The 121,896-nt window shown below is 47.8% G+C and overlaps 2 protein-coding genes across 3 annotated transcripts; both read right to left on the reverse strand.

The window, feature by feature from the left end:
• Positions 1–24,461: 24,461 nt before the first annotated feature.
• gatd3 (glutamine amidotransferase class 1 domain containing 3) lies at positions 24,462–48,285 on the reverse strand. The gene is made up of 7 exons (XM_073044754.1): positions 48,142–48,285; positions 46,108–46,160; positions 43,582–43,692; positions 36,421–36,540; positions 31,577–31,669; positions 30,015–30,171; positions 24,462–24,899 (listed from the first exon to the last, which is right to left on the reverse strand). Exons 1-7 carry the CDS (start codon positions 48,226–48,228, stop codon positions 24,771–24,773), a joined length of 750 nt encoding a protein of 249 aa, XP_072900855.1. The 5' UTR covers positions 48,229–48,285; the 3' UTR covers positions 24,462–24,770.
• Positions 48,286–56,940: 8,655 nt separating this feature from the next.
• Positions 56,941–116,558, reverse strand: pwp2h (PWP2 small subunit processome component). 2 transcript variants are annotated; one of them, XM_073044755.1, is made up of 21 exons: positions 116,478–116,558; positions 111,487–111,599; positions 109,280–109,374; positions 106,068–106,167; positions 103,954–104,097; positions 103,139–103,274; positions 97,264–97,475; positions 96,379–96,522; positions 91,992–92,062; positions 88,806–88,942; positions 87,172–87,320; positions 81,933–82,080; positions 76,152–76,302; positions 74,376–74,556; positions 73,328–73,475; positions 72,461–72,566; positions 68,365–68,430; positions 65,110–65,328; positions 60,780–60,930; positions 60,187–60,261; positions 56,941–58,518 (listed from the first exon to the last, which is right to left on the reverse strand). In XM_073044755.1, the coding sequence occupies exons 1-21, from the start codon at positions 116,493–116,495 to the stop codon at positions 58,362–58,364; spliced, it is 2,721 nt and encodes a 906-aa protein (XP_072900856.1). In that variant the 5' UTR covers positions 116,496–116,558; the 3' UTR covers positions 56,941–58,361. The 2 variants fall into 2 exon arrangements, 1 of the variants encoding a protein (XP_072900856.1); XR_012098861.1 differs by lacking the exons at positions 56,941–58,518; positions 60,187–60,261 and adding an exon at positions 61,302–61,460 and having other exon boundaries at positions 60,804–60,930.
• Positions 116,559–121,896: the final 5,338 nt, after the last annotated feature.

The following is a 121,896-nucleotide window of genomic DNA, read 5'->3' on the forward strand; positions in this document are numbered from 1 at the left end:
TGAGGGAGGGGAATCTCACTGTGGGTCAGAGGGAGGGAGGGAGAGGAATCTCCCTGTGGGTCAGAGGGAGGGAGGGAGGGAGGGGAATCTCACTGTGGGGCAGAGGGAGTGAGGGAGTGAGGGGAATCTCACTGTGGGTCAGAGGGAGTGAGGGAGGGGAATCTCCCTGTGGGTCAGAGGGAGGGAGGGAGTGAGGGGAATCTCACTGTGGGTCAGAGGGAGGGAGGGAGAGGAATCTCCCTGTGGGTCAGAGGGAGTGAGGGGAATCTCCCTGTGGGTCAGAGGGAGGGAGTGACAGGAATCTCACTGTGGGTCAGAGGGAGGGAGGGAGGGAATCTCACTGTGGGTCAGAGGGAGGGAGGGAGGGAATCTCACTGGGACAGAGGGAGGGAGTGAGGGGAATCTCACTGTGGGTCAGAGGGAGGGAGGGAATCTCACTGTGGGTCAGAGGGAGTGAGGGGACTCTCAATGTGGGTCAGAGGGAGGGAGTGAGGGGACTCTCACTGTGGGTCAGAGGGAGGGAGGGAATCTCACTGTGGGACAGAGGGAGGGAGTGAGGGGACTCTCACTGTGGGTCAGAGGGAGGGAGGGAATCTCACTTTGGGACAGAGGGAGGGAGTGAGGGGACTCTCACTGTGGGTCAGAGGGAGGGACTCTCACTGTGGGTTAGAGGGAGGGACGGACCCCTGCAGCTGCCAGTGGTAATAAGTTCCACAAATTCACCATTTTCTGGCTGAAGAAATGTCTCCGTATCTCTGTTTTAAATGGACACCCCTCTATCCTGAGACTGTGCCCTCTTTCCCTGGACTCCCTAAACATGGGAAATTTTCTTTCCACATCTACTCTGTCCAGGCCTTTCAACATTTATAAGAACATAAGAAATCGGAGCAGGAGTCGAGCCCATCTGGCCCATCGAGCCTGCCCCGCCATTCAATAAGATCATGGCTGATCTGTCTGTAAACTCAACTCCATCTACTGCCTTTTCCCCATAACCCTTAATTCCCTTTCTATGTAAAAACCAATTTAACTGTATCTTAAATATATTTAGTGAAGAAGCCTCAACTGTTTCACTGGGCAGAGAATTCCACAGATTCACCACTGTCTGGGAAAAACAGTTTCTCCTCATCTCCGTCCAAAATCTTCTCCCCTGAATCTTGAGGCAATCTCCCCTAGTCTCACCTACCAATGGAAACAACATTCCTACTTCTATCTTATCTACTCCTTTCAAAATTTTGTATGTTTCTATAAGATCCCCTCTCATTCTTCTGAATTCCAGAGAGTATAGTCCCAGGCAACTCAATCTCTCCTCATAGGTTAACCCCTTCACCCCTGAAATCACAAAAGCCTTCAGTGAGATTTTCCCCTATCCCCATCATCCTTCTAAATTCCAGTGAGTACAGACCCAGAGCTATCAAATGTTCCTCGTATGTTAACCCTTTCATTCCTGGAATCGTTTTTGTGAACCTCCTCTGGACCCTCTCCAATGCCAGCACATCTTTTCTAAGATGAGGGGCCCAAAACTGTTCACAATACTCAAGGTGAGGCCTCAGCAACACATCCCTGCTCTTGTATTCTAGACCTCTTGAAATGAATGCTAACATTGCATTTGCCTTCCTCACTACCAACTCTACCTGCAAGTTAACCTTTAGGGCTTCTGCAGAAGGACCTACAAGTCCCTTTGCATCTCAGATTTTGGATTTTCTCCCCATTTAGAAAATAGCATATTTATTTCTTCTACCAAAGTAAAAAAAAATGAGGTAGTGTTCATGGGTTCAGTGCTCATTTAGGAATCGGATGGCAGAGGGGAAGAAGCTGTTCCTGAATCACTGAGTGTGTGCCTTCAGGCTTCTGTACCTCCTACCTGATAGTAACAGTGAGAAAAGGGAATGCCCTGGGTGCTGGAGGTCTTTAATAACGGACGCTGCCTTTCTGAGACACCACTCCCTGAAGATGTCCTGGGTTCTTTATAGGCTAGTGCCCAAGATGGAGCTGACTAGATTCACAACCTTCTTCAGCTTCTTTCAGCCCTGTGCAGTAGAACACTCTCCCCCATACCAGACAGTGATGCAGCCTGACAGAATGCTCTCCTTGGTACATCTATAGAGGTTTTTGACTGTATTTGTTGTCATGCCAAATATCGTCAAACTCCTAGTGAAGTATAGTCTCTGTCTCACTTTCTTTATAACTACATCAATATGTTGGGACCAGATTAGATCCTCAGAGATCTTGACAGCCAGGAACTTGAAACTGCTCACTCTCTCCGCTTCTGATCCCTCTGTGAGGATTGGTATGTGTTCCTTTGTCTTACCCTTCCTGAAATCCACAATCAGCTCTTTCATCTTACTGACGTTGAGTGCCAGGTTGTTGCTGTGGCACCACTCCACTAGTTGGCATATCTCACTCCTGTACACCCTCTCATCACTACCTGAGATTCTACCAACAATGGTTGTATCATCAGCAAATTTATAGATGTTATTTGAGCTATGCCTAGCCACACAGTCATGTGTATACAGAGAGTAGAGCAGTGGGCTAAGCACACCAGTGTTGATCGTCAGCAAGGAGGAGATATTATCACCAATCTGCAGATTGTGGTCTTCCGGTTAGGAAGTCGAGGATCCAATTGCAGAGTGAGGTATGGAGGCCCAGGTTCTGCAATTTTTCAATCAGGATTGTGAGAATGATGGTGTTAAATGCTGAGCTATAGTCATAGAAACATAGAAAACCTACAGCACAATACAGGCCCTTCGGATAATTCAGATTAAAGTGACACATTGGCTATTTATTGCTGTCGCTTCTGAAGGGGTAGAGTGAGAAAGTGAGGCCTCAGCAAAGAAATATTACAGGATAAATGCACTATTAATGGCCGTAATTGTTGCCAAGAGCTTTGAGTTGCTCTTAATAGGCTGTGGTTTAGATGGCAGAGTGGGAGAGGATATTGATATTAATGAGTCTCAGCTTTCTCTTGCAGCAGGGAGTCTGTCACTGCAGCGGGATCCTTTCAGGAAAGGATGGCTTCTGTTCTTGTGTCTCTGCAGAGGAAAAGCTGCCAATCCTCACCTCACCCCATTGCCCTGCACAGAGCCAGCTCAATAAGGAGGTGGTTGTTCAGATACATTAGGGACATTTAAGGGGCTTTTAGAAACTTTTTGTGTTGAGTGTCAGCATCTCTGAGGATCTATCCTGGGCCCAACATATTAATACACTGTCTGGTATGAAGGGGCCACTGCAGAGGATTAGAAAAAGCTGCAGAGGGTTTTAAACTCAGTCAGTTCCATCACTGGAACTAGCTTCCCCAACATTCAGGACATCTTCAAAAGGCGATGCCTCATAAAGGTAACATCCATTGTCAAGGACCCCCATTACCCAGGATGTGCCCTCTTCTCATTGCTACCTTCAAGGAGGAGGTACAGGAGCCTGAAGACACACGCTTAATGTTTCAGCCCATCTAGTCTGTGTGCTGAACCATTAATCTACCTAGTCCCATCAACCTGCATCTGGACCATAGCTCTCCATACCCCTTCCATCCAACTACCTATCCAAATTTCTCGTTAACGTTGACACCAAGCCTTCTCCATCACTTGCACTGGCAGCTTGTTTCCACACTTTAACCAAGCTCTGAGTGAAGGAATTCCCACTCATGTTCATCTTAAACATTTCACCTTTGAACCTTAACCCATGACATCTAGTTCTATTCACACCCAACCTCTGTGGAACAAGCCTGCTTGCATTTACCCTTTCTATATCCCTCATAGTTTTGTATACCTCCATCAAATCTCTTCTCAGTCTTCTACGTTTCTAGGGAATACAGTCCTAACCTATTCAATCTTTCCTTATAACTCAGGTCCTCCAGACCCAGCAACATTCTTGTAAACCTTCTCTGTACTCTTTCCACATTGTTTACATCTTTCCTGTCGGTAGGTAATGAAAACTGCACATAATACTCTAAATTAGGCCTCATTAATGTCTTATACAATGTCAACATGACATCCCATCTTCTGTAATCAATACTTTGATTTATTAAAAACCAATGTGCCAAAAGCTCTCTTTACAACCCTTTCTACCTGTGATGCCACTTTCAATGAATTATGGACCTGTATTTCCAGATCCTTTTGTTCTACCGCATTCTTCAGTGCCCTGCTGTATAAGACCTACCCTTCTGGCCCTACCAAAGTGTCACATCTCGCACTTGTCTGTGTAAAATTTCAGATGGGAGCAATGAAAGGGACAAAGAGGGAGTGGTTGTGGAGATTCAGAGAAACAAAGTAAGGATGGAAAGGCCTTCGTCTTTGAAAGGGAATATGGTGTCAGCCTCTTGACCCACCGCTATTCCACTCCTCACCAGGGACTCCCAACCTTTTTTACGCCGTTGACCCATACCATTAACCGAGAGGTTTGTGGACCCCAGGTTGGGAGCTTCCATCTTATAGGATACCGAGGAGGGTCACACGCATCACTTCTTCTGAAGCCTATCATCACCACTGGGGCACAAGCCAACCAGAGCGGTTCGCCGGAGCCCTCTCAATACTAAGCTCATCACTTTGGATGCTCCAGGAGGATGACATAGGAAGGAAAAGCAAAGAGGTCCTGAAAAGAGAATTTAGAGAGCTAGGTAGAAAGCTGAGAAGCAGGACCTCCTGGGTAGTAATTTCTGGATTACTGCCGGTGCCACGAGCCAGTGAGGGCAGAAACAGGATGATCTGGCAGATAAATGTGTGGCTGAGAAGCTGGTGCAGGGGGCAGGGATTCAGTTCCTTGGATCATTGGGATTTCTTCTGGAGGAGGTATGATCTGTTCAAAAATGCCGGGTTGCACCTGAACCCGAGGGGGAACAATATTCTCCCAGGCTGGTTTGTCAGGGCTGCTGGAGAGGGTTTAAACATTTGGCAGAGGGGTGGAAACTGGAGTGACGGGACTCCAAATAAGACGGATGGTAAAAAAGCAAAGATAGCGTGTAGTCAGGAAGGGCAGGTTGATGATAGGACAAGATTGCAGCCAGCAGGGTGAGTATCAGTGTATTAGGGATGCAGAAACAAAAAGGGTAACATACAGGGTGCAAAGTGTTATATCTCAATGCACAGAGTACGAGAAATAAGTGGATGATCTTGTTGCACTATTACAGATCGTCAGGTATGATGTTGTGGCCATCACTGAATCATGGGTGAAGGATGGTTGTAGTTGGGAGCTAAATGCCCAAGGTTAGACGTTGTAACAAAGGGATAGGAAGGGAGGCAGAGGGGGAGGCGTGGCTCTGCTGTTGAAGAATGGCATAAAATCAGTAGAAAGATGTACAAAGGATCGGAAGATGTTGAATCCTTGTGGGTTGAGTTAAGAAACTCCAAGGGTAAGCGGACCCTGTCAGCAGTTATATACAACCCTGCTGGAATGTGGACCACAGGTTATAATGGGAAATAAAAAAGGTGTGTCAAAAGGGCAACGTTATGGTAGTCATGGGAGATTTCAACATGCAGGTCAATTGGAAAAACCAGGTTGGTAATGGATCTCAAGAGAGTGAGTTTGTTGAATGTTACCAGAAAACTAGGTATGATTTGCGGAGGGCTATTTCAAGAGTGAAGAGGCAATTTCGAACGAGGTTGGAGGCGACATCAGATGCACAGCAACTCTGACAGGGTTTGCAATACTTTATTTCCTACAAAGTGAAACCCAATAGCATGAATGGCAGCGATGCTTCACTACCAGATGAACTCAACACCTTCTATGCCCACTTTGAAAGGGAGAATATAACTACAGCTGTGAAGATCCCTGCTGCACCCATGACTTTGTAATCTCTGTCTCAGCAGTTGATGTTAGGCTGTCTTTAAAGAGAGTGAACCCTCGCAAGGTCCTGATGGAGTATCTGGAAAGGCTCTGAAAACCTGTGCCACCCAGCAAGCGAGAGTATTCAAGGACATATTCAATCTCTCGCTACTAAGGGCGGAAGTTCCCACTTGCTTCAAAAAGGCAACAATTATACCAGTGCCTAAGAAGAATAATGTGGGCTGCCTTAATGACTATCACCCGGTAGTAATCACATCGACAATGTTGAAATGCTTTGAGAGGTTGATCATGACTAGACTGAACTCCTGCCTCAGCAAGGACCTGGACCCATTGCAATTTGCCTATCGCCACAATAGGTCAACCACAGACACAGTCTCAATGGCTCTTCACACGGCTTTAGATCACCCGGACAACACAAATACCTACGTCAGGATGCTGTTCATACAATAGGGTCTTTAAGAGACTTTTGGATAGGTACATGGAGCTTAGAAAAATAGAGGGCTATGGGTAAGCCTAGTAATTTCTAAGGTAGGGATTTCTAGTCCATGCCAAATTATTACTTTGCCTACCCCCATCGATCTACTCTAGGACCATAGCCTTGCATACCTCTCCCATCCATGTACTTATGCAAACGTCTCTTAAATATTGAAATCAAACCTACATCCACCATTTCCACTGGCAGCTTGTTCCACACTCTGAATGAAGAGATTCCCCTTAAACATTTCACCTTTCACCCTTAACCCATGACCTCTAGATCTAGTCTCTCCCAACCTCAGTGGAAAAAGCCTGTTTGCATTTACCCTGTTTATACCCCTCGTAATTTTGAATACTTCTGTCAATCTTCCCTCAGTCTTCTGCATTCCAGGGAATAAAGTCCTAACCTATTCAACCTTTCCCTATAACTTACATCGTCATGTCCCAGCAACATCCTTGTAAATTTTCTCTGTACGCTTTCAATCTTACTTACATCTTTCCTGTAGGTAGGTCATAGAACTGCACACAATACTCCAATTTTGGCCTCACCTACGTCTTATACAACTTCAACATAACACCCCAACTCTTGAACTGAATACTTTGATCTATGAAAGCTAACGTGCCAAAAGCTTTCTTTATGACCCTATCTACCTGTGATGCCACGTTCAATTAATTATGGACCAGAATTTTCAGATCCCTCTGTTGTACCACACTCCTCAGTGTCTTACTGTTCACCGTGAAAGACCTGCTTACATCACGGGTGTAAAAGGTTGCAGACAAGTCCCATCATCTTGTCTGCAGCACGCGTTGTGATTAGCTAAACACTTTACAGCATCAGCGATCCAGGCTCAGTTACCACTACTACCTTTATGTACATTCATCCCATGACCACGTGGGTTTCCTCTCACGTTGCGAAGATGTACAAGTCAGCGTTAGTGACTTGTGGGTGGGCTATGTTGCTGCCAGAAGCATGATGATACTTGTGGGCTGCCCCCGGCACAATCCTCGGACTGTGATGGTTGTTCATGCAAACGTCACATTTCACTGCATGGTTTAGATGTACAAGTAACAAATAAAGCTAATCTTTAATCTTTAACTTGTCTGTGGTTGAAACAAAAAGATTATCATTCTGGCAACTTACCGAGTTCCGATGAAGGGTCTCAACCTGAAACCTTAGATGTTGCCTGGCCTGCTGAGTCCCTCCAACAGTTTGTGTGTTGTTGGGAAAGCACAACCTGAATTAAACATCACACACCACTTATCAAACAAGTACATTAAATAAAATATTCCCGTAATGACATCGTGAGGAGAATACTCTTCCCAGAAGTCTATAAAATAGACCAGTCAACTCCATTTTCCAGGCAAAACTGTCAGACAAACAGTCAAATAATATTAAATGGTTTAAATCAAACCTGCCTGCTCATTGTCTCTCCATCTTCCTACTGAGTGAGCAGCTGACTGCAGAGGATATCTCATTGAAAATGAATGCACTCCTTGATAGGAGGAAGCCCTCCACTGGTCGGGGTTGACCATGGACGTTGCGTCCCAGCTGTCTACATGATATGTAAGCCAGGGCAGTACGATATGGAGAGAAGCCGTTGCCCATATAGCAGGCTCCCCCTCTCCAAGCAGCTGATGAATCTAAAAGAACGGCAGAGTCCAACTGAGATCAAAGTTTCTGTTCTCCTAGATGAGCAGCCAACCACAGCTGATAAGGTCCATCTCCCTGAAGCAACTGGTTTTAAGGCACCAGTAACCTGCCTTGCCCTGTCTCCTGTCAGTAGAAATGGTTCTGCCTTGATAACAAACTTGGAAACTGCATAATTGATGAGGCTTTAAAGCTTATTGCTATTTCTCTCTGTTTATGGAGATTTCTGTCCCTTTGACAGGGATAAACTCACTGCTGAGAGCATAGATATCTCTGTTCCTTCTGCTCCCAATGATTCTATCACCCTTGGTCTGTTCCTGGGTCTCCAGACTGGAATTCTGTGTTGATAAATGGGATTGTATAGATGGCTACTTTATGCTTAGCATAGGCATGATGGGCCAAAAAGCCTGTCTCTTTAACTCCCCTGCCTTCAAATTCACTTAGTTTTTTGAGCAAGTTACCAGGAATGTTGATGAAGGAAAGGCAGTGAATGTTGTCTACATGAACCTCAGCAAGGCTTTTGACAGAATCCAGAAGGTTCAGTCGCTTGGCAGTAGTAAATTGGATTAGGCATTGGCTTTACAGGAGAAGCCAAAGAGTGGTAGTAGAGGGTTGCCTCTCTGACCTGGAGGCCTGTGACTAGCGGTGCGCCGCAGGGATCAGAGCTGTGTCTGTTGTTGTTTGTCATCTATATATATATGATCTGGATGATAATGTGGTTAACTGGATAACAAATTTGAGGATAACACTAAGATTGGGGGTGTGGTGGAAGGTGAGGAGGGCTAAAATGGCTTGCAGTGGAATCTGGACCAGCTGGGAAAAATGGGCTGAAAAAATGACAGATGGAATTGAATGCAGACAAGTGTGAGGTGCTGCACTTTGGTAGCACCAACAAGGGTAGGTCTGACACATCCATAGATCCCTCAGAATTAGGGTTCTTCAGAAGGTGTATTGTGCATTAACCTTTATTAGCCAGGGGATTGAGTTCAGGAGCCGCAAGGTAATGTTGCAACTCGAGAGAACCCTGGTTAGACCACACGTGTTCAATTCTGGTCGTCTCATTCTAGGAAAGATGCGGAAGCTTTAGAGAGGGTGCAGAGATGATTTATCAGGATGCTGCCTGGATTAGAGAGCATGGTTTAATGAGTAAATGTTGAGTGAGCTAAGGCTTTTCTCTTTGAAGAGAAGGGGAAGAGAGGTGACTTGATAGAAGGGTACAAGATGATAAGAGCCACAGATTGACAGAGACATTTCCCAGGGTAGCAATGCTATGTGGGAGGTTAGACTGATCTTAGAGTAGGTTAAATGTAGAGAATAGGTTGACACCAAATTGTGGGCTGAATGGTCTGTACTATATTCTAAGACAGCACAGTGTAACCATATAACCATATAACCATATAACAATCACAGCACGGAAACAGGCCATTCCGGCCCTCCTAGTCCGTGCCGAACTCTTAATCTCACCTAGTCCCACCTACCCGCACTCAGCCCATAACCCTCCACTCCTTTCCTATCCATATACCTATCCAATTTTACCTTAAATGACACAACTGATCTGGCCTCTACTACTTCTACAGGAAGCTCATTCCACACAGCTATCACTCTCTGAGTAAAGAAATACCCCCTCGTGTTTCCCTTAAACTTTTGCCCCCTAACTCTCAAATCATGTCCTCTCGTTTGAATCTCCCCTACTCTCAATGGAAACAGCCTATTCACGTCAACTCTATCTATCCCTCTCAACATTTTAAATACCTCGATCAAATCCCCCCTCAACCTTCTACGCTCCAATGAATAGAGACCTAACTTGTTCAACCTTTCTCTGTAACTTAAGTGCTGAAACCCTGGTAACATCCTAGTAAATCGTCTCTGCACTCTCTCTAATTTATTGATATCTTTCCTATAATTCGGTGACCAGAACTGTACACAATATTCCAAATTTGGCCTTACCAATGCCTTGTACAATTTTAACATTACATCCCAGCTTCTGTACTCAATGCTCTGATTTATAAAGGCCAGCGTTCCAAAAGCCTTCTTCACCACCCTATCTACATGAGACTCCACCTTCAGGGAACTATGCACTGTTATTCCTAGATCTCTCTGTTCCACTGCATTCCTCAATGCCCTACCATTTACCCTGTATGTTCTATTTGGATTATTCCTGCCAAAATGTAGAACCTCACACTTCTCAGCATTAAACTCCATCTGCCAACGTTCAGCCCATTCTTCTAACCGGCATAAATCTCCCTGCAAGCTTTGAAAACCCACCTCATTATCCACAACACCTCCTACCTTAGTATCATCAGCATACTTACTAATCCAATTTACCACCCCATCATCCAGATCATTTATGTATATTACAAACAACATTGGGCCCAAAACAGATCCCTGAGGCACCCCGCTAGTCACCGGCCTCCATCCCGATAAACAATTATCCACCACTACTCTCTGGCATCTCCCATCTAGCCACTGTTGAATCCATTTTATTACTCCAGCACTAATACCTAACGACTGAACCTTCTTAACTAACCTTCCATGTGGAACTTTGTCAAAGGCCTTGCTGAAGTCCATATAGACTACATCCACTGCCTTACCCTCGTCAACATTCCTCGTAACTACTTCAAAAAATTCAATAAGGTTTGTCAAACATGACCTTCCACGCACAAATCCATGCTGGCTACTCCTAATCAGATCCTGTCTATCCAGATAATTATAAATACTATCTCTAAGAATACTTTCCATTAATTTACCCACCACTGATGTCAAACTGACAGGTCTATAATTGCCAGGCTTACTTCTAGAACCCTTTTTAAACAATGGAACCACATGAGCAATACGCCAATCCTCCGGCACAATCCCCGTTTCTAATGACATCTGAAAGATCTCCGTCAGAGCTCCTGCTATCTCTACACAAACTTCCCTCAAGGTCCTGGGGAATATCCGGTCAGGACCCGGAGATTTATCCACTTTTAAATTTCTTAAAAGCGCCAGTACTTCCACCTCTTTAATTGTCATAGGTTCCATAACTTCCTTACTTGTTTCCCACACCTTACACCATTCGATATCCTTCTCCTTAGTGAATACCGAAGAGAAGAAATCGTTCAAAATCTCTCCCATCTCCCTCGGCTCCACACATAGCTGACCACCCTGATTCTCTAAGGGACCAATTTTATCCCTCACTATCCTCTTGCTTTTAATATAACTGTAGAAGCCTTTCGGATTTACTTCCACCTTATTTGCCAAACCAAACTCGTAACTTCTTTTAGCTTTTCTAATCTCTTTCTTAAGTTTCCTTTTACATTCTTTATATTCCTCGAGCAATTCCTTTACTCCATGCTGCCTATATCTATTGTAGACATCCCTCTTTTTTCGAACCAAGTTTCTAATATCCCTTGAAAACCATGGCGCTTTCAAACCTTTAATCTTTCCTTTCAACCGAACAGGAACATAAAGATTCTGTACCCTCATAATTTCACCCTTAAATGACCTCCATTTCTCTATTACATCCTTCCCATAAAACAACTTGACCCATTCCACTCTCTCTAAATCCCTGCGCATCTCCTCAAAGTTAGCCTTTCTCCAATCAAAAATCTCAACTCTAGGTCCAGTCCTGTCCTTCTCCATAATTATATTGAAGCTAATGCTATTGTGATCACTGGACCCGAAGTGCTCCCCAACACATACATCTGTCAGCTGACCTATCGCATTCCCTAACAGGAGATCCAACACTGCCCCATCTCTAGTCGGTACTTCTATGTATTGTTGCAAAAAGCTATCCTGCACACATTTCACAAACTCTAAACCATCCAGCCCTTTTACAGAATGAGCTTCCCAATCTATGTGTGGAAAATTAAAATCTCCCACAATCACCACCTTGTGTTTACTACAAATATCTGCTATCTCCTTACACATTTGCTCTTCCAACTCACGCTCCCCATTAGGTGGCCTATAATACACTCCTATCAGTGTTACTACACCTTTCCCATTCCTCAATTCCACCCAAATAGCCTCCCTAGAGGAGCTCTGTAATCTATCCTTCCAAAGCACCGCCATAAGATTTTCTCGGACAAGCAATGCAACACCTCCTCCTCTGGCCCCTCCTACTCTATCACACCTGAAGCAACTAAATCCAGGAATATTTAGTTGCCAATCACACCCTTCCTGCAACCATGTTTCACTAATAGCTACAACATCATAATTCCATGTATCAATCCACACTTTAAGCTCATCCACCTTTCTTACAATGCTCCTAGCATTAAAATAGATACATTTAAGATACTCTCCACCTCCTCCTCTCTTTTCATCCCTAGCAATGCATTCAAATTTATTATCCTTTTCTTTCTTCTCCCCTACAACTTCGGGCTGAGCGCATCCCTGCTCCATCACCTGCCTGTCCTCCCTCACACACGGTCTACTTACTTGCTCTACTGGTGAACTAACCTCCTCTCCCATAGTTTCCTCAAATTGATTTCCGCCCCCCCATCTTACTAGTTTAAAGTCTGCCCCGTAGGAAGCTTTCCAAAGGCTCCATTCATCACATGTGGGATGAGTCCAATATCTGAGCAGAATCAGCAAGGGCTCGTTTATATGCATTGGCACACTGATGAATATTTATTTCAGGCGCTGTTGGCAGCAACATTCGAGCACCCTGCTAAATTTGTCACCACCCCTGAGAGCAATGGGCCTTGTGGACTCTTCGTGTATATCATCCCCACAAAATCATTCCGTCTTCTCCAACTAGAAGCCCTTGATGAATCACAAGATCTGCAACCTGCTGAGGGCCAGATCACAGCCATTCAAGTCAGGCAACCAGTAAAGTTACACAAGAGATCCAGGTACGATCTCCAGGAAACCATGTCACAGTTGAAGTAACAATCTGCACCAAACTTGAATCTCACAGTTATGGCAGGACTCAAATGCTATTACTTCTGATAAAGTGAAATCAACTGACATAGGCAACTTTCAGATGAGCTCAGTGCCTCTTGCTCACATTGACCATCAAAACATGAAGGAACCATCACAAATGCCCACAGCCCCTGATGATCCTGTGATTTCAGTCTCTGAGCTTGCCAATGCGAATTCAGGAGGGTGATGCTCCTGGCCCAGATGGGTGCCTGACTAAAGATCTGTGTTGATCAACTGGCTGGAGTGTTCAAGACCGTTAATCTCTCACTTCAGCAGTCTGAACAACCCACCTGCTTCAAGCAGGCTTCAATTATACTGGTGTCCAAGAGAGTGTGGTGACCAGGCTCAATGACTAGCGTCTAGTAGCACTTACAACCATGGTGATGAAGTGTTTTGAGAAGTTGGTAATGAAACATTAGGCTTCATCAAGTGAATTGGATCTGCTCCAATTTGCCTACCGGGGTAACAGGCCCACAGCAAATGCCATTTCATTGGCTCTTTGCTCAACCCTGGAACATCTGCACAGCAAGAATGACAAACATTCTTGCAGGGGAGTTTGCTAGTGCTTCTTGGGGGGGTTTAAACTAAATTTTCAGGGGGCGGGGATCCAGAATGTGAGAGAGGATAGCGAGATGAAGAACAAAGGACAGGTGGGGACTACACGGTTCTGGAATATTAAGTGTGTAGTAGAGAAAGGTGAGGCAGAACAAGTGATAAGGAGGACACATGTACAGAGGGATGGTCTGATGGAACATGGAGTTAAATGTGCAGAAAGAATAAGTAAATTTAGGAGGACAACAAAATTCTAGGGGCGTATAGCCCGATGGGAGTTCGGGGAGCTGGGTTAAGCACAATAGGCAGAGATTCAAACAGAGAGAGGAGAAATGGGCTAAAAATTCTATATCTGAATGCACGAAGTGTCAGAAATAAGGCAGATGAGCTTGAAGCTCAGGTGCGAATGGGTAACTATGATGTTGTTGGGATAACGGAGACATGGCTGCAGGGAGATCAGACCTGGGAAATGAATGTACAAGGGTGTACGTGCTATCGTAGGGACAGAAATGTGGGCAGAGGGGGTGGGGTGGCCCTGTTGGTGAGGAATGAGATTCAGTCCTTTGCAAGGGCGGACATAGGATCAGGAGAAGTAGAGTCTGGGTGGATAGAACTGAGGAACAGTAAGGGCAAAAGGACCCTAATGGGTGTTGTCTACAGGCCACCAAACAGTAGCATGGATATTGGGTGCAAGTTGAATAGGGAGTTAACATTGGCATGTGGCAAAGGTAATGTCGCAGTAGTTATGGGGGATTTCAACATGCAGGTGAACTGGGAGAATCAGGTTGGTGCTGGACCCCAGGATAGGGAGTTTGTAGAGTGCCTACGGGATGCATTCTTGGAACAGCTTGTACGAGAGCCGACCAGGGACAAGGCTATTCTGGATTTAGTGTTATGTAATGAACAGGATTTGATAAGTGATCTTGAAGTAAAGGAGCCATTAGGAGGTAGTGATCATAATATGATAAGTTTTTATCTGCAATTTGAGAAGGATAAGGGCAGCTCGGAGGTGTCAGTGTTGCAGTTGAACAGGGGAAACTATGGAGCCATGAGGGAGGAGCTGGCCAAAGTTAACTGGATGGATATCCTAGCAGAAAAGACAGTGGAACAGCAATGGCAGATATTCTTGGGAATAATGCACAAGGTGCAAAATCAGTTCATCCCCCGGAGAAGGAAGGATTCAAAGGGGGGAAAGGGGCCACAGTGGTTGACAAAGGAAGTCAGAGATTGCATAGCATTAAGAAAAAGGAAGTATGACAGAGCTAAGGTGAGTGGGAGGACAGATGATTGGGAAATTTTTAAGGAACAACAGAACTTAACTAAAAAGGCAATACGGGGAGAGAAACTGAGGTACGAACACAAGCTAGCCAGGAATATAAAGGAAGATAGCAAAAGCTTTTTTAGGCATGTGAAGAGAAAGAAGATAGTTAAGAACAATGTTGGGCCCTTGAAGAATGAATTGGGTGAAACTGTTATGGGAAACAGAGAAATGGCAGAAGAATTTAATAAGTACTTTAGATCTGTCTTCACTAAGGAAGACACAAGCAATCTCCCAGATGTATGGATGGGCCAAGGACATAGGGTAACAGAGGAAATGAAACAGATTGACATTAGGAAGGAAACGGTGATGAGTAGACTGATGGGACTGAAGGCTGACAAATCCCCAGGTCCAGATGGTCTGCATCCTAGGGTACCAAAGGAGGTGGCCCTGGAAATTGCGGATGCATTGGTAATCATTTTCCAATGTTCCTTAGATTCAGGATCAGTTCCTGAGGATTGGAGAATGGCTAATGTTATCCCACTTTTTAAGAAAGGAGGGAGGGAGAAAACAGAGAACTATCGACCTGTCAGCCTGACATCGGTGGTGGAGAAGATGCTAGAGTCCATTATTAAAGATGAAATATTGGCATATCTAGATAGCAGTGATAGGATTGGGCCGAGCCAACATGGATTTACCAAGGGTAAATCATGCTTGACTAATCTGTTGGAGTTTTTCGAGGATGTAACCAGGAAGTTAGACGGGGGAGATCCAGTGGATGTAGTGTACCTCGATTTTCAGAAGGCATTTGATAAGGTCCCACAGAGGAGATTGGTGGGTAAAATCAAAGCTCATGGTATTGGGGGGAAGACATTGACATGGATAGAAAACTGGTTGGCAGAGAGAAAGCAAAGGGTAGTGGTGAATGGGTGTTTCTCGGAATGGCAGGTGGTGACTAGTGGGGTGCCACAGGGCTCGGTATTGGGACCACAGCTGTTTACAATTTACGTCAACGATTTAGATGAAGGCATTGAGAATAACATCAGCAAATTTGCTGATGATACTAAGCTGGGTGGCAGTGTGACATGTGATGAGGATGTTAGGAGAATTCAGGGTGACTTGGATAGGCTGGGTGAGTGGGCAGATACTTGGCAGATGACGTTTAATGTGAATAAGTGTGAGGTTATCCACTTTGGGAATAAGAACAGGAAGGCAGATTATTATCTGAACGGTGTAAAGTTAGGTAAGGGAGAAATACAAAGAGATCTAGGAGTCTTTGTTCATCAGTCACTGAAGGTGAATGAGCAAGTGCAGCAGGCAGTGAAGAAGGCTAATGGAATGGTGACCTTTATTACAAAGGGAATTGAGTACAAGAGCAAGGAAATCCTCTTGCATTTGTACAGAGCCCTGGTGAGACCACACCTGGAGTATTGTGTACAGTTTTGGTCTCCAGGGTCAAGGAAGGATATCCTGGCTGTAGAGGAAGTGCAGCGTAGATTCACGAGGTGAATTCCTGGGATGTCTGGACAGTCTTACGCAGAGAGGTTAGAGAGACTGGGCTTGTACATGCTGGAATTAAGGAGATTGAGAGGGGATCTGATTGAAACATATAAGATTATTAAGGGATTGGACAAGATAGAGGCAGGAAATATGTTCCAGATGCTGGGAGAGTCCAGTACCAGAGGGCATGGTTTAAGAATAAGGGGTAGGTCATTTAGGACAGAGTTAAGGAAAAACTTCTTCTCCCAGAGAGTTGTGGGGGTCTGGAATGCACTGCCTCGGAAGGCAGTGGAGGCCAATTCTCTGGATGCTTTCAAGAAGGAGCTAGATAGGTATCTTATGGATAGGGGAATCAAGGGATATGGGGACAAGGCAGGAACCGGGTATTGATAGTAGATGATCAGCCATGATCTCAAAATGGCGGTGCAGGCTCAAAGGGCCGAATGGTCTACTTCTGCACCTATTGTCTATTGTCAAAGGTGCATACATCATGATGTTCTTTATCGGCTACAGCTTGGCATTCAATACTATCATCTTCTCAAAACCTATCAATAAGCTCCAAGACCTTGGCCTCAATACCTCCTTGTGCAATTGGATCTTCAACTGCTTCACTTGAGAACCCCAGTCAGTTTGAATTGGTAATGTCTCCACAAACTTCATCAGCACTGGTGCTCAGCACCCTGCTCTATTCACTTTACCCTGAGACTGTGTGGCAAAGCACAGATCCAATGCCATATTCAAGTTTGTTGACAAAACCACTGTTGTAGGCTGAACCAAAGGAGGTGATGAATCAGCATACTGTATAGAAATGAGACTGAAAACCTGTGCCACAACAACAACCAATGTCATCAAAACCAAGGAGCTGATTATTGACTTCAGGAGCTCTGTGAGCCAGTCCTCATCATGGGATCAGAGGTGAAGAGGGTCAGCACACATTAACTTCCTCAGTGTTATCATTTCTGAGGATCTCTCCTGGGCCTAGCACTTCAGTGCATTATGTAGAAAGCATGGCAGCACCTCTACTTCCTTAGCAGTTTGTGAAGATTCTTCATGGCATCTAAAACTTTGACAAACTTCTATAGATGTGTAGTGGGGAGTATAGTGACTGGCTGCATCACAGCTTCATATGTAAACACAAATGCCCTTGAACGGAAAATCCTACAAAAAGTAGCGAATACAGCCCAGTCCATTGTTGGTCAAGCCCTCACACCATTGGGCTCACCTACATGGAGCATTGTCACAGGAAAACAGCATCCATCATCAGGGACTCCCACCACCCAGATCATGCTCCCTTCTCACTGCTGTCATCAAGAAGGTACTCACACCAGGTTCAGAACAGTTATTACCCCTCAACAATCAGGTTCTTCAACTAAAGGGGATAATTTCACTCAACTTCACTCCCCCATCACTGAAATATTCCCACAACCTAAGGACTCAGTTTCAAGGACTCCTCTCTTCATGTTTTCAATACTTACTGTTTATTTGTTATTACTTTTTATTTACTTTTGCATTGCTACACTGGCTGAATGCCCAATCGCTGCCTTATTTCATTGATTCTACGATGGCTATTATTCTATTATGGATTTATTGAGTATGCCTACAAGAAAATGGTGACATACAGGTACTTTAATTATACTTTTATTTTGAGGTCATGGGTGGGACAAGGATCTGCCTGGAAGAAAAGGCGTAGATAGGCAGCTGATGTGGACAGAGATTGTGAACTTCTCTGATTGATAATACACAGTAATGTAGGTTACATCAATAAAAGTGCAGCAATCTCACCACCCACAGAACACCAGACTGCCCTCTTCCCTGTCTCACTGGCTCCAGGGCTGCAAGCTACAAGCGGGGCAGTGTTGCAGGGGGCTAGTAGGGACAGTATGGAGCACATCTGGAAAATGTTGTGGCACCTCTGTCTAATAAGACGACGTCTGCAAGCATGGGCAGATGGGCTGACTGGAGAAGCCCTGTGACAAGGCGCTGCACATGAGGCTGCTTAACAACATAAGAGCCCATGGAATTACAGGAGAGATGCTAGTATGGACAGAAGATTGGTTGATTGGCAGGAGGCAAAGGGTGGGAATAAAGGGGGTCCTTTCCTGGTTGATTGCCGGTAACCAACAGCGTTCCGCAGGATCTGGTGTTGCGACTGCTACTTTTCACATTATATGCCAATAATTTGGATGATGGAATTGATGGCTTTGTGACCAAGTTTGTGGGTGATGTGAAAATTAGTGGAAGGCCTGGTAGTGTTGAGGCAGCAGGGAATCTACAGAAGAGCTTAGACAGTTTGGGAGAATGGGCAAAGAAATGGCAGATAGAGTATAGTCCAGAGAAGTGAATGGTTTTGCACTTTGGTAAAGGCATGGACTATTTTCTGAATGGGACAAAAATTCAGCAATCTGAGTTGAAACGAAACTCGGGAGTCCTCGTGCAGGATTGCTGAAAAGTTAACTTGCAGGTTGAGTTGGAAGGCAAATGTAATGTTAGCATGTTTTGGGCAGCTAGACTTTTCTCCTTTGCATAAGCAGTTCACTAGTGCTAGTGTCAATAGAGACGTGTGTTTCAAAGAAAGAAGGCAAACCAGTAATTGCAATAGTGGCAAAGTTGTTGTAGGCCTAACAAGGCGGCACTAAAAATCACTAAAATCACTTCATGGTATAGTTTACTGGACGAGGCACAGGTGTGTAACGGGTAAAATTTTTGTAGCTTGAATAAAAAATCACTAAATTACAACTGATTCAATAAAGTAGGGACGATGCAGAATCAGGTGATGTGCTGTAGCTACATGATGTCGGAGCAGATGAACCCCATTGTGGTTCCTGGTGACCACATCTGCAGCAAGTGTTGCCGGATCGAGGAACTCAGGCTCAAAGTTGATGACCTGGAATCTGCGCTTCAAACACTGTGGCACATCAGGGTTGGGGAGTGTTGCGTGGATTCTCTGTTTCAGGAGGTAGTCACACCAATTAGATTAGCTGCCTCAAATTTGGTTTGTTGTCAGGGACAAGAGTGTTTTCTGCAAGTCAGGAGGGTAGTGGGATCCAATAGACAGTGTTGGAGGAGCCTCAGCCCTTGAGCTTGTCCAACAGGTCTGAGATTCTTGCTCCCTGTGTGGATGAGAGTAGGGGCTGTAGGAAGGATGAGCAACCTAACTGTGACACCGTAGCTCAGAGAGCCATTCATAAAAGGGGAAAGAAGAGAAATGTAGTGGCAAATGGGGATAGTATAATCAGGGGAATAGACAGAGTTCCCTGTCATGAGGATAGAGCATCCCGAAGGCTGTGTTACCTGCCTGGTACCCCTGTTCAAGACATCTTATCTGACCTACAGAGGAATTTGCAGTGGGAGGGGGACAGGTCCAGTTGTCGTGGTCCATGTGGGTACCAACAACATATGAGGAACAAGGAAAGAGGTTCTGCTGAGGGAATTTGAGCAGCTAGGGGCTAAATTAAAAAACAGAATCAAAAAGGTGATAATCTCTGGATTACTACCTGAGCCACATGCAAATTGGCATAGGATCAAGAAGATTAGAGAGTTAAATGCGTGGCTCAAGGATTGGTGTAGGGGAAGTGGATTTTAATTCATGGGAAATTGGCATCATTATTGGGGAAGGAGGGAGCTCTACCAATGGGACAGGCTCCATCTGAACTCTGATGGGACCTGGATCCTAGCAAATTGTATAACTAGGGTGGTGGATAGGGCCTTAAACTAAATAGTAAAGGGTTGGGTTCAACAGATTGGAGAATTATGGATAAAGCAAAAAAGTGAAGTGTCAACAAAGATAAAGAAAAAGACAAAGAAGAGAAAAGGGTGGAGTATAGCAGTCAAGTGCAAAAAGAGACAAAGATTACTAGATTTTAAAGGCACAATGAGTATAAGGGCACTCTATTTGAATTCCTGTAGTATTTGAAACAGTGAACTTGTGGCACAAATCAGTACAAAGGGGCTTGATTTAGTGGCCATTACAGAAACATGGTTGCAAGGTGGAGAGGATTGGGAATTAAATATCCAAGGATATCAGGTAATACAGAAGGATAGGCAGGAAGGTAAGGAAGGTGGGGTAGCGCTGTTAATTAAAGATGAGATCAGGGCGATAGTGAGAGATGATATAAGATCAAAGGAGCAGACTGTTGAATCCATCTGGGTAGAGATTAGGAATAGTAAAGGGAAAAATCACTGGTGGGAGTTGTCTATCAGCCACTGAATAATAACATGACAGTGGCACAGGCAATAAACAGAGAAAGATCTGAGGCATGCAGGAATGGAACAGAAGTTGTTGTGGGGACTTTAACTTGCACATAGATTGGGGAATCAAGTTGGTCAGGGCAGTCTTGAGGAAGGTTTCATAGATTTCTTGAACAGCATGTTACTGAATCTACAAGGGAAGGTGTTAACTTGGATCTGGTCTTGTGTAATAAGACAGGTAAAATGAGTGGTCTTGAAAGAGAGACCACAGTACGATTGAGTTTCTCAGACAGATGGAGGGTGCAATCGTTCGTATATTGTGCCTAAACAATGAGATTAGGGAGGAGTTGGATAGGGTAGACCTGGAATACAGGCTATATGATGGGATGGTTGAGGAACAATGGAAGACTTTCAAAGAGATTTTTCACGATGCTCAACAAAAGCATATTCCAGATAAAAGCAAGGGCAGTAAGGGTGGGGAAAACCATGGATAACTAAGGAAATAAAGGAAGGCATCAAACTAAAAGCTCGTGCATACAAAGTCACCAAGAGTAGTGAGAAACTGGAAGATTGGGAAAACTTTAAAAAACAACAAAGAACCACTGAGCAAGCAATAAAGAAAGGGAAGCTAGATTATGAAAATAAACTAGCACAGAATATAAAAACTGATAGTAAAAGTTTTAAATTATATACAGTGGAAAAGGAGGTCAGAAAGAACACAGGTCCCTTGGAGGAGGAGAAGGGAGAATTGATATTGCGTAATGAGGAAATGACCAAGGCTTCGAAAGACAATTTTGTGTCGGTCTTCACGATGGAGGACACATTTAACATGTTGAAGAGAGATGTTATGGATGTAATGGGAGGTGAAGACCTCGTTACAATAGCTATCACTGAAGAGGTAGTGCTGAGCAAACCTGTGGGCCTAAAGATAGACAAGTCCTTGGTCCTGATGCAATGTATCCCAAGGTACGGAAAGAAATAGCAAAGTTATAGTTGAGGTTTTGGTGATAATTTACCAAAATTCTCTGGACTCTGAGCATGTCCCAGTGGATTGGAAGAAGGCAATTGTCACGCCACTGTTCAAAAAAGGATGTAAGCAAAAGGCAGGTAACTACAGGCCAGTTGGTTTAACATCCATAGTTGGGAAAATGCTTGAAGCTATCACTGAAGAGATAGCAAGGCATCTGGAAAGAAATGGATCCATCAGGCCGACGCAGCATGGATTCAGCAAAGGCAGGTCCTGTTTGTTGTTGAGTTGTTTGAGAAGATAACCAGCACAGTGGATAGAGGGGAACAGATAGATGTTACTTACTTGGATTTCCAGAATGCATCTGATAAGATGCCGCATAAAAGACATTCATAAGATAAGGATGCGTAGATTTGGGGGTGATGTATTTGCAAGGACAGAGCATTGGTTAACCGATAGAGAGCAGAGCTGGGATACATGGGTGTTACTCTGGTTGGCAATCAGTGGTGAGCGGTGTGCCACGGGGGTCGGTGCTGGGCCCACAACTGTTCATGATATACATTACCAACTGGAAGAGGGACCAAGTGTTGTGTATCTAAGTTTGCTGATGATACTAAATTGAGCAGAAAGGCAAATTGTGCAGAAGATAGAGATATAGATCAGTTAATTAAGTGGGCAAGGGTCTGTCAGATGGAGTACACAGTGGTTCATGTGAGTTCATTCACTTTGTAAGGAAAAATGGAAGATCAGATTATTATTTAAATGGTAAAAGACTGTAGCATGCTGCTGTGCAGAGGGACTGGGAGTGGTTGTGCATGAATCACAAAAGGTTGGTTTGCAGGAACAGTAGGCTATCAAGAAGGCAAATGGAATTTTGGCTTTCATTGCTAGAGGGATTGAATTTAAGAGCAGGGAGGTTGTGCTGCAACTGTACAGGGCACTGGTGAGGCCACACCTGGAGTACTGTGTGCAGTTCTGGTCTCCTTACTTGAGGAAGGATATACTGGCTTTGGAGGCTGTGCAGAGGAGGTTCACCAGGTTGATTCCAGAGATGGTGGGGGTGGTGGGGGGGTTAGATTGTGAGGAGAGACTGAGTGGCCTGGGACTGTACTCACTGGAACTCAGAAGGATCAGAGGTGATCTTATAGAAGCAAATAAAATTATGAAAGGAGTAGATAAGAGAGAGGCAGGAAAGTTGTTTCCAGTGGTACGCGAGCATAGAACTAGGGGACATAGCCTCAAGATTCAGGTGAGTAGGTTGAGGACAGAGATGAGGAGGAACTGCTTTTCCCAGAGAGTCGTGACTGAAGCAGTGGAGGCTACCTCAGTCAATACATTTAAGACAAGGTTGGTTTATATTTTTCACAGTAGGGGAATTAAGGGTCATGGGGAAAAGGCAGGTGGGTGGAGATGAGTCCATGGCCAGATCAGCCATGATCTTATTAAATGGCAGAGTAGGCTCGATGGCCAGGTGGCCTACTCCTACTCCTAATGTTCTTATGAATGTGAAGAGCATGTTTTATACAGTGAGTGAGTCTAGGACCAGACGGCACAGCTTCAGAATAGAGGAACATCCACTTAGAATAGAAATGAGTAATTTATTTTGCTATGAAGTGGTGAATCTGGGAAATCCAATGCCACGGGCGACTGTGGAGGCCAAGTCATTCTGAGTATCTTTAAAACACAGACTGTTAGGTTCTTCAGCATCTAGAGTACAGTCGATGTTTCCAGCTGAAACCCTCCTGCCAAGTGGTTTTGGCCCAAAACGTCGATGATTCTCTTTTCCTAGATGCTGCCTGGCCTGCTGAGTTCCTCCAACATTTTGTGTGTGTTGCTCGGATTTCCAGCATCAGCAGATATTCTCGTTTGCCGATAGGTTCTTGATTAGTCAGAGTGTCGAAGGTTATGGGGAAAAGGCAAGAGTTGGGATTGAGAAGAATAATACATCAGCCATGAATGGCCCAATTCTTTTCTATGTCTTTATGCCGAAGGAACACAGTGTCGGTGGGAGGTGGGGTGGGGAAGTAACTGCTGACATTCTGGTTCGAGACCCTGAATTAGAATCAGTTTTGTAAAACACTCAGAATGTGTGCAGTCACCTTTTTTCCATTCATTTATTCAAAGAATGTCAACTTGCCTAGCTGAGACAGCATTTAATTACCTTTGAGAATTGATGGTGAGCTGCCTTCTCGACCTGCTGCAGTCCTTACAATGTGGTTCTGTCCACCCATGTCAAGGGGGGAGTTTCACCGCTGTGAATCCAGTTCCGATGAAGGAATGGCGAAGGATTTCCATGTCAGAGCAGTGTGGTTTGTTCCTGTGGGAGTGGGGAGGTGGCATCTGCTTGTGGTTGGGACACAGCAGGGCCCCCAGTGGTTGGGGCCCTAGTTTGATACATGAGCCACAGCAGTACAATACAGAGAGCACGCCATTGCCCAAGTAGCAGGCTCCCCCCTCCAGGTAGCTTATGAACCCAAAGGTATGGCAGAGACCAATGCAATTGGCGTTGCTATTTGAACACCACTGTTGGGAGCTTATCCCTCTCTAACTCTTTCCCATTCCCTCTGGCTATGACAACCTCAAGAAACCAAGGGGAATCCAAGGTCTTGCAGATCCCACACACATCCATTAGCCCCCATTTGATCCTCTCTCCCTGCACTCACAGACTGATCTTAGCCCGACCCTGGGAGCAGAGAATGAACCACAGGCTTGTCCGCTGGGGTACTAGCAGAGGCCAGACAGTGATGGCAGCAATGGCAGAATAAAAGATGCTGGAGGAGCAGTGGGTCGAGCAGCATCCGTATGTGGGCAAGAGGAGAATGCTCTGTCGATATTTCAGGTCAAAACCATTCAGCTGAACTGAAAGATGGAGGATGAAAAGAGAGGACAGGGAGCAACTTTTTCCACACACAGGCTGGTGTTATAGGTGGAACAAGTCTGGGAGGTGATGAGTGGATCCGGGTGAGGAGGGTGATAGGCAGATGGAGGGAGGGGAGAGTGGGAATAGTGGCAGAGGCTAGGAGGTGACAGGAATGCTATAGATGGTAGGATCTGATAGAAGTGTGTGTGAGATCCCTCAGCTTGCCAGTAATGTAGGAACCTAGAACACAACCTGACTGTACAGGCAGCAGTGAGTGGCCACACATAACCCGACTGCTCGCTGTCCCCTTACTTGCCCAGTAAGTGCCAACGCGCAATTCACATCACAGCAGTTTAATGAGACATTATTGCATAGCTTTCACACAAGTACATAATCCTTTCAATTACTGAAATCAATACAGCTTAATTAAGGCAAACAGTGGCAGATCACGCGTGTACATGGGAAAACAGGGCAGGGCTTCGCTCTGTAACAGTCAGGAATCACCCCAAGCAGCAATTAGCTACAGTTAATTGCGTGGGAATAGAAACGTGTGCACACTTGGGGCCACAAACACACACACGCACAGATGAACACAAAATCTCTCATGCACACACAAGGACACAGATACACACACCCCACTTCTCCCTCACTTCGCTGTCAGCTTCAGGACTCTCTGCACCATCTCACCAATCCCATCAAAGATCTGATGAAGTTTAGTCTCACACATGAAGGCCGAAGTTGTCACAATCTTGTTCTCCAAATCCACATGAGCTTGGTGAGGACACGTTAAGGAGAATGACACAGTAACATCTCCCACTCAGGGCACTGTAACACATAGGGAGTCCACACACCAGGGGAAACCCCATTTCCAGGAACCAATAGCAGAGAAATACAACCCAGAGAATCTGATACCCAGGGATACCCCATTCCAGGAAACCCTGACACCGAGGATGTCCCAAGGCCTAAGTACCTAATGTCACCACTGAGGAACCAACACTCACAATCATCATTTATTTGAAGAGATGTGCTGGCAATGGAGAGGACCAGAGGTTCACAAACAAGAATAAGAATGTTAATGTGTGACGAGTGTTTGACAGCTCTGGAGTTTAGAAGAATGAGGGGCGGGATCTCATTGAAGCTTATCGAATATTGAAAGGTCCTGAGTATGAAGGGATAAAGGGAACAGGGAGGAGATTGAGGCTGAGTGGAAAATTGGATCAGCCACCATGAAATGGCAGAGCAAACTTGATGGGCCAAATGGCCTAATTCTGCTCCTCTATCTTATGGCCTTAACGTCTTATAGATGGAGTGGATGTGGATGTGGAGAAGATGCCTCCTACAGTGGGGGAGTCAGATAGAGTGGTTTCCATTTAGAGATAAGGAGGAATTTCTTTAGCCAGAAGGTAGTGAACCTGTGGAATTCACTGCCAGACACATGTGGAGGCCAAGTCACTGGGTGCATTTAAAGCAGTGGTGGATAGGTTTGTGATTAGCCACAGCGACAAGGTTTCTTGCAATTCGGTGATCCTTGTTTAAAAGGAAAGCTTTATGGGCACTCAAGCTCATTCTGAATGGTCCATTCAGCAGCAGGAGCAGGCCACAGCGGTGCGGTTTCTCGCAGGTCAGTGACGCATTTTAAAAAGTATAGAAGGGACAAGAGGGGCGGCCACTGTTGGGAGTAGGCCAGTGGTGAAAGCAGGTGTGTCAGGCTTTGGCTCAAAAGAGGCGTTCACCCTGGTAAGTTTCTGTTAAGGTTCCCTTTTCCCCCCCTTACTGTACCTGGTGTAGTAAATGGCTGTTGTGTGTTCTTCATGCCGGATGTTGGAGTCCTGGGAGACCCAAAGTTTCCCAGGGAGCATCTGCGTGAAGTGCATCCGGCTGCAGCTCCTTGAAGACCGTGTTAGGGATCTGGAGCAACAGCTGGATGACCTTCGGCTTGTACGGGAGAGTGAGGAGATCATCGATCAGAGTTACAGGGAAGTAGTCACCCCAAAGTTGCAGGAGGTGAGTAGCTGGGTGACTGTCAGGTGAAATGGAAATGTTAATAGGCAGTTAGAACAGAGCAGCCCTGTGGCCATTCCCCTCAAAAATAAGTATACCCTTTGGATACAGTTGTGTGTGGGGGGGGGGGGGGGAATGACCTCCCAGGGAAATGCCACAGAGACTGTGCTATTAGCACTGAACATGGGTCTGTGGTGCAAGGGAAAAGAGGGAAGTGGTATTGATAGGGGACTCTATAGTCAGGGGAACAGACAGGAGATTCTGTGGACATGAACGGGACACCCAGATGCTATGTTGCCTCCCAGGTGCCAGGGTCAGGGATATCTCAGGTAGCTTCCACAGCATTTTGCAGGGGAAGGGGGATCAGCCAGATGTCTTGATACACATTGGTACCAGTGACATAGGAAGGAAAAGCAATGAGGTCCTGAAAAGAGAATTTAGAGAGCTAGGTAGAAAGCTGAGAAGCAGGACCTCTGGGTAGTAATTTCTGGATTGCTGCCGGTGCCACGAGCCAGTGAGGGTAGAAACAGGATGATCTGGCAGATAAATGTATGGCTGAGAAGCTGGTGTCAGGGGCAGGGCTTCAGGTTCTTGGATCATTGGGATCTCTTCCGGGGTAGATATGACCTGTTCTAAAGTGACAGGTTGCACCTGAACCCGAAGGGAACCAATATTTTCACAGGCAGGTTTGTCAGAGCAGTTGGGGAGGGTTTAAACTAATTTGGCAAGGGTTGGGAATTGGAGTGAAAGGTCTCAGGATAGGGAAGATGGTAAAAAAAAGATAGTATGCAGACTTCAGGAAGGGCCGGCAGGTGACAAGACAAAATTGCTGCCAGCAGGATAAGTATCAATGCATTAGGGAAGCAGAATCAAAAAGGGTAGCAAATACTTTACTCAAAGTGTTGTATCTCAGTGCGAGGAGTATAAGAAAAAAGTTGGATGACCTTGTTGCAATATTACAGATTGTCAGGAATGATGTTGTGGCCATCACTGAATCGTGGCTGAAGGATAGTTGCAGTTGGAAGCTGAATGTCCAATGTTACATGTTGTATCAGAGGGATAGGAAGGTAGGCAGAGGGGGTGGCTTGGCTCTGCTTGTAAAGAATGTCATCAAATCAGTAGAAAGATGTGACATAGGATCGGAAGATTTTGAATCCTTGTGGATTAAGTTAAAAAACTGCTAGGATTAAAGAAGCCTAATGGCAGTTATATTCAAGCTTCCCAACAGTAGCTGGAATGTGGACCACAGATTACAATGGGAAATAAAGAAGGCCTATCAAAAGGGCAACATTATGATAGTCATGGGAGACTTCAACATGCAGGTCAATTGGAAAAATCAGGTTGGTTATAGATCTCAAGAGAGTGAGTCTGTTGAATGCCTAAGAGATGGCTTTTTAGAGCAGTTTGTCGTTGATCAATTATACTGGATTGGGTGTTAGGTAATGAACCGGAGGTGATTAGGGAGCTTAAGGTAAAAGAACCCTCAGGAGGCAGTGATCACAATATGATCCAGTTCAATTTGAAATGTGATAGGGAGAAAGTAAAGTCTGACATAACAGTATTTCAGTAGTATAAGAGAAGAGTTGGCCAAAGTAAATTGGAAGGAGCTGCTGGCAGGACAACAGCACAGCAGCAATGGTGTGAGTTTCTGGGAAAAATGAGGAAGGTGCAGGATAGATGCATTCCAAAACCGAAGAAATACTCAAATGGCAAAATAGTACAACCATGGCTGACAAGGGAAGTCAAAGCTAATGTAAAAGCAAAAAAGAGGGCATAAAAGGCAAAAATTAGTGTGAAGACAGAGAACTAGGAAACTATTAAAAACCTACAGACAGCAACTAAAAGTATCATGAGGAAAAAGATGAAATATTAAAGAAAGCTAGAACACAATATCAAAGTGAATAGTACAAGCTTTTTAAAATGTGAAAAATAAAAGAGCAATGAGAATAGATATAGGACTGCTAGAAAATTAGGCCAGAGAAATAATAATGGGGGACAAGGAAATGGCAGATGAACTAATTAAGTATTTTACATCAGTCTGTATTGTGGAAAACACTGGCTGTGTGCCAGATGCTAAAGGGTGTGAGGGAAGAGAAGTGGGTGCAGTTACTATCACAAGGGAGAAGGTGCTCAAAAAGCTGAAAAACCTAAAAGTACACAAGTCATCCGGACCAGATGAACTGCACCCAAGGGTTTTGAAAGAGGTAACGGTAGAGATTGTGGAGGCATTAGCAATGATCTTTCAAAAATCATTGGACCAGAGCATGGTGCCAGAGGACTGGAGATTTGTAAATGTCACTCCACTCTTTAAGAAAGAGGGAAGGCAGCAGAAAGGAAATTATAGACCAGTTAGCCTGACTTCGGTGGTTGGGAAGATGATGGAGTCAATTGTTAAGGGTCAGGTTATGGAGTACTTGGAGATACTGGACAAGATAGGACAAAGTCAGCATGGTTTCTTTAAGGGAGAATCTTGCCCAACGACCCAGCTGGAATTCTTTGAGGAGATTACACATAGGATAGATAAAGGGGATGCAGTGGATGGTGTATATTTAGACCTCCAGAAGGTCTTTGATAAGGTGCCACACATGAGGTTGCTTATCAAGTTAAGAGCCCGTAGTATTACAGGAAAATGACTAAGTTGGTTAGAGCATTGGTGGATTGGTAGGAGGCAGTGAGTGGGAATAAAAGGATCCTTTTCTGGTTGGCTGCCAGTGACTAGTGGTGCTCCACAGGGGTCAGTGTTGGGACTGCTTCTTTTTATGCTGTATATCAATGCTTTGGATGATGAAATAGATGACTTTGTTACCAAGTTTGCAGATAGTACAAAGATTGTGCAGGGGCAGATGCTGTTGAGGAAACAGGTAGGATGCAGAAGGACCTAGACATTAGTAGAATGGGCAAAAGAGTGGCAAATGAAATACAATGTTGGAAAATGCATGGTCATGCACTTTGATAGTACAAATATATGTGTAGCCTATTTTCTAAACGGGGAGAAAACTCAAAAATCTGAGCTGCAAAAGGACTTAGGAGTCCTTGTGCATAACAACCTAAAGGTTAACTTGCAGATGAGTGAGAGGAGTTGAAGACAAATGCAATGTTAGCATTTGTTTCAAGAGATCTAGAATACAAGAGCAGGGATGTGATACTGAGGCTTTATAAGGCACTGGTGAGGCCTCACCTTGAGTATTGTGAACAGTTCTGGGCACCTCATCTAAAAAAAAGAACTGCTGGCATTGGAGAGGTTAAGAGGAGGTTCACAAGGATGTTTCCAGAAATGAAAGGGTTATCACACTGGAATTTAGAAGGATGAGGGGGGATTTCATTGAAACCTTTCAAAATGTTGAAAGGCCTAGACAGAGTAGATGTGGAAAGGATGTTTCCCATGGTGGGGGAGTCTAGGACAAGACGGCACAGCCTCAGGATAGAGGGGCATCCATTTAAAACAGAGATCCAGTAAAATTTCTTTAGCCAGAGGGTGGTAAATCTATGGAATTTATTACCACAGATAGCTGTGAGTGCCAGGTTGTTGGGTGTATCTAAGGCAGAGATTGATTTTCTTGACTGGCCACAGAATCAAAGGTTACAGGCAGAAGACCAGGAGTAAGAGTGAGGAAGGGCAAAAACAGATCAGCCATGATTGAATGGTGGAGCAGACTCGATGGGCCAAATGGCCTAATTCTGTTCTTATGTCTTATGGTTATGGGGAGAAGGCAGGAGAATGGGGTTGAGAGGGATAATAAATCAACCATGATGGAATTGTGGAGCAGACTTGATGGGCTGAATGGTCTAATTCTGATTCTGTGCCTCATAGCCATCCAGCACCCAATTTTCATCGTGCAGCCCATCACCCACAACCATTTCTATGCAGAGTGACCGGTCTAAAGGATATATCCACTTCAGTAACTCGGTGCTTGGCGCCCATGGCCTTGATGGCAGCTGCCGTTCCTGCGTACGGCCACCTCCCACCTTCGTCCTCCTCATGGCCAACTGTAACCTCTACCCCAGGTAACACCTTGGCAGCCAGCACTGGGGCAATGCAACACAACCTGAGACAAAATCAGTCTGGTTAAACATCGGGGCGAGGCAACACAAGGGTGATATCGATGTACATCAGGAGAGTTCTGTGTGTCAATGAATCGGGGAGAGGCGACACGAGGGTGATATCGATGTACATCAGGAGAGTTCTGTGTGTCAATGATCGGGGGAGTGGTGATACGAGGGTGATATCGATGTACATCAGGAGAGTTCTCATTATCAATGAATCGGGGAGAGGTGACACGAGGGTGATATCGATGTACATCAGGAGAGTTCTGTGTGTCAATGAATCGGGGAGAGGTAATACGAGGGTGATATCGATTAACATCTGGAGAGTTCTGGGTATCAATGAATCAGAATCTGGTTTATCATCACTGATATGAAGTCAATGGCCACTTTACCTCCTGTACCTAATAAAGTGGCCACAGCGTGTATGTTGATGGCCCTTTGCTGCCGTCAGCCATCCACTCAAGGTTTGGTAAGTTGTGTATTCGGCGATGCTCTTCTGCACACCACTGCTATAACGTATTGTTTTTGAGTTACTGTCATCTTCTTTTCAGCTTGGACCAGTCTGGACCATTCTCTGTAAACTCTAGAGACTATTATGCGTGAAAGTCCCAGGAGATCAAAAGTTTCTGAGATACTCGAACTATTCTATCTGGTACCAACAATCATTCCACGGTCAAATTCATGTAGATCAAATTTCTTCCCCATTCTGATGTTTTATGCATAAAGTTGCTGCAACACGATTGGCTGATTAGATATTTGCATTAACAAGCATGTGTACAGGTGTTAGTGTGTTGTTCTGTGGCAGCAGTACAATACATAAGCGACTGTAAGTTACAGTAAGAAACAAAAAAGAGTAAATAAGCAGTGCAAAAAGTGACCAAAATAGTGAGATACAGTACTGTACAAAAGTCTTAGGCACATCTATATAGCTAGAGCACCTAAGACTTGTACAGTACTGTAGTAATTGCATTGTACTGCTACTGCAAAAAAAATTCTTAACATATGTGAGTGATGATAAACCTGATCCTGATACAGGTCTCTATTGTGGACTGAGAGTGTGAAGGGGACAGGGAGAGGGGAATCATGGTTGGGAAAAGGGGAAGGGGGAGGTGAGAGAGCAGGAAGCACCAGAGAGACATTCTGTAATGATCAATAAACTACTTCCTGCAGTGTTCATGGACCATTAGAAATCTGATGGTGGAGTGGAAGCAGCTGTTCCTAAAATGTTCACTGTGTGCCATCAGAGAGGGATCACAGTAAATAATTAAGGGTGGTCTGAGACAATGGATCTGTAGTGCAACAGCCATGATCTCAGTGAATGGGACAGTGGAAATGAGAATCACTTCCACTTCTCTAACAAAGTTCATCTCGCTCCCTCGTCATTATACAGTAACCCAGCACACTAACCCAATGGGTTTCTGTGCCTTGTGAAACTCGGTCAGAACTCTGTGGACATCTGGAATCACTTGGCAGTCCTTCCCGTCTGTGGCAAATGTCGAGCTGTGGGGACGACAGACAGACGCTGTTAAACCAAAGGTCAGAGTGACAGACCCTCATATCCTACTGCTCATTGTTTTTACAAAACTACAAAAGTTTAAAAAAGGACCCAGTGCTTTCCCCCCGTATATGACAAACTCTTCTCAGGCTTCCAGCCAGGTACAGGTATCAATTCTAACTGACATTTCAATGACAAACTCTGCCACTTTCATGTACCTGTACCTGGATGGAAGCCCAAGAAGAGTTTATTCGTGCTAAAGTTTATTTACATAGAAAATACACAGAGTACAAACATTAAGTATTTACAAAACAGTGAATAAATTCAAATTAAAATATGATTACTACTATAAAACAGGCAATTCCCTGGGGGAACCACTGCTCCTGTATATCCCCCACTTTTCCCAGTGTGACCACATGCTCCCTCTCCCAGGACAGCTGGGCACGAACATATCCTTGGAAGAGGAGCAGGCAGTTGGCCCTGACAGATCCCTCAACTTTCCACCGTCTAGACCTGTGAATGGCCATCTTGGCCAGGCCCAGGAGCAAGCCCACCAGGAGACCCTCCCCCTTCCATACTGGGTGCCGGTATATAAAGAGCGCAGGGCTGAAGAGCAACCAGAACCTGAGCAACAGCCCCTTCAGATACTCAAACAGGGGCTGCAACCTCTCACACTCCAGATACACCGACTCCTCCCGGTCACAGAATGGACAGGTGGACCGGGTGTCAGTGAAACTGCTTAAAAACCTGTTGAACACTACTGCCCGATGCCACATCTTCCACCCCAGATCCCCAATGTACAGGGGAAGGACCCCACATGAAGAGATTTCCTCTGGGGCCTACTCTGTCGCCAGACGAAGGAAAGGAAAGGAAAGGAAAGGCATGCAGAAGCAGCCTGTACAAGAAATACTTTGGAGGGTCATTGAAGGACAACGTGAGCATTCCTGCAGGACAGCTCACCACACCATATGTGACTGGGCCATGCTGACCTCCACACCCTTGCTACCCTCCCCAGGATCAGTGCAAGGAGAGTCCTCTCACTCCTCAGCCGCTGGGACACCCTCTCTCTGAATAGCTACATAGGGTGGCAATCCAGGGTTGCTCCAGTTCTCCTCGTGCACCAGGGCCAGACGCTCAACAGAGAACTTGGCCTCGAATGAGGCAACAAACTAGAAAACTAATCCCACTGGTGACCCTCCACCCACAGACGGCCCCTGTTCTACAGGGCTTTGCCACTCCCCAGAGAACACGTACACTGAGTGTACAGTCTCAACTGAAGGCGTCTGCCTCCCCACAGTGGCACTGCTCACCAGTCCGGAGGACAGATGTTCAGGAGATGCCGGAGGACGCCCTGTATAACAGGGCCATCCTCCAGCTCTGGGAGGAGAAACTCTAAACATACAGCCTTTACCAGGGATAACTTTACCTCCTCATGTGGCACCTGATCCCCAGTCTCAGGGGACACATCTCTCCACCACCTCAGGCTGCAGATATGCTGAGGCATGTTGACCTCCAATACAGAGTCGTCCCCGTCTCTGGGTCTGATTTAACAGTAACCATCCTCTCCTTCTCTGAAAGAGAAGCATTCAAACATTTCTTCTTCTTAGCCTCCCACCTGTCACCTAAACACAACCCGAACCATCATTCGCACTGCACCATTAAGATATAGGAGCAGAATTAGGCCATTCAGCACACTGAGTCTGCTCTGCCATTCCATCATGGCTGTTCCTGGATCTCATTCAGTCCCATACACCTGCCTTCCTGCCAAATCTTTTGATGCCAACTGATCAGGAAATGATTAACTTCTGCTTTAAATATACCCACTGACTTGGGCTTCACCTCAGTCTGTGTCAGAGCATTCCACAGATTACTACTCTCTGGTTAAAACAATCCCTCCTTACCTCTGTTCTAAAGGGTCGCCCCTCAATCTTGAGACTGTGCCCTCTAGTTCTAGATACCCCCACCAGAGGAAACATCCTCTCCACATCCACCCTATCTAGTCATTTGAACATTTGGTAGGTTTCAATAAGATCCTCCCCCATGCTTCTAAATTCCAGTGAGTACAGGCCCGAAGCTGACAAACGCTCCTCATAGGTTAACCCCTTTGTTCCCGGAATCATCCTTGTGAACCTCCTCTGGACCCTCTCCAATGACAACACACCCTGTCTGAGATATGGGGCCCAAAGCTGTTGACAACATTCCAAGTGCAGCCTGACTAGTGTCTTATAAAAGCTCAGCATTATCTCCTTGCTTTTATATTCTATTCCCCTTGAAATGAATGCCAACATTGCATTTGCCTTCTTTATCACAGACTCAACCTGTAAATTAACCTGCTGGGAGACTTGCACAAGGACTCACTCCTAAGTCCCTCTGCACCTCTGGTGTTTGAACCTTCTCCCCATTTAGATAATAGTCTGCACTATTGTTCCTTTTACCAAAATGCATTACCGTACATTTCCCAACACTGTATTCCATCTGCCACTTTTTTTGCCCATTCTTCCATTTTGTTTAAGTCCTGCTGCAAACACATTGCTTCCTCAGCACTACCTACCCCTCCACCCATTTTCACATCATCCACAAACTTTGCCACAAAGCCATCAACTCCTTTACCAAATCACTGACAGACAATGTGAAAAGTTGTGGTCCCAATACTGACCCCCGAGAAACACCACTAGACACTGGCTGCCAACCAGAAAAGGCCCACTCTCTGCATCCTGCCTGTCAGCCATTCCTCTATCTTTACAGTATCTTTCCTGTAATGCCATGAGATCTTATCTTGTTAAGCAGCCTCATGTGTGGCACCTTATCAAATGCTTTCTGAAAATCCAAGTAAATGACATCCACTACCTCTCCTTTGTCACCCTGCTTGTAACTTCCTCGAAAAGCTCTAACAGATTTGACAGGCTAGATTTTCCTTCACAGAAACCATGCCAACTTTGACTTATTTTATCCTTAGTCTCCAAGTACCTCAAAACCTCATCATTAATAATAGACTCCAACACCTTCCCAACCACTGAGGTTAGGCTAACTGGCCTCTAATTTCCCTTCTTTTGCCTTCCTCCCTTCTTAAAGAGTGAGAGTGACATTTGCATCTTCCAGTCCTCCGGGACCTTGCCAGAATCAAGTGATTCTTGAAAAATCATGATCAATGCATCTGTTATCTCTTCAGCAACCTCTCTCAGGACTCTGGGATGTAATCCACCTGGTCCAGGTGACTTATCCAGTTATTTTGGATACATCAGGACCAGTAAATTTTGGACCAATTAAGCAGTTGCCCTATTAGCCAAAGTTTCATGAAATAGTTAAAAAGATAGGAACATAGAAAACCTACAGCACAATACAGGCCTTTCGGACCACAAAGCTGTGCCAAACATGTCCCTACCTTAGAACTACCTAGGCTTACCCATAGCCTTCTATTTTCCTAAGCTCCATGTATTCATCCAGGAGTCTCTTAAAAGACCCTATCGTATTTGTTTCTACCACTGTCGTTGGCAGCCCATTCCACGCACTCACCGAGTAAAAAAATATACCACTGACATCTCCTCTGTACCTACTCCCCAGCCAGCACCTTAAAACTACGCCCTCTCGTGCTAACCATTTCAGCCCTGGGAAACAGCCTCTGACTGTCCACACCATCAACGCCTCTCATTATCTTGTACAGCTCTATCAGGTCACCTCTCATCCTCCACCGCTCCAAGGATATTTAGAAAAAAGATAAACTACCACTTAATTGCATAATAAATTATGTATTTCAATGAAATACAGAACAAATTAGAACACAATCAAGCATTTAGTGCAGGTAATGGACTGCCTTCATACAATGCTTTCTACATTTGTATCCTCCAAATCATTTTCATTGTACATTCAAGATGATTGTTGATACCTTCAAATTCTTCATAGTTCCTAACATGCTGAAGTAGTGAAAATATTTCATTTTCACTCCCAGCCAAGCCTGAATGCCTGAAACCACAGTGAACTGTCTACTTGTATCTCACCAACACTGCTTTTTGTACACAACTCATGCAACAGATGCTACTTAAAAACTGTTTGCTCTAATCACAGTGTAGTGTCTAAAAGACACACAAGTGCATGCGGTTGACATAGTTCGAAACTGTTCAGAACAGTCTGCAGCCCCAAATAAACAAATAAACTCCAGCAGTTTTCTCAATTCATTTTTGTTCTTTAAGAGTTAACTGATTAACCAGAATCCACTGTATCACTATCTACTACCCACTCGAGCCTCTTCGGGCCCCACTAATCCCTTAAATCCCCCAATGTGCCATACGACAATAAGATAGAGGAGCAGAATCTGGCCATTTGACCCACTGACTCTGCTCCGCCATTCCATCATCACAGATTTATCATCTCTGCCCCTTTTCTCCCCACTCTCTGACACCTGCTAGTCTATCTCCTATTCATGCTAGTATCTTTCCTGTAATACCATAGAGACCACAGGCTCCTCCAGAGACATTCTGGCATGGATGTAACCCCGGAAGAGGGGCAGGCAGTCAGAGTCCTCAACTACCTGCTGCCTGGAGCTGTGAATGACCCTCATCCCTCTGCACTGCATGACCAAAGGTCAGGAGGCTGCGGCTGAAGCACAAACAGGCCAGTGACAAAGCTGCAGACCACGGTGATCCCAGCAGGCTGGCAAGTGAATAAACTGTGTGTGATACAGACACAGGGTGGGAGCGTGTGTGTACTTCTCTCACCCCTGACAATCTCCACAACACCGAGAATCAGCTTCATCACTCACAGGTTCTTGGCTGCCCCAAATCCACCGGGGAAGATGACAGCATCGTGATCCTCGGCTTGGAGATGGACCAGATCCAGAACCTGACCACGGGCAATTCTTGCCGACTCCACCAGAACGTTCCTGACAAAAGGAATCAGGAAATGAAAAGCACAGTCTGAGCACATATACACACACCTCTCAACACATATACACACAAACACACACAAAGTGCCTTTAGAAAATAGTCACACCCTCTCAGATATTTTCATGTTTTATTGCTTTAGAACTTTGAATTACAGTCAATTTAATTTGGCTTTTTTGACACTGATCAACAAAAGGACTCCTTCATGTCAATGTGAAAACAGATCTCTACAAAGTAATCTAAATTAATTACAAATATAAAACACTAAATAACTGATTGCATTAGTATTCACCCCCTTTAATATGACACACTAAATCATCAATGGTGCAGCCAATTGGTTTTAGTAGTCAGAAAATTAGTTAAATAGATATGTTTTTGGAGACCTGTGTTCAGCCAAGGTGTTTCAAATAATCGAAGTAAAAACACACCTGTATCTGGAAGATACAACTCCTGGTGAGTCAGTATCCTAAACTGAACCATGAAGACAAAAGAACACTCCAAGCAACTCCGCAAAAAAGGTTATTGAAAAGCACAAGTCGGGAGATGGATACAAGAAAATTCCCAAGTCAATGAATTCCCCTTGGAGTACAGTTAAGTCAATCATTAAGAAATGGAAAGAATATGATGCAGCTTTAAATCTGCCTAGACCAGGCCATCCTCAAAAACTAGTGATCATGCAAGAAGGGGACTAGTGAGGGAGGCCACCAGGAGACCGATGACAGCTCTGGAGGAGTTACTAGCTTCAGTGGCTGAGGTGGGAGAGACTGCACATACAACAACTGTTGCCCTGGTGCTTCACCAATTGCAGCTTTTTGGGGAAGAGGCAAACAGAAAACCTCTGGCACAGAGTCTGGCCCTGTGGCTCAGAAGGGTAAGGAAGGGAAGAGGAAGGCAGTAGTGATAAGGGACTCTATAGTTAGGGGTTCAGACAGGTGATTCTGTGGATGCAGGAAAGAAGCACGGATGGTAGTTTGTCTCCCAGGTGCCAGGGTCCTGATGTGTTTCTGATCACATCCAAGATATCCTGAAGCGGGAGGGAGAACAGCCAGAGGTCATGGTACACATTGGTACCAACGACATAGGTAGGAAAAGGGAGCCTGAAACCAGACTACAGGCAGTTAGGAAGGAAGTTGAGATACAGGACCTCAAAGATAGTAATCTCGGGATTACTGCCCGTGTCACGTGACAGTGAGTATAGGAATAGAATGAGGTGGAGGATAAATGCGTGGCTGAGGGATTGGAGCAGGGGGCAGGGATTCAGATTTCTGGATCACTGGGACCTCTTTTGGGGCTGGTGTGACCTGTACAAAAAGGCCGGGTTGCACTTGAATCCCAGGGGAACCAATATCCTGGTGGGGAGGTTTGCTAAGGCTAATGGGGAGAGTTTAAACTAGAATTGCTGGGGGGTGGGAACCGAACTGAAGAGACAGAGGAAGGGGTGGTTAGCTCACAAATAGAGAAAGCAGTGTGAGAGGGAGAATAGGCAGGTGATAAAGAAGGGATGTGCTCGGACCGATGGTTTGAGATGTGTGTATTTTAATGCAAGAAGCATCATGAAGAAAGCAGATGAGCTGAGAGCGTGGATCAGTACTTGGAGCTATGATGTTGTGACCATTACAGAGACTTGGATGGCTCAGGGGCAGAAATGGTTACTTCAAGTGCCGGGTATAGATAATTCAGAAAGGGAAGCTAAAGAGGTGGGGATGTGGTTCTGCTGATCAGAGATAGTGTCACGGCTGCAGAAAAAGAGGAAGTCATAGAGGTATTGTCTATTGAGGCTCTGTGGGTGGAAGTTAGAAACAGGAAGAGGTCAATAATTCTACTGGGTATTGTTTATAGACCATCCAATAGCAACAGAGACATCGAGGAGCAAATAGGGAGACAGATTCTGGAAAGGTGTAATAATAACAAGGACGGAGATTTTAATTTCACAAATATTAACTGGTATGCCCCTAGAGCGAGGGGTTTAAATGGGGTGGAGCTTGTTAGGTATGATCAGGAACCTTTGATTTTTATATATAAATAAAGCCTACAAGAGGAGAGGCTGTACTTGATCTGGTATTGGGAAATGAACCTGGTCAGGTGTCAGGTCTCTCAGAGGGAGAGCATTTTGGAGACAGTGATCACAATTCTATCTCCTTTACTATAGCATTGGAGAGAGACAGAACCAGACAAGTTAGGAAAGCATTTAATTGGAGTAAAGGGATATATGAAGCTATCAGCAGGGACTTGGAAGCATAAATTGGGAACAGATAATCTCACGGAAATGTACGACAGAAATGTGGCGAATGTTTAAGGGATATTTGCGTTGCGTTCTGTATAGGTACATTCCAATAAGACAGGGAAGGGATGGCGGGCTACAGGAACTGTGGTGTACAAAGGCTGTTGAAAATCTAGTCAAGAAGAAAAACTTACAAAAAGTTCCAAAAACTGGATAATGATAGAGATCCTGAAGATTATAAGGCTAACAGGAAGAAGCTTAAGAATGAAATTAGGAGAGCCAGAAGGGGCCATGAGAAGGCCTTGGCGAGCAGGATTAAGGAAAACCCCCAAGACATTCTACATGTATGTGAAGAGCGAGAGGATAAGATGTGAGAGAATAGGACCAATCAAGTGTGACAGTGGAAAAGTGTGTATGGAACCAGAGGAGATAGCAGACATACTTAATGAATACTTTGCTTCAGTATTCACTACGGAAAAGGATCTTGGCGATTGTAGGGATGACTTACAGCAAATTGAAAAGCTTGATCATATAGACATTTGGAAGAGGATGTGCTGGAGCTTTTGGAAAGCATCAAGTTGGATAAGTCTCTGGGACTGGACGAGATAACCTCAGGCTACTGTGGAAGGCAAGGGAGGAGATTGCTGAGCCCCGGCAATGTTCTTTGTATCAGCAATGGGTACGGGAGAGGTTCCAGAGGATTGGAGGGCTGCAGATATTGTTCCCTTACTCAAGAATGGGAGTAGAGATAGCCCAGGAAATTATAGACCAGTGAGTCTTACTTCAATGGTTGGTAAATTGATGGAAAAGATCCTGAGAGGCAGGGTTTATGAACATTTGGAGAAGCATAATATGATTAGGAAGTCAGCATGGCTTTGTCAAAGGCAGGTCATGCCTTACGAGCCTGATTGAATTTTTTAAGCACGTGACTATACACATTGATGAAGGAAGAGCCGTAGATGTAGTGAATATGGATTTCAGCAAGGCATTTGATAAGGTACCCCATGCAAGGCTTATTGAGAAAGTAAGGAGGCATAGGATCCAAGGGGACATTGCTTTGTGGATCCAGAACTGGCTTGCCCACAGAAGGCAAAGAGTGGTTGTAGACGGGTCATAATCTGCATGGAGGTCAGTGAACAGTGGTGTGCCTCAGGGATCTGTTCTGGGACCCCTTCTCTTCATGATTTTTATAAATGACCTAGATGAGGAAGTGAAGGGATGAGTTAGTAAATTTGCTGATTACACAAAGGTTGGGGGTGTTGTGGATAGTGTGGAGGGCTGTCAGAGGTTACAGCAGGACACTGATAGGATGCAAAACTGTGCTGAGGAGTGGCAGATGGAGTTCAACCCAGATAAGTGTGAAGTGGTTCATTTTGGTAGGTCAAATATGATGGCAGAATATAGTATTTATGGTAAGATTCTTGGCAGTGTGGAGGATCAGAGGGATCTTGGGGTCCGAGTCCATAGTTTAGGAGCTGAGAGGTAATGCTGCAGCTATATAGGACCCTGGTCAGACCCCATTTGGAGTACTGTGCTCAGTTCCGATCACCTCACTACAGGAAGGATGTGGTAACTATAGAAAGGATGTTGCCTGGATTGGGGAGCATGCCTTATGAGAATAGGTTGAGTGAACTTGGCCTTTTCTCCTTGGAGCGACGGAGGATCAGAGGTGACCTGATAGAGGTGTATAAGATGATGTGTAGATAGTCAGAGGCTTTTTCTCAGGGCTGAAATGGCTAACACGAGAGGGCACAACTTTAAGGTGCTTAGAAGTCGGTACAGAGGAGATGTCAGGGTAAGTTTTTCATGCGGAGTGGTGAGTGCGTGGAATGGGCTGCCAATGACGGTGGTGGGGACAGATACAACAGGGGCTTTCAAGAGTCCTCTGGTTAGGTATATGGAGCTTAGAAAAATAGAGGTCCATGGGTAACCTTTGGTAATTTCTATGTAAATACATGTTCAGCACAGCATTGTGGCCGAAGCACCTGTAGTGTGCTGTAGGTTTTCTGTTTCTATGAAAAAAACTCACATGAAATCTCAGCTGGAGTTTGCCCGAAGGCATGTGGGAGACTCTGAAGTCAGCTGGAAGAATGTCTCATGGTTTAATGAAACCAAAGTTGAGCATTTTGACCATCACACTAAACACTATGTTTGGCACAAGCCAAATACCACACGTCACCAACAACACGTCAACCCTACCGTGAAGCATTGTGGTGACTGCATCACGCTGTGGGATGTTTCACTGCAACAGGCCCTGAAAGGCTTGTGAAGGCAGAGGGTAAAACGAATGCAGCAAAATACAGGGAAATGCTGATGCAGTCTGCAAGAGAACTGCAACTTGGGAGATTTGTTCTCCAGCAAGACAATGACCTCAAGCAGAAAGCCTAAGCTACACAGGAATGGCTTGTAATTTTAAAAAAATTGGATAGGTATATGGACAGGAAAGGAATGGAGGGTTATGGGCTGAGTGCAGGTCGGTGGGACTAGGTGAGTGTAAACATTTGGCACGGACTAGAAGGGCTGAGATGGCCTGTTTCCGTGCTGTAGCTGTTATATGGTTAAAAACACCAGAGTTAATGTCCTGGAGTGGCCATGTCAGAGTCCAGACCTCAATCCAATTCAGAATATGTGGCTGGACTTGAAAAGGGTTGTTCACTCATAATCCCCATGCAATCTGACACAGTTTGAGCAGTTTTGTAAAGACGAATGGGGGGAAATTGCAGTGTCCTGATGTGCAAAGCTGATAGAGACCTATCCACACAGACTCAAAGCTGTAATTGCTGCCAAAGGTGCATCTACTAAATACTAACTTGAAGGGTGTGAATACTTATGCAATCAATTATTTTGTGCTTTATATTTGTAATTAATTTAGTTCACTTTGTAGAGATCTGTTTTCACTTTGACACGAGAGTCATTTTCTGTTGATCAGTGTAAAAAAAAACAAATTACATCTACTGCAATTCAATGTTGTAAACCAATAGAACATGAAAACTTCCAAGGGGCTGAATACTTTTCATAGGCTCTGTACATACAGTGGTGCTAGAAGGTTTGTGAACCCTGTAGAAATTTCTCCATTTCTGCATAAATATTTATTGTGGAAAATGATCTAACATTACATGTATTTGTTGGAAAAAGTATGTGAACCTCTGGAGTAATGCCTTCTGGAGCCATCCAATCAATGAGATGATATTGGAGGTGTGGGTTGTAGAGATGCCCTGCCTTATAAAAAAGACACACAAAGTCAGGTTACTGACAGAACCTGCTCTTCTCAAGAAAGTTCCCTTTATGTGCAGTTGTTCAATCAAAACAACTTCAGAGTACTTTAGAAGAAGAATCATAGAGATGCATGAAGCTGGAAAAGGCTACAAAAGCATTTCTAAAGACCTGAGTATTCATCAGTCCACAGAAATTGTACACAAATGGAGGAAACTCTCCATGTGTTGCTACTCTCACTAGGAGTGGACATCCTGCAAATATCACACCAAGAGCACAACGTGCAATGCAGGAGGTGGTGAAAAAGAACAAGGGTAACACCAAAACATCTGCAGAGATCTCTAGAACACGGTAAGGTCTCTGTTCATGTGTCCACTACAAGAAAAGCACTGAACAAGAATGGTGTTCATGGAAGGACATCATGAACTGCTCTCCAAAAAAACATTGCTGCATGTCTCAAGTTTGCTAAAGGCCACCTGGATGTTCGACAACACTTCTGGGACAATATGCTGTAGACAGATGAAACAAATGTTGAAACTTTTTGGCAGAAATGTGCACTGCTATGTTTGGAGGAGAAAGAGCACTGCATGCCAACACCAAAACCCCATCCCAACTGTGAAGCATGGTGGAAGGAGAATCATAGATTGGGGCTGATTTGCTGCCTCAGGGCCTGGACAGCTGGCAATTGTTGAAGGAACAATGAATTCAAAATTGTATGAAGCCATTTCACAGGAGAGTGTCAGGGTAGCAGTCCACCTAAAGCTTAATAGAAGTTGGATAATGTAACAAGAGAATGATGCAAAAGACAAGAGTAAAGCAACAATAGAGTGGTTTAAAAAGAAAAAAAAATTGTGTTCTGGAATGGCCGAGTCAAAGTCCTGACCTTAATCCTGCAGAAATGTTGTGGAAGGACCTGAAGCAAGTAGTTCATGCAAGGAAGCCCACTGATTTCCTAGAGTTGAAACAATTCTGTAAGGAGGGGTGGCCTAATATTCTTTGAAGCCAATGTGCAGGACTGATCAACAGTTACTGGAAACATTTGATTGAAGTTATTGATGTACAAGGGGGTCACACCAGTTACTAAAAGCTAAAGTTCATATACTTTTTCCAAAAATAAAAATGCAATATTGGGTATTTTTTCTTAATAAATAAATGAACAAGTATATATTTTGTGTTATTTAATTAATTGGGTTCTCTTTATTTTTACGACGTGAGGATTTGTTCACATTTTAGATCATATTTATGCAGAAACAGTACATGCTATATACACACACACACTTACCCTCACTGGGGGGAAAAAATCACACACACAAACACAGTCCCAATCTCTCTGTATACAAGTAACACAGCACCCCATGAATCAATTAACTGAAGCTGTTCTGCTCTTCCCAGTTACATGTACCCTACTCCCCCCACACCCCCCCCCCCAGTTAGAAGGACCAGACCCACACACAGTTCCAGACAATGCAGCTGAGATACAGGAGTTTGTTTCTGTAACATAGACGATACAAGTTTGAATCTCAGATTCGCCATGATAGCTCTGAGACTGCACTTATGAAAAAGCAGCACGAGTGGGGTATCAGGTCACGGTGTAAAGGGCACTCACCGGCTCTCTGCAGCTGCTTCCCCCTTTACATGGTCAATGACGTGCATCTGCGACACGTTCGGGGCGTAAACCTGGAAGTCCGCACCTCCTCGACTCAGGTGGACGAGGATCCTATGTCAAGGTAAAACAGCTCAGGTCAGAGAGCAGCTCAGACAACAGAGAGAGCAGAGACCCACATTCCAAAGACAAGTCCCTCTACACTGTCCCATCACACACTCCCAGGGCAGGGACAGTCAGATACAGAGTGAAGCTCCCTCTACACTGTCCCATCACACACTCCCAGGGCAGGGACAGTTAGATACAGAGTGAAACTCCCTCTACACTATCGCATCACACACTCCCAGGGCAGGGACAGTCAGATACAGAGTGAAGCTCCCTCTACACCAGGGGTGTCAAACTCATTTTAGGTCACGGGCCGGATTGAGCAAAATGCAGCTTCATGCGGGCCGGATCAGTCGGACGCGTGCGAACGCAGCTTTCGTTGCCTCCGTTTTTTCAGCCTGCTCTCATGTGTCTCAGTCTCTGCTATAACTACAAAGTGTTTCACTTTACAAATTCCGTTTCTTATGAAGAAGACTGCCGAGCAAGACTGCCAAATAAATACTAAAACCCCTGAAAACCTGGTACCTGAATAAACTCAGCATTAGCCATATCATACGCAATAGGCGCTTCGATTACTGGGGCCAGCTTTAATAGTAATTAGATATTATCTCGCAGGCCAAAGATAATTCCACCGCGGGCCGGATTTGGCCCGCGGGCCTTGAGTTTGACAGATATGCTCTACACTGTCCCATCACACACTCCCAGGGCAGGGACAATTAGATACAGAATGAAGCTCCCTCTACACTGTCCCATCACACACTCCCAGGGCAGGGACAGTCAGATACAGAGTGAAGCTCCCTCTACACTGTCCCATCACAAACTCCCAGGGCAGGGACAGTTAGATACAGAGTGAAGCTCCCTCTACACTGTCCCATCACACACTCCCAGGGCAGGGACAGTTAGATACAGAGTGAAGCTCCCTCTACACTGACCCATCACACACTCCCAGGGCAGGGACAGTTAGATACTGTGTGAAGCTCCCTCTACACTGTCCCATCACACACTCCCAGGACAGGGACAGTCAGATACAGAGTGAAGCTCCCTCTACACTGTCCCATCACACACTCCCAGGGCAGGGACAGTCAGATACAGAGTGAAGCTCCCTCTACACTGTCCCATCACAAACTCCCAGGGCAGGGACAGTTAGATACAGAGTGAAGCTCCCTCTACACTGTCCCATCACACACTCCCAGGGCAGGGACAGTTAGATACAGAATGAAGCTCCCTCTACACTGTCCCATCACACACTCCCAGGGCAGGGACAGTCAGATACAGAGTGAAGCTCCCTCTACACTGTCCCATCACAAACTCCCAGGGCAGGGACAGTTAGATACAGAGTGAAGCTCCCTCTACACTGTCCCATCACACACTCCCAGGGCAGGGACAGTTAGATACAGAGTGAAGCTCCCTCTACACTGACCCATCACACACTCCCAGGGCAGGGACAGTTAGATACTGTGTGAAGCTCCCTCTACACTGTCCCATCACACACTCCCAGGACAGGGACAGTCAGATACAGAGTGAAGCTCCCTCTACACTGTCCCATCACACACTCCCAGGGCAGGGACAGTCAGATACAGAGTGAAGCTCCCTCTACACTGTCCCATCACAAACTCCCAGGGCAGGGACAGTTAGATACAGAGTGAAGCTCCCTCTACACTGTCCCATCACACACTCCCAGGGCAGGGACAGTTAGATACAGAGTGAAGCTCCCTCTACACTGACCCATCACACACTCCCAGGGCAGGGACAGTTAGATACTGTGTGAAGCTCCCTCTACACTGTCCCATCACACACTCCCAGGACAGGGACAGTCAGATACAGAGTGAAGCTCCCTCTACACTGTCCCATCACACACTCCCAGGGCAGGGACAGTCAGATACAGAGTGAAGCTCCCTCTACACTGTCCCATCACAAACTCCCAGGGCAGGGACAGTTAGATACAGAGTGAAGCTCCCTCTACACTGTCCCATCACACACTCCCAGGGCAGGGACAGTTAGATACAGAGTGAAGCTCCCTCTACACTGACCCATCACACACTCCCAGGGCAGGGACAGTTAGATACTGTGTGAAGCTCCCTCTACACTGTCCCATCACACACTCCCAGGACAGGGACAGTCAGATACAGAGTGAAGCTCCCTCTACACTGTCCCATCACACACTCCCAGGACAGGGACAGTCAGATACAGAGTGAAGCTCCCTCTCCACTGTCCCATCACAAACTCCCAGGGCAGGGACAGTTAGATACAGAGTGAAGCTCCCTCTACACTGTCCCATCACACACTCTCAGGACAGGGACAGTTAGATACAGAGTGAAGCTCCGTCTACACTGTTCCATCACACAGGATCACCACAGATTAAACAATTCAACAATTTCACAGCAACAAAATAAGTTTTGGGCACAAAATGAAAGAGATTCTTACGCTGAGGCCTCATGGATCTCGGTGCCATCAAACACTCCACAGCCTGACAGCACCTGCAGGAACACAACAGCATCAGATACACCAAATGTTTAACACCAGAGGACATGCTCTGAATGTGAGAGGTGGGGGGGGGGGGGTCAGTTCTAAGGAGACGTTTTTATAAACGGAGTGCCTAGCCTCAGGTGGTATTAGAATCAGATATAATAGAGGACTGCAAGCCGGTCTTGGTTAGGCACCTGAGGAAGGTTATGGGTATAGTGTATTCGGAAGTGATTACCGTAGTTTAGTCGGTCATTTTACTTGTAATGCATTTTGGCGCAATACTCCAGCCTAAGGGTACTGTTCTCTTAACCAACTCCACTCGAGTGATCACACTAATACTACCTGCCCAAGTCAAGAATGAGATTCTCCCAGTGGGTTATTCCCTTCGAAGATCAGACTCGACTTGAGTGATCACAGGGGCAGCCACCCAACAGTCCTTTGCAGTTCAGGGTCAGGGTCCAGTGGCATGCAATGCAAGAAGACTGGAGAATTTCTCCATCCTCACTGCCATTGTGATGTGTCATGATCTTCTGGCAGCTCCACTGCTGAGGTCTCAGTTGGATCCGCTCTTTGTCTGGAGCCTCTCTCTTGATCTTAACGCCAGTGGTGACCCTACCAGGCGCTAAACTCCAAACGGCATTGCTCTTGGGATCACAGAAACTCGCATACCTCTCCACCATGACCAGGTAACCATCCTCGGAGAAGCAGCTGTTTAATTCATTTTCATAGATGCTGCCTGACCTGCTGAATTCCTCCAGCATTTTGCAAGTAATGAGCCAACTGAATTCAGGAACTAAAGATGTATCCATCACTAGCATAAGAGGCCTAGACCCTTCATCAGGACTGCAAATAAAGGGGGAAGAAGACATGAGTTTTTCTCAAAACATCAACTACCAATTCCTCTCCATAGATGCTGCCTGACTTGCTGAGGTCCTCCAGCATTGTATGTGTTTCTCTCTGGATTTCCAGCATCTGCAGAATCTCTTTGGTGTTTATGATCTATCATCAAAGATCCTCACCACCCAGACCATGTCTTTTCTCGCTGTTGCCATCAGGTAGAAGTCAAGTCACTTTTATTGTCATTTCGACCATAACTGCTGGTACAGTACATAGTAAAAATGAGACAACGTTTTTCAGGACCATGGTGTTACATGACACAGTACAAAAACGAGACTGAACTATGTAAAAAAAAACAGAGAAAGCTACACTAGACTACAGACCTACACAGGACTGCATAAAGTGCACAAAAACAGTGCAGGCATTACAATAAATAATAAACAGGACAATAGGGCAAGGTGTCAGTCCAAGCTTCGGGTATTGAGGAGTCTGATAGCTTGGGGGAAGAAACTGTTACATAGTCTGGCTGAGAGCCCGAATGCTTCGGAGAAGGTACAGGAGCCTTAGGATTCGCACCACCATGGTTAAGAACAGTTATTACCCCTCAACCGTCAGGTTCTTGAACAAAAGGGGTAACTACATTCATTCTATTTCCGGTACTCCCACAACCGATTATCTCACTTTAAGGACTCTTTATCTGGTTACTTCATGCTCTCGTTATTTATTGCTATTTATTTATATTTACATTGGCAGTTTGTTGTTTTCTGCGCTCTCGCTCTTTCATTGATCCTGTTTACAGTTACTGTCCTATAGATTTAGAAACATAGAAAACCTGCAGCACAATACAGGTCCTTCGGCCCACAAAGCTGTGAAATCCATACATCTACTGCTCTTCCTTCATCAATATGTTTAGTCACATACTCAAAAAATTCAATCTACAGAAGAAGAATGCCTTGGTTGTCCCGTGGTGACATGTATGCACTCTGATAATAAACTTTACTTTGAACTTTCTTTCCTACCCCAGGTCGGAGTTCAGCAGTCAGCCCTTCCGCCCCCAGTCGGACGCTCCGGTCAAACCACCACCAGGGCCCTCGGCCTATCTGCCCGCGCAACACCCCGGGACTCGGACAGTCCCCTTCCTCCCCAAACACTCACCACAGCCACCCTGGCCCCGGACGACCTGTGGGCGGTCGAGTGAAACCGACACAGGCGAAGCTGGAGGGCAAGCGTCCTCAGCAACATGGCGACGCGCGGGGCAATGTGGGTGTTTGGGTGGGACGCGGGGCAGGTTGGGTGTGAGGGCGGCCTCGGCAACATGATGGGCGCGGGGCAGGCTGGGTGTGAGGGCGGCCTCGGCAACATGATGGGCGCGGGGCAGGCTGAGTGTGAGGGCGGCCTCGGCAACATGATGGGCGCGGGGCAGGCTGAGTGTGAGGGCGAGGTGGGTAGATGGTTAAAGTTGCTGTCCCGTGTTCTGGTCCAGGCTACAGCGACAAGGTCAGGGCTGAGAGCCCCAGGGTGACCGGTCTTGGTTCGCACTGATCCTGGAGTGAGTCCACTGCTCAGACGGTGACTTGTCCGCCCCCGATTTTCTCCCATAACCCTTATTAGCCTGGTGTACTGTCCCCATCTTCCCCCAGTAACCATTCACCAATGACCTCCTCTCCCAGCTTATCGGATTTTTTTCCATAAAAACCACGACTTATGGTAGTGACAGAAGATCTGATTCTGTCTTTCCCTCCGCTTTCAGTCCTAATTCTATCAATTTCTCGGGGTTGTTGCAATTCCTGTCTTTATTCCATCGTTTACCCACCACAGACAGTTACAAACAACTCACACGAAATGCTGGAGGAACTCAGCAGGCCAGGCAGCATCTCTGGAAACGAGTGCAGTCGACGTTTCGGGCCGAGACCTGACCTGATGAGTTCTTCCAACATTGTGTGTGTGTTGCTCGGATTTCCAGTATCTGCAGTTTCTCTTGTTTGTGACAGTTACAAGTACCTTCCTTTGTCCAGGTGATTGACTGCACTGTGAATTAACGTGGTCAGACCTAATTTTTCATTTTAGACTGCGCTGAATATATCTTCTCCCACACGGAGGAGCTGCTGAAGAGGAAAAGCCGTGAAAGGTGAGAAAATAGCAGGAGAGGACCATTCAGTTCCCGGCTGGAAATAAGACCATAACTGACCCAATCAGAGCCTCTTCAACATCTTCCCAAAACCTGGTCAGCCAACACTCTAACTATATCTAATGATCCGGTCTCCACAGCTGTCCGAGGTAGAAAATCCCAGAGACTGACGAGATGTTGGAAATCCAGAGCAACACACAAACTGCTGGAGGAACTCAACAGTAAATATGGAAAGAAAAGTTCAGGAAAGAAGCTTGGGGGGATGGGAAGAAGAAACTGGGAGGGGAGGGCTGAAGTAAAGACCTGGGAAGTTGATTGGTAACAGAGAAAAAGACCTGGAAGAAGGGGAAATATGACAGGAGAGGAAGGCCATGGAAGAAAAGGAAGAGGTGGGGCACAAGAGGGAGGTGATGGGCAGGTGAAACAGGAACAGATAAGGTAGTAAGGTGAGACAGGGAAACCAGATTGAGGAATAACGGTGGTGGTGGGGGAGCATTACTAGTAGTTCCAGAAATCAATGTTCATGCCATCAGGTTGGAGGCTACCCAGATGGAATAAAAGGTGTTGTTCCTTAGTGTGGCCTCATCGCGACAGTAGAGGCGGCTGTGGATTGACATGTCGGATTGTGAATGGGAAGTGGAATTAAAACGGGTGGGCACAGGGAGATGCTGCATTAGGTGCTCGGCGAAGCGGTCTCCTAATCTGCATCGTGTCTCACCAGTACACTGAGAGCACCGGACACAGTAGATGACACTAACAGACTCACCGGTGAAGTATCACCTCACCTGGAAGCACTGTTTAGGGCCCTGAATGGTAGTGAGCAAGGATGTGTAGCACTTGTTCCGCTTGCAGGGGAAGTGCAGGAGGGAGATCGGTTGGGAGAGACGAATGGATAAGGGAGTCGCTTAGGGAGCGATCCCTGCGGAAAACAGAAAGTGGGGGAGGGAATGATGTCCTTGGTAGTGGGATCCCGTTGAAGGTGGCAGAAGTTACAGAGAATTGTGCGCGGGACGCGAAGGCAGGAGGGTGGTAGAGGAGGACAAGAGGAACCTATCCCTGGTATTGCGGCAGAGGATGGGGTAAGGGCAAATCAGGATCACCGGCATGTGACGTAAAATGTGTTAACTTAGCAGTAGCAGTTCAATACAAGACATAATCTAGTAGAGAGAGAAAATGAAACATAATAATAAAGTAAATCAATTATGTATATTGAATAGATTTTTAAAATGTGCAAAAATAGAAATACTGTACTTTTAAAAAGTGAGGTAGTGTCCAAAGCTTCAATGTCCATTTTGGAATTGGATGGCAGAGGGGAAGAAGCTGTTCCTGAATTGCTGAGTGTGTGTCTTCAGGCTTCTGTATCTCCTACCTGATGGCAACAGTGAGGAAAGAGCATGTCTGGGTGCTGGAGGTCCTTAATAACGGATGCTGCCTTTCTGAGACACCGCTCCCTAAAGATGTCCTGGGTACTTTGTAGGCTAGTGCCCAAGATGGAGGTGATGAGATTTACAACCTTCTGCAGCTTCTTTCGGTCCTGTGCAGTAGCCCCTTCACACCAGATGGGAAGAAATGTCCATGTTGCTCAGTTTTAAATAACCAGCCCTTGGAACCTCTACCCCCTCATTCAAGATTCTGACCCCAACACTAAACACAAACCCTGCCCCCACACATATCCCTAATCTTACACATCCGAACCCTAATCTCACACACCCTAACCCTAAGCATCCAGACACTAAACACATCCACTGTCCTTACACACCATGACCCTAGACACACCCAGAAGACATCCCCTGACCCTAATCTCACACACCCTAACCCTAAGCATCCGGACACTAAACACATCCACTGTCCTTACACACCATGACCCTAGACACACCCAGTATCTTTACACACCCAGAAGACATCCCCTGACCCTAATATCACACACCCTAACCCTAGACATCCTGCCACTAAACACATCCAGTATCTTTACACACCCAGAAGACATCCCGACCCAAAACAGACCTAAACCCTAAACACATCCCATAACCATACACACCACACATTCCCTGATCCAAAACACATCCCACCAGCCATTCCATAACCTGAAACGCATCGCCAGATACTAAACCCTTACAGACAGACATACTTTATTGATCCCGAGGGAAATTGGGTTTCGTTAGTCGCACCAACCAATAGTGTAGAAATATAGCAATATAAAACCATAAATAATTAAATAACAATAGGTAAATTATGCCAAGTGGAAATAAGTCCAGGACCAGCCTATTGGCTCAGGGTGTCTGACACTCCGAGGGAGGAGTTGTAAAGTTTGATGGCCAAGGCAGGAATAACTTCCTATGACGCTCAGTGTTACATCTCGGTGGAATGAGTCTCTGGCTGAATGTACTCCTGTGCCTAACCAGTACATTATGGAATGGATGCGATTCATTGTCCAAGATGGCATGCAACTTGGACAGCATTCACCCTAGTACTAAACATGCCATTAACCCTAAGCACACACACTGACCCCAAGCAACACTTGATCAGCTGTCTGCCAAAATAACAGGATCTCCCAGTGGCCACCCATTTTAATTCCACTTCCCATATGTCAGTCCACAGCCTCCTGAACTGCTGTAATGAGTCCATACTCAGGTTGGAGGAATAACACCTTACTTTCCATCTGAGTAGCCTCCAACCTGATTTCATCAACATTGATTTCTCAAATTCTAGTAATGCCACCCCCTCATCACCATTCCCATCCTGTTACCCTCTCTCATCTTACCTGCCCTCTGGTGCTCCTCCCCCATTCCTTCTTCCATGGTCTCTATCCTCGGATAAAGACCACTCCCCGCTGAACATCGACGGCTCCTCGGTAGAGATCGTTAAGAGCACATTTCTCGCTGTTCACCTGGTGGAGAATCTCACCTGGTCCCTCAACACCAGCTCCATAGCAAAGAAAGCCCAGCAGTGTCTCTACTTTCTGCAAAGGCTGAGGAAAATCCATTTCCCACCCCCCATCCTCATTACATTTTACAGGGGTTGTATTGAGAGCATCTCGAGCAACTGCATCACTACCTGGTTCGGAAATTGTACCATCTCGGAACGCAAGACCCTGCAGCGGATAGTGAGGTCAGCTGAGAAGATCATCAGGGTCTCTCTTCCCGTCATCACGGACATTTACAATACACGCTGCATCCGCAAAGCAAACAGCATTATGAAGGACCCCACACACCCCTCATACAAACTCTTCTCCCCCCTGCCGTCTGGGAAAAGGCACCGAAGCATTCGGGCTCTCACGACCAGACTATGTAACAATTTCTTCCCCCAAGCTATTGGACTCCTCAATACCCAGAGCCTGGACTGATACCTTACTGCCCTATTGTCCTGTTTATTATTTATTGTAATGCCTGCACTGTTTTGTGCACTTTATGCAGTCCTGGGTAGGTCTGTAGTCTAGTGTTTTTTTTACGTAGTTCAGTCTAGTTTTGTACTGTGTCATGTAACACCATGGTCCTGAAAAACGTTGTCTCATTTTTACTATGTACTGTACCAGCAGTTACGGTCGAAATGACAAAAAAAGTGACGACTTATCAGATTCCCCCTTTTCCTCTCTCACCAATCAACTTCCCATCTCTTTAATTCAGCCTCCCCCTCCTTTCTGGTTTCACCCATTACCTAACCACCTTGTACGTCTTCCTCCCCTCCACACCTTCTTACTCTGACCTCATCTTTTTTCTCCAGTCCTGATGATGCTTTGGCCTGAAACATTGGCTGTTTACTCTTTTCCATAAAGGCTGCCTGTCCTGCTGACTTTCTCCACCGTTTTGTATGTGTTACTCAATATTTGTTAATTTATTTGTGGTAATATTACTTAAGTGTTGTGTGGGAGTTACATGTAGCGTGTTGTGCACCTTGGTGTGGATCAACATTGTTTCGTTTGGTGGTATACACACGTACGGTTGAATGACAATGAACTAAACGAGATCGATACAACAATACAGATGGTCACAGTCACTCGGTACATCGGATTGGAAATTGGCTTGCGTATAGATGACAGAGGGTAGTGGAAAAGGCCGTTATTCCGTCTGGACGTCTGTGATCAGTGGTGTTCCACAGGGATACGTGCTGGGACCTGTTACAGAACATACATACACACAACAATACAGTCCCTTCAGACCTTTTCACCTACTCTAAAATCAATCTAACCCCATGTACAATAGTTATCCACACTGCACAAAATGATATAAAATGGAAGGCTATAAATGATTTGGATGAAAGTATAGTTGGACTGATTAGTGCTTGCAGACAACACAAAAATGAGACATTTAAGAATTTTAACCCCACCATGGATGTCCCAGTCCCGGTTTTGAGAGGAAGGTCTGGCATGGGACAACAACCCCATCCCATCCACAGAAACCCAGAGCTACAGAAAGTGCAAAGACCTCATTCCCGGGAGAGGACACACCTCGGGACAACGTGAAATGCTGGCCCAGGACTCTGGTGAGCTAATGTCGGTAGGGGCAAGTAAGAAAAGTGATTGTCAAAACATACAGCAGAATATAGATCGGTCACAGATATAGGCAGATGGAGTCTAATTTGGGCAAGTGAGAAGTGCTAGCTTGAGAGGTAAAAGGGAAAAGTGTGCAGCAAATAGTATTGACACACCGAGGGCCCGAGTCCATCACTCAATAGGGTGATGAAGACGACAGAGTGTGGCTGCCTTTATTTGTTGGAACATTGAATACAAGAGTCAGGGAGTCAGTTTGCAGTTTTATAAAACTCTGTTTAGGCCACGTCTGGAGTATTGCAAACTGTTCTGGTCACCCCAGACAGGAAAGAAGTTGAGGCTTTAGAGAAGATGCAGAAGAGGTTTACCAGGATAACGGCTGGTTTAGGGGGCACATGGTTGGACAAACTTGGGTTGCTTTCTCTGGAGGCTGAGGGGTGATGCAACAGATAATGAAAGTCATAGATAGTACATGTTTGATAACCAGTGTGGGTAACTTCAATCACCCAGTTTCTGAACCATCAGGCTCCTGAACCAGTGTGGATAACTTCACTCACCCAGTCTCTGAACCATCAGGCCCCTGAACCAGTGTGGATAACTTCACTCAGCCAGTCTCTGAACTAGTGTGGGTAACTTCACTCACCCAGTCTCTGAACAATCAGGCTCCTGAACCAGTGTGGATAACTTCACTCAGCCAGTCTCTGAACCATCAGGCTCCTGAACCAGTGTGGATAACTTCACTCACCCAGTCTCTGAACCAGTGTGGATAACTTCACTCAGCCAGTCTCTGAACCATCAGGCTCCTGAACCAGTGTGGATAACTTCACTCAGCCAGTCTCTGAACAATCAGGCTCCTGAACCAGTGTGGAAAACTTCACTCAGCCAGTCTCTGAACCATCAGGCTCCTGAACCAGTGTGGATAACTTCACTCAGCCAGTCTCTGAACCATCAGGCTCCTGAACCAGTGTGGATAACTTCACTCAGCCAGTCTCTGAACCAGTGTGGATAACTTCACTCAGCCAGTCTCTGAACCATCAGGCTCCTGAACCAGTGTGGATAACTTCACTCAGCCAGTCTCTGAACCATCAGGCTCCTGAACGAGTGTGGATAACTTCACTCACCCAGTCTCTGAACCATCAGGCTCCTGAACCAGTGTGGATAACTTCACTCAGCCAGTCTCTGAACCATCAGGCTCCTGAACCAGTGTGGATAACTTCACTCAGCCAGTCTCTGAACCATCAGACTCCTGAACCAGTGTGGATAACTTCACTCACCCAGTCTCTGAACCATCAGACTCCTGAACAAGTGTGGATAACTTCACTCAGCCAGTCTCTGAACCAGTGTGGATAACTTCACTCACCCAGTCTCTGAACCAGTGTGGATAACTTCACTCACCCAGTCTCTGAACCATCAGGCTCCTGAACCAGTGTGGATAACTTCACTCAGCCAGTCTCTGAACCATCAGGCTCCTGAACCAGTGTGGATAACTTCACTCAGCCAGTCTCTGAACCATCAGGCTCCTGAACCAGTGTGGATAACTTCACTCAGCCAGTCTCTGAACCATCAGACTCCTGAACCAGTGTGGATAACTTCACTCACCCAGTCTCTGAACCATCAGACTCCTGAACAAGTGTGGATAACTTCACTCACCCAGTCTCTGAACCATCAGGCTCCTGAACCAGTGTGGATAACTTCACTCAGCCAGTTTCTGAACCATCAGGCTCCTGAACCAGTGTGGATAACTTCACTCAGCCAGTCTCTGAACCATCAGGCTCCTGAACCTGTGTGGATAACTTCACTCAGCCAGTCTCTGAACCATCAGGCTCCTGAACCAGTGTGGATAACTTCACTCAGCCAGTCTCTGAACCATCAGACACCTGAACCAGTGTGGATAACTTCACTCACCCAGTCTCTGAACCATCAGGCTCCTGAACCAGTGTGGATGATTTCACTCACCCAGTCTCTGAACCATCAGGCTCCTGAACCAGTGTGGATAACTTCACTCACCCAGTCTCTGAACCATCAGGCTCCTGAACCAGTGTGGATGATTTCACTCACCCTAACTCTGAACTGATTTCACAAACTACAATCTCATTTTCACAGACCCTGCAGCTCATACTCTCAATATATTTTTATATTTGTACAAATGGGCTTCCTTTGCACATTTGTTGTTTGTCTGCCTTTGTCCATGTATAGTTTTTCATAAATTCTATTGTATTTCTTTATTGTTCCTCTAAATGCCCACAAGAGAAGGATCACAAGGTCATACAGAGTAACATATACCTACATACTTTGATTATAAATTTACTTTTAACTTTGAGAGTCTTCCCACTATTCAGGACATTTACAAAGACAGGTGTGAAAAAAGGGCCTGAAGGGTCATTGGGGACCCGAGTCACCTCAACCACAATGTATTCCAGCTGCTACCATCTGGGAAACTGTACCACAGCATAAAAGCCAGGACCAACAGGCTCCAGGACAGCTTTTTCCACCAGGCCATCAGACTGATTATATTGACTGTCCTGTTGTACATACTATTTATTATAATTTACTGTAAATTGCACATTTGGATGGAGACGCAAGGTAAAGAGTTTTACTCATGTACGTGAAGGATGTAAGAAACAAATTCAATTAGACCATAAGATATAGGAGCAGATTAGGCCATTTGGCCCATCGATTCTGCTCCACCATTTCATTATAGCTGATCCAATTTTCCTCTCAGCCCCAGTCTCCTACCTTCTTCCCGTATCTTGCCTTAAATACACATAAAGACTTGGCCTCCACAGCTAAGAAAGATTGTCAAATACTAGAGATTGTAGCTTTACGTTGAGAGGGAGAGGGTGTGTTTCTTTTTCCAGAGAGTGCTATAGTGCCTTTAAGGGGATATGAACCATGACTTGAACAGTCGGGGAATGGGAAGATACAGACCATGTACAGGCAGATGGGATTAGTTTGAATTGTTAACAAGAGAGATTCTGCAGATGCTGGAAATGCAGTTTAACACAGAAGGAACTCAGCAGGCCAGGCAGTGTCTGTGGAAATGAATAAACGTCGACATTTCTGGCTGAGACCCTTCATCAGGAATAAATGTTGAACTGTTTCTTCCTTTCTGTAGATGCTGTCTGGCCAGTCCAGCCAGTCGGGACACTTCCTATGTCCTGTGTTGTTCACATCTCTGAGTGAACTATCCTCTATTCAACACAATATCGGGGCAGTTCAGGGCAAACTCCCAACCCCAGTCAACAGTTTCTTCTTTTGGATCAAACACCCTCCCTATCAATGTGAGAAAATGTCAGAAAACATAGCCAAACCTGCAAAATTTACATTAAGAACATCCAACTCTGTATCACAAATTTATTATACATTATTTACATTCAAATGGTCTCAATGTAGCAGGACAAGTAATCCGGGAAGGCATTCAGTGCTTGGATCAGATCACACAAAATATTCTTCGGGAGTGAATCACAAATAAAGTTCCCTGTGATTTTCAAGGCAGGAACAGTATGAGTTAGATATAGAGTGAGGCTCCCTCTACACTGTCCCATCACACACTCCCAGGGCAGGGACAGTTAGATACAGAGTGAAGCTCCCTCTACACTGTCCCATCACACACTCCCAGGGCAGGGACAGTCAGATACAGAGTGAAGCTCCCTCTACACTGTCCCATCACACACTCCCAGGGCAGGGACAGTTAGATACAGAGTGAAGCTCCCTCTACACTGTCCCATCACACACTCCCAGGGCAGGGACAGTCAGATACAGAGTGAAACTCCCTCTACACTGTCCCATCACACACTCCCAGGGCAGGGACAGTTAGATACAGAGTGAAGCTCCCTCTACACTGCCCATCACACACTCCCAGGGCAGGGACAGTTAGATACAGAGTGAAGCTCCCTCTACACTGTCCCATCACACACTCCCGGGGCAGGGACAGTCAGATACAGAGTGAAGCTCCCTCTACACTGTCCCATCACACACTCCCAGGGCAGGGACAGTCAGATACAGAGTGAAGCTCCCTCTACACTGTCCCATCACACACTCCCAGGGCAGGGACAGTTAGATACAGAGTGAAGCTCCCTCTACACTGTCCCATCACACACTCCCAGGGCAGGGACAGTCAGATACAGAGTGAAACTCCCTCTACACTGTCCCATCACACACTCCCAGGGCAGGGACAGTTAGATACAGAGTGAAGCTCCCTCTACACTGCCCATCACACACTCCCAGGGCAGGGACAGTTAGATACAGAGTGAAGCTCCCTCTACACTGTCCCATCACACACTCCCGGGGCAGGGACAGTCAGATACAGAGTGAAGCTCCCTCTACACTGTCCCATCACACACTCCCAGGGCAGGGACAGTCAGATACAGAGTGAAGCTCCCTCTACACTGTCCCATCACACACTCCCAGGGCAGGGACAGTTAGATACAGAGTGAAGCTCCCTCTACACTGCCCATCACACACTCCCAGGGCAGGGACAGTTAGATACAGAGTGAAGCTCCCTCTACACTGTCCCATCACACACTCCCGGGGCAGGGACAGTCAGATACAGAGTGAAGCTCCCTCTACACTGTCCCAGGGCAGGGATGGTTCCTTCCTCAGCATGGCTACCAGTCCACACCAATTGACCACGTAAACTCCTGTGGTGCAATGTACCAATTCTACACACTTCACCTACAGCCCAGCCGGTGGCCTCCCTGACTGTACACACCATCTGTAGCATGGCTGTTGTCGCAGTGGTGAGCCGGGAGGGAGCAGAGCTCACAGTTCGCAATCGCTTCCCTCCATGAGATCATCCCCGGGGCTCTCGCATTCTTTGGACTCGCTGTCAGTTTCCTCCACCTCTACGGGACGTTTCATTCCACGCTGCTGGGACAGAGCGAGAGCGAACTTCATATTGTAGCGATTCCAGTCACACCTACAGGCCATCAGAGTGAGAACAGCGTCAGTCAAGCAGCTCCGCACAACAGCAGGCAGGCATGGCGCCGAATCAAATCCACCCCACCGAACCCCCACAGGTCAGACCGCACTACTGTGTGCAATTTATGTACAAAAAGATGTGCTGGCATCGGACAGGGTCCTGACGAGGTTCAAGAGGATGATTCCAGGAATGAATCAGTTAATGTATGAGGATCATTTAATGACTCTGGGCCTGTACTCACTGGAATTTGGAAGAATGAGGGTGAATCTAATTGAAACCTATTGAATATTGAAAGGTCTAGAGATAGTGGATGTGGAGAGGATGTTTCCAAAAGTGGGTGAGTCTAGGACCAGAGGGCACAGCTTCAGAATAACGGGACATCCATTTAGAACAGAGGTGAGGAATTTCTTTAGCCATGATAAATCTGAGGAATTCATTACCACAGATGACTGTGGATGCCAGGTCATTGAGTATATTTAAAGTGAGGGTTGCCGCATCATGATTAGTCAGGTTATGGGGAAAAGGCAGGAGAATGGGGTTGAGGGGGATAATAAATCAGCCGTGATGGAATGGCGGAACAGATCTGATGGGCCAGGCCGAATGGTCTAATTCTGTTCCAACATCTCATAATCTGATAGGTTGGAGAGTTCCAGTTCAAGGCAGATTGAATGCTTGAAAACCTTCCAGAATCAGTGCTGGGTCATCTACATCAACAATATGGCTGATAATGTGGTTAACTGGATCAGCAAATTCGTGGATAACACCAACATTGGAGGTGTAGTGGGCAGCAAGGAAGGCTAACAGAGCTTGCAGTGAGATCTGGACCAGCTGAAAAAATTGGCTGAAAAATGACAGATGGAATTTAATGCAGATGAGTGTGAGGTGTTGCACTTTGGTACAACCAACCAGAGTAGGTCTTACACAGTGAACAGCAGGGCACTGAGGGCTGTGGTAGGACAAAGGGATCTGGGAATACAGGTCCATAATTCCTTGAAAATGGCGTCACAGATAGATATGGTCATGAAGAAAGCTTTTGGCACATTCTCTTTCATAAATCCAAGTACTGAGTACAGGAAATGGGATGTTATGTTGAAGTTGTACAAGATGTTGGTGAGGCCTAATTTGGAGTATTGTGTGCAGTTTTGGTCACCTACCTACAGGAAAGATGGAAAGAAGATTAAAAGAAAGCAGAGAAAATTTACAAGGATGTTACAGAGACTTGAGGACCTGATTTATAGAGAAAGATTAAAGTTAGGACTTTATTCCCCAGAACATAGAAGACTGAGGAGATTTGATAGAAGTTTACAAAATTATGAGGGGTATAGATAGGGTAAATGCAAGCAGGTTTTTTTCCACTGAGGTTGGCTAGGACTAGAACAAGCAATTGTGTTTGAGATATTTAGGGGGAATGGCTTCACTCAGAGGGTGGTGAGAGTGTGGAACGAGCTGCCAGAGGAAGTGGAGCATCAGGGTTCGATTTCAACACTGAAGAGAAATTTACATGGATGGGAGGGGTACGGAGGGCTATGGTCCAACTGCAGGTCAATGGGACTCAGCAGATTAATATTTTGGCATGGTCTAGATGGGCCAAATGGTCTGCTTCCCACTGTAGTGTTAAATGATTCCGAGTGTGAGGTGAGGGTCAGACACCATAGAGAGACTCACAGTTTGGAGACGGCGTCGAAGTGATGCTGGATGCTCCTCTGAAGGGACTGGATCACTGGCAGCAGGTCCAGCGAGCTGAGGGAATAAACCAACAGTTACACACGTCATCCCCACCACCGACACCGTGGAGAGTGGTAGGTGTAACACATGGAGAGCGGTAGGTGCCTGGAACGGGCTGCCAGGGGCGGTGGTGGAAGCCGATATCATTGACACCTCTGAGACACACGAACGGACAGCGAGTGGAGAGAATTGGACCACATACGGAGACAGATGGGCAGTTTAACTGTCCCACACACACAGACTCCATAGCCAAAGGGTCTGTTCCACTACTGAATTAATCTGTCTTCTTGGTACACACCAGGGGACAATCCACATGACTCTGAACGCAGAGGGAACCAGAGCGCCCTCGCGGCCACAGGGTGAGGGTACAGACCCCTCAGCGAAGGTGCCGGCAGTCGGGGTTAAACTCCAGAGCAGTGATGCAGATGCATCTCAAAGTGCACTCTACAAACCGATGTGCCTAACACCACAGAAGTTGTCCAGGAGCAAGACTACGGGGACTCCCCCCACCCCCCACGTCACACCCCGCTCACCGGGCCTTCAGCTTCTGTCCGTGCAGGCTCAGCAGCTGCTCAGCCCAGCTCAGGAAGAACTCCAGATGACGGGATGTCTCCAGGGTCGCGGCGATGAACTGCAGCATCTTCTCCACGTACAGCGGCGGGAGGGTCGTACAAACAACTGGAACTGCAGAGAGGGGAGCTGGGTATGGTGAGTCTGTTTTCAGGGAGATTCACTGCCACCACCCCTTTTTACAAATGTACAAAGCTTTATTCAAACACAACAGATATACAAAGGGCAGGGGTTAGAATACCGCTACTGAACTCAAATTAAAATCCAGTAATTACCATGCACACAATTCCCAGGATGGGGTGGGGGTGGGGGGGGGGGGGTCACAGCTCCTGGAAATCCACCCACTCTAGCCATAATAGTCACATGTTCCCTCTCTAAGGACACCCCGGCACGAGCCTGGTCCCAGAAGAGGGGCAGGCAGTCGGCTCGGACAGTTGCCTGGACCAGTCAGTGGTCAACTGGGCCAGGCCCAAGAGCAAGCCTACCTTGACATCCACCGAGCCAGCCATCCTTCTCCGTACTGGGTGCCCATAAACCAGGACTGTGGGGCTGAAGTTCAGCCAGAACTCAGGAGCAACACCTTCCGATATTCAAACGGACTGCAATGTCTCACACTTCAAATAGGCCTGGTACACTGACTCCTCCTGAACACAGAAAGGACAGATGGACGGGGCATCAGGGAACCTGCTCAGGAATCTATCACACAGTACTGCCCTGGTCCTGATGCCTCATGGAGAGACTTCCACTGGGGGTCTCCCTCACTGACACGAGGTGTCCAGATAACAGGCGAGGACAATGAGGTGAAAGCCTGTACAGGAACGGTCTCACTGCACTGCAGAATGAACTGGCTCCTGAAGGAGATCTGGGTGTTGGGGTCCAGTGGAGCAGTGGTTGGTATGTCCGGAGCCACTCCACACTCCCAAGTCACCCTGGCACCCACCGTGCTGGGGTGGGAAATTACGGCTGGGCACGCACGCACACCAGTGACTGACCACCAACTGCAACTGGAAGACTCGGGATTAGCAGCAGAACCTCCTGTCTCGCAGAAGTAGTTCACCAGCTTCCTCTGGGTGCTGGTGACAAATACAGTGGACGGGACAAGAGTGACCAGCCGGTACCAAAGCATGGAGAGTACCAGCTACGAGATTCGCGGCATAGACCCAGCCAGCATGGCATAAAGTCCCACCAGTTCCCCAGCCAAGTCTCCGTAGTGGAGCTTAGGTACAGCCCCAGAGAGAGGAGGTGCATGGTGCTCCACACAAATGGCCTAAGCTCCTCTGGCAGGGAGCCCACCTCCCACTGACCCCGGCTGAGAAGAGCCACTAGCAGTCTTGCACCTTCCAGAGGTCAGCCAGGACGGTCATCATAAGGAGTCCGTTGCTGGCACCAGCCGAGAAGACTACCTTCATCTCTGGCTCATGCAGAACCAGATCTATTCACCACTTCCGAAGGCGGCACAGGAACCGGTCCACACAGACGCAGTAGTAACCCCAACGCTTGAGAGCCCTGATGCACTTGCTGTCATAGACCTTTATTAGGCATTCCACGGCAGTGTATAACAGACGGACAAAACGCAGTCCGAGTCCGAACACATGCAGAGTCCTGAGGAGGTCATCAGGAAAACGACTGCCAGGCCTGTCTCACGGGACAGATAGAGAATGTCTCGGATGAGGAGGATATTGTCCTGAATGGTCCAGCCTGGACTGTGTAGATCATTTGGGCATTACGGAACCCAGGCAATAAGATTTTATATTCAATGCACAGGAGAGACATCGGGTGCCGATTACTCAGGCAGCAAAGATCCCCCTTTGTTGGCAGCAGGACCACGACCACCTTGCAACAAGCGTCTCACCTATCATCAGGCTTTTGCCCGACTCTGGCGTGGTCGGCACCCGTGTATCCCAGGCCCAGAGGAATTCCACAGTCAACCCCCCCAACTCTAGGGCCTTGTTTCACTGTAGCTGGGTAAGGGTGCTGGTCAGTTCCTCCTGCGACAGGGGAGGGCCTAACCGCAGGACACCCTCAGGGCTGACCTTTAGCACTCCCTACGCCTCCTCACTTGATGGATCTGTAGAGAACAGGGTCACATCAAATGACTCACTCTGTGTCTCTAGGTCACTCTTGAACACCCCTGGGTTAAAACTTAGAAACATAGAAAACCTACAGCACAATACAGGCCCTTCGGCCCACAAAGTTGTGCCGAACATGTCCCTAGCTTAGAAATTACTAGGCTTACCTATAGCCCTCTATTTTTCTAAGCTCCATGTACCTATCCAAAAGTCTCTTAAAAGACCCTATCGTATCCGCCTCCACCACCGTTGCTGGCAGCCCATTCCACGCACTCACCACTCTCTGAGTAAAGAACTTACCCCTGACATCTCCTCTGTACCTGCTCTCCAGCACCTAAAACCTGTGTCCTCTTGTGGCAACCATTTCAGCCCTGGGAAAAAGCCTCTGACTATCCACACAATCAATGCCTCTCATTATCTTATACACCTCTATCAGGTCACCTCTCATCCTCCATCGCTCCAAGGAGAAAAGGCCAAGTTCACTCAACCTATTTTCATAAGTCATGCTCCCCAATCCAGGCAACATCCTTGTAAATCTCCTCTGCACCCTTTCTATGGCTTCCACATCCTTCCTGTAGTGAGGCGACCAGAACTGAGCACAGTACTCCAAGTGGGGTCTGATCAGGGTCCTATATAGCTGCAACATTACCTCTCGGCTCCTAAATTCAATTCCATGATTGATGAAGGCCAATACACCGTACGCCTTCTTAACCAGAGTCAGCCTGCGCAGCTGCTTTAAGCGTCTAATGGATTTGGACCCCATGATCCCTCTGATCCTCCATCTGCTTTGTTCACAACACTCCTTGCATTAAAACACACAATCTCAAACCTTTGGTCTGAGTGCATCCCTTCTCTGCCTATCCTCCCTCTTGCACTGTCTACAAGCTTTCTCTATTTGTGAGCTAACTTCTTCTTCCCCAGTCTCTTCAGTTCAGTTCCCACCCCTCAACAATTCTAGTTTAAACTCACTCCAGTAGCCTTAGCAAACCTCCCCGCCAGGATATTGGTCCCCCTGGGATTCAAGTGCAACCCGGCCTTTTTGTACAGGTCACTCCTGCCCCAAAAGAGGTCCCAATGATCCAGAAATCTGAATCCCTGCCCCCTGCTCCAATCCCTCAGCCACGCATTTATCCTCCACCTCAATCTATTCCTATTCTCACTGTCGTGTGGCACAGGCAGTAATCCCGAGATTACTACCTTTGTGGTCCTGCTTCTCAACTTCCTTCCAAACTCCCTGTAGTCTGTTTTCAGGACCTCTTCCCCTTTCCTACCTATGTCATTGGTACCAATATGTACCATGACCTCTGGCTGTTCTCCCTCCCACTGCAGGATATCTTGGACGCGATCAGAAACATCCCAGACCCTGGCACCTGGGAGGCAAATTACCATCCGAGTTTCTTCCCTGCATCCACAGAATCGCCTGTCCGACCTCCTAACTATAGAGTCCCCTATCACTACTGCCTTCCTCTTCCTTTCCCTACCCTTCTGAGTCACAGGGCCAGACTCTTCCCCCAGGTAGGCTGTCCCCCCCAACAGTACTCAAACAGGAGTACTTATTGTCAAGGGGTACTCTCTAGTACCTGACTCTTCCCCTTCCCTCTCCTGACTGTTATCCACTTGTCTGTCTCCCCTGGCCCCGGTGTGACCACCCGTCTATAACTCCTCTCTATCACCCCCTCGCTCTCCCTGACCAGACGAAGGTCATCGAGATGCATCTCCAGTTCCCTAACTCGGTCCCTCAGCGGCTGCAGCTCGACACACCTGGTGCAGATATGGCCGTCCGGGAGGCTGGGAGATTCAGGACCCCCCACATCTGACACTGAGCACAGAAAACTGGCCTCACACACATACTACCTCCTTTCAGCAATTAACACAGGTAGACCTACCTCGCCTCGTCCTGTTACCACCTAAGCCCGTTGAGCCAAAGCCCTGTCACTTTGCTGCCTCTCACTCGGGTGACCACTCTGAACATTACGGACACTCACTGTGTCTCTGGGTCACTCTCGAACACCCCCGGGTGACAGACACTCACTGTGTCTCTGGGTCACTCTCGAACACCCCAGGGTGACAGACACTCACTCCGTGTCTCTGGGTCACTCTCGAACACCCCCGGGTGACAGACACTCACTCCGTGTCTCTGGGTCACTCTCGACCACCCCTGGGTTACGGACACTCACTGTGTCTCTGGGTCACTCTCGAACACCCCTGGGTTATGGACACTCACTCTCTGCGTGAGGAACGTTTTCCAACACCTCCAAGGTCAATTTCTGCTCATTCAGGCGGAAAGCCATCACAATGGCTACAGTGAACTCCTTCTGCCGCACTGCCCGCCGCACGCTGCTCGGCGTCACCTCCTCATCCAGGTCGAAGGGGTCAAACACGACACCACCATCCAGCGAGAAAATCAGCAGCCCCTCTGTACTTGTGGCTGCCCAGCTCCTACCTGAAAGGGAGAGGTAACTTTATCCTGTGTCTAACCGTCCCTGCCCTGGGAGTGTGTGATGGGACAGTGTAGAGGGAGCTTCACTCTGTATCTAACTGTCCCTGCCCCGGGAGTGTGTGATGGGACAATGTAGAGGGAGCTTCACTCTGTATCTAACTGTCCCTGTCCTGGGAGTGTGTGATGGGACAGTGTAGAGGGAGCTTCACTCTGTATCTAACTGTCCCTGTCCTGGGAGTGTGTGATGGGACAGTGTAGAGGGAGCTTCACTCTGTATCTAACTGTCCCTGTCCTGGGAGTGTGTGATGGGACAGTGTAGAGGGAGCTTCACTCTGTATCTGACTGTCCCTGTCCTGGGAGTGTGTGATGGGACAGTGTAGAGGGAGCTTCACTCTGTATCTGACTGTCCCTGTCCTGGGAGTGTGTGATGGGACAGTGTAGAGGGAGCTTCACTCTGTATCTGACTGTCCCTGTCCTGGGAGTGTGTGATGGGACAATGTAGAGGGAGCTTCACTCTGTATCTGACTGTCCCTGTCCTGGGAGTGTGTGATGGGACAGTGTAGAGGGAGCTTCACTCTGTATCTGACTGTCCCTGCCCCGGGAGTGTGTGATGGGACAGTGTAGAGGGAGCTTCACTCTGTATCTGACTGTCCCTGCCCCGGGAGTGTGTGATGGGACAGTGTAGAGGGAGCTTCACTCTGTATCTGACTGTCCCTGCCCCGGGAGTGTGTGATGGGACAGTGTAGAGGGAGCTTCACTCTGTATCTGACTGTCCCTGCCCCGGGAGTGTGTGATGGGACAGTGTAGAGGGAGCTTCACTCTGTATCTGACTGTCCCTGCCCCGGGAGTGTGTGATGGGACAGTGTAGAGGGAGCTTCACTCTGTATCTAACTGTCCCACCCTGGAAGAGTTGACGTTTCAGTTTGAAGTCTTGCATTGGGGTTCCTGATTGTGATAGGAATCCATGTTAGTCTCATGTAAACCAAACTTGATTGCAATTAGCTGCAATTGTAATTTCCTTGAAGAGGGTCCAGTGGAGGCTTATGAGAATGATTCTGGGAATGAAAGGGTTATCATATGAGGAGCGTTTTAATGGCTCTGGGCCTGCACTCGCTGGTTTAGAAGAATGAGGGGAGAATCTCATTGAAACTTAAAAGGCTTCAACAGACTGGATGTGGAGAGGATGTTTCCTATAGTGGGGAGTCTAGGACCAGAGGACACAGATAGAGTGGATGTGGAGAGGATGTTTCCTATAGTGAGGGAGTCTAGGACCAGAGGACACAGATAGAGTGGATGTGGAGAGGATGTTTCATATAATGGGGGAGTCTAGGACCAGAGGACACAGATAGAGTGGGTGTGGAGAGGATGTTTCCTATAGTGGGGGAGTCTAGGACCAGAGGACACAGATAGAGAGGATGTTCCCTATAGTGGGGGAGTCTAGGACCAGAGGACACAGATAGAGTGGATGTGGAGAGGATGTTCCCTATAGTGGGGAGTCTAGGACCAGAGGACACAGATAGAGTGGATGTGGAGAGGATGTTCCCTATAGTGGGGGAGTCTAGGACCAGAGGACACAGATAGAGTGGATGTGGAGAGGATGTTCCCTATAGTGGGGAGTCTAGGACCAGAGGACACAGATAGAGTGGATGTGGAGAGGATGTTCCCTATAGTGGGGAGTCTAGGACCAGAGGACACAGATAGAGTGGATGTGGAGAGGATGTTTCCTATAGTGGGGAGTCTAGGACCAGAGGACACAGATAGAGAGGATGTTCCCTATAGTGGGGGAGTCTAGGACCAGAGGACACAGATAGAGTGGATGTGGAGAGGATGTTCCCTATAGTGGGGAGTCTAGGACCAGAGGACACAGATAGAGTGGATGTGGAGAGGATGTTCCCTATAGTGGGGGAGTCTAGGACCAGAGGACACAGATAGAGTGGATGTGGAGAGGATGTTCCCTATAGTGGGGGAGTCTAGGACCAGAGGACACAGATAGAGTGGATGTGGAGAGGATGTTTCCTATAGTGGGGGAGTCTAGGACCAGAGGACACAGATAGAGTGGATGTGGAGAGGATGTTTCCTATAGTGGGGGAGTCTAGGACCAGAGGGTACAGATAGAGTGGATGTGGAGAGGATGTTTCCTATAGTGGGGGAGTCTAGGACCAGAGGGTACAGATAGAGTGGATGTGGAGAGGATGTTTCCTATAGTGGGGGAGTCTAGGACCAGAGGACACAGATAGAGTGGATGTGGAGAGGATGTTTCCTATAGTGGGGGAGTCTAGGACCAGAGGACACAGATAGAGTGGATGTGGAGAGGATGTTTCCTATAGTGGGGGAGTCTAGGACCAGAGGACACAGATAGAGTGGATGTGGAGAGGATGTTTCCTATAGCAGGGGAGTCTACGACCAGAGGACACAGATAGAGTGGATGTGGAGAGGATGTTTCCTATGACCAGAGCGCACAACCTCATATTACAGCGATGTTCATTTTGAGCAGAATGTGGAGGAATTTCTTTAACCAGAAGGTGGTGAATCTGTGGAATTTACTGCCAGAGAGATGTGGAGGCCAAGTATTTAAAGTGGAGATTGATAAGTTGAGTGTGAATGTGGAGAAGGCAGGTGAATGAGGTTGAGAGGGATAATAAATCAGCAGTGGTGCAGATCTTCTCTCTTTCTCATCTCTGCTCTAAACAGATGATCGTCTATTCTGAAGCTGTGCCCTCTGGTCCTCAACTGTCGCACTGTAGGAAACATCCCCTTCACATCCACTCTATCTAGGCCTTTCAATATTCAACAGGTTTCAATGAAATGCCCCTCATTCTTCTGAACTCCAGTAAGTATAGGCCCAGAGACAAACATTCCTCATATATTAACCTTTTCATTCCAGAATTATCCTTGCGAACCTTCTCTGGGCTCTCTCCAATGCCAGCACATCTTTTCTTATACAAGGGGCCCAAAACAGCATTGCCTTATAAATCCTCAGCGATTAATCAAATTATTGCATTGGTGTTTTTGCTCCACTTAATACACAACTGTCCTTACCTGTCGGAGAGAAGCGAAGGCACGTCACGCGCATATCTGGTTTAAAGTGGCGCAAGCTCATGTCACCTGGGGAGCAACCACAAAGACAAGGGGTCAGTTTAGTGTGGCCACAGACGTGCCCCTCTCCCAACAGCTTTACACAGTCCAGGACAAAACAAAATAAACTTCATTCATAATTATAAAAATATTTACAAGCATGAATTATTTACAAGACTTGGTATGTCACAAATAACACTCACAGATGTACTGTGGAGAGCATTCTAACTGGTTGCATCACTGTCTGGTGTGGGGGCTACACTGCACAGGATCAGAGAAAACTGCTGAAAGTTGGAAACTTAGCCAGTTCCATCATGAACATCCAGGACGCCTTCAAAAGATGATACCTCAGAAAGGCAGCATCCATCATTTTTTTTTTTAAAGCACAGCAGGAATTACTTTCAAACATAATACCTGGGAGCAGAATTAGGCAATTCAGCCCATTGAGTCTGCTCCCCATTCTGATTCCAGATCCCACTCAACCCCATCCACCTGCCTTCTTGCCATATCTTTTGATGCCCTGACTGATCAGGTAACGTTCAACTTCCGCCTTAAATATACACACCAACTCGGCCTCCACCGCAGTCTGTGGCAGAACATTCCACAGACTTACAACTTCCTGGCTGAAAAAATTCCTCCTTACCTCTGTTCTAAAGGGTTGCCTCTCAATTTTGTGCCCTCTAGTTCTGGATACCCACACCATAGGAAACATCCTCTCCACATCCACCCTATCTAGTCCTTTCAAAATTTGGTAGGTTTCAATGAGATTCCTCCTGCAATATTCTAAATTCCAGTGAGTACAGGCCCAAAGCTGCCAAACGCTCCTCATATGTTAAACCCTACATTCCTGGAATCATCCTCTGGACTCTCTCCAATGACAACACACACTTTCTGAGAAATGCAGCCCAAAACTGTTGACAATACTCCAAGTGTGGCCTGACCAGTGTCTTATAAAGGCTCAGCATTATCCCCTTGCTTTTATATTCTATTCCCTTTGAAATGAATGCCAACATTGCATTTGCCTTCATTACCACAGACTCAACCTGTAAATTAACCTTCTGGGAGTCTTGCACAAGGACTCCAAAGTCCCTTTGCGCCTCTGATGTCTGAACCTTCTCCCCATTTAGTCCACATTATTGTTCCTTTTACCAAAATGCATTATCATACATCTCCCAACACTTATTCCATCTGCCACTTTTTGCCCATTTTTCCAGCTTGTCTACGTCCTGCTTCCTCACCACTACCCACCTTTCCTCCTATTTTCATACCATCCCTAAACTCAATTGTATTATCTAAACAATTGACAGCAATGTGAAAAGCAGTGGTCCCAATACCGATCCCTGAGGAACACTACTAGTCACGAGCAGCCAACCAGAAAAAGCCCCTTTATTCCCACTCGCTGCCTCCTGCCTGTCAGGCATTCCTCTATCCATGCCAGTATCTTTCCTGTAATGCCATGAGATTTTATCTTGTTAAGCAGCCTCATGTGTGGCATCTTATCAAATGCCTTCTGAAGATCCAAGTAAATGACATCCACTGCCTGTCCTTTGTCCATCCTGTTTGTTACTTCCTCAAAGAACAGATTTGTCAGGTAAGATTCCCTTCACAGAAACCATGCTGACTTTGACTTATTTTATCATTAGTCTCCAAGTGCCCCAAAACCTCATCCTTAATAACAGGCCTAAAATTCCGCCTCGGATTCGGAAGCCTAGGATCACAGGGCTCTGGAGATCGAGGATCAGTGACAAAACAGAAGACCCGTGTGTCAGAATACCTGCAGTTTTGGGCCCAGACTTTTGGGCAGAGAGCTCGAAAAAAGCGACGTAACGGACTTTTAACATCATAAACCAGCGAGTTGTTTGTTATGTCTCCCCGCTCGCTGGAAAAATAGAGACACTTCCTGCTCCCTTATTAGAGAGAGAGAGAGAACCTGTGGTGTGTGGAATATAGGGTGAAGTGCGAAGTCTTTGGGGTAAGTGCAAGTCTGTGTCTTTGCTCACGCTTAAGTGCTCGGTGGCGGGTGCCGATGCTTTTTTTTGCTGGTGGGGGGGGGGGGGGGGATTTGTTGCTTACGCAGGGAGGGAGCAGCTGGGGGGGACTTTGGGGTTCTAACATTTAACTGTCGTTCATTCTTTGGGGCACTCCTGTTTTTGAGGATGGTTGCAAAGAGAAAGCATTTCAGGATGTATATTGTACACATTTCTCTGACATTAAATTGTACCTTTGAAACCTTTGAAGAACAGTTTTATCCCTTTCCGCCATCAGATTTCCTTCTCTTTTTACATAATTTGTTCAATATATATACACTTCACATATTTACTGTAATTTAGATTTTTTAAGATTATGTACAGCTGCCACAAAACAACACATTTGATGACATAATCTTGTGATATTAAACCTGATTCCAATTGTGAAGCCTTTTCACTCGTTACGTGCATGGCCAATGCAGTGTTCGGGTGCATTCCCACACATCAACAGCACTGCTATCACTCACGAGGCACTCTGGGGCGGGCATCCTCACCCAACCCAGCCCCTCCATCTCCAGTAGCAGAAGAACCCAGGACTGTAGTCCTCCCCCACCAAGGCCTTGTGGTGGCTGCACCAGGCTTCAGTGCATCCCTCAGCACATCCCCTGGAGGTGGGGATGTGCCAGTCAGCTGCATTTTCCCTCGGACATCTCCATGTGCTGGCACACCAACAGGGTTCAGTCAGACCAAAGGGTGCCTTTCACCGATTTGATGATCTCCGAGAAGCACCTGATGACCATCTCAGAGCGTGTCCCTCGGAATACCCCCCTGATCAGAGGCCTCTATCACGCAGTTGCTTGGGGTGAACCCCGACACAGTCTCCTGCAACTTTCTCCACATCCTTTTGGCATACCCACAGTCGAGGGTCAGTTTAGTGTGGCCATGGAGAGGAACCTCTCCCAGCAATCTACAGAACCACACTTCAAACAGACAGACAAGGGTCAGTTTAGTGTGGCCATGGAGAGGAACCTCTCCCAGCAATCTACAGAACCACACTTCAAACAGACAGACAAGGGTCAGTTTAGTGTGGCCATGGAGAGGAACCTCTCCCAGCAATCTACAGAACCACACTTCAAACAGACAGACAAGGGTCAGTTTAGTGTGGCCATGGAGAGGAACCTCTCCCAGCAATCTACAGAACTACACTTCAAACAGACAGTCGAAGGTCAGTTTAGTGTGGCCATGGAGAGGAACCTCTCCCAGCAATCTACAGAACTACACTTCAAACAGACAGTCGAAGGTCAGTTTAGTGTGGCCATGGAGAGGAACCTCTCCCGGCACTGCAGCCCAGTCTCTGGAAACACATTTCAAACACCAGACAGCTTGAAAAGGTTATCTGCAACTCAGGAAACCAATGACCTGACTGAGACCCCCGCTTGCTCTGCTAAACAGACTCTCGTCAGGCAGAAATAGGACGGGTCAGACCATGGCCCTTCCACCTCCCCCTGAAGTTACATCAAGTACAATCCATTTGTAAATGGGCCCCCACAATGGGTATCTTAAGAATTAAGGACCAAAGATCAACTTTATTCACCATATATATTTACATGGATTAGGAATTTGCTGCAGTGCCTTAGTCAGGGTACGACACGCAATAAAAACATTTAACAATGAATTAAACAAAAAATAAAGATGGAGGTAAAGTACTGGGAGAAATGGAGTCAGACAGGGATGCTGTGCCAATCTTCCAATCTTAGTCAGAGGCTGATAAAGCACGGAAACGAGACCCTTTGACGCAACCCATCCAACGTTCCCATCTAGCCTTGCCTCACACCCATGTTTGTCCCATAACCCTCAGACCGTTCCTATCCATTTAGCTGTCCAGGTGCCACTCACTCTGGCAGCTCATTCCAAATACTCACCACCCTCTCTGTGAATAACTCTCTGTCCCCTCACCTTAAGCCTGTGTCCCTGGTTTCCTGACCCTGAGAAAGACTCCATTACACAGAAGAGTGCCTCAGCTGACTGACCGGCCCCATACAGCTGATAGCAGCAGTCACAGTGCGACAGTGCCTGGTCCCTCTCGACCTTACCTTTCTTCACCCCGGGCAGACGGACAGCCACACCGTCAACACCAGCACCGTCATCGATCAGCGCCAGGCTTCCAAACTCCGTCATCTTCCTGCGGTCCAGGAACTCCTGTAACACGGAGAACAGCAGCGGGGCTGGGTGAGAGGGGGCGGAGGAGAGGAATGGGGAGGGGAGGGGAGGGGGAGGACTGGGGAGGGGAGAGGACTGGGGAGGGGAGAGGACTGGGGAGGGGAGAGGAATGGGGAGGGGAGAGGAGAGGAGAGGAATGGGGAGGGAAGAAGAGAGGAGAGGAATGGGGAGGGGAGAGGAGAGGAGAGGAATGGGGAGGTGAGGGGAGAGGAATGGGGAGGTGAGGGGAGAGGAATGGGGAGGGGAGAGGAGAGGAGAGGAATGGGGAGGGGAGAGGAGAGGAGAGGAATGGGGAGGTGAGGGGAGAGGAATGGGGAGGTGAGGGGAGAGGAGAGGAATGGGGAGGGGAGAGGAGAGGAGAGGAATGGGGAGGTGAGGGGAGAGGAATGGGGAGGGGAGAGGAATGGGGAGGGGAGAGGAGAGGAGAGGAATGGGGAGGGAAGAAGAGAGGAGAGGAATGGGGAGGTGAGGGGAGAGGAATGGGGAGGGGAGAGGAGAGGAGAGGAATGGGGAGGGGAGAGGAGAGGAATGGGGAGGTGAGGGGAGAGGAATGGGGAGGTGAGGGGAGAGGAATGGGGAGGTGAGGGGAGAGGGAGGGAGGTTGTATGTAGGGTGTATATGGAGGTGTGTATATGTGTGCGCGACCAGTGAGGGTCAGTGTGCAGAGTGTGTGAGTGTTTATACGTATGTTTGAATCGTCCCCAAGTGAGGTGTCTGAGAGAGAGAGGATGCCCCCTCACCTGCATGGCATCAAGGGACAGGTTGCAGGAGATTTCGAATTTCTTCACCAGGATCTGCTCGGTGACGTTGTAGATACAAACAAAACGGGATTGTCCCCCCGCCAGCACTGAGAGCCCGTCCGCCGAGTAACACAGTGTGGAGAATGACCTGAGGGCAGCACGACCCAGGGGACAGTGTAAGTGTCCTCCATCACTCTCCACCGAGATATCCTACCTCTCATCTTATCACCCACAGGACTCTCTCCAACCCTTCACCCATGGGAGACCCCTCCTTCTCCATCACTTCACCCACAGAGACCCCTCCTTCTCCATCCCTTCACCCATAGAGACCCCTCCTTCTCCATCCCTTCACCCATAGAGACCCCTCCTTCTCCAACCCTTCACCCATGGGAGACCCCTCCTTCTCAACCCTTCACCCATGGGAGACCCCTCCTTCTCCATCCCTTCACCCATGGGAGACCCCTCCTTCTCCATCCCTTCACCCATAGAGACCCCTCCTTCTCCATCCCTTCACCCACAGAGACCCCTCCTTCTCCATCCCTTCACCCATGGGAGACCCCTCCTTCTCCATCCCTTCACCCATAGAGACCCCTCCTTCTTCATCCCTTCACCCATGGGAGACCCCTCCTTCTCCATCCCTTCACCCATGGGAGACCCCTCCTTCTCCATCCCTTCACCCACTGAGACCACTCCTTCTCCATCCCTTCACCCACTGAGACCCCTCCTTCTCCAACCCTTCACCCATGGGAGACCCCTCCTTCCACCATCTCCTCAGCCACTGGAGAACCTGACTCAGCTATTGGTATCCCACCCCTCCAAATACCTTTCATCCATGGTGGACCTGCCCCTCTAGGTACCTTTACACCTCTATACGCCACCTGCACCCCCACTGCCAGGTGACCCTACCACTGTACATCACACCCACCCACAGGTGATCTCTCCACCCATTCACCCCTATCTAAGGGTGACACTCCCCACCCACCTCACCCATTCACACCTCCCCACAGGCAACACCTAACCCCTACCCACGGGTGGACCCTTGGAGTACCTGCCCTTGGCGGACTGCTTAGCGGTGATGCGGTCTTGCTCCCTGCGTCCAATCTGCAGGTCATGCCGGCCCTCAACGGAACCTGTCTGCACCGCCTCCTGCACGTCCCAGAACGTGATCTGTCCGTCCAGGGTCACCACCGCCAGTTCCTTGCCATCCGGCCGGAAGGTGACCGCCAAAGCTGGGGAAAACAAGGGCAGAGTATCAGTGACGCCCCATAGACAGAGAGACAGTTATTGGTTCGAACACCCTTCTCATTGTACAGACAGACAACATGCTACTCCCTCCCCAGTCCTTTCCTTTGTACACTGGTGTCTCTCAGTCCCTCTCTCCAGTGGAGATCTGTACACTGACCGGTGTCTCTCAGTCCCTCTCTCCAGTGGAGATCTGTATACTGGTGTCTCTCAGTCCCTCTCTCCAGTGGAGATCTGTACACTGGTGTCTCTCAGTCCCCCTCTCTCCAGTGGAGATCTGTATACTGACCGTTCTCTCAGTCCCTCTCTCCAGTGAAGATCTGTACACTGACCAGTGTCTCTCAGCCCCTCTCTCAGGGGGAGATCTGTACACTGACCGGTGTCTCCCAGCCCCTCTCGGGGGGAGATCTGTACACTGACCGGTGTCTCTCAGCCCCTCTCTCGGGGGGAGATCTGTACACTGACCGGTGTCTCTCAGTCCCTCTCTCGGGGGGAGATATGTACACTGACCAGTGTCTCTCAGCCCCTCTCTCAGGGGGAGATCTGTACACTGACCGGTGTCTCTCAGCCCTTCTCTCGTGGGGAGATCTGTACACTGACCGGTGTCTCTCAGTCCCTCTCTCTCGGGGGGAGATCTGTACACTGACCGGTGTCTCTCAGCCCCTCTCTCAGGGGGACATCTGTACACTGACCGGTGTCTCTCAGCCCCTCTCTCAGGGGGAGATCTGTACACTGACCGGTGTCTCTCAGCCCCTCTCTCGTGGGGAGATCTGTACACTGACCGGTGTCTCTCAGCCCCTCTCTCAGGGGGAGATCTGTACACTGACCGGTGTCTCTCAGTCCCTCTCTCAGGGGGACATCTGTACACTGACCGGTGTCTCTCAGCCCCTCTCTCAGGGGGAGATATGTACACTGACCGGTGTCTCTCAGCCCCTCTCTCAGGGGGAGATCTGTACACTGACCGGTGTCTCTCAGCCCCTCTCTCAGGGGGAGATCTGTACACTGACCGGTGTCTCTCAGCCCCCCTCTCTCGGGGGGAGATCAGCACACTGACCGGTGTCTCTCAGCCCCCCTCTCTCAGGGGGAGATCTGTACACTGACCGGTGTCTCTCAGTCCCTCTCTCCAGTGGAGATCTGTACACTGACCGGTGTCTCTCAGCCCCCCTCTCTCAGGGGGAGATCTGTACACTGACCGGTGTCTCTCAGCCCCCCTCTCTCAGGGGGAGATCTGTACACTGACCGGTGTCTCTCAGTCCCTCTCTCCAGTGGAGATCTGTACACTGACTGGTGTCTAAAGGAAGATTTACACACTGAACAGTATCTCTCAGCCCCTCTCTCGGGAGGAGATCTGTACACTGACCGGTGTCTCTCAGCCCCTCTCTCTGGGAGAGATCTGTACACTGACCGGTGTCTCTCAGGGGGAGATCTGTACACTGACTGTTCTCTCAGCCCCTCTCTCGGAGGGAAGATCTGTACACTGACCGGTGTCTCTCAGCCCCTCTCTCGGGGGGAGATCTGTACCCTGACCGGTGTCTCGTGGTCCATGACTATACACGGTGTGTAGCTGAGATGCCGTGCTCACCGTCAGAAGTCATGCGGAGAGTCTCCTTTGTCTTCCAGCTGTCAGCCATATCCCACAGCTTCACCGTCTTATCCCAGGAAGCGCTGGCCAGGATGGTTTGTGTGGGGCTAAAACTCAGGCTGCTCACCGGTCCCTCGTGTCCTGCCAGCACCTGTGAAACAGTGAACGGTGGGGTTAGAGATCAGGGGTCACAAAACACACACCTGTCCACCCACAGAGCACACACAGGTAACAGATATCTTCACTCCACCTAGACTCGCTGCCCACCTCCGGCTCGCCCGCTACCCTTCCTCCTCTCTACCTCTCAGTGGCTGTCAAGGGTTTGGTAAGTCATAGAGCACTACAGCACAGAAACAGTCCCTTAGGCCCAGTCCCATCAACCTGAATCTGGACCACAGCCCTCCAGGCATCTACCTATCCAAAATCTTTTAAAAATGGAAACCAAACCTGCATCCACCACTTCCACTGGCAGCCAATTCCACCCATTCTCAGCCTCAGTGGGAAAGGTCTGCTGCTTTTACTCTATCCATTTGTTCATTGATCATGGTCTTCCCATGACCACGAGTGTTCTTGGCAAACTCTTCTTCAGAAGTGGTTTGCCATTGCCGTCTTCTGGACAGTGTCTTTACAAGACGGGTGACCCCAGCCATTATCAATACTCTTCAGAGATTGTCTGCCTGGTGTCAGTGGCCACATAACCAGGACTTGAGATATGCACCATTTGACCATCCACCACCTGCTCCCACGGCTTCACATGACCCTGATCGGGGGGCTAAGCAGGGACTACACCTTGCCCAGGGGTGAACTGCAGGCCAGCGAAGGGAAGGACAGCCTTACACCTCCTTTGGTAGAGACATATCTCCACCCCGTCACTCTGACTAAGCCCTGGGAAGTAGTTCTGGGAGATCTCCAGAGCAGAAGAGGCTGGAGAGGGTGCGAGACAAGGGCCTAAGGCTCCTCAGTGGGATTCTCTTCGAGGGATATGTAAGAGGAGGGGTTATACAGTCACCACCTAGCCTCAGCAAGGTAGAGGCCAGTCCACCAGCAAGAGCACTGCCTTCGACCACAGGTTGATGGTGCAGAGAGTGGACGGCAAGGCATTCAGAAGGGGAGAACAGTGCTGAAGTTGAGACAATAGATGTCTCAGCAGCAATAAGCGATGGAAAGATCCAGAGTGAGAAGGCCAGAGCGCAGTGTCCCATAAAGGGGTCATTGGTGCAAGGAAGGGAAGCCTTGCCAAAGAAGTGGGCTCAGAGACAGAAGCCATGGAAGGTGGGCACCCACCACACAAGTTAATAGATGTTCAGCCCTACCCCACTCCACCAGACCTACTATCTGTCACCAACTCGCCAACTACACCCTCCTCCTCCCTGCTGCCTGGATGGGTTTGGATACAAGTCACCACAGTACAGCACAGAAACAGGCCCTTCAGCCCATCTAGTCTGTACCAACCTATTCTGCGCTAACCCCTCATAATTTTGGAAACTATGAGATCTCCCCTCATTCTCCTACAATCCAGAAAATAGTTCTAATCTACTTGACCGCTGTCTGGTCAGGGTAAGTGAGGTGGTGATACACAGGGGCTATAGGCAAGTAGGCACACTGGGGCATCGGGAGACAGATAAGTGGGTAACAGTCAGGAGAGCAAAAGGCAAGAGTCAGATACTAGAGAGTGCCCCAGGGGCTGCCCCCTTGTCAATAAATACTTCTGTTTGAGTACTGTTGGGAGGGAAGCAACAGTGGCCGTGCCTCTGGCACAGAATCTGGCCCTGTGGCTCAGAAGGGTAGGGAAGGGAAGAGGAAGGCAGTAGTGATAGGGGACTCGATAGTTAGGGGGCCAGACAGGCGATTCTGTGGATGCAGGAAAGAAACTCGGATGGTAGTTTGCCTCCCAGGTGCCAGGGTCCTGGATATTTTTGATCCTGTCCACGACATCCTGAAGTGGGAGGGAGAACAGCCAGAGGTCATGGTACATATTGGTACCAACAGCATAGGTAGGAAAAGGGAGGAGGTCCTGAAATCAGACTACAGGGAGTTAGGAAAGAAGCTGAGAAGCAGGACGTCAATGGTAGTAATCTCAGGATTACTGCCTGTGCCACACGACAGTGAGTATAGGAATAGAAAGAGGTGGAGGATAAATGTGTGGCTGAGGGACTGGAGCGGGGGCAGGGATTTCTGGATCATTGGGACCTCTTTTGGGGCAGGTGTGACCTGCACAAAAAGGACGGGTTGTACTTTAATCCGAGGGGGACCAATATCCTGGTGGGGAGGTTTGCTAAGGCTATTGGGGAGAGTTTAAACTAGAATCACTGGGGGGTGGGAACCAAACTGAAGAGAAGGAGGAAGGGGTAGCTGACTCACAAATAGAGAAAGCTTGTAGGCAGTGTGAGAGGGAGAACAGGCAGATGATAGAGAAGGGATGCGCTCACACTGATGGTTTAAGATGCGTCTATTTTAATGCAAGAAGCATCATGAAGAAAGCAGATGAGCTTAGAGCATGGATTGGTACTTGGAGCTATGATGTCGTGGCCATTACAGAGACTTGGATGTCTCAGGGGCAGGAATGGGTTTTAGATGTTTCAGAAAGGTCAGGGAGGGAGGCAAATAAGGTGGGGGTGTGGCACTGTTGATCAGAGATAGTGTCACGGCTGCAGAAAAGGAAGAAATCATGGAGGGATTTTCTACTGAGTCTCTGTGGGTGGAGGTTAGAAACAGGAAGGAGTCAATAACTCTACTGGGTATTTTTTTTATAGACCACCCAATAGTAACAGGGACATCGTGGAGCAGATAGAGACAGATTCTGGAAAGGAGTAATAATAACAGGCGTGGTGAGAGATCTTAATTTCCCAAATATTGCCCCTAGGACAAGGGGTTTAGATGGGGTCAAGTTTGTTAGGTGTGTTCAGGAAGGTGTAGATAAGCTTAAAAGAGGAGAGGCTGTACTTGATCTGGTATTGGGAAATGAACCTGGTCAGGTGTCAAATCTCGCAGTTGGAGAGCATTTTGGAGATAGTGGAAACAATTCTATCTCCTTTACCATAGCATTGGAGAGGGATAGGAACAGACAAGTTAGGAAAGCTTTTAATTGGAGTATGAAGAAATATGAAACTATCAGGCAGGAACTTGAAGTATAAATTGGGAAGTTCTCAGGGAAATGTACGATAGAAACGTGGCAAATACTCAGGGGATATTTGCATGACGTTCTGCTTCGGTACGCTCCAATGAGACAGGGAAAGGATGGTAGGGTACAGGAACCATGGTGTACAAAGGCTGTTGTAAATTGAGTCAAGAAGAAAAGAAATGCTTACAAAAGAGGCAAAAAACTAGGCAATGATAGAGATCTAGAAGATTATGTGGCTAGCAGGAAGGAGCTTAAGAAGGAAATTAGGAGAGCCAGAAGGGTCCATGAGAAGGTCTTAGCGGGCAGAATTAAGGAAAACCCCAAGGCATTCTACGTAGGTTAAGAACAAGAGGATAAGTTGTGAGAGAATAGGACCAATCGACTGTAACAGTGGAAAAGTGTGTATGGAACCGGAGGAGACAGCAGGGGTACGTAATGCTTCAGTATTCACTATGGAAAAGGATCTTGGCAATTGTAGGGATGACTTACAGCAGACTGAAAAGCTTGAGCATGTAGATATTAAGTAGGAGGATGTACTGGAGCTTTTGGAAAACATCAAGTTGGATAAGTCTCCAGGACCGGAGATGTACCCCAGGCTATTGTGGGAGGCGAGGGAGGAGATTGCTGAGCCTCTGGCGATGATCTTTGCATCATCAATGGGGATGGGATGGGAGTGGTTTCAGAAGATTGGAGGGTTGCAGATGTTGTTCTCTTATTCAAGAAAGGGAGTAGAGATAGCCCACTAAATTACAGACTAATGAGTCGTACTTCAGTTGTTATTAAGCTGATGGAGAAGATCCTGAGAGGCAGAACTTATGAACATTCGGAGAGGAATAATATGATTAGGAATAGTCAGCATGGTTTTGTCAAGGGCAGGTTGTGCCTTACGAGCCTGATTGAATTTTTGAGCATGTGACTAAAGACATTGATGAAGCAAGAGCAGTAGATGTAGTGTATATGGATTTCAGCAAGGCATTTGACAAGGTACCCCATGCAAGGCTCATTGAGAAAGTAAGGAGGCATGGGATCCAGGGCGATATTGCTTAGTGGATCCAGAATTGGCTTGCTCACAGAAGGCAAAGAGTGGTTGTAAATGGGTCATATTCTGCATGGAGGTCAGTCACCAGTGGTGTGCCTCAGGGATCTGTTCTGGGACCCTTACTCTTCGTGATTTTTATAAATGAACTGGATGAGAAAGTGGAGGGATGGGTTAGTAAATTTGCTGATGACACTAAGATTGGGGGTGTTATGGATAGTGTGGAGGGCTGTCAGAGGTTACAGCAGGACATTGATAGGATGCAAAACTGGGCTGAGTAGTGGCAGATGGAGTTCAACCCAGATAAGTGTGAAGTGGTTCAGTTTGGTAGGTCAAATGTGATGGCAGAATTTAGTATTTATGGTAAGACTCTTGGCAGTGCGGAGGATCAGAGGGATCTTGGGGTTTGAGTCCATAGGACACTCAAAGCTGCTGCGCAGGTTCACTGTGTGATTAAGAAGGCGTACGGTGCCTTCATCAACCGTGGGATTGAGTTTAGGAGTCGAGAGGTAATGCTGCAGCTGTACAGGACCCTGTCAGACCCCACTTGGAGTACTGTGCTCAGTTCTGGTCACCTCACTACAGGATGTGGAAACTATAGAAAGGGTGCAGAGGAGATTTACAAGGATATTGCCTGGATTGGGGAGCATGCCTTATAAGAATAGGTTGAGTGAACTTGGCCTTTTCTCCTTGGAGCGATGGAGGATGAGAAGTGACCTGATAGAGGTGTATAAGATGATGAGAGGCATTGATCGTGTGGAAAGTCAGAGGCTTTTTCCCCAGGGCTGAAATGGCTGCCACAAGAGGGCACAGGTTTAAGATGCTGGGGAGCAGCTACAGAGGAGATGTCAGGGATAATTTTTTTTTTACGCAGAGAGTGGTGAGTGCGTGGAATGGGCTGCCAGCAATGGTGGTGGAGGCAGATATGATATGGTCTTTTAAGAGACTCCTGATCAGGTACATGGAGCTTTGAAAAATAGAGGGCTATGGGTAACCCTTGGTAATTTCTGTATTAAGTACATGTTCGGCACAGCATTGTGGGCCGAAGGGCCTTACTGTGCTGTAGGTTTTCTATGTTACTCAATCTTTTCCTATACTTCAGGCCCTCAAGTTGTAGCAACATCCTTTTCAATTTTCTCTGCAATCTTTCAATCTTGTTTGTAGTTAGGTGACCAGAGCTGCACACGATACTCCAAATTAGGCCTCATCAATGTCTTATACAACTTCAACATAACATCCCATCCCCTGTACTCAATACCCTGATTTACGAAAGCCAACGTGCCAAAAGGACTCTTTATTACCTTAAGGAGACCATAAACTACCCTGAGATTCATTTTCCTGCGGGCACTCAGAGTCGAATAACAAAAAATACAATAGAATCCACGAATGCAAAGACAGACAAACAACTAATGTGCAAAAGCTGAAAAACTGTGTAAATACAAACAAATTAATAAATGAGTGAATGTATGAATGAAGGAAGAAACACTGTGAAGATGAGTTGTCAAGTCCTTGAAAAGTGAGCTTGTTGGTTGTGGAATCAGTTCCGTGCTAAGGTGAGTGAAGTTATCCACACCAGTTCAGGATGGAACCATATGCACGAGGAAGTAATAGATTCCATACTTACATCGAGCAGCCGACCGCTCTGCATGGACCAGACGAACACCTCGAAGGAATCCTGTGAGCCTGCACACACAATCTCTCCACTTGAATCCAGAGCCAGGCAGAAGAACTGAGTGAGTCGCGGGGATGTGAATGTGCGGAAGTTCCGATACCTGCAAAGGGAGGACAGGAGGGTGATAGGGATAGCACAGGTATGTTATTTAAAGAGGCGAAAAAGGGCACTTGGAAAATAACAAGAAGACTGAGCAGTCAACAAGCATTTATTTATTTACAGGTAACAGTAACAGGCTCTTCCAGTGTAACGAGCCCACACCGCCCAATTACACCCAATTAAACACAGTCTTTGGACTGTGGGAGGAAACCAGAGCATCCGGAGGATGGTCATGGGGAGAACATACAAACTCCTTTCAGACAACAGCAGCAACTGAACCCGGTTTGCCAGTGCTGTAAATTGTTACGTCCCCAAAAAGGAAAGCGATGTTTGGAATATTTTTTGGAGCATTTTCAGGTTATAGCAAACAGAATAGATCAAGAAGAATGTTCACCAGGATGTTGCCTGGATTATTCGCTATAAGGAGACTTTAGACAAACTTCAGATGTTTTTCTGGAGATGTCAGGCTGAGGAGAGACTTGATAGAAGTCTGTAAACGTTTGGGAATAGAGACAGGGCAAACATTCATTTGCCCAAGATGGAAATTTCAAATACTAGTGTGCAGGTTTAAAATGCGAAGGAAAAGACTAAAGGCGATTTATGAGGCAAGATTTTTTTCTCCATGTACACAGAGTGGTGGGTCCTTGGAAAGGGCTGCCAGTGGAAGCCGATATGATAATGATATTGAAAAGGAAGATAAAACAGGACGGCAGTGCTGGACCTTCAACCTAGAATGTTGTGACCTACTCTAAGATCAATCTAACCCCTCCGTCCTACATCATGAGATCAGTTTCATTTGGTCTCACGGAGAGCACAGACGTGGTCGCCTGAATAGAGTGGCTACTGAGTGTATGTTCATGGTCTTCTGCTGCTGTAGCCCGTCCACTTCATGGTTCGACAGGTTGTACATTCAGAGATGCTCTTCTGTACACCACTGTTGTAACGCATGCTTATTTGTGTTACTGTCTGGCCATTCTCCTCTGACTCCTCTCATTAACAAAGCATTACCGCCCACAGAACTGCTGACCACTGCAAGTTTTTTATTTTACATACCATTCTCTGAGCAGGTTTCTCAACCGGGTTCCACAACAGAAAAAATAAACATCCTCTTTTGAGCTTTGCGTATTGGTGATGCTTGCGCTCACAGTGATGGGCAGTGACCGAACAACCCCATTAGCAATCGTGTTAGAGGTCTATCAGCCCAGTATGGCAATGCACAGCAGGACCGTGTTTATTTGGTTGAGTTCCCTTCCTCCCAAATTATCTCCCTCAACTTCCCCTTACAGGAGCAAACAAACTCTACCAGTGTAGTAGAAAATTGGAGGGAAATTTTCATTCTAAAGACGGTCCAATATGACAATTTTTGAAGAGAGGTGTGAAATGCGAGAGCAGCACTCTAGGCCTCGGCCTATGGGCAATTCTGATCAGATTAAAGATGAAGAATTATAAACTCCCGAGTCATTTCACTAGTGCAACAATGGACACAAAAAAGTCTGTCTTTACAAGAAAAGCTACTTATCAATGGTTTTCCATGGACTGGTGGTCCAAGTTGTCCTGTTCCATTGTACCTGGTCTGTGGCAAAACAACTTACAAATGTAGCAATGGCTCCAGCAAAATTGAAAAGACACTTAACTACAAATCACAGCCATATGACACATAAAAGTGCTGATTACTATTTTAAACAGCTATTGGAATCTCAAAATAGAGTAAAACTTTTGTTAATAGAGTCACAGTCAGCTAAAAGGTTCAGGAAGCAAGCTATTTAGTAGCAGCAACACACACAAAATGCTGGAGGAACTCAGCAGGCCAGGCAGCATCTATGGAGAAGAGTACAGTTGATGTTTCGGGCTGAGACCCTTCAGCAGGACTCTGAAGGGTCCTGCTGGGATCCTCCAGCATTTTGTGGTGTTGCTTGGATTTCCAACATCTGCAGGTTTTCTCCTGTTTGTTACTTAGTAGCAGAACTTACTACCCAGAAAAGAAAAAAGTCATGCAGTTGGTGAGAACCTAATAATGCCAGTATGCAAAATCATTGTAAGTAAAATGCTAGGACAAAATGCAGTAAGAGAAATCGAAAGGATTTCACTCTCAAGCAGTATGATAAGCTGACGTATTGATAACATGTTATATGACGCTGATGAGGTTTTGTGTGATAAACTGAAGAACAGCTTCTCTATCCAGGTTGATAAGTCAACAGAATTCACCAATAAATGTCATGTTAGAGGATTTGTAAGATTTTTAAATGATGGTGAAATTCTAAAAGACTTTTTCTGTTGCAAAGAGCTGCCTGAAATAATCAAGGGCCGAAATATATTTAATGTTTTGTCTTCATATTGGGAAATAAAAGGTCTGTCTTGGAGGAACTGTGTTGTACTGATGGTGCCCCATCAATTGTTGACTCCATAAGAGGTTTTGTTTCTCTTGTTTAAGAAAGAAAATCCTGACCTTGTCACAAAACACTGCTTTCTTCACTGAGAGGTGCTAATGCCAAAAGCTCTTGGAGACGAAAAGAAAAGTTCTGGATGATGTTATAAAAATTGTTTACTTTATTAAACAAAGACCAGTTCATTCGAGAATGTTTAAAAAAACTGTGTGAAAACCTGGACAAGGAGCACACCAATCTCAAACAACAGGGTGTTTGAGCTGGAAGGTGAATTGCAGGAGTACTTTCAAGAAAATAGTAGGCCAGATTTTGCTGCGACGATGAAGAATGGCTGCAGAAACTAGCCTTCTTAGCAGGCATTTTTCATCATATGAATTAGTTGAATAAGTCTCTGGAGAAAATGTTTTGACTTTAAGTGACAAGCTTCTTGGATTTAAAAGGAAACTGAGTCTTTGGAAAAATCATGTTGCAAAAGGAAATCTTGAAATGTTTCCATTACTGCTTGGGCTTGAGAGTGAGGAAAGATCAGAAAGTCTCAACTCTTATTGAAAACCACCTGGAAGAACTACAGAACAAAACTGAACAGTATTTTCCCTCCCTTTCAACACAAGTGTATGACTGGGTGAGGGACCCTTTCTCTAAAAACTTGACTTTCAGAGAAGAGAAAGAACTTAGTGAGCTACAGTCTGATAAGATTTACTGACATGTCCCTGGGCAAGTTCTGGATTTCTGTGAAAGAAGAGTTTCCTGCTATTTATAGGAAACCAATAAACATTTTGCTACATTTTCAACTTCTTATGTGTGTGAGCAAGCTTTTTCTTGTTTATAAAGCATCAAGAGCAAGGCCAGAAATCGTCTCATTTCAGCTGAAGGTGAAATTCATGCGTGCTTATCTTAAGTTCAACCCAGAATTGAGTATCTATGCAGCAAAAAACAAGCACAGATTTCACATGCTAGGCCGATCATGTCATTTTGTAAGAAAATGTTTGTTTTTCCAAAAAGGCCAGTATAAAATTTTGTCTTATTTTTATTCATATTGCTTGGCTTATAGTTTTTAGCACCTTTACCATTCAACATTGTCAATAAATTTTCCAGCTGTAAATAGCATAATTAAAATCAATTCATAACCTTTATTTAAATTCAATCTACCAGGCCTACCTTTAGAAAAATTAAATCCCATTTTGGCTTAAGCCAGTTATTTTACAGAAATTTATTATGTTTACCTAATGAGTTTTTAAAATTTATGTAAGGGAAAGTGAGAGTAATTTCAAGAAAGATTGAATTGGCTAAAAATTCATTTTCTACTCAAAAGAGCTTTGACAAATATTTTTGGATTAGTATATCTACAATTTACTGATCACGCTCACATACCGTGAGCTGTAGATATATTAACTTTTATGCAAGGGTTCCCCAAAAGGTTAGAGAAAGGCTGCTCTAAAGACTGCTGTGTGTGAAAATCCCACGAGATCAGCAATTTCTAAGATACTCAAACCACCCTTGGCACCAACAATCATCACATTTCTTCCTCATTCTAATGTTTGGTCTGAACAACAACTGAACCTCTTGACACAAAAATACAACTGCAGATGCTGTGGATCAAAGACCATGTCAGCATGCTTTTATGCATTGAGTTGTTGCCCCATGATTAGCTGATTAGATCCTTGCATTAGCAAACAGGTACGACTACGTTGCGAAATTAACAAGGTGTTAATCGTGCCACATTGTTCCGTGGCGGTACAGTGCAACAGTCGGCCCTCCTCATCTGCGGGTCCCGCATGCGCGGATTCAACCAACCGCGGATCGGGAAAACCCCAAAGTTCTCTCCAGCACTTGTTGTTCGAGCATGTACAGACTATTTTTTCTTGTCGTTATTCCCTAAACAATACAGTATAACAATTATTTACATAGCATTTACATTGTATTGGATATTATAAATAATCTAGAGATGATTTTAAAGTACAAGCAGTCCCCGGGTTATGAACGAGTTCTGTTCCTGAGTCCATCTTTAAGTCGGATTTGAAGTCGGAACAGGTACATCCGGTATTATTTAGCGTCAGTTAGTCAAACGTTTGTCTTAGTATTGCTTAGTAATAATTGTAGCTTTCATCGGGGCAGGGCCTTTCACATGCTGCATTAAAATTGTTCCAATCATTGACCGAGTGTAGCCGATGGTGTTTCACCTCTTTCTGATCGCTTTATTACTTCCACTTTATTTTCAATTGTGATTGTCATTATTTTCATGAACAGAAACAGTGCAGATTCAGAGCTGCGCCGCCGGGTCCTAAGACCACCGCACTGAGACAGGGTAAATAAGGGACTTGTGCATCCGTGGGGGGGGGGGGGGCCCGGAACCAATTCCCCACAGATAAGGGGGGCCGACTGTACATTGAAAACCTACTGTCAGTTACAGTATAAAAAGCAAGTGGTGCAACGAGTACTGGCTCGATTGGCTGGTTAGGTACGTGTGTTAACGAGCAGCCATACGGAACACTGAGTGCATGTTCCAGTGACCATGTGTTTGGAGTTTCAGGATTTGAGGAACAGTTACTGTGAACGGTGATTGGGAGAAATCATGACCATCTATCTTCAGCTTGTGTGTCCGCCCTGTGCAGGGTAACACACGCTGCCTCATTATCTCAGGAACAGACCCCATTCAGAGTATGCAAGCTGAGCGGCACGGGGACGAGCCAAACGCATCCTTGTCTCACCTGTGAAGATCAAACGCCCTCACCGTGCCGTCCAGAGAGGCACTGACCACAACAAAGCCGGTAGAGTTGAAGGTAACTGCGGTAACGGAGCTGGTGTGTTCACTAAACGTCACAATGCAGAAACCGCTGCTGGTATTCCAAACCTTCACCTAATGGGAGAGATAACGTGGTCAGACCACCGAAAACACCAGATGTTTACTCCTCTCCAGACGCTGCCTGACATGCCGAGTCTTTCCAGCATCTTGTGTGTGTTGTTCAAGTCTTACAGCCTCTACAGAATCCCTCTTGGTTATAGTTATCACTTCACATTTTCCTCTCTTACATCTATTTCTCAACCCTTGTCGTGCACACAATTAAGAGAAGATCTGCAAATGCTGGAAATCCACGTAACACACACAAAATGGCTCAACTGTACTTTTTTTCCATTGATACTGCCTGGCCTGCTGAGTTCCTCCAGCATTTTGTGTTTGTTGCTCAAGACTTCCAGCCTCTGCAGAATCTCTCATACTGGTAAAATCAAAGCTTTTTATTTCATAGATTGTCACTTGTATCAATTCAATTAACATTAGGGTTAGGGTTCAGACCTGATGAAGGGTCTCGGCCCGAAACATCAATAGTTCATTGCTCTCCACAGATGGTGCCTGACCTCCCGAGTTCCTCTAGTATTTTGTGTGCTGTTGCTCAAAATTACCAGCATCTGCAGAATCTCTTGCGCACCAACAAGGTGTAAGGAAAGAGTTAAATTAGATTTTTCCTTGGATGTTTAACACAAAATGGAAGTTTGTCAAATAAAGCAGTTTCAGCTTGGAACGTGTGGGGATACTTGCAGGCTGTGTAGGTTGTTAATGCATTTCACAATATTGTTTTGATGTACATGTGATTAATAAATCTAAATCCCAATGTGATGATAATCTGGAGATATGCATGCACAAACATCCTTGAGATGAGATTCAGGTGAAGGTTGTTTCTTCCTTTCAGACCCGTTGCCTGTCACAGACCATAAGAAATAGAGAAGAATTAGGCCATTCAGCCCATCAAGTTTGCTCTGCCATCCATTGTGACTAATTTATTATCCCTCTCAACCCCACTCTGCCTTCTCCCTGTGATCCAATGCCCTGACTAATCAAGAACCTATCAACCTTTGCTTTAAATATACCCAATGACAGTCTCCACAGCCATCTGCGGCAACAAAATCCACATATTAACCACCATCTGGCTAAAGAAATTCCTCATCTCTGTCCTAAATGGACATCCCTCTATTCTGAGGCTGTGCCCTTCGTCCCAGACTCGCCCATCCTCTCCACATCCACTCTATTTCAATATTGAATAGGTTTCAATGAGATTCTTCCCTCATCCTTCCGAACTCCAGCAATTACAGCTCCGAGCTGTCAAACATTCCTCATATGTCAACACTTCCATTCCTGGAATCTTTCTCGTGAACCTCCTCTGGACCCTCTCCAACGCCAGCACATCTTAAGGGCTGATGTGGGGTGGGGCATCAAGGTTACAGGGAGAAGGCAGGAGGATGGAGTTGAAATGGCAGAGCAGACTCGATGGCCTCATTAGACCATTTATGGTCAAACAAGGGCGTTCAGGAGTCCAACAGAGGCGCATGGATGCGGAGGTAGACTCACCTTGCCATCGTCACCCCCCGTGACGATGTACTGGGCATCGGGAGAGTAAGACAGCGTAACCATGTTGTTGAAATGTCCCTGCTGCTTCAGCACGTAGCTCTCACTCTGCCACTCCCACACCAGCAGCTGTCCCAGACCTGCAACACAGGCAAAGGCTCTCACTCTCACTCTCCGCCTGGGCGCCCTCCAACCTGATGGTATGTTCAACTTCCAGTCATTTTCCCCTTCCCCTTTCCTTCTTCTATTCTCCTCTCTGGTCTCTTATCCCTTCTCCTCACTTGCCTATCGCCTCCCCTGGTGCCCCTCCCATTTTCTCCTATCAGACTCCTTCCCCTCCATCACATCCCTCCCTCCCTCACACACCTGGTCTCACCAGTCACCTTCCCCTCCCCCCACCTCATCCCGGGTTCTTCCCCTTCCCTTCCAGTCCTGATAAGGGTCTCGGCCTGAGATGTCAACTGGCTAGTCCTTATAGATGCTGCATGACTTGCTGAGTTCCTCCAGCAATTTGTTTGTGTTGCTACAATCAAAGGCTAAAAAGCTGGAACATGTACGGGAAACTTGAGGGGGAGGTTAGTGAGGGTGTGAAACGAGCTGCCAGTGGAAGTGGTGGACGTGGGTTTGATTTCAACACAGGAGAAATTTGGATGGGTACATGGAGGGAGGGGTACGGAGGGCTGTGGTCCAGGTGCAGGTTGATGGGACGATGCAGATTAATGGTTTGGCAGAGACTAGATGGGCCAAAAGGGCATGTCTGTGCTGTAGTGTTCTATAACTCTAAGAAAATGCAGGAAAATGGGACTGAGGGATAGTAAATAGTTGTTCTAAAATGCAGCCCCTCACACCTCCCTGATGAAACTCCTTTAGAGCCAAACACAGGCAAATAGGACTATCTTCCATGGCACCTTGGTCAGTATGGATGGGATGGGCCAAAGGGCCTGTTTCTGTGCTGTATGACTCTGTAACCAACCCACTTAGCCACGAAACAACAAGCTTTATGCCTCTTCCCTGATTTCTGAAAGATTCCAAAAACTCATTGCTTCACAATCACTTGTTATGCGTGATTGAACCAAAGAGACATTCAAACGAACAGTGATAGAGGTCTATAAGTGAAGGGAGAAACAAAAGGCTAAGATATTAAGATGGTGCTGAGCTTGTGGTCAGATTTTATACTCATGGATAAGGAAAATTCCATTCAAATGAGAAAGCTCTTATCCAAATAATGCAGCACCAACAGAAGCTTCCAGAATCATACTTTGCATAAACACTAGGCAGAGCACACTAAACTTGCATATACATCCCGTGGCCACTAGGAGGCATATTAAACTGTTATGTACATATAAGTAATTACATAAAATACAAGCAATTAATTGTTAAACTGCCCCAAAAAAATAATTAAACAGTTTAATCTAAGAATTAAATAATCGGAACCAACAAGTCCCACCACAAGGAATCCAGAAACAACACAATTCCCCAAGGAGTTTGTGGACCACCCATTGGCTCGGGACCCTTGGTGTTCCCAACTACAGCCAATCCAGAATCCTGGTCAGTGCTGCTCTCCAGTGTTTGCTCAGTGGAAGAGAAGCAGGATTGCGTTTGTCTAAGGCTGTGATGATGAGACTGCGATATGCTTGTTCTTGTCGACAACATCCCAGGCACCATCAATGGACAGGACATGACATTCAGGATCTTGGACTATATACCGTAGATTCCGGACTACAGAGCGCACCTGATTAAAAGCCGCTGGCTCTAATTTTAGAAATAAAATCAATTTTTTAATTGTAAAGGCCGCACCGGATTTTAGGCCGCACCGCTACTTTTAAATATACATACGTATCGGTAACACAAATTACGTTGCATATACTTTTTTACTGAACAGCACGAACAACATTCCAATATCTCCTAGCGACTGGTAAAAATATATAGACTGCAGCCTACCAGGAAAAGTTATTGATCGCCTTTAACTTAAAAGCAGCGTTTTCGCTCGGGTCTGATGAGCTCGCGTAACGCGATCGGGTCTAATCGGGTCTGATGAGCTCGGGTCTGACGCGCTCGGGTCTGATGAGCTTGGGTCTGATGAGCTCGGGTCTGACGCGCTCGGGTCTGATGAGCTCGCGTAACGCGATCGGGTCTAATCGGGTCTGATGTGCTCGGGTCTGACGAGCTCGAGTCTGACGCGCTCGGGTCTGACGAGCTCGGGTCTGATGAGCTCGGATCTGACGCGCTCGGGTCTGATGAGCTCACGTAACGCGATCGGGTCTAATCGGGTCTGACGCGCTCGCGTAATGCCCCCACCTTCCCGTATATATCCCACAAGACGCGTCGAAACCGGGTGTGACGTCATAGCATCCCAGGATGTAGTACAGAAAACAAATATAGTTAAAACACTTCTAACTTTAACTAACAAATGAATTACTAAGCGAAAATATTATAAACTAAGTAACTGCCATAAAGGCAGCACAATGCTTTTCTTCGAGTGTTTTCCATGTTGATGAGGGTGAGTACAAATGACTGATTTACAATAATTTAATTGTGAAAGTGCGCTTGATTTATCGTACAATTTCATTGGACCTCTGTGAACTACTCATCAATTTTATTGGTCTACTGTTACGAGGCAAAATGTTTACGAGGCGGCATGAAAAAAAACCATGTATTAGCCGCTCTGGATTAAAGGCCGCAGAGTTCAAAGCTGTTCAAAATGTGGGAAAAAAGTAGCGGCTTATAATCCGGAATCTACGGTATCTTTTTTGTGTATTTTGTGCTATATATGCCTTGTGCTGTGTGACTGTTGGTTCTGTTCTGCACCTCGGCATCAGAGGCACGCTGTTTCATTTGGCTGTGTTCATGTATGGCTGAATGATAATTACACTTTCCTTATAGCATGGAAAAGACTCTTCCAGCCCCCCAGCAACCTCGATAACTCAAACCTAATCCTGGGATTTACAGTGACTGATTAACCTACCCGATAGGTCTTGGGACTGTGGGAGGAAACCGGAGCACCTGGAGGTAACCCACACAGTCCAAGGGGAGAATGTACAAAGACTCCTTACAGAATGGCACCAGAATTGAGCTCCGAAACACCTCATAGTGTCACACTAATCGCTACAGCACCAGGGCAAAAAGAAAAACAGCCCAGAAACCGTGGGATGGGTGAGAAGGGGGAGAGACGAGTAGAAAACACCTCACCTGAGCTTCCAAATGCAATCCAGTCCCCGGAGCTGTTGATGGAGATGGACTCGATCCTCTGGTCTGAAATACTGGAGACAAGATGGGGGTCATGTGGCGGTTCAGCAGCCTGACCCTGCAAAGGGAGACTCCACTTCACCCCTCTCCACCCCTACAGGAGGGAGCCTCGATTTCTGACCTCCCCCACACCTCAGCACTCATCTCCCTCACCCACTTCTCCGCACCACCTACCCCCAGGAAAGAGCCTCAACTTAGCAAGAATTATAGAATATATTCTTAATTCTATAATTAAGTTATAATATACAGTTCTGCTCAAGGACGAGCATCGAGGCTTTGGAGAGGGTACAGAAGAGGTGTACCAGGATACTGCCTGGTTTGGAGGACATGTGCTATGGCTGGACAGGTGCAGAAGATGCTGCCTGGATTAGAGAGCATGTGCTATAATGAAAAGTTAGACAAACTTGGGTTGTTTTCTTGGGAGTGGCAGAGGCTGAGGGGAGATCTGATAGAGCTTTATAAGACTATGAGAGGCAGAGATTATGAGAGTAAACATAGAACCAGAAAATAGGTGCAGGAGTAGGCCATTCGGCCCCTCGAGCCTGCACCGCCATTCAGTATGATCATGGCTGATCATGCAACTCAGAACCCTGTACCTGCTTTCTCTCCATACCCCCTGATCCCTTTAGCCACAAGAGCCATATCTAACTTCCTCTTAAATATATCCAATGAACTGGCCTCAACTGTTTCCTGTGGCAGAGAATTCCACAGATTCACCACTCCCTGTGTGAAGAAGTTTTTCCTCATCTCGGTCCTAAAAGGCTTCCCCTTTATCCTTAAACTGTGACCCCTCGTTCTGGACTTCCCCAACATCGAAAACAATCTTCCTGCATCTAGCCTGTCCAATCCCTTTAGAATTTTATATGTTTCAATAACATCCCCCCTCAATCTTCTAAATTCCAGCAAGTATAAGCCTAGTCAATCCAGTCTTTCTTCATATGAAAGTCCTGCCATCCCAGGAATCAATCTGGTGAACCTTCTTTGTACTCCCTCTATGGCAAGAATGTCTTTCCTCAGATTAGGGGACCAAAACTGCACATAATACTCTAGGTGCGGTCTCACCAAGGCCTTGTACAATTGCAGTAGAACCTCCCTGCTCCTGTACTCAAATCCTTTTGCTATGAATGCCAACATACCATTTGCCTTTTTCACCGCCTGCTGTACCTGCATGCCCACCTTCAATGACTGGTGTACAATGACACCCAGGTCTCGTTGCATCTCCCCTTTTCCCAATCGGCCACCATTCAGATAATAATCTGTTTTCCTGTTCTTGCAACCAAAGTGGATAACCTCACATTTATCCACATTAAATTGCATCTGCCATGAATTTGCCCACTCACCTAACCTATCCAAGTCACCCTGCATCCTCTTCATAACTAACACCGCCGCCCAGCTTCGTGTCATCTGCAAACTTGGAGATGCTGCATTTAATTCCCTCGTCTAAATCATTAATATATACTGTAAACAACTGGGGTCCCAGCACTGAGCCTTGCGGTACCCCACTAGTCACTGCCTGCCATTCTGAAAAGGTCCCGTTTATTCCCACTCTTTGCTTCCTGTCTGCCAACCAATTCTCTATCCACATCAATACCATACCCCCAGTACCGTGTGCTTTAAGTTTGCACACTAATCTCCTGTGTGGGACCTTGTCAAAAGCCTTTGAAAATCTAAATATACCACATCCACTGGCTCTCCCCTATCCACTCTACTAGTTACATCTTCAAAAAATTCTATAAGATTCATCAGACATGATTTTCCTTTCACAAATCCATGCTGACTTTGTCCGATGATTTTACCGCTTTCCAAATGTGCTGTTATCACATCTTTGATAACTTTAATAATTCCCCAGTTTTTCTCTCCCTCCTTTTTTAAAAAGTGGGGTTACATTAGCCACCCTCCAATCCTCAGGAACTAATCCAGAATCTAAGGAGTTTTGAAAAATTATCACTAATGCATCCACTATTTCTTGGGCTACTTCCTTAAGCACTCTGGGATGCAGACCATCTGGCCCTGGGGGTTTATCTGCCTTTAATCCCTTCAATTTACCTAACACCACTTCCCTACTAACATGTATTTCCCTCAGTTCCTCCATCTCACTAGACCCTCGGTCCCTTACTCTTTCCAGAAGATTATTTATGTCCTCCTTAGTGAAGACAGAACCAAAGTAGTTATTCAATTGGTCTGCCATGTCTTTGTTCCCTATGATCAATTCACCTGTTTCTGACTGTAAAGGACCTACATTTGTCTTGACCAATCTTTTTCTTTTCACATATCTATAAAAGCTTTTACAGTCAGTTTTTATGTTCCCTGCCAGCTTTCTCTCATAATCTTTTTTCCCTTTCCTAATTAAGCCCTTTGTCCTCCTCTGCTGGACTCTGAATTTCTCCCAGTCCTCAGGTGTGCAGTTTTTTCTGGCTAATTTGTATGTTTCTTCTTTGGACTTGATACTATCCCTAATTTCCCTTGTCTGCCACGGTTGCACTACCTTCCCTGGTTTATTCTTTTGCCAAACTGGGATGAGCAATTGTTGTAGTTCATCCATGCGATCTTTAAATGCTTGCCATTGCATATCCACTGGCAACCCTTTAAGTATCATTTGCCAGTCTATCTTAGCTAATTCACGTCTCATACCTTCAAAGTTACCCTTCTTTAAGTTCAGAACCTTTGTTTCTGAATTAACTATGTCACTCTCCATCTTAATGAAGAATTCCACCATATTATGGTCACTCTTACCCAAGGGGCCTCGCACGACAAGATTGCTAACTAACCCTTCCTCATTGCTCAATACCCAATCTAGAATGGCCTGCTCTCTAGTTGGTTCCTCGACATGTTGGTTCAGAAAACCATTCCGCATACATTCCAAGAAATCCTCTTCCTTAGCACCCTTACCAATTTGGTTCACCCAATCTATATGTCACTCATTATAACTACTGTTCTTTTATTGCACGCATTTCTAATTTCTTGTTTAATGCCATCCCCAACCTCACTACTACTGTTAGGTGGCCTGTACACAACTCCCACCAGCGTTTTCTGCCCCTTAGTGTTATGCAGCTCTACCCATATCGATTCCACATCCTCCAGGCTAATGTCCTTCCTTTCTATTGCGTTAATCTCCTCTCTAACCAGCAATGCTACCCCACCTCCTTTTCTTTCCTGTCTATCCCTTCTGAATATTGAATATCCCTGGATGTTGAGCTCCCATCCTTGGTCACCCTGGAGCCATGTCTCTGTGATCCCAACTATATCATATTCATTAATAACTATCTGCACATTCAATTCATCCACCTTGTTACGAATGCTCCTCGCATTGACACACAAAGCCTTCAGGCTTGTTTTTACAACACTCTTAGCCCTTATACAATTATATTGAAAAGTGGCCCTTTTTGATTTTTGCCCTGGATTTGCCTGCCTGCCACTTTTACTTTTCACATTACTACTTTTTGCTTCTACCCTCATTTTACACCCCTCTGTCTCTCTGCACTTGTTCCCATCCCCCTGCCACATTAGTTTAAAGCCTCCTGAACAGCAGTAGCAAACGCTCCCCCTAGGACATTGGTTCCAGTCCAGCCCAGGTGCAGACTGTCCTGTTTATACCGGTCCCACCTCCCCCAGAACTGGTTCCAATGCCCCAGAAATTTGAATCCCTCCCCCTTGCACCATTTTTCAAGCCACGTATTCATCTGAAATATCCTCCTTTTTCTACTCTGACTAGCACGTGGCACTGGTAGTAATCCAGAGATTATTACCTTTGTGGTCCTACTTTTTAATTTATCTCCTAACTGCCTAAATTCACCTTGTAGGACCTCATCCCGTTTTTTACCTGCTGTAAAGTACTGTAGAGTAGACAGACAGTATCTTTTTCCAAGGGTTGAAATGTCTAATACCAGAGGACATGCTCTTAAAAGGTGAGAGGGGGTAATTTCAAAGATGTGAGAGGCAAGTGTGTGTGTGTTGTTTTGTTTTTTTTTACACAGAGAGTGGTGGCTGCCTGGGGTGGTGGTCGAGGCAGAAACATCAGAGACTTTTAAGAGACGTTTAGATAGGCAGACGAGTGTGAGGAAAATGGAAGGATATGGACATTGCGTAGAGAGGGGATTAGTTTAGTTGAATTATTAATTTAATTGTATTTAACAGTAGGCTTGTTCCTGTGCTGGACTAGTCTACGTTCTAACTTGCAACCTGAAATTAGCAACCAAACCACCTGCCTCTTCACACCCGCCCCCCACCCCCACAGGACAGAGCACAGCTCGAGCTCACCCCCCCCCCCCCCCCCATGGGACAGAGCTCAGCTCGAGTTCACACCCACCCCCCACCACACCACATGCCCCACCTGAGGGAGTGGATGAGATTGAATTCAGGCAGTTCGTGCAGATGGAAAATGCCCGAGGCGAAGCCGGTAACCAGCAGGTGAGTTTTCTTGTCGTAGGCCGCAGCTGTCAGATCGTTGAAGTCATTCTCTTTGTTGAAGAAATACCTTCAAAAACAGGAGATGTCACTTGGAGAAGGGGGTGAGGAGAGGTTGGAAACAAGAGCAAGAGAGGGGGAGAGGGGGAGGGACGGAGGAGACAGGAGAGAGCAAGCCAGAGTGGGAGGGTGGGGGGCTCAAATGTAATGGGTCAGGAGGGAGAGAGCAAGCCCACAGTGGGGGGTAGGGGGGCAGAGGGCAAATCTAGACCGGGGAAGGCAAAGAGCATGTCTAGAGCTGGAGACGGAGTGAATGAATGGTAGGAGGCGAGGGGAGGCAGGAGAGAGCAAGTCCAAGAGTGGGGGATTAACGGTAAGGAGATACGGAGCACAGACCAGGTCTACCGCAGGAGACGGGGTGAGGGAGAGTGGGAAGGTGAGCAGGGGATAGAGAACAGATCCAGAGCTGGAGTAGGAGTGACCGAACGGCAAGAGTGGGACGGGAGGTACAGAACGTGAAGGGAATACTTAACAGAAAGGGGTAGGGGGAGAGACCAAGTCTACAGCCAGAGAGGGGGCGAATGAACAGAATGGGGCAGTGAAGGGAGAGTGTGTCAAGAGTGGGAGAATGGGGTAAGGGAGTGAGCGAAGGATAGGGTAGCGGGGTTGGTCAGGAGGGATTCGGCAGATGGGCAGGGGAAGGGAGAAGGGCAAAAATAGATGGACTGAGACAGATGAAAGGGACAGGGACAGAGGGATCCCGGGACAGAACGAGGGAATGTGCGGAGATCTGTATCCAACCATCTCTTACTTCCCAACCCGGGAATATTTCACTTTTCCGGCCCTCTCCTGCTCAGACTCCGATTTCCCACGGATGACGTCAGCCTTCTGGTCCTGCCCTTCCTTGTCCTCTACAGAGTCTTTGCGATCAGCCTTGGCCTTGGGAACAGGTGCCAGAAGTCCTTCCGGGTCTGTATCACACTGCCACACGCACAGTGTGGCGTCACAGCTCAGAGTGTAGATCTGTGGCAGGAAAACTCCACTAACTATTCGCAGAGAACACACCCCATTCTCACCGGGTGACACACAGTACACACCCCATTCTCACTGGGTGACACACACAGTACACACCCCATTCTCACTGGGTGACACACACCACACACCACACACCCCATTCTCACTGGGTGACACACACCACACACCCCATTCTCACCGGGTGACACACACACCACACACCCCATTCTCACTGGGTGACACACAGTACACACCCCATTCTCACCGGGTGACACACACACCACACACCCCATTCTCACTGGGTGACACAGTACACACCCCATTCTACTGGGTGACACACACCACACACCCCATTCTCACTGGGTGACACAGTACACACCCCATTCTCACTGGGTGACACACACCACACACCACACACCCCATTCTCACTGGGTGACACACACCACACACCCCATTCTCACCGGGTGACACACACCACACACTCCATTCTCACCGGGTGACACACAGTACACACCCCATTCTCACTGGGTGACACACACCACACACCACACACCCCATTCTCACTGGGTGACACACACCACACACCCCATTCTCACCGGGTGACACACACCACACACTCCATTCTCACCGGGTGACACACAGTACACACCCCATTCTCACCGGGTGACACACAGTACACACCCCATTCTACCGGGTGACACACACACCACACACCCCATTCTCACTGGGTGACACACAGTACACACCCCATTCTCACCGGGTGACACACACACCACACACCCCATTCTCACTGGGTGACACACAGTACACACCCCATTCTCACTGGGTGACACACACCACACACCCCATTCTCACCGGGTGACACACCACACACTCCATTCTCACCGGGTGACACACAGTACACACCCCATTCTCACCGGGTGACACACAGTACACACCCCATTCTACCGGGTGACACACACACCACACACCCCATTCTCACCGGGTGACACACAGTACACACCCCATTCTCACTGGGTGACACACACCACACACCCCATTCTCACTGGGTGACACACAGTACACACCCCATTCTACTGGGTGACACACAGTACACACTCCATTCTCACCGGGTGACACACAGTACACACCCCATTCTCACCGGGTGACACACAGTACACACCCCATTCTCACCGGGTGACACACAGTACACACCCCATTCTCACCGGGTGACACACACCACACACCCCATTCTCACTGGGAGACACACAGTACACACCCCATTCTCACCGGGTGACACACACCACACACCCCATTCTCACTGGGAGACACACAGTACACACCCCATTCTCACCGGGTGACACACAGTACACACCCCATTCTACTGGGTGACACACAGTACACACTCCATTCTCACCGGGTGACACACAGTACACACCCCATTCTCACCGGGTGACACACAGTACACACCCCATTCTCACCGGGTGACACACAGTACACACCCCATTCTCACCGGGAGACACACAGTACACACCCCATTCTCACCGGGTGACACACAGTACACACCCCATTCTCACCGGGAGACACACAGTACACACCCCATTCTCACCGGGTGACACACAGTACACACCCCATTCTCACCGGGTGACACACAGTACACACCCCATTCTCACCGGGTGACACACAGTACACACCCCATTCTCACCGGGAGACACACACCACACACCCCATTCTCACCGGGTGACACACAGTACACACCCCATTCTCACTGGGTGACACACAGTACACACCCCATTCTCACCGGGTGACACACAGTACACTCCCCATTCTCACCGGGAGACACACAGTACACACCCCATTCTCACCGGGTGACACACAGTACACACCCCATTCTCACCGGGTGACACACAGTACACACCCCATTCTCACCGGGTGACACACAGTACACACCCCATTCTCACCGGGAGACACACACCACACACCCCATTCTCACTGGGTGACACACAGTACACACCCCATTCTCACCGGGTGACACACAGTACACACCCCATTCTCACTGGGTGACACAGTACACACCCCATTCTCACTGGGTGACACACAGTACACACCCCATTCTCACTGGGTGACACACAGTACACACCCCATTCTCACCGGGTGACACACAGTACACACCCCATTCTCACCAGGTGACACAGGACACACCCCATTCTCACCGGGAGACACACAGTACACACCCCATTCTCACTGGGTGACACACAGTACACACCCCATTCTCACTGGGTGACACACAGTACACACCCCATTCTCACTGGGAGACACACACCACACACCCCATTCTCACTGGGTGACACACAGTACACACCCCATTCTCACTGGGTGACACACAGTACACACCCCATTCTCACCGGGTGACACAGTACACACCCCATTCTCACCGGGTGACACAGCACACACCCCATTCTCACCGGGAGACACACAGTACACACCCCATTCTCACCGGGTGACACACAGTACACACCCCATTCTCACCGGGTGACACACAGTACACACCCCATTCTCACCGGGAGACACACAGTACACACTCCATTCTCACTGGGAGACACACAGTACACACCCCATTCTCGCGGGGAGACACACACCACACACCCCATTCTCACCGGGTGACACACACCACACACCCCATTCTCACTGGGTGACACAGCACACACCCCATTCTCACTGGGAGACACACAGTACACACCCCATTCTCACTGGGTGACACACAGTACACACCCCATTCTCACCGGGTGACACACACCACACACCCCATTCTCACCCGGTGACACACAGTACACACCCCATTCTCACCGGGTGACACAGTACACACCCCATTCTCACTGGGTGACACACAGTACACACCCCATTCTCACCGGGTGACACACACCACACACCCCATTCTCACCCGGTAACACACAGTACACACCCCATTCTCACTGGGTGACACAGCACACACCCCATTCTCACTGGGAGACACACAGTACACACCCCATTCTCACCGGGTGACACAGGACACACCCCATTCTCACTGGGTGACACACAGTACACACCCCATTCTCACCGGGTGACACACAGTACACACCCCATTCTCGCTGGGAGACACACAGTACACACCCCATTCTCACCGGGTGACACAGGACACACCCCATTCTCACTGGGTGACACACAGTACACACCCCATTCTCACCGGGTGACACACAGTACACACCCCATTCTCGCTGGGAGACACATAGTACACACTCCATTCTCACTGGGAGACACACAGTACACACCCCATTCTCGCTGGGAGACACACAGTACACACCCCATTCTCACTGGGTGACACACACACAGCAGATGAGACCCAATGGTCACACGGTTTCAAGGTCATTATGGAAAAGGACAGGTATGGTCCATGGGTTGAGATTCTAAATTAGAGGGACGGCATCTTTGAAAGGATCTAGCAAGTGTGGACTGGGATAGCTTGTTTCTGTGCAAAATTGTACTTGGTAAGTAAAAGGCCTTCAAATGTGAAATTCCGAGAGTACACAGCTTGCGAGTGTCTGTCAGAATAAAAGGCAAGGATAACAGAATTAAGGAACCTTGGTTTTCAAGAGATATTGAGGCTCTGGCTAAGTAAATGAGGTACATAGCAGGTACAGAACAAACGAGGTACTTATGGAGTATAAGAAATGCAAGAGGGCACTTAAAGAAATCAGGAGGGCTAAAAGAAGGCTTGAGGTTGTCCTAGCAGGCAAGTTGAAGGAGAATCCTGAAGACTTCTTCAGATGTATTATGAGCAAAAGGATAGGAAGGGACAAAGTTGGTCCTCAGAGTGCTCATATATGTGTGGAACCGAAAGAGATGGGGGAGATTTTGAATGGATTCTTTGCATCTGTATTTACTCGGGAGAAGGACACAGAGTCTATAGAGGACAGGCAAAGTGGCAATGAGCTCATGGTCCCTGTACAGATTACAGAGGAGGTACTTACTGTCAGGGTGGATAAAACCCCAGTGTCTGACAAGGTATTCCCTCAGATTCTACAGGAGGCAAGTGTAAAAATTGCTGACTCCCTAGCAAAGATATTTAAAGGTGAGGTGCCAGAGGGTTGGAGGATAGCCAATGTTGTATCATTGTTTAGGAAAGGCTTAAAAAAAAACACCAGGAAACTATAGGCCAGTGAGCCTGACATCAGTTGTGGGGAAGTTTTTGGAAGTATTCTAGCAGACCAGATATACAAGTAGCTGTTTAGACATGAACTGATTAATGGCTGTGTGCATGGTAGGTCATGCCTCGCCAATCTGATAGTTTTTCAAGGAAGTTACCAGGAAAGTTGATGAAGTCAAGGCAGTGGATGTTGTCTACATGAGCCTTAGCAAGGTATTTAACAAGGTCCCGCATGGGAGATTGGTCAAAAAGGTTCAGTCGCTAAGCATTCAAGTTGAGGTAGTAAATTAGATTTGACATTGGCTTTGTGGGAGAAGACAGATATTGGTAGTAGAGGGTTGCCTCTCTGAGTGGAGGCCTGAGACTAGTGGCGTGCTGCAGGGATCGGTGCTGGGTCTGTTGTGCTTGTCATCTGTATCAACAGTCTGAATGATAATGCGTTAACTGAATCAGAAAGTATACGAATGAGACCAAGATTGGGGGTTTCGTGGACAGTTAGGAATTTTACCAAATCCTGTAGCGGGACCTTGACTAACTGGAAAAGTGGCAGATGGGATTTAATGTGAGGCGATGCACTTCGGTAGGACCAACCAGGGGAGGTCTTACACAGTGAACGATAGGGTACTGAGGAGTGTGGTAGGACAGAGGGATCTGGGAATACTGGTCCACAATTCATTGGAAGTGGCATCACAGTAAATAAGGTTGAAAAGAAAGCTTTTGGCACATTGACCTTGATAAATCAAAGCACTGAGTACATCATGTAAGATGTTACTGAGGCCACTTTGGAGTATTATGGCAGTTTTAGTCACCTCCCTACAGGAAATACATTAATAAGTTTGAAAGGGTACAGAGAAGAATTACAAGGATGTTGCCAGAACTCGAGGACCAGAGTTATAAGGAAAAGTTGAATAGGTTAGGACTTTATTCCCCAATTCCTCAGTATGTAGAAAATTGAAAGCAGATTTAATAGCGATATACAAAATTACGAGGGGTATAGATTGTAACTGCAAGCAGGTTGGGTGAGAGAACAACTAGAGATTATATGTTAAGGGTGAAAGGGGGAAGCTCTTCACTCGGAGGGTGGTGACACTGTGCAACATGCCGCCTGTGGAAATGGTGGAATGGGATTGGACTGCAACAATTAAAAGAAATCTGGATAGGTATGTGGATGGGAGGGTATGAAGGCCTATTGGCCGACTGCTGGTCAATAGGACTAGGCAGATTAATGGTTTGGCACAGACTAGATGGGCAGAAGGTCTGTTTCTGAACTGTAGCATCTACGGCCAGGAAGGCAATCCATGACCAGTGAAGGCATGACAAAGCACAGATGTCACGGTCACCCACTGCAACTGAGGACGACCCCAGTTCATTCTGATTATTTATACCACTCGAATCGGGCTTCCAAAGTCAAGAGAGTGGAACTGCCCCGTGCAACGGCTTTTCCACTTGTAAAACTCTCCCACAGGTTTCCAGTCACCGTCAGACACGACACTGAATCACAAGTACTCACATCAAGACTGCCAGCTTCGAAGAAGCATCCAACAATTGCGTCCTTGTGCCCACCCAAAGAGTAATAGATGAGGTTCTGCCACCGCTCTGCTCCGAACACCCAGGTACTGCTGTCCAGACTGCCCACAGCAAAACACCTGTAACGCACGTCACCATCACCACAGGCAGCAACACAACCATCAGCTCAAACTGTAATACAGGCAAACCACAGGCTGACTCCCCAACATCGCACTCCCCGCAAAGACACACCAGCACATAGATTCTGACTGAGGGAGGGTCACACTGTGGAAGGGGCATTACTGAGGGAGGTTCACACTGTGGGAGGGGCATTACTGAGGGAGGTTCACACTGTGGAAGGGGCATTACTGAGGGAGGGTCACACTGTGGAAGGGGCATTACTGAGGGAGGTTCACACTGTGGAAGGGGCATTACTGAGGGAGGGTCACACTGTGGAAGGGGCATTACTGAGGGAGGCTCACACTGTGGGAGGTGCATTACTGAGGGAGGTTCACACTGTGGAAGGGGCATTACTGAGGGAGGGTCGTCACACTGTGGAAGGGGCATTACTGAGGGAGGGTCACATTGTGGGAGGGGCATTACTGAGGGAGGGTCACACTGTGGGACGGGCAGCTTCTCGATGTCAAGGTGATAGTGGAATGAGAGTGTACTGACTACCCACACGACTTGAGGGTTTTTCTGGTCACCATTGTCTGCGGGAATTCACACCACATCAACCAGCTAATGAGTGACCAGTGGAATCGCGCTGGGCAGGGTGTAGATGTGGGGAACCGCTGCGAGTTTCCAGTCTCATCTTACTTGGAGTCCTCAGTCCAGTCGATGCAGGTGGTCTCGTCATAGGGTCCGAAGTAGGACTTGTCCAGAACGAAGGGGTTGAATTGGCGGGACTTGCCGGGCGCATGGTACATGAGCGCAACATTCTCCTTGGTCACCACAAATTTCCTGGTAGACAACAAAACATTTACACTTTTTAAAATCGATTTTAAATTTTAAAGTTGAGGTGGAAATTTATTTTCATGTAACTGTACACGTGTACACAGCTAAACAAGACAATGGTTCTCAGGGTCCAAGGTGCAAAACAAACAGAACATAAAACCACAAACAGTACACAGATCATAAACGGCACACAGGCCGCAAACAGACAGCACCCAAGCCATGAACAGTAGTGTCAGAAATCTCAGAGCCTGAGGGAAGAAGCTGTTAGCCATAAATCCTTGTTCTTACACTGAGGTACCGTCTGCCTGTGAGCTGGAGGTCACAGAGACTGAGGGATGGATGGGTGGATCCCTGACAAAGCTGAGGTCTCTGCTTCTGGTATATATCCTGTCTACCGATCCATAATGGCTGGTCAGGCAACTGCTCTGCCCATGCCAACAAGAACCTGTGGAGAGTCGTGTCACATCACTGAACGTAGCCTTCCCTGTGGAATGTCAACACTTCTCAATGCCTCGGTCAAGCAGCCAGGATAATCAAAGACTCACACAGCTGAACATTCTCCCCTTTCCTCTTCCCATCAGGCAGGAGATACAAAATCCTGAGAGCACATACCACCAGGCTCAAGGACGGTTTCTCTAGGAGACTATTGAATGGCCTAATATGATAAGCTGGACTCGACCTCACAATCTATCTCCTCACGATTTTGCATCTTATTGTCCACCTGCACTGCATTTTCTCTGCAGTTGTTGGACTTTGTTCTGCATCCTGTCATCGTTTAAGAACATGGAACAGTACAGTTCAACCCATAATGTTGTGTCAACCTCTTAACCTAATCTAAATTCAATCCAATCTTTTACCTGTTACATCACCCTCCATTTCTCTGTCATCCCTGTGCCCATCTAAGAGTCTCGTAAATGCCCCTAATGTATCTGCCTTTACCACCACTCCTGGCAAATCATTCCACACACACACTCCCTTTCTGTAAAGAAATGTACCTCTGACACCCCCCTAGACTCTCACCCGTCACCACCGGAAAGTAAAGATCTGATCTGATCTGTGTGAACAGTATAGGAGAACAATAAACCAACTCTTCCTGTGTTGTGACCAGACATTGCACGATACTCCAAGTTTAGTAACACGTCACAGCTCCCAGATTAATACTGACTGCAGTCAGGAAAAGATTCATTCATTTATTTTTATTTAGAGAAAAGAGTGTGGAACAGGTCCTTCTGGCTCAAAGGGTTGGAGCAACAGGAACCCAGCTATTTAACTGTAGCCTAATCACAGGGCATTGTGGCGCATGGCCAAGTGGTTAAGGCGTTGGACTAGCGATCTGAAGGTCATGAGGTCGAAGGCAGCATGTTGTGTCCTTGAGCAAGGCACTTAACCACACATTGCTCCAGTTGAAAATGGGTACCGGCAAAATGTTAACCTTGAGATAGACTGGCGTCCTATCGGGGGGGGGGGGGGGGGGGGGAGTCTCGTACTCTCAGTCACTTCACGCCACGACACTAGCATAAGCACCTGCCTGATGAGCCAAGAAGGCTCGGGACAGACTTTAACATCATAGCGCAACTTACAATGTCCAATTAACCTACTAACTGGTAGTCTTTGGACCGTGGGAGGAAGCCCAAGCGTCCCACAGGGAGGTCACACATACTTCTTACAGAGAATGGCAGGACTGAACTCTGAACTCCAATGCCCTGACTACCACGGCCCCCTACCAGAGCAGGCTGACTGCCAATCAGCCCCCGAAGATGTGTATCCCCCTACAATCATCATTTACCAGCCCCAGATACCGAGTGAATTCCAATCTCGGACTGCTGCATGATTCGACACCACGGGGAGGTCAGGGAGTGATGGCCCCCAGATGGGAGGGGGCTCAATCCCTCCACGCTGGAACTGCAACGAGGGTCTCGAGCTCTGACGTTGAATGAGGGTGAGGGGAGAGTTTGGTGAGGAGTCAGGGCACTTACCTGCCGTCGGGAGAGAAGGAGACACAGTGCACTGGAGCATGGAAGTGGAAATGATGCAACACTGCCTTCCGCAACAGACTGACCAGCACGGCCGCACCCTCTACAAGAGAACGGAGACGGGTTAGACCCACGAGGGGTTAAACAGACTGACCAGCACGGCCTCACCCTCTACAAGAGAACGGAGACGGGTTACACCCACGGGGGATTAAACAGACTGACCAGCACGGCCGCACCCTCTACAAGAGAACGGAGACGGGTTACACCCACGAGGGGTTAAACAGACTGACCAGCACGGCCGCACCCTCTACAAGAGAATGGAGACGGGTTACACCCACGGGGAATGGAGAGTTACAGACTGGCACAGGGTTGGCTCCAGAGGAGATCACCTCATTGGTCTTTGCAACTACTACATACACATTCTCACCCATGGGCTCCCCATCCCAGCACCACCACCCTTCCCTTCCCCTATCAGTGTCTGGCTCACCTGCAACGTGCCTCTCCCATACAGGGTCACCTGCAACGTGCCTCTCCCCCACGGGCTCACCTGTAACGTGCCTCTCCCCTACGGGCTCACCTGCAACGCGCCTCTCCCCCACGGGCTCACCTGTAACGTGCCTCTCCCCCACGGGGTCACCTGCAACGTACCTCTCCCCTACAGGGTCACCTGCAACTTACCTCTCCCCTACGGGCTCACCTGCAACGTACCTCTCTGCTACGGGCTCACCTGCAACGTACCTCACCCCTACAAGGTCACCTGCAACGTGCCTCTCCCCCACGGGCTCACCTGCAACGTGCCTCTCCCCTACGGGTTCACCTGCAACGTGCCTCTCCCCTACAGGGTCACCTGCAACGTGCCTCTCCCCTACGGGCTCACCTGCAACATGCCTTTCCCCTACGGGCTCACCTGTAACGTGCCTCTCCCCCACGGGGTCACTTGCAACGTACCTCTCCCCTACGGGCTCACCTGCAACGTACCTCTCCCCTACGGGCTCACCTACAACGTACCTCTCCCCCACGGGCTCACCTGCAACGTGCCTCTCCCCTACAGGGTCACCTGCAACGTGCCTCTCCCCTACGGGCTCACCTGCAACATGCCTTTCCCCTACGGGCTCACCTGTAACGTGCCTCTCCCCCACGGGGTCACTTGCAACGTACCTCTCCCCCACGGGCTCACCTGCAACGTACCTCTCCCCTACGGGCTCACCTACAACGTACCTCTCCCCCACGGGCTCACCTGCAACGTGCCTCTCCCCTACAGGGTCACCTGCAACGTACCTCTCCCCTACGGGCTCACCTGCAACGTGCCTCTCCCCTACAGGGTCACCTGCAACGTGCCTCTCCCCTACGGGTTCACCTGCAACATGCCTTTCCCCTACGGGCTCACCTGCAACGTACCTCTCCCCTACAAGGTCACCTGCAACGTGCCTCTCCCCCACGGGCTCACCTGCAACGTGCCTCTCCCCTACGGGTTCACCTGCAACGTGCCTCTCCCCTACAGGGTCACCTACAACGTACCTCTCCCCTACGGGCTCACCTACAACGTACCTCTCCCCCACGGGCTCACCTGCAACTTACCTCTCCCCCACGGGCTCACCTGTAATGTGCCTCTCCCCCACGGGCTCACCTGCAACGTGCCTCTCCCCCACGGGCTCACCTGTAACGTGCCTCTCCCCCACGGGCTCACCTGCAACGTGCCTCTCCCCCACGGGCTCACCTGTAACGTGCCTCTCCCCCACGGGCTCACCTGCAACGTGCCTTTCCCCTACGGGTCACCTGCAACGCGCCTCTCCCCCACGGGCTCACCTGCAACGTACCTCTCCCCTACGGGCTCACCTACAACGTACCTCTCCCCCACGGGCTCACCTGCAACGTGCCTCTCCCCTACAGGGTCACCTGCAACGTACCTCTCCCCTACGGGCTCACCTGCAACGTGCCTCTCCCCCACGGGGTCACCTGCAACGTGCCTCTCCCCTACAGGGTCACCTGCAACGTACCTCTCCCCTACGGGCTCACCTGCAACGTGCCTCTCCCCCACGGGGTCACCTGCAACTTACCTCTCCCCTACAGGGTCACCTGCAACGTGCCTCTCCCCACGGGCTCACCTGCAACGTGCCTCTCCCCTACGGGCTCACCTACAACGTACCTCTCCCCTACAGTGTCACCTGCAACGTGCCTCTCCCCTACGGGCTCACCTGCAACGTGCCTCTCCCCTACAGGGTCACCTGCAACGTACCTCTCCCCACCGGGTCACCTGCAACGTACCTCTCCCCTACGGGCTCACCTGCAACGTACCTCTCCCCTACAGGGTCACCTGCAACTTACCTCTCCCCTACGGGCTCACCTGCAATGTACCTCTCCCCCACGGGCTCACCTGTCACGTACCTCTCCCCTACGGGCTCACCTGCAATGTACCTCTCCCCTACGGGCTCACCTGCAATGTACCTCTCCCCTACAGGGTCACCTGGCACGTACCTCTCCCCTACGGGCTCACCTGCAATGTACCTCTCCCCTACAGGGTCACCTGCAACGTACCTCTCCCCTACAGGGTCACCTGCAACGTACCTCTCCCCCACGGGGTCACCTGCAACGTGCCTCTCCCCTACGGGGTCATATTCTCACCTCCTTTACTAATCAAAGTCCAATATACTTCCTTACTCCCTCCAGCAACACACAGAGCACTGGAGGAACTGAGGGGGTCAGGAGGCATCTCTTGAGGCAGAGGGATGGTTGATGTTTCAGGTCACTCAAAGGGTCTTGACCAAAAGCACCGACTGCTCATTCCCCTCGATCGACGCTGCCTTACCTGCTGTGTTCCTCGGCACCCAGGATCTGTTGCCTAGATACCAGCTGAGGCAGCCTTGTGACTCCCCCTCCTCCATCTGTCGTCTCCAACCTTGATACTTCCCCCATCCCACCTTCACTCTCCCCTCGGCCTACCTCATTTATACTACTTATTCCCTCATCCCCACCTTCCCCTCTCTCTCTGCCCCATCTACCATCCACCTACCACCATCTCCTAACTTGCCCCTCCTCCACTGCCCCCACCCAGTCCACCAATCATCTCAGGCTCCTATTGCACCACACTGCCCTCTTCTCTCTATGCCGGTCTCTCCTCTCAATCCAGAAACATGACACTTCCTCTGCCTTGCACACAGACGCTGCCCGATCAGCTGAGTCTGGGCAGGAGATGGTGTGTTTGCAGGAGGACTCACCTTCATCGACGAGGATGGCCAGATGCCCGTCGGGAGACTGTCCCACACACACAATGTTCCTGTTCAGAGCCAACGGCAACGTCTCTGCTTTGTTACTGCAGGGGACCAAAACAAATCAAAGTAAATTCATTATCAATGTGCATACAATCAAATTTGCTTAATGTCATTTCCTGTACACAAGTATAATAGAGAACAAAATAATTGTCACTCCAGATCCGATTTCGCACAAAATAAACACAATAAGATTTTAAAAAAACTTAAAACACAGTAAATATAAATACACAAGATAACTTACGTACTGTACTAGATTGATCGTATGTCCATAAAGTGATGCTAGACATAAGGTACCTAAGGTGACTGACAGGAAATGATAAAGTAGTGGTGGTTGGGGGTGAGTTAGTGGGTGGAGGTGTTGATCAGCCTTATTGTTTGGGGAAAGTAACTGTTTGAGTCTCTGGTTCTGGTGTGGATGCTACGTAGCCTCCTCCCTATGGAGTGGACAAACGGTCCATGAGCAGGTGGGTGGGATCCCTCACGGTGTTGAAGACGTCACTATATACAACCCCAGCTGCACTGAGCACATCCATACTCACATCATGCTAGCGATGTGCAACAGACAGCACCCCAACAAGCTGCATCAGTGCACGGTACAGAAACTGCACGGTGCTGGACACAAGGATCTACAGCACATAGTCGATACTGCCCGGTGCATCACCAGCCTACCCACCACCGGGGGCACTGGGTGCTCAGTTTTCCCCCAGGGTCCAAAGACAGACCGGACAAATTGTCCTGTGACTGGGTTAGGGTTAAGTCGGGGTTTGGAGTTGCTGGGTGGCAAGGTTCAAAGGGCCGAATGGCCCACTAGGGCTGCACCTCTAAATGAAATAAAATAGATATGGGAAAGGGCCAGCAGGATCCCACCCACCCTGCTCGGGGATTGCTTGCCCCACTCCCATCAGCTGCAATCTTGGCGTTCCCACCACTGTTTGTAAGGAGTCTGTACGTTCTCCCAATGAGCGCATGGGGTTCCTCCCACAGTCTGACCTCCTTGTGGCATTGCCCTGTACGGATGTAACATCACACCCCAACTCCTGCACCGAACACTCTGACTGATAAAGACCAGCGTCAAAAATCTACACCACCACCCTATCCACATGCATTTTCACTTTCAGAGAACCATGAAGCTGCACCCCAACCTCCTTCAGTTCTACAACACTCCCCAGGGCAATGTGTATATCCTGTCCTGGATTAACTTACCAAAATTCAATGCCTTGCCCTCGACCGTATAAAACTGCCAGAGGGGCAGCAGATGGTCCAGGTTTTGAAGGGCGGTATTCACCCACGGCTGGGGACACTGTTTATCACTCAACACGTTGATGCAATCACAAGGAAAGCACACTAGTGGCTATACATCATCAGGAGTTTGAGAATCAGTATGTCAGCAAAGTCATTCGCAAATTTCTAGAGATATATCATGGAGAGCATTCTAACTGGCTGCATCACAGTCTGGTATGGGGGGGGCCACTGCACAGGATTGATAAAAGCTGCAGAAAGTTGTAAACTCAGCCTGATTCATCATGGGCTCTAGCTTCACCGGTATCAAAAGGCAATGCCTCAAAAAGTCAGCATCTATCATCACCAATCTCCATCACCCAGGACAAACCCCCTTCTCATTTCTACCATCAGGGAGGAGGCACAGGAGCCTGAAGTCTCACACTCAACGATTCAGGAACAGCTTCTTCCCCTCTGCCATCAGATTTCTGAATGGACATTGAACTCATGGACACTTCCTCACTATTCGTTTGCAATTTTATTGTAAAAGTTGATTTATTACCAAAGCATGTGTCCACATACAACTCTAAAATTTGTCTTGATTTTGTGATATATAGTAACACTACATCTGATATAAAAAACAAGATTTCACAACATCTGTCACCGGTAATAAACCCAATTCTGAAACTGAGCACAGACTATATTGGCATATCAGAGCTCACTATGGTCTCCTGCTATCGTAGGCCCTTCAGCCCATTATCTCCATGCTGACCACCTCCAGCAATACCATGAATCTGCACTTGGCAGTAGCCTCGTACGCTTTGGCTTATCTGGATATTTAAATATTGTGAGCCTCTAGGAGCATCCTCTTGGGCTGACCACCAACCCCACCCCCACCCTGCAGGAAGCAAGAGCCTCAGATCACTCCCACTCACTTCTTCAGGTCAAAGACAGACAGGCGGTTCCCCACTGGGCTCAGCACTGAACTCCCGTCCGGCGAGAAGTTCAAGTTCCCTTTCCGGTAAACTGTCCCCAGAAGGTTGGAGAACTGCAGGGCAAACACAACACTGTCACTCAGGGCGAACCCGACGGGGTTGAGAGTTCACAGCAGGGGTCGGAGCGAGTTGGGGGAGAGGTCAGAAGAGGGGCATTGAGATTAGGGCGGGGGGGGATAGATGTACTATTGGAGCAGGAGAGAGGTGAGAGTAGGGAGATGGTGGTAGAGGTGAGAGGTCAAAATAGGGGCACAGAGCGTAGGGCAAGGAGAGAGGCAAAAGGTCACAGTAGGGGCACATGGGGCGGGGGCACGGGCAGATGGTTTGGGCTTGGGGAGAGGTGGAAGATTTGAGCAGGGGAGTAGTGAGAAGTCTGGGCAGAGCCATGGGTCAGGTCAGTGGTCAGTACAGCAGGGTGGAGGGGGGTTGTTTGGAGGGGATGGGTGAGAGCTCGGCCCGGTCGGGGACAGGGCTAGTGCAGATATAGACTGGGGGATTAAATCCCCCGTTCCCTACCCGACACCTCCCTCCACCCCTCCATCTTCTGCGACTCCCGGTCCCTGAACCAGGTTCTTGCAGCCCAACAACCTGGCCCAAAACCCTCACCACCCACCCACCACAGTCCGTAACCCCTGTGACCCTCCACCCCATGGGACCCCTCACCCACCCACCACAGTCCGTAACCCCTGTGACCCTCCACCCCACGGGATCCCTCACCCACCCACCACAGTCCGCTACCCCCTGTGACCCTCCACCCCACGGGACTCCTCACCCACCCACCACAGTCCGTAACCCCTGTGACCCTCCACCCCACGGGACCCCTCACCCACCCACCACAGTCCGTAACCCCTGTGACCCTCCACCCCACGGGACCCCTCACCCACCCACCACAGTCCGTAACCCCTGTGACCCTCCACCCCACGGGACCCCTCACCCACCCACCACAGTCCGTAACCCCTGTGACCCTCCACCCCACGGGACCCCTCACCCACCCACCACAGTCCGTAACCCCTGTGACCCTCCACCCCACGGGACTCCTCACCCACCCACCACAGTCCGCTACCCCCTGTGACCCCCCCACCCCACGGGACCCCTCACCCACCCACCACAGTCCGTAACCCCTGTGACCCTCCACCCCACGGGATCCCTCACCCACCCACCACAGTCCGCTACCCGTAACCCTCCACCCCACGGGACCCCTCACCCACCCACCACAGTCCGTAACCCCGGTGACCCTCCACCCCACGGGACCCCTCACCCACCCACCACAGTCCGCTAACCCCTGTGACCCCCCCACCCCACGGGACCCCTCACCCACCCACCACAGTCCGTAACCCCTGTGACCCTCCACCCCACGGGACCCCTCACCCACCCACCACAGTCCGCTACCCCTGTGACCCTCCACCCCACGGGACCCCTCACCCACCCACCACAGTCTGTAACCCCTGTGACCCCCCACCCCACGGGACCCCTCACCCACCCACCACAGTCCGCTACGCCCTGTGACCCCCCACCCCACGGGACCCCTCACCCACCCACCACAGTCCGCTACCCCCTGTGACCCCCCCACCCCACGGGACCCCTCACCCACCCACCACAGTCCGCTACCCCCTGTGACCCCCCACCCCACGGGACCCCTCACCCACCCACCACAGTCCGTAACCCCTGTGACCCTCCACCCCACGGGACCCCTCACCCACCCACCCAACGGGACCCCTCACCCACCCACCAGAGTCCGTAACCCCTGTGACCCTCCACCCCACGGGACCCCTCACCCACCCACCACAGTCCGTAATCCCGGTGACCCTCCACCCCACGGGACCCCTCACCCACCCACCACAGTCCGCTACCCGTAACCCTCCACCCAACGGGACCCCTCACCCACCACAGTCCGTAACCCCTCACCCACCCACCACAGTCCGTAACCCGTGACCCTCCACCCCACGGGATCCCTCACCCACCCACCACAGTCCGCTACCCGTAACCCTCCACCCCACGGGACCCCTCACCCACCCACCACAGTCCGTAACCCCTGTGACCCTCCACCCCACGGGACCCCTCACCCACCCACCACAGTCCGTAACCCGTGACCCTCCACCCCACGGGATCCCTCACCCACCCACCACAGTCCGCTACCCGTAACCCTCCACCCCACGGGACCCCTCACCCACCACAGTCCGTAACCCCTCACCCACCCACCACAGTCCGTAACCCCTGTGACCCTCCACCCCACGGGATCCCTCACCCACCCACCACAGTCCGCTACCCCCTGTGACCCTCCACACCACGGGACCCCTCACCCACCCACCACAGTCCGTAACCCCTGTTACCCTCCACCCCACGGGACCCCTCACCCACCCACCACAGTCCGTAACCCCTGTGACCCTCCACCCCACGGGACCCCTCACCCACCCACCACAGTCCGTAACCCGTGACCCTCCACCCCACGGGACCCCTCACCCACCCACCACAGTCCGTAACCCCGGTGACCCTCCACCCCACGGGATCCCTCACCCACCCACCACAGTCCGCTACCCGTAACCCTCCACCCAACGGGACCCCTCACCCACCCACCACAGTCCGTAACCCGTGACCCTCCACCCCACGGGATCCCTCACCCACCCACCACAGTCCGTAACCCCTGTGACCCTCCACCCCACGGGACCCCTCACCCACCCACCACAGTCCGTAACCCGTGACCCTCCACCCCACGGGATCCCTCACCCACCCACCACAGTCCGTAACCCCTGTGACCCTCCACCCCACGGGATCCCTCACCCACCCACCACAGTCCGCTACCCCCTGTGACCCTCCACCCCACGGGACCCCTCACCCACCCACCACAGTCCGTAACCCCTGTTACCCTCCACCCCACGGGACCCCTCACCCACCCACCACAGTCCGTAACCCCTGTGACCCTCCACCCCACGGGACCCCTCACCCACCCACCACAGTCCGTAACCCGTGACCCTCCACCCCACGGGACCCCTCACCCACCCACCACAGTCCGTAACCCCGGTGACCCTCCACCCCACGGGATCCCTCACCCACCCACCACAGTCCGCTACCCGTAACCCTCCACCCAACGGGACCCCTCACCCACCCACCACAGTCCGTAACCCGTGACCCTCCACCCCACGGGATCCCTCACCCACCCACCACAGTCCGTAACCCCTGTGACCCTCCACCCCACGGGACCCCTCACCCACCCACCACAGTCCGTAACCCCTGTGACCCTCCACCCCACGGGATCCCTCACCCACCCACCACAGTCCGTAACCCCTGTGACCCTCCACCCCACGGGACCCCTCACCCACCCACCACAGTCCGCTACCCCCTGTGACCCTCCACCCCACGGGACCCCTCACCCACCCACCACAGTCCGTAACCCCTGTGACCCTCCACCCCACGGGACCCCTCACCCACCCACCACAGTCCGCTACCCCCTGTGACCCCCCCACCCCACGGGACCCCTCACCCACCCACCACAGTCCGTAACCCCCGTGACCCCCCACCCCACGGGACCCCTCACCCACCCACCACAGTCTGTAACCCGTGACCCTCCACCCCACGGGACCCCTCACCCACCCACCACAGTCCGTAACCCGTGACCCTCCACCCCACGGGATCCCTCACCCACCCACCACAGTCCGTAACCCGTGACCCTCCACCCCACGGGATCCCTCACCCACCCACCACAGTCCTTAACCCCTGTGACCCTCCACCCCACGGGACCCCTCACCCACCCACCACAGTCCGCTACCCCCTGTGACCCCCCACCCCACGGGATCCCTCACCCACCCACCACAGTCCGCTACCCCTGTGACCCTCCACCCCACGGGATCCCTCACCCACCCACCACAGTCTGTAACCCCGTGACCCTCCACCCCACGGGACCCCTCACCCACCCACCACAGTCCATAACCCCTGTGACCCTCCACCCCACGGGACCCCTCACCCACCCACCACAGTCCGTAACCCCTGTGACCCTCCACCCCACGGGACCCCTCACCCACCCACCACAGTCCGCTACCCCCTGTGACCCCCCACCCCACGGGATCCCTCACCCACCCACCACAGTCCGCTACCCCTGTGACCCTCCACCCCACGGGATCCCTCACCCACCCACCACAGTCTGTAACCCCGTGACCCTCCACCCCACGGGACCCCTCACCCACCCACCACAGTCCGTAACCCCTGTGACCCTCCACCCCACGGGACCCCTCACCCACCCACCACAGTCCGTAACCCCTGTGACCCTCCACCCCACGGGACCCCTCACCCACCCACCACAGTCCGCTACCCCCTGTGACCCCCCACCCCACGGGACCCCTCACCCACCCACCACAGTCCGCTACCCCCTGTGACCCCCCACCCCACGGGATCCCTCACCCACCCACCACAGTCCGCTACCCCTGTGACCCTCCACCCCACGGGATCCCTCACCCACCCACCACAGTCTGTAACCCCGTGACCCTCCACCCCACGGGACCCCTCACCCACCCACCACAGTCCATAACCCCTGTGACCCTCCACCCCACGGGACCCCTCACCCACCCACCACAGTCCGTAACCCCTGTGACCCTCCACCCCACGGGACCCCTCACCCACCCACCACAGTCCGCTACCCCCTGTGACCCCCCACCCCACGGGATCCCTCACCCACCCACCACAGTCCGCTACCCCTGTGACCCTCCACCCCACGGGACCCCTCACCCACCCACCACAGTCTGTAACCCCGTGACCCTCCACCCCACGGGATCCCTCACCCACCCACCACAGTCCTTAACCCCTGTGACCCTCCACCCCACGGGACTCCTCACCCACCCACCACAGTCCGTAACCCCTGTGACCCTCCACCCCACGGGACTCCTCACCCACCCACCACAGTCCGTAACCCCTGTGACCCTCCACCCCACGGGACCCCTCACCCGATAACCGAACTTCATCCCGGCTTCACACTCTACACACGCGGTGACGATACTATACACGCGCTTCCGGTTTCGGGGAGACCCACTTCCGCCCCACTCTCAGTCACGCACTTCCGGGTCTAGTCCCGCCCCGCTCCTAGTGCAGGTTTAATTTTTTTTGTAATTTATTTTTTATTGAAGTTTATCATCAAACAAACATTTCCGTAAGATGTATTTCAGATACTGCACATATATATCATATGTCACAAATCTCCACATAATAATTATCTGAGAAAACTATGTACGAATAGGGAGTGATCTTTTTTTTACAACATATTCATTGATTTGTGAGAATAAAATCAGGCCTATGAGGCATTATGTAGTTAAACCATTTTTCACAGTATGAATCAAATTGTTCCAGCTTATGATTAACAGATGCTGTTATCATCTCCATTTTGTAAATGTCCATTGTAATTTCCATCCATGTATTTAAAGTTGGGCTCTCCTGTGATAACCATTTCCTAGTAAGAGTCTTTTCGCCAGCTACTGACAGTATATTCATTAAATATTTATCTCTTTTCAACCATTCTTGAGGTATATACCCAAAATATATGGTCTTACTTTCTAAGGGTATTTCACATTTAAAGATGTCTTGTAGGGCATTGTGTATCCCACTCCAATAGTCTTTCGAGAACGGGGCATTCCCAGAAAATATAAGCAAACACGAGGAAATCTGCAGATGCTGGAAATTCAAACAACAACACACACAAAATGCTGGTAGAACACAGCAGGCTAGGCAGCATCTATAGGGAGAAGCGAACCCTATAGATGCTGCCTAGCCTGCTGTGTTCTACCAGCATTTTGTGTGTGCTGTTCCCAGAAAATATGATAATGGTTTGCATTTTGATTTCCACAACTTCTCCAGCAAACAAGGATTTTACTATCATAATGGGATTTTTGAGAAGGTGTAATAAAATATCTTATCAAGTTTTTCCATCCAAACTCCCTCCATTTCTGTGAACTGGTACACTTCCTTTGATACCTCCATATTATTGTCCATTCTTCCTCAGATATTATTATCCCTCCTTCCTTCTCCCATTTTGTTTTAATGTATGAAGTCAAATGTGTTTTAAGATTTGACAAACCCTTATACATGCTTGAAATGATTCTACTACCATTGTCTGAATTATATGCTTTTCTAAATAACTCTATCAGACATGTACTTGCCTTGGTTACATTTTTAACTGCCTTATTAACATATTGTTGCATCTGTAAATATCGATAAAAGTTGTTTTTCTAACAAGTGTTTCTCTTTGAGCATTTCAAAACTGAACAGTGTTCCTTCTTTCATTATATTGCAAAGAATTGTTATTCCTTTAGCTATCTAGTCCTTAAATCTAGCATCCAGTTTATTCGGCGTAAAATCTGAGTCATATGCACACCATTTAAGAATTGCAATGTCTCTCTTTAGTTTATATTTTATAATAGTTTTCCATATTTTAAGAGTCCATTGACCCACGGGTTATCAATAGTATTTATGTAACTTTGTAGGTTGTTATCAGCCAAAATTGCTTGTATGGGGATGGAGAGTATCCTGTCCTCAATGTTTTTCCATTGAGCGTCATATGATGGGTTGCACCAACATATTACAGCTCTCAACTGTGCTGCAAAATAATAATCTCTAAGAGAAGGTAGGCCCTATCCCCCCTTTTTTGGCTAATTGCAAAGTTCTGAAACGAACTCTAGGCCTTTTACCTTGCCATATATATCTTGATAACATCTTGTTTCATTCAATAAATTAATTTTGGTTAATAGTCTGGGCAGTATATTCATTTTAATAGATTCTATCCTTGGACTGAGACCAAGAAAAGGAATTAGGTTCCATCTTGTTATATCTTCCTTAATTTTTTATATGTAGGCTGATAATTACATTCTGATAATTTTGCCAAATCTTTTGGCATAATAATGCCCAAATATTTGACAGACTCTGTGTGCCATGCCCAGAGGTATCTACTTTCAATTTCTCTTGGTGGACTATAGTAATATAAGAGTAATTGGGTTTTATCTATGTTGATCTTGTATCCTGATAATTGACCATATTGTTCAAAGGATTGCATCAATTTAGGTAAAGAGTATGTTGGTTGCCCTAGATAGATCAAAATGTCATCTGCATAACAAGCCAATTTATGCTCTGTCTCTTTAATAGTAATTCCCCTGATATCTTCATTATGTCTGTTGTATTGAGCTAATGGTTCCAGATATAACACGAAGAGTAGTGGTGACCATGCACAACCCTGTCTCATGCCCCTTTCTAGGGTAAGACTATTTTATAAATATCCATTGATTTTAATCCTGGCAGTGGGATTGTCATATAGTGCCTGTATAGTTTTAATAATTGTGTCTTGGAAACCAAATCTATGTAAAACTCTGTAAAGAAAATTCCAATTAACCGAATCAAATGCCTTTTCAGCGTCCACGCTTGTCACTATTGCTTCGATTTTATTTTTTTGTATATGATCCATAATGTGTCCTTTGTATATTGTCTTGTGTCTGGCGTTGTCGTATAAAACCTGTCTGATCATTATGTATCAGTGTGGTTAGAAACTCTTCTAATCGTTTGGCCATGATTATTCTATAATCTACATTAAGAACAGATATTGGTCTTAATGACCCACATTCCATTTTATCTTTGCCTTCTTTCGGTATAGCTGAGATTATGGTTTTCTTCCAGCTGGGTGGCATTTGTGCCTTTTTTAGAGCCCATTTCAGTGTGGGGAGTAAGACAGGAATTATTCATTTTTAAATTCTTTGTACCACTCTGTCGTATACCCATCTGATCCTGGTGACTTGCTTAATTTAAGCCTACTAATTGCAGCTTTTAATTCAACTTCAGTTATGTCAGCAGTCATCGTTCTATTTTGTTCTTCGCTTAAAGTGGGTAACTCTAGAGAATTCAAGAAGGTGTCAATCTGTGTGATGCTTCCCCCTGGAACTTTGGAATATATTGGATCCCTAATTCTATGAATTGTATTTTCTGCTATCTATTTTTTTTTCAGTTTCCACGCCAGTATTTTCACAGATTTAGATCACTTTCATAGCGTCAGTTCAGGTTTAATGTGTCTGTCGGTAGTAGACTGGACAAGAAGCAGTGCAGTGTTTATAGTTTGAATGTAGTTCCCACGGGGAGCAAAGGAAACATCTGGTTGCTAAATTGAGATCTTTGGGATTTATAGTTTAACGTGGATGTTTTGTTTGGCTATTGCTGTCATAATATAGACAAGTGCCAGTTTGACATTCTGAAAAACATTTGACTTGTTTTGACTTGCTACAGCACAGAAACAGGTCACTTTCAGCCCACTGGGTATACTCACCCGATCCAATCAGAGTGGCGGGGAGGAGCTACATCTCTACCAAAGGAGGTGTAAGGCTCCCCCTCTCTGCTCTAGCCTGCAGGTCACCCTTGGGTGAGGTGTGGCACCTGCTTAGCCCCCGATCAGGATCACATGAAGCCATGGGACAGGTGGTGGATGGTCATATGGTGCATATCACGAGTCCTGGTTATGTGACCACTGACACCAGGCAGACAGTCTCTGAAGAGTACTGATGATTGCTGGGGTCACCCATTTTGTAAAGACACTGCCCAGAAGGCGGCAATGGCAAACCATTTCTGTAGAAAAATTTACCAAGAGCAGTCATGGTCATGGGAAGCCATGGTTGCCACATCATACAACACTGCACATGATGATGATACTGCTTGTGTCTTTGCTTCACACTCCAGCTCAGTAGGTGGCGGTATTGCACCTTATGGTCGTCTGCCAACCACCATTAAATTTTACAAGACGAGGAAAAGGGTTTTTTAAACTTTTTTTTATTTTTACAGAACACAAACAAAAACAGAAATACTAAACATATGCTAACGAAGCCAAGGAATCACACAGAAGCAGCAACAAATATATAGCTATTAACTTTAAATATACAAATAAACAAGAAAATCCACTCTAAATACTGTTGGACAGAAGGAACTATATCTAAAAGGAGCCACAAAACAGAAACATTTACAGAGATAACCCGAAACGTTGACAGATTTGTACAGTCTTTACAGCTTTCTGGTTATGGGAAGTTTTCAGAGTATTAACGTATAGGTTGAAGTCTGACGTAAAAAATATAAATGAAGGTTTCTTATCGCTGTATTTGCATTTATGGATATAAAATTTGCTGTAAATTAACAAAAGATTTATGATAAAGAAATGATCCCTGTGAGATTTGGTATTATTAATAAACCCAAATAAGACATAAAACCAAAACAAAAAGTAAAATCCACATTAATATATTGATCTATTAATTGACAAACATCAACCCAAAATGTTTTAACATATTCACAATCCCAAAACAGATGAAATAAATCCTCTGGATATAAACCACAAAAAGAACAGTTAGTTTCAATATCAGAATTAAACCTTGCCAAATAAACATTGGTTGGATAATATCTATGTATAATTTTAAATGAAATTTCTTTAATTTTATTCTTCAATAAAATTTATTAAATAAGCCCCAAATACTCCTCCACCTCAGATCTTCTTGTGGGCATTCACTGTTAATATGAGAAACACAATAGAAAGATCACACACAACAGGATGGTGTAAGGAAAAGGTTAAATTCCTTGGTAAACGCTAAAATAAAATGGAAGACTGAAGGACAAAATGGGGTAGCTTGGAAAGGGATTGTTTTGAGCAAGTACAATAGACAATGGGATTAATGGATTTGTGGCTAAATTTGCCAATGATACAAAAATGGGTGAAAGGGCAGGTAGTATTGAGGAAACAGAGAGCCTGCAGACAGGCTTGGATAGTTTAGGGGAATGGGCAAAGAAGTGGCAAATGAAATACAATGTTGGAAAGTGTACGGTCATGCACTTTGGTAGAAGAAATGAATGGGCAGACTATTATTTAGATGGGGAGAAAATTCAAAATGCAGAGATACAAAGGGACTTGGGACTCCCTGTGCAATTTCCCTAATGGTTAACCTCCAGGTTGAGTCGGTGGTGAAAAAGGCAAATGCAATGTTGGCATTCATCTATAGAGGTATAGAATATAAGAGCAGGGATGTGATATTGAGTCCCTATAGGCACTCATGAGACCACACAGAGTACTGTGTGCAGTTTTAGGTTCCTTATTTTAGAAAGGATATACTGACGTTGGAGACAGTTCAGAGAAGTTTCACTAGAATGATCCCAGGAATGAAAGGGTTATTGTACGAGGAATGTCTGGCAGCTCTTGGGCTGTATTCCCTGGAGTTCAGGAGAATGAGGGGGGATCTCATAGAAACATTCCAAACGTTAAAAGGCTTGAACAGATTAGATATGGCAAAGTTATTTCCCATGGTAGGGGATTCTAGGACAAGAGGACACAACTTCAGGATTGAAGGACATCCATTTAGAACT

Source organism: Hemitrygon akajei, chromosome 5 (assembly GCF_048418815.1).
Source record: "Hemitrygon akajei chromosome 5, sHemAka1.3, whole genome shotgun sequence".
In the NCBI taxonomy this organism is placed as follows: Eukaryota; Metazoa; Chordata; class Chondrichthyes; order Myliobatiformes; family Dasyatidae; genus Hemitrygon; species Hemitrygon akajei.

Coding starts and splice junctions, on each gene's coding strand:
- pwp2h (XM_073044755.1), bottom strand. Junction 97,476..103,138: donor TCGAAGCTGGCAGTCTTGAT/GTGAGTACTTGT, acceptor TTCCTGCCACAG/ATCTACACTCTGAGCTGTGA. Junction 68,431..72,460: donor TCTGCCCGGGGTGAAGAAAG/GTAAGGTCGAGA, acceptor GTTGCTCCCCAG/GTGACATGAGCTTGCGCCAC.
- gatd3 (XM_073044754.1), bottom strand. CDS start 48,228: ATGTTGCTGAGGACGCTTGCCCTCCAGCTTCGCCTGTGTCGGTTTCAC. Junction 43,693..46,107: donor GAGATCCATGAGGCCTCAGC/GTAAGAATCTCT, acceptor ACCTTGACATAG/GATCCTCGTCCACCTGAGTC. Junction 31,670..36,420: donor TTTGGGGCAGCCAAGAACCT/GTGAGTGATGAA, acceptor TCGTCCCCACAG/CTCGACATTTGCCACAGACG.